At 37.5% G+C, this 106,563-nt stretch overlaps 2 protein-coding genes across 4 annotated transcripts; one reads left to right on the top strand and one right to left on the bottom strand.

Annotated features, from left to right (window-relative positions):
- Window positions 1–19,107: 19,107 nt before the first annotated feature.
- LOC145990945 (uncharacterized) lies at window positions 19,108–90,068 on the bottom strand. The gene is made up of 11 exons (XM_083126510.1): window positions 89,946–90,068; window positions 77,221–77,298; window positions 72,127–72,390; window positions 64,350–64,597; window positions 60,147–60,335; window positions 57,227–57,605; window positions 47,836–48,028; window positions 41,304–41,618; window positions 39,559–39,729; window positions 35,923–36,107; window positions 19,108–19,895 (listed from the first exon to the last, which is right to left on the bottom strand). Exons 2-11 carry the CDS (start codon window positions 77,292–77,294, stop codon window positions 19,700–19,702), a joined length of 2,214 nt encoding a protein of 737 aa, XP_082982636.1. The 5' UTR covers window positions 77,295–77,298; window positions 89,946–90,068; the 3' UTR covers window positions 19,108–19,699.
- A 305-nt stretch (window positions 90,069–90,373) lies between these two features.
- Window positions 90,374–103,776, top strand: PolG1 (DNA polymerase gamma, catalytic subunit tam). 3 transcript variants are annotated; one of them, XM_083126512.1, is made up of 4 exons: window positions 90,374–90,545; window positions 95,309–95,510; window positions 98,395–102,311; window positions 103,554–103,776. In XM_083126512.1, exons 3-4 carry the CDS (start codon window positions 98,619–98,621, stop codon window positions 103,635–103,637), a joined length of 3,777 nt encoding a protein of 1,258 aa, XP_082982638.1. In that variant the 5' UTR covers window positions 90,374–90,545; window positions 95,309–95,510; window positions 98,395–98,618; the 3' UTR covers window positions 103,638–103,776. The 3 variants fall into 3 exon arrangements, with proteins under 3 accessions (XP_082982638.1, XP_082982637.1, XP_082982639.1); XM_083126511.1 differs by lacking the exon at window positions 95,309–95,510; XM_083126513.1 differs by lacking the exons at window positions 90,374–90,545; window positions 95,309–95,510 and adding an exon at window positions 92,364–92,385.
- The last annotated feature ends 2,787 nt before the right edge of the window (window positions 103,777–106,563 follow it).

Raw genomic sequence — 106,563 nt, forward strand, 5'->3', positions numbered from 1 at the left:
TTATCAATTCATATTTGGGCGGGTAAGTCCGGGAAGCGTACCTCTCGCTCCGGAATAACTAGGCTGAAAGTCCCTATGATACACCAGCAATCATTCCTCGGAATGGATGCTGGTCTACTGGGGACATCCTCCATGTTAATGGTCACTGGAGGACAGCATAGAGCTGCATGGGGATGGGTGCGTCCAGGTTGCACAGCAGAGTAGTTTCATAGGTTCAATCAAGCCCAAAGTGGGTGAGTAGGTTAGGTTAGCCTATCCTATTGTTCGGCAACGTAACCTGGAGGCACGTATCCCTGGACCAGCCGCGTAGACGAAGCCATTCGACTCCCGAATCCATCGTCTGTCTTTATGTCTTTGTCTTTTGTCTCTTGCGCGGATCGCAATGGTTTATTTATTTGAGACATATATCTGAGAACAGATAAACACAAATGTCCACAATTAACATCTTTGAAATTTTGAACACGGGCATTATTGTAATAAAGATTAGCTGAATTTAGATATTTTATTAAATTTTCAGGTGGAACACCTCCAAATGAATCAAACACAAATGCCTCATTTTTTAAATATTTAAGATAACAAATCCAGTGAGTACCCTGATTTTTGTACTTATCCAAATTAACAATGCCACACTCTTTGTTGAGTGGTTGTTCTGGTAAAGAATCAGACATGTACACACCTCTAAAATTTTTGATGCCCAGTGGCTTGATTAAAGCTTCAATATCTTGGTTTGTAAGCGGCTCTTGTTTTTTTTAAACTTATTCATGGCTCTCTTAACACCTTTGCCTTTTTTCTCCATGGCCAGGTTATGGCGCCTCTGCTCATCTAATTCTGCCTTATTTTTCTTGGCATCTATTACTGTTTTTGCTATGGCAGCTGATCCCCCAGCCAAGCTCCCAACAGCCCCGAGAGCTGCTAAGATGGCAGGGATAGTAAATATGAATCCCCCCACATGTGATTTTTTTCTTGATTGCTGTAATTTTTTTAATTGGGGGGTACTAAGCAACAATTTCATACCATGGCCCTTTGCAAGACAAGAGCTTTTTTTCTTGCGCTGCTTTTTGGTTAAAAGGCTATCAATAGTTTTAAGAGATTTAAGACCTGCATAAGGTATTTGATACATAACACCCTTGGCCTTCATCCTAGGTTTATTATATACATATTCACAACCCCCACCCCAATTTTTGTTTGGTGTTCATAGCTATGGTGGTCCCCAATGCTGATATTCTCTCACTCAAAGATGCATCTTTGCTTACAAATCTACCAAATGCAGCCTCTTCTAATTTCTTGTCTGCAACATGTCTCTTGTCAAGATCAGAATGTGTGTTGTATGCTATGTCATGGTCTCTACAAGCAGCATCTAGGGGATTAACACCAGGATCTCCTCTGTTTAATCTATGATCCAATTTTGTGCCTGGACCACAATACTGATAGCCTGGAATGTGTAGTTCAAATGGCAGCTTGTTTATAATGTCATTAACCAACCCCCGACCCTCAGAAATATTCCAAAATTTAGGTGGTAGAGTATTAATAATTTTTATGAGATATCCAATCCCCTTAGTGTCATTCACTATAAAATTAGACAATTTTGTGCTTATCATGTCCATAATTCCAACCTTTTCATTGTAAAAATTGTGGTTCCCAGCATTTTCCTCCCCAGCTATCACCAATAACCTATCTACAAGTTTCCTGACATCATCAACCCACACAAATTCTTTAGGCAGGGTGTTGTATTGTTTGATTCCACTGCCAGTCTTGATCTGTGACCATATGGGCTTGATTAAATTGTTGTATTTTGCCCCACTGCTAGACTTGACTCTTTTTTGTGTGGGATCATTGTTCTGGTATAGAGCATCTGATTTTATTAATATTTCTTTGTAATATTCATAATCTTGATCTGTATAGCTGCCAGGCCTTTTCCTAGTCATCAGTTCCCACAACCCAGGTGTTCCGGGGTACTTAACAAAAGCACCTTTTTCTCCGAGACGAGATTCTGAATAAACAATCAGATCATCTCCCATAAATGTTACTCTGAAATTGCCAATTCTATGTATGATGCTACCATCAAGCTCTGTGTCAGCATATAAGCCAAACACCTCATCTTTATTGTCTTTAGGTGTGGTTAAATATTTTTGAGCAAGAAGACCCAATTCAATAGGATCCTGAGTAGCTTCAATTCTTCGAGGAGCAACAGGACTAGGTGTATGAATACTGGAAAGTGGGGTGATTGGATAATCTAATATGTTCCTAGCAGCTACAGGTACAAGCTCCGTGATCAAATTTTGATTTTGCTCTGTAACAGTTTTGATATTCTTACCTAAATTATTAATAGCATCAATTACAGGCTGTTCTGCTTGTTTGTGTTTTTCATAAATTCCCCGGTTCTCTGATTTCCATCCCTTAAATCTTTTTACAAGATAATCTCTTAACTTAAGATCATCAATTATTGGCCTTTTCATGGTTATTTATTTATGTTTCAATGTCTAGAAAATTGTTGATTTTATTTCTGTATTTGCCACTACTGGGTGTTCTTGTCATATCAATTGTGACAAACCCATAACTGTCCTGATTCCAGCACCTACTGCAAAACTTGGAAAAATCATTGTAGCTCAAGTCCCCACCTACATATTCATCGTGTATGTGTTTGAGGTTGGTATGATCTTGATGAAACACACATATAAAATTGCTGTTGTCTCGGATCAGCTGCTTCGGTATTTTAGAAAAATTCTGTGCCAGGTAGAAGCAATCAATGTTTTTGTGCCGCCCCTGTGTAAAGAAATTTCTAACCTTGTTTTGATTATCCAATATAATGTCATCAAACACAACAACAGAATTATCGAGACATTCATCAAGTGGCTTAACATCTGGTTCAAAAGTAGCAATATCCAATCCATCATATAGCTTCATCAGTTGCTGATATTTTAATTGTTCCAAGCTCTTAGAGAAGACATACAAGTGCCTGTTTTTCCAGTCTAACCAGTTGGGTGCCAATAAAAAATTATCAATTAATAGTGTAGTTTTACCACAAGCTGATGGCCCAACAATAAGACACCTAATATTATCAGGCAGCAAGTTGCCATTTCTCTTATTCTGTTGTTCAGGTTCTGGCAGCCTTTTTATAACATCCCAGGTGCTCATATTATCACTTTGTCTGCATCGATCCAGCTGTTTTCCGGATGACCCAGCCATTTGACAAATAACTTGTTGCCTTTTCTGCGGATGATTTTTTCTATGAGATATGTGTCAGGCTGTTTAGTTTTGCTGAGCTCTTGTTCATAGAATCTGCCTTTGAGAATTTCTCCTCGGTGATCTTTTATTATATATGTGTTAAGGGTGCCAGGTTTAATTTGAACCACTGTAAATAATTCAGTGCTCCAGTTTCTTGTAAAGCCTCTTTTGAATAAGTGCTTATATTTGCTGATTCTTACTTGATCCCCCACCCTGTATTTGGCCTTTCTTGTTGTTGGCTGGTATCTAGGATAATAAACAGTTCTGATCAATTTTTGCTCATCAGATGAAGTTACTTCAGAGGGTTTCATGTTGATTGTGGAATGGACCGAGTTGTTATATTTATGTAGAAGTTCTGGAAGAATATTAATCCATTTATAATTACCTTGAAGTGTAAATTGTTTATACATAAGATTTTTTAAGGTTCTGTTGAATCTCTCTACAATTGAGGCCTTGAGATCACTGTAACTCGAGTAATGTTTTATTGCCTGGCTTTTAATAAATTGTTGGAACACTGAATTTTGCCATTATCTGTTTGCAAATAGCGCGGTGATCTTCCACTCTGATTGATGATTGTCCTGAGGGCTTCTGTAACACATTTTCCAGTCTTGGATTTGAGTGGCACAGCCCAGGCAAATTTTGAAAATGTGTCTATCACAGTGAGTAGATACTTGTAGCCCTTGTTGATTTTGTCTAAGTTTTTCAACTGTCCACTTGACAACTCAATCAAGTCGCTCTGCCATAAATCATCTATGCCCTTTGTGACTACTGGGAGTCTCTTATAATTATGTCTGGCTTGTCTGTGTAATTCATCAACAATAATTTCTCTAGACATAATATGAAAACAAGAATATTGCAACTATGGGGTGTTCAGCAGCTGAGACTGCAGGATTTTCTAAATATAATTTGTCCCCTATTTGTATTTTAAATTCCAGAGATCCATCATCTTCAACATATGCTGTTTCTAATGTGTTGGGATCTGTAAAATCTTCTAACTCTACACTGGTGATTTTTGGTTTGTTGTCAGCATTTGTTATTGCTCTCTTGGTGGCCGCGGTGGCTCAGTCGGTAACGCATCTGACTACCATGCTCAAGGTCCCGGGTTCGATCCCCGGCCGGTTCAAATCCGGGAACTTTTCTAACGGTGAAAGCGGCCCCGGCGCCCACCCAGCGTCGAATAACATGGGTACCTGGGGGAAACCCTGGGGGGGTAAAGGCGGTCAGGGGCGTGATGCTGATCACATCACCCCCACTCACGACCGGATCAAGAAAGTGTGGGGCGTTACCCCCACACCCCCTATACGCCTTCATGGCGTGGTGCTATGCACAGGGGAACACTTTACCTTTATTTGTTATTGATAAGGTGGGGTAGTGGTGTGCCTGTGGTTGAAGCCAATATTTGATCTTGATTGGTCTCAGTGTGCCCCCAACAAAAAACTGGTAATAAAATTGTGCAGGGGACAGCATATATATTTTGCCACCTGGTGTAAATGGTGAATCATATTCTTTGTTGGGGATGCTGTACAATTCAAGAATTACTGTATGTTTTGGATTCTCGATTAGGCCAGTTATTTCTTTTTCTGCTGTGAGCAATCTGCTTGTTACAGATTCAAGATGCTCATTGATGGTCCTAACAACATCATCATGGCCTGGCTTAATTTTTATGTCCACAACAAGTTTTTTGTATTGTTGCACAATTTCTTGTAGCTGGGTGGCAAAAACAGACAGAGCATTTGCTTGATTGGATTCCATGGTTCCTAGCTGTTGCTTGATATTAGCTACAATTTGTTGCAAATTTTCAACAACTGCCAATTTTGAATTTTGAGCAGTAAGATCATGGACCTGTCTTCTGATATCCTCAAACAGGGCATGCAGTTCATTAATATGTTGATTGGTTGGTAGAGTGGCCACTGTCTGAGTGAGTTGTTTGATCTCTGTCAGGATATTCTTGATATCTTCTGATTTCAATATCCTATTCACTGCTCTCTTAATATTTTTAAGTTCCTGTGATGTAGGAAGATTTGATACTGTATTTTGCAAAGATTCAAGTGCGAATTTCACATTGTTTAATTCAGAAGCATCAACCACATTTTGCATAGCATTTTGGAGCAGGGCTATATCTGCCTGAGTGGGTGTGGATTGTTGTAAAATTTCAAGCTTTGTTTGGATATCATCAATCAAGTGATGAAAATGAGATAGTTCAGATTCAGTGTTGAGGTTTTCAAGCTTTGTGATTTGGTGCTGGACACTGACAAGAGTATCTACAATACCAGGCAGGCGAGATTCTTGTACATTTGCCAAATCACTTTGCACTGCTGCTATTGTACCCTCAAGATGGGTTATGGTACTTTGAATTTTTCCAAAATCTTCATATGTTTCAAGTTGCAGCTTAATATTTGCTACACTCCGAGTTATTGCATTCAAAGCATCAGAAGATGGCAAATTGTTCATAAAATTTTCAAGTGTCTCGATTTTTTCTTTAACCTCGGCTATGGCATTGTGCAGAGGATCCAGATTAGGTATCTGGAGTGACTGAATCTGTTCCTTTAGAGTGGAAATCACTAGATCAAAATCTTCTTGTGATTTTATGCTTTTGACAATTGTTTGGAGCTGTGCCTGGACATTATTTATCTGCTCTTCCAATTGTTGTTTCAATTGCTCAGAATTGGTGGCCTGGGTCTTAAATTTGGCTTGAAGAGCTGCAACAGCTTCTTCCAAACTTTGAAAATTATCTAATGTTGCCAAATCAGTATATTTCTGAAGCAGCACTTTGAGTTCTGAGTCAATTTTAAGAAGAGGGTCCATGCATTGTGATTGTAAATTTGTAATTTCTAATTGAAGACTGGCATTGAGTGTGGTTTGTAAAGCTTGCAAATCACTTCTTAATTTCTTGACTCTGACATCAAGCATCAGAATCTCATCACTGTGATCTTCATGTCTTGTATGGCCAAATATATCATTAGGCATTTTTGTTTTAGTGGTTATTTATTATAGAGTATCTGATTCTTAATTCTATAAAAAAGGGTATAAGCTTGTCATATGATCCCGGGACCTCAATATATAAGCAGTCACCAGCAGAAACAGTATATACAGTGCCAGAAATCATGTTTGAGTGTTTTATTCTATAAATATTTCTCCCGATTGAAATCTTGACATTACCCTCAGGGGTTGTAATAAATTGTAATTGGCCACCTACAGGTAATTGGTAATGATTTAAATTATTGTTAAATATGTACAATGTTTTACCTGTTTTATCATCATTATCTGTAAGTATGCTGTTCAGATGAATAATTAACAAGCCACTCAGTTTAGATATTATATCAGAAGAGGGTTGTGGTGTTGGCAGGTCCATAATAGCCTGTTTTTTGAACCCAAATAAGTTCATAGGCATGTTTATTTATTTCAAATCATGCTCTGTAATTGGGCATTGTTTCCCACTTTTCAAATCACAATGCCCCCATGGTAGAGTATGTATGCCACATGATAAAATGCATCTCTTATCATCATGTGGGTCCAGAGCCACTTTTCTTACAGTATTTGTAGTCAGCAAGTGATCCTCACTCTGAATTCTATTTTCTGATGTTCTGATTGAACTCTGGGATTTGAGGCAATTTTTATAATCTTCAAATACAAGATCTTTGTCAACAGTCACTCTGCCAATGCCCTTGGCTTTTTTGACAACAGCACTACATGTTTTAAAACTGTACACCTTGGCACTTAACCCAGCAAATTCCACAATAACATCACCAAGTGTCTCATCTTTTAACTTTCCAGGCACCTTTTTGTTGTGGTGGTGTTGAATCTTTGTATGTTCACTGGTATCAAAGTATTGAAACAATTCAGGCTGGGACATATCTTGATAAACATCTTCTGTTTGAATATCAAGAATAAAACTATCCGTGTCCATGTACATCAATTTTACACGATCACCATAAAAAGGTTTCAACTTATCATAATACAATGTTAACATATGTAATTTGGACGATTCCAATATTGCAGCCCCTTCATAAATAGGTTTATCAAACTTAATTTTTGTTTTTTTCATGTTGAAAAGTGCCATGTGCTCATCATAAATTCTTCTATAATTGAAATTAGGCTTTGCAACCAATTTTTTGCTCAGGCTGGGGTCAGTAATTATTTTAACATCGGTATGTTTTCTGACATTTTCAATAGTTTTGCCATACACAGAATTAACCATCAATTTAAACAAGCTCTTATCAAATTGGCTCTTTGCAGATGTTCGAAGCTCCGTGTTTGTATCAATGTATGGTTTCAACCATTTTGAGTGCCTGAACCTTAAGACTTTGCCAACTTTGGTGACTTGAACACCATGTTTCATCAGGAACTGGAGGTTTTTGTAATATATGACATATCCCTGTTTTGGCTCCAGAGTCATCATGAGCTTCTTCTGTTTAGAGCCAGGTGAGCACTGAACCTCGGGAATTGGGGGCAGATCAGAAAATTTATTGTGCAAATCATCAGGAATTGTCAGATCAACCTCTAAGAAGAGGCCATAGTCACTGTCATCAAAGTCCTGAAGATCTTCAATATTGAAATCTTCGACCCATTCAAGCCCTGCATATGGCAGTTTTTGCATCATGGCATGACCATAGAGGCTGTTTGCATCTACATACACTATATAATTTGATGGCCGTGCTGGATCATAATCAGGCATATATTTGTTATTTGCTCTGGCATATCTCTGGGAACATTGCACCATCCCTCCTCTTATACATTTCTCCATAAACAGATACATATCTTGATCGTGGATCAGATCCAATTGAATTTTAGTGTTCAAAAACGTTGCGGACCATGCTAGGCCCGGGGCACTGTAAAAATATATTGGGTCCAGTTTATAATTTTGCATGGAAGATTTTCTGAATGCCTGCAGTATATCGGCTGAGAGAGCCACATCAAGTTTCAAATATGCCTTGTGATAATCACCAAATGTCTTGCATTTTAAATTGTTCCACATCAACTGGGCATGGTGATAATCTTCATCAGTGATTCCAGATCCTCTGAGTTTGCTGTAAAACTCTTCTTGTGGTGGCAGGGAACACTCATCAAATTTAGAAAAATCTGTAACATAGTCATATGGATATACACCCTTCCGCCTAATTAATTTCAGGTCCTGATTTGGAAACAAGGCACGTGTGATTTTGAATTGATCATCAGGTAATTGATTTGCCAGTGTAGCCAGGCTAGCAGATAAAAATCTGTAAGAATCAAGAAATCTTATGTGAATAGGAACACCATTAACTTTAATTATCTTGCTAATAGATATATATTTCTCATCATTTTCAGCTAAAATATTTAAATTCTGCTTGTCAAACCCCCCGTACCTGATCAAATGATGGAAATCATAATTGGATGCTCCATGGAAAAATACGGGGATACATCTTGATCTCTTGATCTGAATATTACAGCTATTACACAGGGCCATTAAGAATTTACCATCTGTATGAGAATGGTGATGTACCTTGATATTTATATCTGAAAATTCAGAATCACATACCGGGCATTTTTCTGCATTGTTGAAATCTTCAATCTGTTTCTCTGTTAAAGGCAACATAGGCTTTGATTTTAATAAAATATTAGATGCTATGTCACGGCTCTCATTTTCTATTCTATGTTCAAATATTTTGATGGCATTTGGTCCCATGTATAAGCGCGGCTCACTAGCTACACCATCCCGTATAACTGTATAACAAAAACTGGAAGGTTCATGTAGCTGGTATGGTGTAATTGAAGATTCTTCAGGATCTGGATTGCAGAATGCATGAGGTTTGAGATTCGATTCAAAATCACAAACAACATATGCTGGGTGTTCCGACAAGGCTTCATACTTTTTGAATTTGCAATTTTCACTTGGATTGGGCATCACCATATGAACAGGTTTATGGCTCCCACAGTATTTCAGATGCTCAATTAACTTGTTTTTGGCAATTTCTGCATTCTCTTCCCGAACCCCTTTCACCATTTTTTGACCATCAAATACAGTTAAACATCTTCGGCACAACTTGAATATTCTATTAGATTTGTCTAGTTGTGTTCTGACTAAAGCTTCAAGACTGTGTATCAGAGTGTAATGATATGAGCCATCCCCTTCAATTAAGAGCAGATCAATCGGAACAGCAGAATCATCATCAAATGTACTGATTCTGAGAGGTGCTATCAAGCAATTGCCACGGCCAGTAGAACAAGTAAATACATTAATAGATAATTGTTTTCCATTGATATTCCTGGCCCTTTTTTCAAATTTATCAATATTCTGAACAGACATTGGATATTCCAAACCCTCCATTGCATCATCAAAATCATGTTCATGTTGTTTGTAATAAGTTATTCTCTCAGGATTCCTTGAAACTGGATACAAAGCAGCTAAAATACACCACAAAAAGCATTTCTGGTCATTATTTTTTATATTAACCACGGCTGTTTTGTTTTTGATATTGGCAGGTAATGGCACATAAGTGGAACCTTGTAATGGGCTGAATTCAGAAATATTAACATATAACTTGTGTGATGAACCGCATAGGCTCCATCCGGACTCTTTTGCCGCAAATTCAGAGTGTTTGATATTCAGTTGATCCATCAAACTGCTTATTATTTTGTCCGAATTTGTATTTGAATAAACCGGTACAGTTTCTGTTATGTGGGGCTGTGTAAATTTTGTGCCATTTGGTTTCTTATATTGTGTAAACAATTTGAGGGATAGCTTATAAGACCCATGTTGTGCATTAAGAATTGCCTGCAGATCAGGATTTATATTGTTCAAAAAATTCTCAATGCCACATCTTGGCTCTGATACAAACCGATAATCCCTTAATTGGCTGTTAAAACTGCTGTGGATGGGTTCATAGCGTGGCTGCTTTGCTGCTCTGGCATTAAGAGGTGCTTCGTGCCTTCTTTTCAGACCAGATGTGGATGGTTGAGGGGGCAATGTTGATGACTGTACAGAGCAAGTATCTTTATGTGTATATGTGAAGTATTGCATGTTATATTTTCTATGGCATTTGGGGCAAATTTTTTTGGGAGTTCTGCATTTGTCTGGGTTACAAATCTTTTGGTGCTTGGCCCAATTAGGGCTGGATATATTCTTATTGCATTGATTACAATATTTTTGACTTGGCATTTTTGTTGTTGTTTATTATATACAATTTCCTGGGATTCAAATCAAAATTCTATGCTGGATAAAAATATCAGTTGGGTTCAGCACTGTGCTTTGTGTGTATGTGTATGTGTGTATGTGTGTATACACTTAATATTTTTGGCTTTGGTATTTATATACAATTTCTTGGGGTTCAAATCAAAACTCTATGCTGGATAAAAATATCAGCTGGGTTCAGTGCAGACAAAAAAACTGCATAGCTCTATGTCAATTAGTTCTTGAGATTTTGTATTTAGGAACCACTTTGGCCCCCCTGCCAAAAATTGGCTTTTACTGCATCAGTGTATATTGTCTCTATGACCTTACTTGGGTTATTCCGCCAAATTATATGCTTCAAGTCTCCTATACTTTGGTGGAGCCTGTTCAGGTTCTGCCCCCCACTTGTGGGTTCCACTGCCGATCCAGCAATGGTGAAGAATCTGCACTGTGCCCTGGCTTATATAGATTTACAGAGCCAATAGAAACACTGCTTAGAAGACAGAATAGAAGACCATTTAATCAATTAATATTGCACAACATGATGCAATGAAAATGGACCGGGAAGTAAATATGTATGGATGTGGGTGGGTGGGTGTGGGGGTGGGTAGGGGGTGCATTCAGAAACATAAACTCTTCTCTAATATTTTTTGCTGAAGTATTTTCTTCTGAGCGTACATCCCATTTTTCTGTTGAGCGTACATGCAATCCATACCGCAGCGCCATGCCGCGGGACTCTCTGGAACTGGCCGTGCCGCAGCTCCTCGGTGCGAGAATCTGAGAAACTGCCCCGAGTATTGATCCGTGCAGAGGAACTGGCCGGCTTTTTTTTCAGCGGCCTTCAGAGGCGCTGACCTAGCACAAATACCTGCACAGACATGCATGTCTCAGAAGGCACTGACCTAATGCCCTAATGGACAGATATAGGCCTGACTCTAAATATGAATAGATTACAACAAACAAGCTGGATGTAACAAATATCAGATTTTGTATAAAAAAATGCAAAATATCCCAGTTTCAATTCAATCCATTTATCTGAATCGAAGAAACCAACAATTCACATATCCCCATATTATTGTATGCTTGCCCTATTAGTACCTCTTTTGCTGTTGTGCTCAATTAATTTTCACTAATTGGCAATTTTCTTGAAGAGGCCTAATAGAACAAGATACGGCGGTATGAGAAATATGTGAATTGAAGATATTTTAGCAATATACGACGTCTTAAGAAAAGCATATTCGGCTCCAAAGTACTTTGTCTAATGCTTACTACCATTCCCTATTACTGGCAAAAAGAGTTAAAAATATTGACATATTGAAAAAAATTGACTTGTTCCCAAGTGTTCACCGAGTTCAGACATTTGCACATAGATGGCCCTGTTGTTGTTGCCTATCAAATATTTGGAATATCTCTAAAACAGGCAAATTTTGTTTACTGTTTTCTACAATTGGCAATACTGACATGTATTACACACCAGATGAATTCAAAGCACAGAGACCCATGTTTGTAATCAACACTTCAAAAAGAAAACAAGTTGTGGTGAATGACAGGACAAACATTAAAATTATCTGTGAATTCCATGAGGCATTACCTGATGACACCATATGTAGTGTTATTCTCATAGGTGAAAAATCATATGTTTATGATGTAAGAAATGAGAGAGTCACGGAGCAATTCTAGAAGAATTGCATTATTTTAATATTAAATATGCAAGTTGAGCCTGGTGCCCAATTGAACTTAAACCGGAAGTAAATATGTATGGGTGTGTGTGTAGGTGGCTCTTATAAGCAGCTTGGCCTAGTTTTAAGTGTGGCCAAAAAAAATATCAAGAGGGGCATATTTTTGACAGGTTTATGGACAACAATCTCACAGAAGTGCCTTTTGTAAGTATAGACAAATCAATCTGAGGGGGTTCATACTTTCTGAGAAATTCCCGAGGGCATTTTTACAAAAATCTTGGATTAGACGGGGTGCTACACTTGAGCAAAAAGCTCATATGGGCATGTTGAGCCTGTTTTAAGTGTAAGCAAATCTGCCAGAGGGGGGTTCATACTTTCTGGCACTGGTTCTATCATCAATTACACTACTAATTTAGAATTTTACGTTGAATTGAAGATGTGTGTATATTTTCACTTTTCACACTAAAGAGTGCCGCGAGTATACGCTGCTCAAAACAATTAGGGGATCATGGGAAATATCTAAGTTTGTGTGTTATCAATGACATGAAGAACGAAGATAAGCCTGAAAGTGTTCCTTGACATGAAACAGCAAGATTGGTGTATGAAGACACGTGACTTAGGCATTTGTGCTGTCTGCGGGTGGGTGCCCCGTCCGAAGGGTGGTAGACGGGAGAAGTGTGCAGTTGTGGGAATGCCAGTAGCCAGCCAGCAGACAGTGTAGGAGTGTGGGCAAGTGGCACAATGCTGCAACAGCACGATTTGCCAGAATCCATGGCATGAAGGGTGATAGTGATGGAAGCTGGACAGACAGCAAGTGGTGTGGACAGTTCCAAAGAACATGATATTTGCAAGGAGGACAAGGCCAAGGCTGGCTGTGAGCAACAACACCAAGAGATGATTGGTACGTCCTGTTGACAACCTGTCGAAACAGACAACAGAGTGCACGCAGCTGCAACATTCCCTGCTCGCAGTTACAGGAAGTAGAGTGTCATCTCAAACCATCTGCAGTCTTGTATGTGAAGGTGACCTCTCTGCACGTAGGCTCATGGCGTGGGGCCTGTAGAAACTGAGCTGAAGGGCATCGCAATTGGGGCACGCCGAATGGAGGCAGGTGCTGTTCTCCAATGAGTCACGGTTCAGTTTTTAGAGTGAAAATCAACATGTTTTAATCTGGAGGGAACTTGGAACACACAACCCTGTATTTGTGCAGGAAACATCCCAGTATTGTGGTGGTGGACTGATGGTGTGGGCTGGAATCAATAATAGTGGAAGGACACATAACCCGAAATGGCAGTTTGACAGCCCTTAATTACTGGGATGAGATCCTCAGACCTCATGTCATTCCATACGCAGGTGTAATTGGTTCCTTTTCATGGACAATAATGCCCATCCGCACAGAGCTCTGTTGGTGGACAACATGCTCGAGGATGAGGGAATGGAGTGGCCTGCATGCTCACCAGACTTAAATCCTATTGAGCATGTCTGGGACGCACTTGGCTGACACATTGCAGCTAGGCTGCCACCTCCCACACACCTTCCAGAGCTAGAGGTTGCCCTAAATGAAGAGTGGTGACAAATCCCGCAAACTCGCATCAATCACCTCATCGAGTCCATGCCATGCAAGTGTGCTGCAGTGTTCACCGTTCAAGGAGGCCACACACCATACTAGGGGCCAGTTCCTTTCAAGGGCATGTCCATTTCTGCACTTATCTGTTGCTACACACATTGCTCTGCAGTGGCCCACATCATGTGAACATTGTGTCGAGTGACTCACATTATTTTCTGTTCCCAGTAAAACTGTATCTTCTCTCCCGATGTTCATTCACGTGCATAAATATCGATTGTACAGGATTCTCATCTCATTTTTTCTGTTCCCCTTTCATCCCCTAATTTTTTTGAGCAGTAGTTCACACAAGGCCTTACATTTCCAAATGTCGGCTCTGTCTGCCACTTTTGGCTAGTCAGGACAATGGAGATGAGTGATGATTAGATGAAATTGATGAAAGGTTGCTCACAACCATACCAGGAAGGGACTCGAAGCCTGGAAATTCAATCGCGAGATCAAAAGTCGACCACTCAAAGAGTGTCATGCTATACACAAGGGGTTCTCAACCTTTTTGGGCCTGCACCCCCCCCCATTGCATCCTCAAATTAGTCCACACCCCCTCCCTCTAGGTGTAATGCATTATTGATGTACAAAACTGTGCTGTTAGGGTTAATAAATCTAACTTGAAGAATATTTTAGAATGCTTTTATTATTACAGATATTAAAAAATACTAATACTTGTTTTGTTGATAGAACATTTTCATTAATTAATAAAAGTGCTTAATAGGCCTACATTACAAAGCATTCTGCTTTCACTGCAGTTAAAATTTCAAGCTACATTATTTGGTTTTATTTCTTAAGAACACAATTCATGAGTGACAAAGAGAACTATTTGCAGAAGTTTCTTTTCCGAGACCTACACAAGGGGTTTGTGTTTGCCACAACTTTTTTTTTTTGGGGGGGGGGGTAATTCATGTATATATTTTTCATTGCTCACCACACCTCCCCAGGGGGGTGCACCCCCCATGTTGAGAACCCCTGCTATACAGGATCACATTGTTCAGTTCACACAAAATATTTCTATGTGATGCACGCATGCAGTATGTATTTAAGCTATTTTTGTAGAATACCATATTATATGCCACATTCCGTATAATACCTTCCTCTAAAAGTTTGATTCTGCGTGTGTAGACAATTTGCTTGAGTAACGTTACTTTGTACCTGTTGAGAAAAATGGTGACTGTGAAGATGATATGAAGCCAGAGGTCTTACGTTCAAACTATGATGAAGCATGCCCCATCCCATCCATATCATCAGTTGCTCATTCATCTTAATCACTGTGATTAGGCAGATTAACAATTCACATCAACCAACAGTTCAACACTTAATATGTTCTAATCTCAGGTTTCTTGTTGCACTCCATGATGGAGTGCTTAGTGTACTGCTCTATGAAGCCAGGAACTCTATGTTCAAACTTTGGGTAATACTTCAAGAGCTTAATGTTCGTTCATCTATCTCATCACTCAATCATTCATTCTCATTGTTGAAATTAACCTGGAGGTAGAAAATGGTTGTAAAAATTACAAAGATGTCACTATCACTTGCCGAAAAAGACCTTTTCTCGTTTTCTTTTTACATGTATTTGTTTTAGAGCTAATGGTAACTACAATAACAAGAAACAAGCAACCAATATGCATTATTGGCAGAAATATATCTTTTAATATATTTCTAACGCATCTGACTACCATGCTCAAGGTCCCGGGTTCGATCCCCGGCCGGTTCAAATCTGGGAACTTTTCTAACGGTGGAAGCGGCCCCGGCGCCCACCCAGCGTCGAATAACATGGGTACCTGGGGGGTAAAGGCGGTTAGGGGCGTGATGCTGATCACATCACCCCCACTCACGACCGGGATCAAGAAAGTGTGGGGCGTTACCGCGGTGGCTGTCGGTAACGCGTCTGACTACCATGCTCAAGGTCCCGGGTTCGATCCCCTGCCGGTTCAAATCCGGGAACTTTTCTAACGGTGGAAGCGGCCCCGGCGCCTACCCAGCGTCGAATAGCATGGGTACCTGGGGGAAACCCTGGGGGGTAAAGGCGGTCAGGGGCGTGATGCTGATCACATCACCCCTACTCACGACCGGATCAAGAAAGTGTCGGGCGTTACCCCCACACCCCCTATATGCCTTCATGGCATGGTGCTATGCACAGGGGAACACTTTACTTTACCTTTTTTATATATTTTAATAACTAGGGAACGGAACTTTATGTGCTAAAAAAACTCAGAAATATTTATTTTTTGTGTCACAAATTTCAAAATATGTGACAAAAATATAAAACATTTAGTAACAAAAACAAAATATTACATGCACTTTAACACCTGAAATCAGTTTCTAAATGCTTACCTCTTAGCGAGCTATTTTTTGAGAGTTGTAGTGGGTCACCATAGTTTTTTCCAAATTCTCCATTGCAAATGTGCGATTATCATCTCTAAAAAAGCATCTTATATTGTGTGAAAGATCGCTCCACATTACAAGAAACAATTCTTGCATATTTGAAGCACAAAATGTCACTAACGCTTAAGTTTTCCAAAGCTTCCTCTTCCTCACCTTCCAAAACACGTGCAATTTGGTACAAAGTTTGAAAACCTTGGTTTTCCCCAAAAATTTCAGTACATTTAGACATTAGTACTTGTGCGTTACGTCCAGTGAGTTCTTTGTTTCGTTTCTACTATACGGACTTCACCCACGGAAGCTGCCAAAGTGTTCATGGACGATTCAAGCTTTCGTATGGAATTAGAGAGAAAGGACAGGTTTGTTGAGATGTATGCCAATTCGACTTTTACGGAGGGATTCTTCAACAGTTCTTGCAGAAATTCTATAGATGATACGTCTTCTTTGTAGAGATAATTTACAACAGATACAAATTTTTCAAAGTTCTGGGCATAATATACAGCTGCATCCAACCAAGGGGAAAGGGGAACCTCAGGACATTTTTGTTTAAAAATATCTATTCTAGGCGACTTGTTACCATTTGAAACCAATTTATCGACATTGGAATAAAGAACTCTATCTTTTCACATATTCTATGCAATGCATGAGCCACACATGTAACGTACACCATTTTTGGGTAGCTAACGGCAAGGCCTACTGCAGCTTTTTTCATGTAAGCTGCAGTACCTGTCACAAGGAGAAGAACAATGTTGTCAAATGTTATGCTTTCTGGCCACAATAGCTGCATTAAAAAGCCTTGCTCTACACAGCAAATAATTTTTCTTTGAGACAGTTTCGTCATTATTTAGCATTCCCACAATCACATTTCCCCACTTTTCTACCAGTGGAGTCTGTAGTTTCGTCAATACATACCCAAATATTTTGAAGCGCACATTATGAGCGAATATGTTGTAAGGTTTGCTCGTAACACCTATGCAGATACGTTTTTCGCAACGTTGATTCGAAGTTCGTATATTTCGCGAATCAGGGTTCTTTAATTTGAGCAGTGGAATATCTGCGGACACAAAAGCTCTGCACAAGCCCATTAAAAAAGCAGACAATTTTGACGGTTCCCCAGAAGTAGATGGAGTTTTGTTGTCCGATAAGTGCCTGTCTACCGCTCAAACGCGAAGAAGCAACAACATGCTTGTTGCTACCTAAATGCTGCGCAATTTGCGAACGTTGGTCAACTGCGATAGATTTAACACAGGGTTGGCAAAATAATACTTTGTCATCAGTTGAAAACACATCCTTATATTCTTTACAGAACTGTTGCAAACGAGGTGAAACACTTGCCTTAACTATTGGCATATGACACGAGAAAACACACACTGCTGCACAAGCATTGAATCAGAACATGACAAAAGCAGAAACACTCTCGAAGCTCTGCATTACATTTTACGCTTGCCTCATCTGGGTAATATGTATTTTCCAGAAGTCTGCCAGCGAGCATCTTCAAAGACGAAAACAAACCTAGTACTCTCGATATGAAAGAGGTGCGGAGAATAAACATTTTTCCTTCGAGGTAGCTGAAGTCAATGAGCGATTTTATGTATTTAAAATGAAAATTCGCAAAATATGTATAATATGTGTGTTTTTAAGTAAAATAAAATTTGTTGTGTTGACATATAAGTCAATGATCAGAATTTTGGCAAAAACGAGGGGTCTATCTTATCGCAGAAAAAACATTTATTTACCTAAAGTTCTGTTCCCTATTAATAACTTTCGAACTCTGAAGCTGGTTCCTTAATTTTTTTTAAAAAAATTGGTTTCGCTGTTTTTAAGATTTTGACAGTACCAGCACAATTTATAAGAAAAAACACTTCAAAGAAAGCCTCATGAGGTAATTATATGACTATCAAGGTCACCTGGTGAACTGGTGGTAGTACTTTAAAAAGACTTTGTTCCTTTTTTCCAATACATACAGTGTAACATGAGCATAGGAAAATAAGAATATAATTTAAGAGATTGTCAATTGGAATTTATTTTACTGGAAATTTTGCTACTTACACCACAACCACAACTTCCAGTGTGTGTGCAGAGATCAAAGCAAACATTTCCTGCTCTTTGAGCCCAGAATACATGGCATTTTGTATCTTGAATGTATTCAATCCTGTGAGTAGCATCATGGTTGCCACTAGCATTTATTTATGCTGTCGGAAAAGATTGTAAAAGCGATTGTATGCTATGGGAACAATATCATGCCAGCACATGTGCAGTCAGGGTGAAGTTACTTGTATGCATTTATCACTGCACACACCCACATTCCTTATCATATTTTACTCATTTACATATACATGAAGGAAAATTTTCATAACTTTTGCGAGATATATTTACACTTCATAAGATGCCTATTTGTCCTCTATTATACTAAATTTTGTTATCCTCCAACAGAAATAAATGTCAGTGGAGACAAAATTTGATCTTTGGAAGATTCAAAGCATCCAAATGAGCAAAACAAAGTCACTTCATGTCCAGATAGGATAAGCAGGACTGGACCCACAGGTTAAAGTGGAATCCGTGCCTCCACCAGGGACCCTTCCATTACAAGGCAAGAGCTTTACTACACTAACACTAACTGAGCTAGACGACATTGAGATAAGTCTACATGTTCTCCATGCCCCCCCCCGATAGTTTTTTGGTGATGTATACACTCCCCTCCCTACATGTGTGCATAACCATACACACAATATATGTATGTATGTATGTATGTATGTATGCTTACAGGATTTGCTGTGCACCTCCCAGGAAAAAAAGTTTCTATCTCCACATATGACTTCCTGAGCATGTGCAAGAATTACAAGAGGAAATCTTAGATCCTAATTGCAAGTTAGAGTTCAGAAATAAAATTTTATATACAGTGGAACCTTGAATATGCAGGGGGAAAAAAAACCTAACTAACTTGTGAAAATTTAACATTTTGCTCCATTGGAATCAAAGATCTGTGCGAAAATGGAAAACTTAAAACTAGGGTTCCACTGTACTACTAACTACAAAGGTACAAAATGTTGTTGAACAATTAAAATGCTTTATTATCTGCTGATACATCTAACTTATTTTTTTAAGGGTTAAACCATAACAATATCTTCCCATGTAGACAAACCACAAAAACACTACAAGCTAAAATTTAGCAAAATAAATCAATATAATAATAAAAATTTGTTCCAGGCAGACTAAAAATTTTGATTCTGACAATCATGATTTTTTTCTTTCTTCACACATTTGCTGTACTACTTCTTCAGGGCTTAAGAATGCTAAATTTTTAATACAAAAAGTAAATTTTAATGTTGTTAAAAGCAAAGAACAATTTTGAAGCAGCATGCAATATACATTATGAAATATATTTGATATACATCTTTATACACTAGTTAAAAAACACATAATAGCCGTAATACTTTATATTAAATACATGTAAGCAAATTACTAACTTTACCAGCGACACTTACTTTTAATGGTTCTACCAATTTCAGTGGCATGAAGCAACAAGGCCCCACGTAGATGGTGGCAGGGGCCACAAAAATTGTTAGAACCATTAACACTAAGTCTCGTGGATAAAGTTAGTAATTCACATTATACTACTGTGTTCTTTATTTCCCGTACATGAATAATACTTTATTTTGGTGTTGATGTTGCCAAAGCAGGATTTCCTACAACAAGCAAGGAGTTTCGAATATCTGGAGTCAAGCTTTTCAATGATGCGACACATTTCATATTTGGAGTCTTCTTTAAATAGGACGAACTGCGTCTTGTACTGCGACGGACAGGGGTTGCAACATATACCTGTGGCGTATCTTCCTCTGAATTTTTCCTGAAAGAACAATTTGCAGAAAATGAGCCAATTACTTAAACATTGCAAATCTCAATATTTTATGACATAAAATGAGACAAACCAGGATTGGCCATTTTTTTCTTTGGTTTGGCTGCACATGCTCAGTCAGTCATATGTGGAGATAGAAACTTTTTTCCCCTGGGAGGTGCACAGCAAATCCTGTAAGCATACACACATACTTGGGTGAGGTTTTCAGGTAGGGTGACCGTACATAATAGTAGTTTACTGTTAGCTCATATCGCGGGTTGTATTGTTTTGTGTGTTCCGTTACTTGTAAGAGGGTATCTGGAAAAGTTGCTGCAAACTACCACCAACAGTGGTGCTAGTGTTCCGCTATTATAAAAATCTGAAGAATAGACCTTTTTTATGTTTAAATTATCTTTGATTGTTTGTTTAAGCCTATTCGTTTATTTTTCACAGCAGCTTGAAGTAGTAGTTTTGTGTGAGAAATGGAAATTTCTCATTAACACTTTTGGGCAATGATTTTATATGATTTCAAATGTAGTTTAACACCGAAACAATGCATCAAGTGACTTAATTTGCTTTTGGGGATGAAGCACCATCCAATAGGACTGAACAATTGGTTTTCTGAATTCCAGCGTGGTTGCCCACCCACGTTCTGTTGTCGCCAGTAATGTTGATGCTGTGAAATGATTGAGAGATATCGGCATGTGACACACTGTGAGATTCAGGCATCCTTGAACATTGACATGAAAGCAATACATACAATTTTGCATGGTTATCTGAACGTACGGAAACTTTAAAGCCGTCAAATCCCACGCAACTTGACCGAAGCTCAAAAACAGGCTCATGTAAATTGGTGTAAAGAAATGCTAAACAAATTCAACAGAGGCAAGTCAAATTTGGTGTACTACATCGTTACAGGGGACGGAACTTGGATCTATTCATACGAACCTGAAACTAAACAGCAATCCACTGTTTGGGTGTTTCAAAATGAGCCAAAACCAACAAAAGTTGTTGTTCGTTCGAGGAGTGCTGCCAAGCAAATGATTGCTTGTTTCTTCGGTTGTACCAGACATGTGGCAACAATAGCTTTAGAAGATCTAAGGACTGTAAATGCTGAGTGGTATACAACAATTTGTTTGCCAGAGGTCATCAATGAATTGCTTAAAACAAACCCAAATCGTTGCATTATTCTTCACCAGGACAACGCAATTTTCACTCAGCACACCAAACCGTTGATTTTTGTCCAATAAAAATGTCGAATTAATGACTCATTGTCTGCACTCACCTGATTTATCACCTAATGACTTATTTTTGTTCCCACACATGAAAAATAAGATGCAAGGTGAGCAATTTGTGTCGCCTGAAGCAGCTGTTAACGTATTCCGAACAGCGGTTTCTGAGGTATCAGCTTCAGAGTGGAAAAAATGCTTTTAAAATTGGTTTGAGCGAATGCAAAGTGTATCGATCTTCAGGGTGAATACTTTGAAAAACAATAAAGCCATTCCCAGAATTTCAAGTCTTTCTATATTGATTGCAGAAACTTTTCCAGCAGCCCTCGTAGAGCAGTGGACAAGCATGGTCTAGAAGTATACATGTAGTTTCAGCAGGCGCGGAGCGTCCATGTAAGCCGTGTAAGCCGGGCTTACACTTTATTAATTCTAGTAAAATGTATGTAATTATATGGCAAAATTCGTAAAAACTTCAAAGTTCATCTCGGCCCGATACCAGTCTTCGAGATCCTGTTTGTTAGATTGCAACACTTCACACCAGATGGCACATGAGAACTCCCGCCTTTTGCTTGGGAAAAGTTGTAAGCCGTCTGAATGTTGCCTTACAAATTTCTGACCGCGAAGGAGCAGTGCCTACCGTCGCCCACCGTATCTGGAAGAAGAGCAGCAAGGAATATAGGGAGAAGAGCGCGTCGAAACCCTAGGTGTGTAAACCTACGGGCAGAGGCTTACAGCAGCGTTGCAAACCTCATGTTTAGAAAAAGTGTTGTTCATGGACGTCCGCAGTATTTCTTTCCACCAGGGAGGATTAAGCAAAGTATTTTTTCAGGGGTTGGGGTAAACTAGGTATATTTCCCTTCTCAAAATATACTAATTCAATTTGAAGTTAACATTTTTCTGCAACGCCCTTACAATAATTAACAATTTGATGTGACTGAAATGAAATTATATGTGTGAAAATGGTTGACATTCATTTTTCAGGAAGTGCCTCCTCCCCTTGCCCCTTCTGGACATCCATGGTGTCGTTTAAACTCCGAAATTATGCTACATACTACTAAATTGTTCTGGGATTTTCATATTATAAATATTTAATTTATAACAAAAACAAATATAAATTTGAATGGTTCAACCAACGACATGGGTTCCACGTTATGTGAAAAGTTTGAGAAAATTCAACCACAACGAAAAGCGGCCCTGTTGTTTTATTTATATCTCCAACTTACATACGACTTTTTAAACTTGTGCGAAATTTAGCACCATTATGCTTGGGTTGGCTTCACTGAATACGCGGCAGCGAGACACAGGTCCTGCAAGAGGAGGACCTCCAGCGTTGTCGGGTATGAATGGTTGACTGCAAAGGAAATTTGAGCCGGTGGTGCTTCAAGGAGGTTTTTTTTCCCCCCAGGAACAGGGAATTCTGAAGCAAAAAACTAACAGGAAGGGGGAAAAGGAGAAACCTAGAAATGAGCGGGATACGTAAAAACTAGATACACATTGATGTGCTAAATTCTTGTTGTTTCTGTTTTTCGCTTGTAGGAGAGCATAAACATTAGACATATTAAGACTCTGTTTTCCGTTTATGTATGAACTCAGCTGGTAATAATTGAGCTAAAAAGTGAAATAAATAAGTAAATAAATAAATAAATGTTAATGAAAACTGAAGATTGAACCAATTTTACAAATTTCATGTCAAATGTGAACCAAATATTATTAATTACATAGTCCGTGATTCAAACACTCTTCGAACAACGTACGAAAAGCCTGTTTCTGATCTTTTAGGTGCTAGATTTGCTTTTACACTATCGTAAGAAAACACTTACATGTCCTTTGATAGAAATTTCTGGATATATCCCTCCAATTTGTGAGCATTTCTTTTATATTTTATATTGTATTTTTTTTCCTTACTAAATATAGGGAATTTTAAGGCAAGAGAGGGAATTTATTTATATCCGAAAGAGATATTCCCCTCACAGTCCGAAAGATCACTGCTTTGAGCAGTGACCGATTTTGGATCTGGTTTCTTTTTGTTTTCCCCTTCTTGCTGTGTGTTTGTTAAAGTCTCGAGATATTGCTTTTGCGAATTCCATCTATTGAAAAGCGGACTGTCGTCCCTGTGCTGTGGTGTAATACAGTAGTGAAGTGCATTATGGAATAAAATGAGTGTGATTGTGCGGTGGGGTGGAGAACTTGTTGAAGACGCCGTTGTCCAGCAAGGATTTTGCTGCCAAGAAGAAACTTGTGGATATAGGTAGGTCCACCCCTTCCTTCTCTAGCAGACATAGTAACAGAAACGAAAAATAAAGTGCGCCGATTTTGCGATTAATGATACGGAGCTGATACTTGGTTATGCGGTTGTAAAAAGTATTCAGCACTTTTCTGTTTCCTTCTGTTTTCGTTTGTTTATTATTATTATTAATTTTATCTAACTTTGCATATTTTTTTATCGTTACGTTACTCATTGTGATAGGAATAACACTGACTTAATTATCAGATATCCAGAATTTTTAATTTGGTGAAAAATTCCAGGGAAGTGTTCTGAAAAATTGGGGGAGGGGCGGGGGGCGATGTGTGTGGATAAATCACTAACCATGTCAGCCTAAAAATAAGCACAACGGGAAATAGCCTTCGTCATGCTAGGCTTACACTGTTGGAAAGGTCACGCTCCGCCACTGAGTTTCAGTACAGTCATTCAAGAAGAATGGTTGTTCTGATAAATACTTGAGTGTAGGACTAACATCAAAGGTTAATCTGAGAACAGGAACACTATGTAAGCCATACCGAGATTATAATAATTATTACTTTTTTTATTTCATGTGTATGACATGATTTGTGTGATCCATACTTCACTGAATAATAATAATAATAATAATAATGTTATAATTATGCCTAACCGATTTTTGATTGGGATATCCTGTTTTGGGCAAAAATATTATGGTCACCCTATTTTCAGGTTAACTTAAAACTCTACATTCAAGTCATACTGTTTTAGTTGATTGAATCGAAAACTATTTAATAATTTTTTTATTTGTCAAAAAACCTCTCCTTACTACCTGAATAGAAAATTTTCACATATCTTTAGCATGCAGACAATTATATTTATATTGCATAAAGAGTACTAACCTATGTTATACATGTTGTTCAAAGTGGTTGCCAACTGCATTCACAAGCAACATTTTTAAAAATGGCAATGATTTTAAGCTACTCACGTTTTCCGCGAAGCTGTTTTACATTATTTTCTATTAATTTCGGTAGCCACTGCCACCATCCTCGTTGGAATTCGTTGTGTTGTTGCTTGGTGCATTTGTTTTTTCCTAAATTGCTGCTAGGTGCGATGCTGCCAACGAGGATGGTGGCAGTGGCTACCGAAATTAATAGAAAATAATGTAAAACAGCTTCGCGGAAAACGTGAGTACCTTAATTATCTATTACCGCATCTCTCATTCCCTTAGTATGAAGATCATGGACTTAGTTATTTGTTTATTTTATGTCACTTTTTCTTAGTTATTTGCTTATTTTATGTCACTTTTCTACATCACCAGGTTAATCTCGCTGATGAGATTAATGTTGATTAGATGATGTTACCTTGGAGGCACATAGTGGTTCGGATCCCACTTTAAACTGTAGGTCCAGTCCTGATTAACCTTGCTGTGCATAAAGTGGACTTAATCACCAACTCAACTCAAAACCTATCTGTTATCCAGGATCTTTGACATCGTCACGTGTTAAGGTAACAACTGCATTATAAAGGGTGGCACAAACCATGTTATAATTAGACCTCGGATTTTTAGGTTCTAAAAACTGTGCTTTTACGTTCCTGAAATAGGGTCAAAAACCTTAAATTAGGCTTGAAAAATCCTTAAATGGGTTGCAAAAAGACTTAATTTGGACAAAATTCCTGAAAATTACATGTGAATTATTGGCTCTGGAAATTATTCATGAATTTTGGCAAGACATGAAATAAGGTACAAGTGGATGTTTTCTCTATTCCATTTTTTTCTCCGTAAACTGCAACTTTTAATAATCCATATCCCATTAAATTTATACATCTTTATAAATGCCCTGAGGCAAGTTTCTCAGTTTTCATTCATTTTTTGAGTATGAAAAAGAAAAAGAAAGCTACTCAGAAAACAAAACAAAATTTTCTCAATCAGTTTACTTTGTTAGTGTCTTTTACAGAACAATCTATCTGACAAACAGAAGATTATTACAAAATAATTAGGTAAATTTTTTGTTACATTGGAATCATACAAACCCTTTATATTGTCAATATTTTTGTGTATGGAAGGGAGGGTGAGAGTCAGTAATATACTGCTGGACAAATAAAAACTGACACCTTAATATTTGACATCTGAATTGCAATGATAAATTACAGAATGTTTGGCAGATCATGTAGTACCATATGCACCATTCATAGGCCCGGACTTCGTTTATGCATTCGTACTTAATTCAGTTTCTCCAACATTTAGTTAGCCTTCGAATCAGAATTTACGCGTTATCACAAAAAATACAAGTGTCCGGTTTATATTGTCCAGCAGTGTATGTAAGGTTGGAATAGAGAAAACATCTGCTTGTATCCTTGAATTTTTGGAAAGTTCACCTTGAAAAACAGGAATTATACTTGAATTTTATCATGGTCCTAGTGACCACCATGAATCTTTTTGCGTTATCCACACTCAAACTCCACCTTTTGTCTGCGAGGATCATTTCATGTGCTGAAAATTATCTTTCAACAGAAACATAGTCAGTGGTGCTAATTTGAATGCTGAGTAATTACTTCGCAAGGAATGAATGCCAAAAAGGACCAAACTGACGCGAAAGTGACCAAGGCCACACAGATCAGACGTTTGCACTTGGGACTGTGCAGGCAGTAGAGACGATTAGATGCCCAAACTGAGAATGGGGGAGGAAGGGGCAGGGCAAGGACAGTTTACTTTCTCTTAGTAGGCAAGGCTTAGCATTAAGAGTATATAGTACAGGGGTAAAAAGTAGGGGGGAACTGTCCCCTTTCACCACCACTGTCTGCAGGTAACAGCGACGTCAGACATTTTTGTTTTGTTTAAAGCTTTGATAAACATCATATACTTGGAGGGAGGGAAATGACAGAAAATATGTTTCAAACATGCCAGTCATTGAATTATTTAGCCACCAAACCTAGTAAATACCTCTGTGATATAAAAATCCTGTAAAACCTAAAAAAGAGTTTAATTTAGGCGCATAAACCTAAAATAGGTTCTAACAAGCAAAATAGGTTATTTTAGGCACTATAAAACTTTGTCAGTTGTTTAGTTTTTTTTATGAAACGCCGATATAACTTGTTACTTCTTATTTACCTGCAAAGGAAAAAAACAGGTTAGAAACCTAAAATCAGAGGTCTAGTTATAATTAACATTTTCAGACTTTTGATTTTATCAATCAGGTTTGCTATTCTCTGCCCCCATAAGGGAATGTGATAAGATTATTGAGGGAGAAATTTCAGTGATATTATTTCTAATTATAATAGCTAGCAGCATTGACTTTTGACATTCTGATCGATAAACGCAAAGGAGTTTTTCCAATTTCACAAATGCTGCCTAAAACCTCCACAGACACCATAAAACAACAACTTTTGTAGCAACGGAATTATTCTGCACCTTCTTCAGCAACTGTGCTTTTGACAGTTGTGCACACATGCCACGATGAAAATTGTCTCGCCAAAAAAATAACCTTTTTGAAGACTCAACAACAACCAACCAAAGAAAAACTACTTGCTTTTCCAACCGCTTGTTTCATTTAATCGGTGAGGAAGTGAATACAATCACACTTTCTAGTCTAAAATTAAACTAGGAATTAAACGCAAGAAGGCTTCTAACTTTTTTTCCACCCTGTACATCTGATAAAATATTGTTTTCCAAAATGCAGCAGATTTTTAGTAAATATTTCGTGAATTTTTCTATTATGAACTTCAAATTTATGAAATAAATTATTGTGTGAATGCAATGTTGGGCCTAAGTTGAAACAAATTCTGCTACAGCTACAAATGCATTTTTCTCATATCATTATGAATTAAACAACCCACAAATACTATACAACACAAGACACTATTTTAAAAAAAATCTGCTTCAATTCAGTTTGTTCGCAGTTTATCAGTTATTTTTATGGATATTTCAAGTAAAAATATGTCTTCCATGTACCAACTATGTCAAATTTTAAGTCCACCATATTTAATTGCCATGATCCAAATGTAATACTGTATCCTACCTCCAAAATATCTGCCTGCTATGACAACTTCAGTTCAAAATGTCCCTTGATCAAAACATTGGAGGGCCCCCAATTTGACCCCAACCCTCCCCAAAGAAGCACTATATTTCAACATTTTTATTGCAAAACTATAGTTTAAGTTATGTCCTAGAATTGTTAAGAGCATCTTGTCTTAATCTCCAAAAATGTAGCTTAGAAAGAGATTGGAAAGTGTCATCAGAATTTGGAGCTACTTTAACCCTTTATCGACTGATGGGAATTTAAAAACTCACATCCTACAAATGCTTGCTACATGACACAGTTGGGTTCTGACTGCAGGACTTGTGCGTCCCTGTTAATTGTAGTGTCTACTACTCAACAAATGGCAGGCCCTGCTGGAAGTATATGCAACGGAGCAGTAAACAATTTCTTAGACCTAAGCGTCAGTAATTCAGACATATTGACCACATAAAAGTACAGTGGTCTCAGATTTATGAAAGTTGAGTGTTAAAATAACTAAGTATCCCACAATTTTTTTATATCTTTTTCTTAGTTCATATAAATAAGGTTACAAAATAATTTTGACTAAATTTGATCAGAAAATATCACTTTAAACTTTGCAGTCCTGTCAGGCTTCTGGTGTCTCCTTTGCTCGAAAAAATCTTAATATATTTTCTTTACTCCTGAAATAGTGGCATGCCCCGGATTTTCAAAACTGGTGCTACACACTTTTTCTTAGCAGTCAGCCCTCATTTTGCCATCTTTTCCTAATTTTAACATTCCTTTCTTTTTTATTTTATTTATTATAAATACTGGGTCAAATGGGGGCCATGACCCACACCAACCCCCCTACTTGCACACCAAAATGCTCTTTTTGGTGTTGTAGGGCTATGGCACACATATCGATATTGATGGGTGACTGGCAGAAGATATCTTCTCTGATGTTAGGTAGTGGCGTGCCCAAGAGGGTGTTGGCAGGCGTCATAACACCCCTCTCCCTGCCCTTTGGCCTAGTACAGTAAAAACTGCATATCCCAGACCTCTATAAGAAGGAAACCTGTAAATACGAAAAAAAAAAGTCCCCACAACGGACAGATTTTATACCTGAAAATGACCTGCTTAAGGCGGAAACCTCCTTAATGCGGAAACGGAACACCATTTAAAGACCAACAAGATGTTTTTATTCTCAGTAAGATGGAAATTTCTTCCTTTATTTTTTTCGCTCGCAAGAAAACAATAAAATACTGTAAGTGGAACACGCCTCTGTTGCCACTCACTTATCGGTAACATTGTCGATATGAAAGAATGCGCTACGATACTCATAGCTGTTACGATTCAGTTTCTTTCTTTCATCTCTCACCCTCTTTCTTCACCTTTCTTTGTCTATTTCTCCTCTGTTCTTTCGTCATCTTTCTATTTTCTTGTTTTCTCTGTTTCTTTTTTCTTCACTTTTATCTCAATCTCTCTTCACGTCTCTTATTCCATCTTTCAATCTTTCTCTTTCCATCAATGCACATCGTGCTATGATGTCAGGGGTCCTGGGTTCGAAAAGATACAGAAGTATGTACTGTACGTTCTTACAATACTCTAAAAAGTGTACCAACATGTTGTGTAGTTACATAATTGTAATCTCTGCTATGCTTATTGCGACTGTATCTCATTTTTATTCATGTACGTACATGCATTAGCACTCTACATTTAAGTAATGCGAAATATAAATCTGTCTTTCCATTATTTCCTGCAGCGCTCTATACTGTATTTAAAGTCAACCCTGTATAAGAAGGAAAACTGTTAAATACGGAGAAACTAGTACTCACTTTTATCCGCGAAGCTGTTTTTTCTTCTTTTTCGATTAATTTCAGTGGCCACTGCCACCATCCTCGTTGGAACTTGCTGCGCTGTTAAGACGCACGCCAAGCAACAGCGCAGCAAGTTCCAACGAGGATGGTGGCAGTGGCCACTGAAATTAATCGAAAAAGAAGAAAAAACAGCTTCGCGGATAAAAGTGAGTACTACGAGGGGCGATCAGGTTGCTCTGACCCTAACATAGAAAGAGCGGCAATAGGGTTTCAATTTTGTTTTTATTTTTCAACATACTCCCCTGCAACTCCAATGCACTTTTCCCATCGGTGCTCCAACGCCTGGATACCTTGCAAAAAAAAATCTTCCGACTGGTCCTCCAACCATGAGTCCACAGCCCTTATCACCTCAGAATCATCAGACAATTTTTGCCCACGAATGTCATTCTTCAAATGTTTGAACAAATGGAAATCACTGGGGGCCAAATCTGGGGAATAGGGTGGGTGGGGCAACAATTCGAACGATGCATCTGCAATAGCGGCCCTCGCAATGCGTGAGGTGTGGACAGATGCATTGTCCTGGTGAAGGAGCACACCGCGAGTCAACATCCCACGCCTTTTTTCTTGATGGAATCGCGTAATTTCTTGATTAGGTCACTGTAGTATGTGTCAGTGATGGTTTGGCCTCTTTGTAGATAGTCCACAAGAAGGACACCCTTGCAGTCCCAGAAAATTAAGGCCATCAACTTCTTGGCTGACGTTTGCACCTTGAACTTCTTCGTTGGTGGAGAATGTGGGTGTTTCCACTCCATGCTTTGTGATTTTGTTTCTGGGTTGAAGTGATGGACCCATGTTTCAACCATAGTTACAAATCGGGCAAGGAAATCGTCTATATCAGCACGAAACTTGTCGAGAAGTTCTTGACTGATGAGCACTCGGGTACGCTTCTGATCTGGGGTGAGGTTTCGAGGGACCCATCTTGCAGCATTTTTTTTTATTTGCAATTCCTGGGTAATTATGTTTTTGACAGTGCCATATGACAGGCCACACATCTCAGCAACATGACGACGGACTCGACTTTCCTTCAGCACCATATCGTAAAAGGTAAAAAAGGTAAAGTGTTCCCCTGTGCATAGCACCACGCCATGAAGGCGTATAGGGGGTGTGGGGGTAACGCCCCACACTTTCTTGATCCGGTCGTGAGTGGGGGTGATGTGATCAGCATCACGCCCCTGACCGCCTTTACCCCCCAGGGTTTCCCCCAGGTACCCATGTTATTCGACGCTGGGTAGGCGCCGGGGCCGCTTCCACCGTTAGAAAAGTTCCCGGATTTGAACCGGCCGGGGATCGAACCCGGGACCTTGAGCATGGTAGTCAGACGCGTTACCGACTGAGCCACCGCGGCCACCATATCGTGGACTTGGTTAATATTTTCGGTCGCCATGACAGTTTTTGGTGCTCCACCTGCATGTTCATCTTCACACGACTCTCTCCCACAATTAAACTCACGACACCATCTCTTCACCATACTGTATGAAGGAGCAGTGTCCCCTAGTGTATCCACCAAGTCCTCATGAATTTTGGATACCGTCCACTTCTTCTTCTCAAAATATTTGATCACCGCTCTCACCTCAGTTTTCTCCATTCTGGCACATTGACACAACTTCACTCAGTTATATCCCTGTAAAAAGGAAACTGTACGCTACTCAGACTTGCAATTCAGAATGGAAGCATACTAAGGATCAATAAACAATAACAAAATAAAAAATCAATCATAACGTCATTCCTTCTATGTTAGGGTCGGAGCAACCTGATCGCTCCTCGTAGTTTCTCCGTATTTATATACTACCGCGTCTCTCTTTTCCCAATCATGAAAACTGTTAAGATGGAAAATTTTCCTTGGAACCACCATGTTCCGGGATAGACAGGATTTACTGTATTTTTTTTAAAAAAAGACCATAAGAAAGGGGGAAAAGATGGAAAATAATGACTGGCTACGAAAAAAAAGTATATGTAACTATCCCCCTTGCCAAAATCCAGGGCATGTCACTGACAGTATGTCAAGAGTGATGACTCTTTTTACTTACTCTTTCTTGCTCATTTGTCTTTTAATTTATTTATTTGTCTTCTGAGGAGTATATTATAAAATATGTAACAGGTAGGGTGTAGATATTTTGCATGTAAGTGTTGAAGGGAGTATATATATTTTACAACCAAGTACCATCTGATATATCATTTCTCTGTTTATACATAACACGCTAATGGCCTGTCGGGACTTTCAGGAAAGTCTTACCCATACATATAAATGTTTCAAACTGCCATTTTGTTCCATAACAAAAATTCAGGCTATAAAGGGTTAACACACGAAAAATTAGTTTTTTTCGTCCACCACTGTGAATTCAATACATGATTTCAGCATAAAATCTTTATACGTATCTGCTGCTGTTATCATGGTCACAAACTTTGTGATTTGCCAACCACCCATCCTAAATCAGGCACTATATTACATAAAGCTCAACTGATACCCTAACATTGCTGGGACCTGCATATCTTAAACTTTTGCCGCCCAAGGCCTTTTTCACATGTAAGCCTCTATTGCCAGAGTCGATTTTGAGCAAAATGCAGAGTTTCAATTAAATGAGTGTAGATCGGAGGCTAATTGCCCTAGAGAGATGAGTGATATACTGTTGTACGCGGAATGAACCAGAGATTCAGACTATATGAAATTTTTGCAAATTCGGCATATATGTGGTGGTGGGGGGGGGGGAGGGGGCTAAGTCTCAAAATTCCAAAATTTCGGGGAAAAAAATTGCTTCCCCCACCCTCCCCCCAAGAAAAAAAGTACATGACAGTGTCGACATGCACATGGAAATGATCGCTGACATGTAAGGAACACAAAAATATTTGCATTATTATCATATGACCAATGTAACCGATTCAAGCTTCAAAATGCAGCGGTACCTTGAAATGACTATAGCTCAGAAACTAAATGCCCTAGAGATATGAAAGATATACCGTTGTACGCAGAATGAATCACAGATTCAGACGGTATATAATTTATGCACATTTGGCGTACATATGGAGGGGGAAAGGGGGGAAATCCCCTCAAAAATACTTTTCTTAAAAAAAAAATGGTTTCCCCCTGCCCCGAGAAAAATGTCAAAATGCACAAAATGCAAAATTTATGCAAATTTGGTGTATATATGGAGGGGGAAGGGAGAAAACCCCCAAAAATTATTTTAAAAAATTGTCACCACCCAAAAAATGTCCTCGCACTTGGGCACAAAACGACACCTACGCACAACATTCATGGACGAAAAGCTAGAACGTAGTAAAAAATGAGTGCCAATTCTTGCAGCTGCTTGAAATTCTATTTTTAGACAATGCTGGATAACCCTTGTTGCCACTTGTGTTAAAAAAAACAAAGGTTTCCTTCAGCGTGCTTCGAAATTCCATTCTCACAATACAGATTCAACAACCAGTCTTCCCCCTCCCCCCCTGCTTGCACCCTCACGGAAAACTTTCATTTTGACATCGGATACTGATAAACAAGCTTCCTTCGAATGCACTTAGCAGGAGGGAGTGAAAAGCATTGCTTTAGAACAACAAAGCCGGTCTTCCTTTGTCGGCAAAAAATTGACCTTGAAAAGAGATGCAAAAGAGAAGTCCCTTTTCCCACCTTTCCCCCTCCATTTTCATGAAGACAAAAAAAAAATGCAAAAAGCCATTTCTGTTAAATACATGTGTTAGGAACAATATAAAAAAATAAAATCGAAATTCTAGCCAAAAATAGAAAAGTTATAACGTAAAAACTACGACCTTGGCACAGCATCTTGATCGAGATGCTTGGTTCCGTGAGGGTTACTTTTGGGTATCTCGCTCGAGACACTTGGGCGGCAAAAGGTTAAACTACCCACATTACGGCATATAGGAAAACCTCGTTAATACGAAGTTCAAGGGACCAAAAAATGTCAACTTCGTATTAAACGACCTCGAGTTATCCAAACTTTTCAAGATGGTGCCTGTTTTCAGGTGTAAATAAAGTAGAGTATAAATTACCCCCACAAAGGACGTTTTATACTTGGTGGTAGCTCTGAAAATAAGCTTTATATGTACTATATAATAATATTGTACGTTTTAAAGAAAGTGTAAAAAATATTACACAAAATGGGAACACTGAGCTTAACGTGGACAGAAAGATTCCAAGGAGACGTTTAACACCATTTATCCTGCCTAGCAATACAACTGGTTATGCATGGGATGCATGTCCTGGCAAAAAGTCTTATAAAAAGCTGTGTTTTCATTTAATTGTGCAAAGTCGTTGCTCTTCCACGAAATTCTTACAATTTTAGTTCATAAGAAACCTGTTTGCACGGAGACCTATGGAAAGGAAAGGAAAACAATCTCGTTTATTGCAAGAAGTGAAACTGAAGAATCTTGACAGTAGTCACACTGGCGCGAGCAAGAGACGGAGATAATCAGACAGAATATTGGATTTTGTGTGTGTTCACTTAACTTCATATTCGCCCCCCCCCCACCCTCCCCCTTTGCAGGGATCAGTTCAAACTCTTCCTCAACTTGCATTGTAATCCACTCTGGAAAAGTAAACACACAACTTGCGATCTGTTTGCACGGAATGTGTATCCTAGGACACATTAAACAGTGCCCGACTCGATAATCACTCTGGTTTTTATCCCACTTTAAACTGTATATTTAGTCCCGCTTAGCTCATCAGCATAAAATGAACTAAAAACAAGCTTTAGGAAACTTGTGTATTTTCAGATTAATGGACAATTTATTGTAGGTTTCAGGAGTATTACGGAGGTGAAACACTCGCTCCACCAAAACTTTCCCTCTCATATTCCTACATTGAGCTATGGCTTTGGGAGATTCAAAACAATGAAGCTTATTCCCACTGGATGAGTCATTGCAGTTATCGGCAAGGGAGAGCTTTCAACGCTAGACTAAACACTGGGACCAGCTGCAGCATAAACACAATGAGCCCGGCTGGAAGTTACAGCAGCAAGTGGCAGAAGGGAAATCATCGGCATTTTAAAGCTAAAGCAGTTGTCGAAGACCAAACTTTTATCAGCAGTGTGAAAAAAAAAATGATCCTTGCATTACCTTTTACCATGCAACAGACAATAATATGGGCAATATTTCCTATCCAGACAGCTGCATTCAAACAAGAGAGGGACCTGAATTCTGCAATTATCACATTACCATGCACACCAGTGGCGGATAATGAGCTGTTGTAGGAGAAGGAAGGGGGTCACTTTTCTTTTACTTATCATGCAGTTTTTGTTCGTTTTAAAGAAGGTATTCAGAACTGTTTGCTTTTTTTTAGATGCTAAAGGAAAGGAGCCTGTGTGCACACACGAGCAAGACTGGAAACCTAGATGACAATGCATTAAGCGGGTTGACTATCTTTAGTTGACCTATGCGGCTTTGATTATCTGTAACAGTTTCCCTTTTTTTTATGGAGTTCTACAGGGCACAAAGAACATGCTTTTAATGAAAGTGGTTACCGGATGTTGTCTGCTACCAGGTCAAAAGTTGCTCGCTAGCGGGAAATTGCTGTATCTCGAGCTCAGAGCTAGACAGATGGGTGAGACTTCCAGGCACCACGCATCTTGTATTTTGGAACATTCATGGGATCTTATCTCGCATTTCTCATCTAGCACTGGTGAATATTTCCACGGTGGCGCATTCAGCGGGGAAAGAGCTTGACCTCCCATGCACATTGACAAAGAATGTCAATGTCCAGCGGGCATTTCAGGCTGCTTCCCTCGAGTTGTCAGCAGCTCTTAGGACAAGGTCCAGTTAAAATAACGTTCAGGCCCTCTCCAGGTTCGATCTTCTCTTGTCGACTTACACAGGTGTCTACTTCGCATTAAGCGAAACCAGTTTTACGGAAGGGTCTTGTAAACAACTTTGTATTAAAAATTATCCATATTTCGATTTATCCGTACTGAAATACATTATAAATCCTATCTTATCGGCTGGGGAATGGGAAGAACTTCTGATTAAAGGGTACTTCGTATTAACCAATATCGTATTAACGAGGTTTTCCTGTAGTGGGAATGCTGTCTGCTAGTAAGCAAAAAAAAAAATCACAGGTTTGATACCCAGTAGAGGCACATAGTTGCTTGGATCCCACTTTAACAGTAGATCCGATCCCGATTAGCCTATTTGTGCAAACTCAAACTAACGATAAATTGTGTTCTATCATAATTTCTCAAGTGAAAATCGAACTAAACTTAAAACTTCAGACAAGCAACGGTTCTGTTTAAAGCGGCAAGTTTGCAATTTTTATTAAAAAAATAACCGCTTTAAACAGAACAGTTGCCTGTCTGAAGTGCAAGGACAACTATTGTGCTGCCACCTGTAATTAGCTTTTCCTGACTTGCCCCATTAAGTGAAGCCAGTTTTACCAAAGGGTATTATGAACAAATTTGAATTAAAAATTATCTGAATTTTATCCACACTGAAATACATTAAAAATCCTCCTATAAGCTGGGGAATGTAAAGCACTTCAAAATAAAGGGAACTTTATATTATCCAATATTGTATTAAAGAGGTTTTCCTGTACTTATTACATATTACGTATGAACAATTAGAAGTAATCATAATTGAAATATTGTATCAGCTGAGCACCCACTCTCAAATACAGCTGCTGAAACCTAAGTACTACATTTTGCCCTGTTCTTGCCTTATAAATGCAGAACTGTATTATGTCTACAACAAAATGCCTATACATATGAAAGAACTTTACACAGATAAGTTGGCACTTACTCTTTTACACCTTTCTGCTGCAGTGCAAACTTTATCACCGATGATTTGAAGATATTGGTTCGATCTAAACTTTCCCTCGGAGTTTTGGGTACCTTCCTGTCCTGGGACACACCTGCAGCTTCTTCATATTTATCTTCCTTCATCTTATTAAATAAATTGTCCAAACACTTGCTAACCTCAGAGACCTTTAAATAAAAAGAAAAAAAAAAACAATTGAAATAAATAACATATAATTGCATGTTTCTGCACTAATTAATAACAGAAAAAACCTGTACATAGCTGTCCTCTGATCTACCAAGCCAACATCTGGAGACTAACATGCCAAATACAAGTTTCAGTTCCTGACTGAGCCACCATTTGCAAAACTTTTCGTAAGTTGCATGTCATAAGTAGGGACATTGATTTTTCGGTGTTATTTATTATTTTCTTAAACACTTCAATATCCCCCCAAATTAACATTTTTATTTTAGCACAATTTTTTGCCAAATAAACCTAACATTACACTCTCATGGTGCTTTTAAAGTAGTATTTTAAATTGTCGGTCACATGGTCTATGCTTGTCGTGCACAATCAATTTCGTACCAGAACCCTGCCACTTTGTTCTGTGATGGGAAACATCCTGATAAGTGAAAAATCATGAAAAACATCCATTTACACGTGGTTTCATGTAACTGTTGAAATAATTCCACTTATAATGTGTACCATAGTTTTTTATGCCACATTTGCATTATTTCCTGATTTTGAATGGGGAAAAAAGTTCAGAATATGTCACTGCAAATACATAAACACTTTTTTTATGCAATAACTATTTTTCGGTGATATTGTGTTTGGAGATTTAACCATTACAAAGCCTCCAAATGATGGAAAATACTACATAAAGTTACATTTTCTTTCAAGAACGGTGAGATATTAGGAATCTCAATTTATAGAAAACAATCTGCTCGTAATTATTTCTGCTCATCAAAAGATTTAGAAAGAAACATTTAGATATGATTAAAACAGTGATGAAATAAATAGAATACAGGGAAACCCCGACTATAGCTATTTAATAATCAAATCGTTAAATATTACTGCCAACGTAAGTTATATTCATAGTGAACCAACACACATCAAGATCCATGACTGTACCATGCGATTTCATTCTTTGGGCACAACAAGTGGATATAGTTTTAATTTTTCCTGTATGGCATGTGAGAATGCTAAATTTTGATCATAAGCAGCATGAAACCCATCAAAAACAATGATATAATGCAACTACCCAGATTTATGAAAATTAACAGCAAATATTACAAGGGTAAATCAAAAAGTCTTTGCGCCTAATTTTCTTCTAGCTTGTTATAAGTGTTATTATAAAAGCAAGATATACGAGTGATGCAGTAGGCTTTTCTTGGAACTGCCCTATTGTAACTTCTGATTTCTTCCACGGCACGGTGCTGTTATCAGTTGGCAAAGATGGCCGGAGTGCTCAGGAAGTCCATGCCGTATGGGCAGCGAAGTTATTAATTTTTTATGGTGCAAAGGACAAACAGCCACAGAAATCCACAGGGAAATGCAGCCAGTGTATGGGGACAAGTGTTTATCAATGCAAAGTGTGCAGTGGTGGTGCAAGGAGTTTGAAAATGGATGGGAAAATGAGCAATCGGGCCAATCTCGTTCCTCGCTGACATCGGACAACATTACCCATGTTGATGAAATGGTGAAAGCTTGCCCTTGTGGACATCATCAAGAAGCTTAGGAACCCACCGACATGACACCTTGCAGTATCCCAACGAATCGTGAACTATGTCTTAAACACTACCATAGGAAATGCCAAGTTCAGTGGCAATGCCCTTCAGATGAACACGTTGATCAGCTTTCACCATTTCATGAACACTGGTAATGTTGTCCAGTGTCAGCGAGAAACGAGGTCGGACCGATCGCTCATTGTCCTCCACATTTTTCAGTCCATTTTCAAACTGCACACTTCACACTGATAAACACTGGCTCCATTTCCCTGTGGCTGTTTGTCCTTTGCACCATACAAACGAATAACTTCGCTGCTCATATGGCGTGGACTTCCTGAGCACTCCTGCCATCTTTGGCAACTGATAACAGCGCCGTGCCATGCAAGAAATCGGAAGTTACAATAGGGCAGTTCCAAGAAAAGCCTACTGCATCGCTCGTATATCTCGCTTTTGTAATAACACTTATAACAAGCTAGAAAAAAAATTAGGCGCAAAGACATTTTTCGATTTGCCTTCATACAATTAATGCAATTCATCAAGGTAAATCAACTGCCATAACTTTACATTGTTAGAATTAGTGCCAAGCAAACGTGGATTCACCAATGTTGACTTACCAGATGTATCACATCACATTCACTATTGCTAAAATTGAGAATTTTCTGAGGTAGCCAACATGCAGTCAAACTGTTCTATAGACAAAATTTTTCATCAATTCAGCATTCAGCATCAAAACAAGGTTTTCAATCTAAACCAAGCAACACACACCTCCTTTAATCATTGTTAACTAACACAAATACTTTATTTATACTATGGGAATGAGAGATGCAGTAATAGATAATAAAGGTACTCACATTTTCCATGAAGCTGTTTTACATTATTTTCTATTAATTTCCGTAGCCACTGCCACCATCTTCGTTGGAATTCGTTGTGTTCTTGCTTGGTGTGTTTCTGTTGTTTTTCCTAAATCGCGGCTAGGTGCGCTGCTGTCGCCTGTATGTCTGCATATGTCGTCTGCTGTTCAACGGTGTTAATTGCTGCAGTAACGGAAGCCAGGCGTGGCGTGCCTGACCACTATATTCAGTTCATGGTTGTAGTGCATGATGGAGTGTGTTTCTTTGATTTTTGTGTCTATGAGTGTGTGCTTTGTATTTGACATGTACTTTCTCAATTTTATGGTTGTGGAATTTGATATGCTTGGAAAGTCCGGTGGTGGCTTGGGCAGTTTTTACATTTGATAGGTGCTGCTGAATTCTCTCCTGATGGATCTGCTGATGTAATGAGCCTTTCACTCTCATTCAGCATCGTAGACACCTGGATTGTTGGAGAGAGAGAGGAAGTACCGTTTATGTTTGTTTAGTTGGTCAGCTATTTTGGAGGTTGGTTTGTGTGCTATTTGGATGTTGTAGAGGCGGAGGGCTTTGGTAAGGCAGTTGGATGTGGTAGGATGGTAGGGAAAGGCAAACCACTTGGTTTTGCTACTGGGATTTGGTTGCGATGGTGGAACAGGTTGTGTTGATGGTGCACGTTGTCTGACTTGGATTTCAGCTTTGCTGCACCATGTGGAGAGTTGACATTCAGTATATCCATGTTTTAGTGCCAGTTCCGTGCTATCTCGTTCCTCAGTTCTTCTCTGGAACAGTAGGAGAAGGCTCTTCGGAAGAAGTTTAGCCATACGTTGGCCTTTTGCTTGGGTGGATGGTGCATGGATATATTGGTTGCCTGCATCTGGTGAACAGAAGACATACAGGTGACAGCAGCACACCTAGCGGCGATTTAGGAAAAAACAACAGAAATGTGCCAAGCAACAACACAACAAATTCCAACAAGGATGTGACAGTGGCTACCGAAATTAATAGAAAATTATGTAAAACAGCTTCGCGGAAAACGTGAGTACCTTAACAACATACTTTACCTCAGCTCCCTGTATAATGGCAGTCAAGTAATTTTTTATGGCTTCATCAAAATTTTTCTTCGATTCTTCAACTGCAGCTGCACACTTCCAAAATCCAACACAATATTCAACGTCTGGTACACTCTCTTTTATTTTCCTCAACAAGCGCTCACACTCCTCCACAGGGTGATTCTGAAAGTAATGTCCAATAAATACATTGCAATATATGCATCAAAATTAACAAATCCCCAGTACAAATATGCTAATTTCCATAACAATGTAATGCATAGCAAAGAAAATGGCATACTTAACAATGTTCTAAAAAATTGTTGTGAACTGTATTTCCAATTATAAAAATGTTTTCTAACAAATGAATATGCATTTGAAACATTATATTGCACAGAAGTTGTATTTGATTATTGTGTGTTGCTTTTCAACTTTTTTACATTAATCATTTGATGATGAATTATGGGGTACAGTATTCACATATAATTATTCCCTTTTAACGTGACCTCCCTGATGGCATAGTGGTAGCATCACCACCATGTAATCAAGGGGTCCCCGGTTCAATACTCTGTGAAGGCATATAGTGGTTCAGATCCAATTTTAAACTGAGGCCCACACCTGGTTAGCTTTTCTGTGCATAAAATGGACTTAAAAACAACAAGAATGAACTCCTTTTTAATGCAGCGAGACCATTAATGTACACATGAAATATGCTTACGTATCTGTATTACTTGTTTATTTCGGTGTTGTATTAACTTGTAGTTATCCGCGTGTGCTTGCTATCACCAGTCTCGATGTGGATCTAGCAGTGGTCACTGAAATTAATCGAAAATATGTAGGTATGCGGATACAAAGCATGTTTCATGTGCATATCAATATTTGACCATGTCTAAAGTCCTAGAACATAAACAATGAAACCAGTTTTGTAGGGCCCTGTAGGAAAAAAAAAAAGCCAAATGTTGGAAGTCAAAATTTCAAAATGAAAATACTCATAAGCATACGGTTACATGCATTTATTAAGGTGTTAAACATATCAGTCACATTCTTTCTAAAGATTTCAAATTTTATGTTCAGTCAGTGGACAAGTGGTTACCAGTAACAGTGAACTGCAAGTCGGTGCACTATTGGCACAAGGAAAAAAAAATGTTACTATACAGGGTGTACAAGAAGTGATAGCGCAAATTGAAACTGAAAAGTACACTATAGTAGAAGCAAAAAGGTCTCAGTAAACTTGGGGTAGCTAACAAACTGTTTGCGAGATAATTGTGAATGTATGGTTACGATACGCCACTAACTTAATTGTTTGTACACACAGCACAAGTGACATGCCTATTATGCCTGGTTTGTTTACAATGCCCCCTTTTGTGAGTGATCAGTTGTAAACAAAGAAATCTCTGGGTGCACAAGGAGACAAGCGTATGATGTGTACAAACAATCAAAACAGTAGCGGATCATAACCATACATTCGCAATTATCTTGCAAACTGTTTATTTGCAACCAATTGTTTACGGAGACTATTTTGCTTCAACTACCTTGTACTTTTCAGTTTCAGCTTGCACCGTCACTTCTGGTACACCCTGTATACCTAGTACGACAGATTTCTTAGATTCCAATTCAATCTTAGGAGGGGGGTGGGGGCAGATGAAATATAGAACTGAAAATTATGAACTCCATTTAAAAAAACGTATTTTAGCTATACTGATGAAACCAACAAATTACAAAATGTAACACAAACACTCCTCTCTTGTAGGAACACTTACGACGGCCAAAAGCCTATGGACTTCATTGAGGACATCCTTGGCTGAATCCATGATGAATATAACTTGATTTTCATCTGGCATTACATTATTTTCTTTATTTACATCTATGTTATTTACACTGGAACCAGCTTCTTGTTCTTCATTTCTAACTGCATTACTGCCACTAGAAACACCTTGCTGTTGATTGGTCCCACAATCACTGTTATCTTCCCTTTCAATTTCTTGGTTTTTGTTTTCTGTGGAATCAGTCTCGCATATGTAGGTTTCATTACTCCCCCTGCCTCTGGAAAAACCTTGAGGTTGGACACTGGCTTCCTGAAGGAATGAATAAGGTTTGGATTTATTAAAGGGCTGTCTGTATGCTAGATAGTCACTCTACAAACAAGTGTTATAATTCCAGGTTTCACTAGACATTTTCAAGTTGTTCTCGATACACATTAATTTAAATATACAGTGAAACCTCGATTTTAGATTTTCCCGCATTTTGTTTCTTCAACTTGCTCTCCTGAGAAATGTAAAATCAAGGTTCCACTGTATAAGTATTGCATTCCAACTATACCAGAGTGGTCACACTAGGACTATCATAAAATTAAAGTATAATCCCGGTTTTCAAGGCAAACTTTCTAAAAATTCAAGGGTATACAAGCACTCTTTCAACCTTACGTATTACCACCTCGCACCATTAACTCACTCACACACAAATATAAAAAGGGTCTGTGGGATTCGAATGTATCCAAAAATTCTAATTCAATTCAATCGATTGATATATATCTATCTCAGGGTGGCTACAAACAAGCAGAAATAAAATTCCCTGACTTTTCCAGGACAGGACAAAATTTAAATTTTTCCCTGACAATTATAAACCAAATCCATATTCTTGCAAATAAGAAAGTCATACAGATCAAGGTATGTATTGTATTAAGTACCCATATTAGATTCCAAGAAATTTACTGTGATTTGCATTCAAACTACAAATTGTGAATTTTGAAAATTATTATAATTCACAAGCTAGGAAGGGATTACAGAATTTTTGATATGCTGCCAGTTTTCAATAAAATAATTGATTATTTTTAAAATTACACCTAAATGAGATTAGAGTGAAGTGTGATTGATGAAAAAATATGTTTTTTAATTTATCAATCTCCTTAGCCTTTCTCGTTATTATATGTTGATATTTCCACTGAGGTTTGGAACCCTCTGCTTGCAAGAACCATGAGTGCAGACTTATTTTTTGATGCATAAACCACTTTTATCTATCAAGGAAACAACTTAACTCTTGCAAATAAGTGAAACAATTGATTTGTACAAAACAAAGTGTCATATTTCTTTCATGTGAAACTGACTACACGCAGTTATACCATTATTGTTGGCGAAAAGGGTATATAGGGACACATTAAAAATTTAATGAAAGCAATTTATAGAAGAACTGATTTAGCTAAATATTTAAACAGGAACATGCTATTGATAAGAGCTTCCAAAAGTTTATATACGAGGGGCATCCAGAAAAAGTTCCAATGGTGTCTGTACGCGATGCTAGTGGTTGGAGCGTGACACACATATGTAGGCAGGAAAAAGTGGCTGTAATCTGGGAGTTGCAACGTAAACATTTTAGGTTAAAGATGACAACTCTCATACAGTCTCCCACCAACTGCGAGGTACATGTGGTAATCAGATTGTTGCACGCTTAGAATCCAGTATATACCCACCAGTAATTGTGCGAGATGTACAGGCCGTACGTCGTGAGCAATAGTATGGCCAGACGATGGTGCAGACAATTCATGGAAGGCCAATCCAATGTGCATGACCCCATACAGCTGAGAACATATGGGCTCTTTTGCATCACATCAAGAGAGATATTGGACCACAGTTCCAGCTTTGCATGTACCGACTTTCATCTTTTTGTTCAGCTGAAGAGGTTTCTGGCAGGACAAAGTTTTGACAGTTACACTGTAGTACAAATAAAGGGTGTTAAAAAAATACGGGCTTTTTTTAAATTGTAAATAAAAGAAGATGAACTTCGAACTAAGTGCTTTCATGGTTATGAATATTATAGGCTATGTCATTACAAAATTAATTCACTCACAGTCACAAGATGGCCTCATATCTTGAAGATGACTACCGTTTTTGCGTCAACATTCCTGAAGCCATCTAGGAACATCGTGCATGGCTCGACGTAACATGTCTCCAGGAATCTGGTTGATTTCCTCGATGATTTGTGTCTTCAGTTCCTCAACTGATGCAGGTCAATGTTCGAACACCTTTGTCTTGAGGTAACCCCACAAAAAGAAATCACAGACAGAGAGATCTGGGGGGCCATGGGATGTCACCAAATCGAGAAATCAGTCTATTGCCAAACATCTGTCTCAATGCTGCAAATGACTGCCGAGTTGTGTGTGATGTTGCCCCATCCTATCAGACATTGTCACGAATGTGTGGAAAGCGATTTAGTTCATGCACAAAAAGTTGTTCACTAAATTTTAAATGAATCTCACGTAACAGATACAGATATACTATGGCACCAAAAATTGGCCCTATATTTCTTTTGCTTTTTCATTGATAAGTTTCTCAAAATTCACGTTTTAGTTTTGGAACATTTTCCTGCCAAATATACCAAAACTTATACTTCCATTGTGCTTTTTAAACTATTATTTTAAATTGTAGGTCACATAGTCTACGTATTTCTGTGATAGTTTAATATGTTGGAACAGATTTTTGAGGAATTTATTTTCCATTATTTCTAGGTTGATCTGCAGCAGTAAAATTGCACCAATTCTCGAGACAAATATTGATGATGCGGCTCCGTGTTACGGTAGATACACACTATCTCCTATCAGAACCCCGCCACTTGGCTCTGGGATGCAAATTGTTCTGATAAAAGTTGAAAAAATCATGGGAAATGTGTGATTTAATATGGCTGCTGGAATTATTCCATGTATAACATGCATTATACTTTTCTCTTGAATAAAATGTTGAACGTGCACAAATATGGCTTATTTAATTTTTTAAGCCAAAAAATACAAGAATGTTTCATTTAGTGGTATTTTTCGTTGTTAAAGTACATTTTTTTTAATTCATGAGAAGTGCCAACAATTCACATTTTATGCCAAATTTGCATTACTTCGCTATTTTGAATGGGTGAAAAATGTGTCCAGACATCACTGCACATTCATAAACACTACTTCGCAGCAATTAACATTTTTCACTGTTATCGTGTTTGAGAAAAATCACAGTCCCTACTAATTGGAACTTACTTTCTGGATGCCCCTTGTATAAATCAGTAGAAGTGAAAAATTGAAAAATTTAGCAGGGCTGGCAGAGAAATGATTCGAGTAATTATATTAAAATATTTATTATTTGTATTTTATTTCATAACATTGGACATTGACTTCACTCAGTGACAGATTAATAACCATCTCTCATATCAAAGTGCAATGTCATTGTAAATGTACGTTAACTTGTGCAGTATTACACCTGGATGATGAAAGAAAACCTTCGTATGCATTGCTACATTAAATAAGGTCAAATGAGCCAGAAGAGTAATAAAATTCCAGCAGCATATTTGCAGTGATGCAGCACACTAACAAGGAGGCTCAGTTTATGCATGCGAATTTTGTTGGATGTAGCAGAATGACAAATATCGAACTGCTATGTTTGACACAAATTGCATGCACAAACCCAAAAAGTTTGTTCAATGAAATGTGGTACCACACCAGACAAACTCGGATATACAAGGCTCTGTTTATGCATGCGATTTTTGTCAGATGTTGCACTCCGAAGACATTCAACAAAAATCAATTCCATAAGACTGCCATGCATACGATTTTTGCTGCATGTTGTAGCGAGATATTTTGTCGAAGTTCAACATTAGTCTGACTGCGATATCCGACAAAAGCGTATTCATCAATGGAGCCTAAAATGTTCATACTGTACCACGACATTCTACAAATTACACGGTTGCATATTGCCCTTATTTGTTTCAATGTTCCTTCAGAATGTCCGACAAAATGCCATACTACTATCACGTCTACGGAGAAAAATTCAAGCAGAATTCATGCATATTTTCCGGCTCCAATAATTTACACATAATTCCTGGAATTCAAGGAATTTCCGGTGAGTAGCCACCCTGTATACCTTATCAGCCTAAGAGTTTTGCTGTGAAATATTCATCAATTCACAAATGAGACAAACAGATCAAAATATCTGTCATTTACACTATACACCTTTGCCACCCCATGTTGGTGCAAAATTAATGAAAATTAAACATTTTGCAGAACTTTCAGAATTTAGCAGCTTTTTACAGAGATACCCCACAAAATACCCAAGCTCTGGAAAAGAGATTCAATTTGAACCGAACTGATACATTGGTATTTGACTTATTACTACAGTTTGTAAACTGAACAGCATGCAGATTGTTATTGTTATGATCAATACAAGTTCCATCTGTAATACAAAACCTAAAATCTGATATGTAACAAGTCATTTCTTTCTTTACTGTCTCTCATCCTTCATATCAAAACAATCTCACACATTGTATTTATGAATAACTTCTGTTGCCTTGTTGAGGAGGTGCCAGTACATGCTTATGTATATATATTTATTGTATTATTAGTGAAATTTCCACCTAGTAGACCATTTAATACATGAAATGAATAACCAGTTTTCTATTGTACAAATTCTCTATCATAAAATTCCAGCATTTGGAAAATTGATCTATTTTTTATATTTCAGGTTATAGAGCTGCGATTCTTGATGGTATGGTTGATTGATTGATTTGCTTTATTTTACTTTGCTTTTTGTGCCACTTTTGGCTAATTTGTGAAGATGGGGATGAGTACGGCCAGCTTTAATGGAGGCCGGAGCCTTCAATTTGGCAACCCTGTAAACTGTGACATCAGCCGGCTGATGCTACCTGGAAGAAACATTAGAGAATGAACTTTCAGACGTAAAAAAAAGTAATAATTTTATGTAGCCTATTCATCCCACAATCACTTCATTTGCTCAAATTGTACTCGCTAGTGTATTCATAAGTAAAGCAGTATGTTATTAAGTTGTTAGAAACATACATTACATTTTTTGTGCCACATATCAGCATTTCACGGAGCATTCTGTATTTTTCATATGTGGCGAATCATGAATAAATATCCAATATTGATGTCATTAATATTCTTAATTATCATGTGCAAAATAAATTAGAGCTATAACCATGACGTAGAGGCTTAAAACATGTTTACGCAAAAAGAAACTTCCACGTTGACGCTGAGAAAAGTTGTGAGCATAAGGCACCACATGATAAGCTTTTACTTGTATTAAGTACAAGGGTTAAACTTCAACATTCAAACAAGAATTTGGGAAACAATACAAACTAAAACAAACTTCTAAGAGCATAAAACTGCCTAACCTAACAAAAACTGTAGAACACAAAATCACTAATTAATTCACTGTAACATATCTCAGCAAGAGAAAAACAACGGAAATGTAAAACCTTCTAATTTCTAAACCATGCAAAATTATTCAATTTCTCGCAGGGAGTAGATCGTCACCAGCACTCTGCATTATTTTAGCCTTGTACATACAAGGACTATATGCAAACAAAACAAATATTTGTACATAGGCACATCTCAATTACAATGTACTGTCTGTTGAACAAAATCTTTGCAATTATGTCATAGACTGCTAAAATGAAGACATTGCACAGAAATATGTACATAAGATTTATTTAAACTCTGAATGTAACACTCGTTCATGCTGGTTTATCACATCCACAACTACTTTGTACGTCTTAATTTTAGAACTTTAAGGCCAGTGTGTTAGATCTTCCATCATTTAAATATTTAGATGTTAGATTTGAATGTCATTCATAAATGCTAGCAACTAAATAAGGGCAAACTACACATTATTGTAAAGTTCCATACTGCATATGAAATGTAAAGTTGGCCTTGCATTTTCTGCTTATTTCCAGTTATTTAACGGCAAATTTATATTTATATTATTAATGTATGTTTTCCATTTACATCGTAATGTCAATCTTCCATCCAGATTTGGAAAAGAAAAACATTTTACACAGATTCCCTTATTTCTTTAAGTAAACATCAATTTTGCTATTTGCGCTCATGCTATGTAGCTTCATGTTTAGGCCAGTGAGACAGCGTTGCCAAATTTAAGGATTCCAGCCTTTAATAAAGCGGGCCGTGGGATGAGTGATGATATGATGAAATTTATGAATGGACACTCACAAACATCCATGCCCAGTCAGGATTCAAACCCGGGACCCCCTGGTGTTGTAGTGTGATGTGCTAACCACTTTGCCATGGGGATCTTGATGGTATGGAAGCCGAGGCTCGCAAAGTTATGTGGAAAATGTGTTGCCAAGAATCACAGCTCTGTACATAACCACACATGCAAAATGTTGGGAATTTTATGGTGGAGACTCTGTTAAGAGAAATTTATTTGAAAGCCAAAGAACTGTTTACTATTTCAAGTATCAACAGATTAAGCTAATTATACATAAAACCAAAAGATAAGCCATAACAACCTGAGTATCTGATGTATCCTCGATTTTGTCGTATGTTGTATTCAGAGCATTTGTACTTAGTTTGTTGGAGCCGCTGGCGTGAACTGTAGCATCAGGTACAGGAACAAAATTATGCACATCACCCCCAAAGCATCGCACATGTCGACGTCGATAGGCAGAATTTCCCTGTTGAAGCCAAGCACCGATCTCCTTTCTGCAGGAAGCAAGAGTAAAAGAAGACAAATTTCAATTTGGTTACATAAGTAGAAGTATATATTAAAATTCCAGTGAAGTTGTATGGTTATGAATATTAATAAAGAAGGTTCATGTTCATAAGGAACATTTTATTTTGGATTTGTATAATACTACCAAGTAGTTACTGGTATAGGTGAGTCCCAATAAAAAAAAACTAAATATACGGGATAAACTATGAAAAATCTAAAGTGGTAATGCAAAGAAAATACAACAAAAAACTACAGTATTACCATGAATATTGTATTTATATTGCTCACTACACTAGTAACAATGATGTTAACAAAAAAAACAACAACAGTTAAACAATATTGAAGGAACACTTTGAAATAAATGGTGAGGTGTCTTCTGCTTCAGGATGTCACATTGTTTCTGAAGCAGAAGTTCTGAATTATTCTGTCTGAATTACTCAATGTGTAACATGCACTGTAATTTTTCAACCTAAAATGTTGGTGGGGAAAAATGTATGATATGGTACACTTCGCAACATCTTATTTGACCGCCCTGAAAAATTTCAAAGTCCGGAATTCGTAAATTTGGCAGCATAGCGCTTCAGAGCCAACTAAGAGTAGCCAACTTTGCAACATTTCTTCTTCTTGAATGAAAACGCTCGTGATTTTTTTTCATTCTTTCACATTCCATAAAGTAAAGATACCCTAAAACAGTAATAAAATATATGAGTAGACAAAAAAAATGTTAAGTAGAAATACGAATGTTGAAAATATTTCAATATTCTTCGTTCTGAATTTGAAAATAGGAAACTGTATGTGCATTGTGAAACACTGAACAGGTTCTCATCCACCTGGAAAGAATTGTGGTCACATTTGAATGCAAGAAGGCAAATTTATGATGATTTTATGCGAAATGTTTAGTAAAGATACCTTGCACAACACCAAATGATTCTACAAAGTGTGTCTTTTCCTTGGTTCATGGCGAAAAATGGTTCGAAACTCCGGCACAATGTTGCTTCAACAGAGATTAACGTGTTTTACCGAGCTTTCCGTTAGCAATCTCCTGGAGTAGTTGGTTAAATGACAGCACTTTCGTCTTTTTACTGTTTTCGTCAAGATCGAAACATCGTAGGTTCAAATCCCACTCTTTCCTGATTATTTTTTCCTTTTTATTTACCAAGTACGAAGTGTTCTAATAACGTAATATAATATTATATGATATTACTGTAAATATGTATGCGGTGCATGCTCAGTGGCTGCGATTTTGTTTCAAAACTGATGGGGCAAGGTGTGGGGAGGGCAAGGACAGTTTCTTTCCCTTGGTAGATAATGTTTAGTATAGTGCTGGATCATCTGCCCCTCCACACTCCATAATCGTGGCCACTGTGCATGTCTCAAGTAATGCTTCTACTAATGTTTTTAATCTTTCAGTGACTGGCAGGATTTTAGGAAATACTTTTTCCTATCATTCAGCTGTTATAACCTACAAACTTTAGGCTAAAAGACTAAAAATCGGCAACTTACGTGTGTGAGTATGAGATTTTTCGTACTACGTTTCGGAGGTTGCACTACCTCCTTCTTCAGGTTGAAACGAAGTTGTTCAGACACCGGACATGGTGCCTCGTCGTGAAAGTGAAGGTTAAGGATTTAGGTTAAAAAGTTGCTTGAAGGACACTTTCTAAAAAAGAATATAAATTACACATCTAAAACCGCGCAATACTATAAAAACAAAAGAACATCCAAGGCTGAAGTTGGTGAACTGCTGTCCAATGCTCAGGGTAGGCGAATGCACGGTGTCAGCCCGTACCTGGGGAAAGAGAACTTCCCCTCCTCAATTCTTCCGAACTGGGGCTCGGGAGTCACCAATCCAAGGAGAAGTCGACCTCCACCTCGGCGGCTTTCCTGACCTCAGGAGTAACATGGAAGCCCATCTCGTCCCTAAACACTGCGACCTTATCCCATTTTTTAAAGAAATTAACCCAGCCGTCTTCTAAATTCCCATCGTCCCTATTAAGTTTATTCCAATTTTTCGCGCATATATAGGCAGCTTCATATACGTTTCTATCCAATTTATTGTTAACCTCCCTAATAACTTCCCTTTTAGCAATCTTATGTTGGTTAACCAATATGTGTTCAGATAATCCGGTTTTGGGTATGCCCTCCTTTACGTCTTTATCATGCTCTCCCCACCTAACTTGCATACTTCTCCCGGTTTGTCCCACATATTCCTTTCCGCATTCACACACTATCCTGTATACTCCTTTCCGCTCTTCAGGGTTATTGCGCTTATCCCCCCTCCCCTTCTTATAGGATGTAAAGTGCTTTTCAATACTCCGGGGCGCTCTTACCCCACATTTTATTCCGTAACCCCTCACGGACTTTTCAATTTTCTCTGAGACCCCCTTAAAATATGGGATCCCGACAAAATATGTGTTTTTTTCCCCGTTTCCTATCTCAGTTTTTTTATCCCCTTTGTCATTTTGCGATGTTTCTTGCCTAATAATCCTTTTGGCTTTCCTAGCTACTTTTTCCAGGTCGCGGATAGTGTACCCGTTCTTTACCCCCACCTTCCTTATCCATTCCCCTTCTTTCTCTTTCTCTTTCTCGTCATTGCACAGTCTTTCGGCGCGAATGAAAAAGTTAAGAAAAACATTTAATTTAGTCCTATTCGAGTGTTGGGATCTCTTATGGAGGTACATCTCTCCAGCTAACGGTTTATGGAAGACCCCGGTTACGATCCGTTGTCCGGTTTTAGTAAGGCACAAGTCAAGAAAGTGAATCTTTCCGTTGGCCATATCTTCATACTCACACACGTAAGTTGCCGATTTTTAGTCTTTTAGCCTAAAGTTTGTATTTAATTGTGAGTAATTCGCACATTACCAGTATGTTTCAGCTGTTATAAGTTAACACATATTAAGAAGTTACATGTCAACTTTCTGCATCCGGAAATGCTGGACATAAATAGCATAAATATCAACGGAAATATCCAAGAAACGTAGATAAGCATTCTCGTCCAAAGCCGTTTACTTCCCGAAAAAGATTTTGCAAAGAAGTAGGTTTGAACCCATGACCTTCCATTCCATAAGCAAACGATTCCCCTACACCACACGGTTCACGTTATTTTATGTACTCGGTTCGGATCCCACTTTAAACTGTAGGTCCAGTCCCGGTTAGCCTTACTATGCATAAAGTTGACTTAAAATACCAAATCAACCAATTCATCTCCTTTCAGAGTGGGTCTTCTATGATACTGTAGTCGGCCAGCATCCGAAAATAACAGTTCTGTTTCGCGTATACCAGAGTGTAATTGCATTTAATATTGTGACTAATTTTACTTTAAAACTACATATTAAAGCGATAATAGTGTCCTGAAATAGAACCTCAAAGAAGATCTTCACACAAAGCATTTTAATCTATTGCCAAACATTTCAGTTAAGAATAACATTATGCTTTTCCATTGACCGTATTTTCGATTCATGGTGAATTTGCTAAAAGGACCATGTCAAGAAATCTAAATATGTAAGTTTTACTATCAAATGCATTTAAAATGTACGAAACGACAGGGGAGAACAATAAACCTCAAAAATAAGTAAAAATGCAACACAAACTGTTAAAAATACTGACAAAAGCCAAAAAAGGCCGAAATATGAAGAAAAAATGTAAAATAGAAAGTGTTTTCCGGCTCTAACTGAAAGGAAACGGACATGATATCAGGTTTAGCATTGTTTTTAAGGGTCAGAAAAAAAAGTTGATTTTTCATCAACTTCCGGACCCTAATTAGTAATTATGACCATTGAAAAAGTTGGAGGTAGCTTACTTAAAATTTTCTTGCTGAGGGATCGTATCGTCTCATATCTCCACTTCATAATAAAGAAAAACACCAAGTTCATATTTCGAAAATGATTTGGAGTTTTCCACCACGAAAATATGTTTTTCATAGTTTGAAGTTCGTTAGTATTATCTTTCAAGGTTTCCATTGTTTTAATTTCACACATATTTTATATTTCATACGTTCCTCTCTCTCTTCATACAGTCTTTGGAAAAAAGCTGAAGTTTCTTGTCAAACGGGGTCTGGTTCAAATGACTCCTTTTCGCTCTCCTGTTCCTACTTTAAACAAACAACAAAATACTTCGTAACTAAACGATTGCTTGTTCAAAACACAAAATTTTTACACAATTTACAAATAATGACAAAACGCCAATAGACATGTTCATCATTTTTCCCTTTCAGCGTTTCTCGGATTTTATCTGAATTAGTTTCCTCATGAAGATTGCCATGAGGAAATTATAGATATCACATTATGTGCGAATTGGTTTCTTCAAACTGGTAGCAAATTTTAACATGAGCTACCTGGGAAGAGGTAGCGTGCTTGATTCCTACGAGGGAGGTCGTAAGTTCGAATCTCCACCTAGGCAGGATTTTTTTCAGGAGTATATCGTTGGGTGTAAAGTTTATCCACCATGCTAAGAAGTTAACATAGGTCTCTGTAGTTCACGAGAGGAAAGGAAATAGTAAGAGAAAGTTATTTCGATGATAGGAGGAAGTCACATGCCACGTGGAATGCGCAGAATCAAGTTACGTAAAATGGTAATGGTGGTTTCGAATATTGCAAAGTTTGTTATATCTTATACTCCTACTTTCTGTTCAAAGAAGACAAACATTTTAGATACAAAGCAGAGAGAATTAACGATCATTATGAGGTTTTGAATTTTTTGTTTGTCACTCACTATATAAATACTTATTAGTAGTTTCTTAGCGAATCGGCCTTCGTCGCAATAACCATTTACTTATGTTAATTAGCGATTCGCTATTAGTTTTAGATGCATGGTAAGATGGTGGTGAGGGGATTGGCAACAGTCATTACGAAGGAACGGACAAAAAATTACCAATCTTGGCAATTTGAACTCATTAAACGCTCTCCTTCGTTACAGTACTGCACTACATCACTACTTAACATAACTGTATATCTTTTTTTAGTATATCGAAATCAAATAATCAATATTTTAGGTGTCAGTGAAGAACAAGCAATACATAACTTAAATAACATTACATTTTGCATCCTGAATACATATGAGTAGAGGCATGCAAATTTCGTTTTTCACGAAAACACGAAATATGAAATAACATGCTGTAATGTTCATTTTTCATGTTTCTGAAAGGTCTGAGGTGCATTTTTCTACCCTGTTTGTCACGAAATAATGCGAAATGAACTGCAAAATGCGAAATTGACTCTTAAACACGAAATTTACCGTTTATATACCAACGCGACAATTTCTGAAGTCTGAAGTATCCTGTGAGTTATGCAATTCACGGAAAAATGATTAATTCTGCTGTAAATATTTGAGAAGCAAAAATGGACCCCTTTACACAGGAATAAACTTAATATTCTGGTAACTACATAAATGTGCTATTAGAAGGGATAAGTTTATTTTGTGTAATAAGTGCATTTTTTAAATCAAATTTAGGATTATATTCACAATATTAGAACCAAAATGTCATTTTATATAACACTTTTGATGTAATTATTCACCGCTATAACACCGAAATTTTATTTTATTTACCGCTTTTGAACCCGAAATCGACTCTATTTTGTACCGACATTTTGCTTTTTTATTTACCAAAAATATGTGCCTCTACATATGAGTCATTCCATGCCAAATCAACACAGCCTCTGACCTGACCATCTCCGATTTTTATGAAATTTGGGGAATTGAAACTACGCATGGAACTTAGTAAGCATAAAAATTTTTAGTTTCGTGCATCTTGTAATTGTTAAATTATTCAAGGTCAAAGTTAGCATAAATTGCCTTTTTTGAACCTGCTTAGCTATACTCAATGTGCTGTAACTCCGCCCCTATTTTGCCTAGGAAGCTCAAATAAAGCTTATTGTACAGGGAATTGAACAAGCTTTCCAGTGATATATAACAAGCCTACCTTTGGATAAAAATATAATTTTGTCACGTGACCTTGACTTTTGACCTTGAATATCTCAAAACATGTCATCACCAAAAATCGTGAAAAAAATATATTTGGTCCCTCATACCATACTCTAAAACATACCAAAAAATCAATCTGGGACTGCAATGGGATCAGAAGATACAAAATAATATGTGTAACTATGTGACTGATAAAAGCCCCATCACATGAACTATGAAGAGTCAAATGTCCCTTAACACTCCCTACAAAATGTGAAGGAGTTATCCTGGTCCTGAAAAAAATAGGTTAGGTACAGGGAGATCCCTAGCTGTGTGTGTCAAGCGCAAGTCCGACATATTGTTTACGGCCATATTGAATTCAACGCAAAAATTTCAAAGGAAAGGGGGTTATGTGATATATCAAATCAGGCTAGAATTTCACGAGAAATAAAGTGACGAAGGATTTTCCAACATATATTTAACCAGCAAAAATTTATTACTGTATGCTTGTAACCATTTTCTCCTTTTCGAGGTGTGAAAAACAAAGTAATAAGAATGCTCCTAACGTGTTAGGAACTCATCGAGATCACGCTGACATCTTGGGAGAGAAAGAAGTATATGCACCATTGCATATGATTTTAATCAGCTACATTCACCAAATAGTTGAATAGTGAAGAATATTGGGAAAAGTATCTCAAACAATTACGTGACACTTCCTTTGGAATGAAAAATTCTTCAGTGACGAGGCAAATTTTTATGTTCACGGTGAAGTTAATAAAAATAATATGCAATATCTGTGATTTGCTCAGTCGAATGGTTGTTGCTGGTAAGCTAATTATGAGGTATAATGTATGGCGAACGGAAATGGTTGGTCCATATTCAACCTTAAATGGTGAGGGCTTCTTGGATTTGTTAAGTGAACAGGTTTTTTCACCCTTGCTTACGGGATATGGCACTTTTTGAGAGTTTTGAAACAGGACAGTGTGTGAGCACACTATGTAGACATTTTGGCAATTTCTTCATGGTAATTTTCTAGGTAGATTGATGGGCACACGGGATCTATTAAAAGGCCTGCACATTCCCCAGATCTAACATCTTAGGAGGACTTTTACCTTCAGAAACATTTGAAGAGAATGGTGCATGCACTAAAAGTCCCTGATATTGACCATCTGAGAGAAGGCATAGTTGCTGCTTGCGATGTTGTTGCACATGCTACATTACCAAATGTTCTATGCGAGTGTGAGAGACGTCAACGAGTGTGCTCACAGGAACATTGACAACATTATAATGTGCATATATTGTAAGTGAAAGATATGTGTATAACTTTTTGCTGGCGTAAGATACGTTGGAAAATCCTTCGTCACTTCATTTCTCGTGAAATTCTAGCCTCATTTGATATATCACATCACCCCCTTTCCTTTGAAATGTTTGCGTTGAATTCAATATGGCGGTCAACAATATGCCGGACCTGTGCTTGACACACACGGCTAGAAATCTCCCTGTGCCTAACCTATTTCTTTCATATATGTGATTTGTGAATTAATCAATGTATGTGTGTTAACACAACATATGAACAATAACTAAAAAGAAATAAAAAGAAAAGTTTTAACTTTAAATCCTGGAAATCTCCAACTTCTAAGGGGAAATATGCGCAGAAGGGACATCCCTCAAGTGTGCATGGGATTAATTTTCTAAATATTCTAATATCAACGGTATCTGTTCAGCTAACAAAAAAAGAAAAAAAATGTGGAGAGGGTGGGATTTGAACCTGCTACCTTTCACGCTTGATGAAAAATAAAGATAGCAGCGCCTAACCAACTGCTCTATGTTAACTTGATAATGTTATACCCTTAAAAACATGTGATGTTTATGAAGACTTCCACCTTCCTGTATTTCAAGCACATTTTCTCGACAAGTCGTGGAAAATATATGTTTTTGAGAACTGTTGGATATTATGCAAGGTATTGTAAATAAAATGTCACATAAACTCCTCACAAATTTGCTTCTTTCTGCACAAATTTGATGGCAATTTCCTCCAGGTGGAGAAAAACTCTATTCAGTGTTTCAATCCCCCCAAATTTCAGGTCGAGCAAGCAGAATCGTAAATATCCTTCAAGGTTCTTTTTCAAATTTATTATTTCTGTTTGATTGTGTATTATAATACCGGTTTATAGTTTCTAAGTTCATGGAAAGTGTTAAATTGAAAACCTATCACCGCAGCGTTTTTCGTCTAGTGGAAGGACCTACTCAAAGTTGGCTACTCTCACCTGGAACTGAAGTGCAATGTTGCTAAGTTTACGATTTCGGGACTTAGAATTCTTTCGGGGCGGTCAAATAAGATGTTGCGAAGTGTACATCATAACCATTCATGTGTATCTCAAATTAGAAAATAAAAGTACCCAAAGAGTGCTAGGGTGAATTTCAGAGATGTAAAATGCTTGCTTAGACCATGAGACTTCTCTTTCATACACACACACCCTAGAGTAGCCAGTTTATACACTGCTATTTATTCAGTGCCAAGGTATTCTGCTAGCGGAAAGAGATGCACAAATATCTACAAATGCCAAAATACTTGTTATGGATACCCACCCATTAGTGTACTCTGACCCAAATAAATATTCCCTGAAGAACCTGTATGATATATTCACATATGTGATGATTTTGATGTGAATTGTCTTAGGGTAAAATAATATAAAAACAAGGCACATACGGATACCCATCCATTAGTGTACTCTGACCCAAATAAATATTCCCTGAAGAACCTGGATGATATATTCACATATGTGATGATTTTGATGTGAATTGTCCTAGGGTAAAATAATACAAAAACAAGGCACACATGATATTATAAAGAAATAAATTATTATAGATTTGGTTTTATGGAAATATTGGATTGAAATTAGCAATTTTACAGATAAAGCTGATATACCCTTATGGACTGATATCAATTGGCTACAAATTATTCTGCCATTTTGTTGTAATTTTTATGGATAATCTCCATGCCCTACTTTTAAAAAAAAGGTAAATGTCTCAATATGCAACTTCTTTTGCACTGCAGTCAGCTTGAAACACAGATTTATTAAGGCCATGATCCATTCAGGTTCTTCAAGGACCATTTCTAATTTTATATCGGATCGGTAGAATATGGGTTATCGGTATCGGCAAATTTTATATCTGTGCTTTATCAGTATCAGCCAAAATTTCATATCTGCTCATCCCTACTTTTCAATAACTCTCCCCCAATAAACACACACACCATGCTAAAAGCAATTTGAAATTTTAAACCTGCTTGCCTCTTGATACTTGACACTGGAGAGCAAGATTTTGAAGTTCTTTTTGCTGGGGTGCAGCTCTTCTTGCTTGGAGTTTTCCATTTTGAAACTGGTGTCCTGTAGGATGAAGTACTGGGTTGATCTGGAGTTCTTGTTGCTTCCACCAGTTCTTCCTCACCCTCATGTATCACAGGCAGATAACCTGGAGTGCAGGCTTCCAGTCTGGGTGTCCGCAGAGGCAAAACACTGCTCTGACTTCTAACTGGTGTTATGTTCAACTCATCGTTTGATCTTTCTTGCCGTGGTGTTGTGTAGGTTGACACATCAGCAATATTTACTGGAGTTAGCTGTCTCACAGAATCTTTAGATTGTCTTTCATGAAGTATTGGAGAAATGATACCTAAAACAGACTGCAGTGTTCAAATATCCATACATGTAACTAGTCAAAAATGAAATATGCATGCCTCTATGTATAATAGATAGAGGCATGCAAATTTCGTTTTTGACGAAAACACGAAATGTGAAATAACATGCTGTAATGTTCATTTTTCATGTTTCTGAAAGGTGAGAGGTGCATTTTTCTACCCTGTGTTGTCACGAAATAATGTGAGATGAACTGCAAAATGCGAAATAGACTCTTACACACGAAATTTACCATTTATACACCGACACGACACTTTCTGGAATCTGAAGTATCCTGAGAGTTATGCAATTCACGGAAAATTGATTAATTCTGCTGTAAATATTTGAGAAGTAAAAATGGACCCCTTTACACAGGAATAATCTTAATACTCTGGTAATTACATAAATGTGCTATTAGAAGGGATAAGTTTATTTCGTGTAATAAGTTTGTTTTAAATCAAATTTAGGATTATATTCACAATTTTAAAACCAAAATGTCATTTTTTATAGCACTTTTGATGTGATTATTCACCACTATAACACCGAAATGTTATTTTATTTACTGCTTTTGAACCCGAAATCAACTCTGTTTTTGTACCGAAATTTTGCTTTTTTATTTACCAAAAATATGTGCCTCTAATAATAGAATAAAAATAGCATACTTATGGTGTTGATTATGGAAAGATCCATATTTCAATGGTAGTTTGTATTACTTTTCCGATTAATTACGAAGGACCTTCATTAATATAGGCTATGCCATCTAGGACGAAGATGCCTTTATGAAATACATGTAATCAAGGCAGTGGTCATGCAAAATTAACATGAAACCAATACAAAGTGCAATATGGAAATACTGATCTTTACATATTCAATACCTGAACTGCGTTTACCATGTTAATCAGCACTTATGGTGGTTAATAATCATATTTCATACTTTAGGAAGAAAATACACACACATGAATGCACTCAGGATATACATCCAGTGCTTATTTTTGCAGCATGGAACATGTAACAACTAGAACATTTTTTACATAGGCAAGAAAAAAAAAGCTGTCTCATTGAAACAAATGTAGATAAACATTTCCAAATGTATAATATACTCCAGTATTTTTTCAATAGCTCCTATGCATCTATATCCTTTCAATAACTTTAATTATCACTAATTATCTAGTAAACCTGATTCCAATTGACTGCCTAACCTCTTGAGGTCCTCTGACAAGCACCATGGGATTTCATTTGACACATCATACCTTCAAAGCAGATGATTATATTTAGTTGTGTTCTTTTTCTTTTGTTCATTATTATACATTTGATTTTACGGCATATTCTAAAAAAACTATATTTTTAGTGTTTTTTAAAAACACTTTTATAAAAGTTTTTTTTTTCCTTTTCAAGAAAATGCCAGCAATATTACTGAAAACTGGCTCTGGCATTGGACATATGATACATGCTGCCAGGCCCACTTGTGTTTCTACAAAAAATGCTCTTTTATGGGGATAACCTGAATGCTTCAACCTATTTTCAATCATAGGGCTGATCCTACAACCTAATTCTTTGAACCCTGTTTATCAGCATGAGATGGCTAGTTGGCTCTTCATTATTGAAGGGAAGAAGGTGAAACTTTGGTGGATTGTTGACATGCATCAGTTTTATTGGATGGGAACTTCATTTTTGATTTGGGCTATATTAGGTGTTAGACTGGAAACTCCATATTTCTGAAATTTTTGCATCTCCCCCCAAATTATATTTTGCAGATTTTTCCCCAAAATATGTGTGAGCACAAATGACATATGATAGTTATTGATTGAGTTAGTGTTTTAAGTCCACTTTATGCACGGTAAGGCTATTTGGGACTGGACCTACAGTTTAAAGTGGGAACCGAACCACTATGTGCCTCCATCGGGTATCCCCGTTGATTACAAGGCAACAACACTACCACTGCACTATTGGGAAGGCCTATGTGATAGTTATTAGCTGCAAATTTCAATGCCTTTACAGTAGAAAATAAATTTTAATCCAGGAACATAAAAACAGGGTTCCACTGTGTTCACTTTTCATTTTTGCCTGAAAAGTATTTAAACATTTTTAATGCAACTTCACATAATTCTGGGAACATTACTGTACTACATACTACATTTTTCATTCAGTTGTTGTGGTGGCCTTAGTGACATGCCGAATAAGTTTCCTGTTATAAAAAGTCAAATTTCTTCTTCTTTATAACTTACATTATTTGGAGGGAATGTGGATAAATTACATTTCCGTTGAGACGACTCTCATTCTGCACAAAGTTAAAACTGACTTTAGCCCTTTAAAACAATTACATAGTTCTCCTGCAAGGTTATCATTGTTTCTGCACGTTGCGGCACATTTTGAAAAGTGCACTCCTGGAAATCCTGGTCCACAAGAGGGGTAACAGACAAAGGCTCAGTTTGCCAAAGGTTAAGTAATGTCATTTTCATGAAAAATATAAATATTTTGTTTTTTTCTACAAATATCAAGCCGCCATCATCCAAATTACTTATGCATATAACATACTTACTTGTAGTAAGCATAGGAGGCTGATTGGAGGATTGATCTGCTACAGAAGTGGTGGTTGTGTTTAACTGTATCTTTGCAAGCTTCTCTGCTTCACTTTTATTTAAATCAAGCAGAGGATTATTCAGCTTCATTCTTAATTTGCTTGTATTTGTTTGTTTGCACATCAACTTCCTTGACTTCCTAGTTGGACCTACGAAAATTAAAAAAAAAATCATATTTAACCCTCGCATTACCAAGCGGGGTATTCTGACTACCCCAGGTTAATTTTTTGCTATAATAATTTTATCTTAAGAGCTACATACTTGTGGTTTCATGACTTTGTCCTAAAATGATTGAAATTGTATTTACACTCGTGACCGACCCATTTTTTTTTGTTTTCATAGTTATTATTGACGGGATATATTGGTGGGGTTGTGAGACTACCCCGCTTGATATGAAATGTCTTATCTTGTTATTTGTCAAAAATGAAGGTTTTACGAAATATGTCTCTCATTCATCTTCGTTATTTAATTTTTCCATTGTTGAGTTTTACCATACCCCCATTGTTTAGCTCAAATAACATATATTGTTCTCTATTGTTTCAGGTTACTATTGTTGAGTTGAATTAGAGTGCACATACATGGCAACACTGCACTAGTGTCACCCATACAGTGTTTATGTTCAGTTTAAATACTTTTAATAATTTGAAAAACTGTATTTCAATACTAAATAAAACTATTCATTGAAAATAACAATCTAAAAACAAATATTACACAATCAGAAAATTGTATTGGGGTAGTCAAAATACCCCGCTTGGTAAAATAAAGGTGTCTAAAAGCTTGGCAACGCGAGGGTTAACCTTCTTCTGAAAGCTGCCACACACCATAAATTATATATTAAAAAAACATAAAAAAGGCTTTTGGTGTAAAGCCAAAATATTGCCATTAAACTATTTTTGGAAATTGTTTAAATTTTATTCAAAGTGAGGTAGGAATATGACCAAGCTCATACAGTGGAATCCAGATTTTACATTTAATCTCGATGGTACTTGTTGAGTTTTGGGTTCTTCCTGTTGTTTGGTAAACCAGGAAATGCAGTAAAGAATATGACTGAAGAACACAAACAAAAGTGTATAATTCACGAACACAATAACAGAATTAGTACAACAACTTACATAATGGTATAAATGCAAGGAGTCTCATCGCGAAGGACGGCTATGACTTTGAGGCGTACACGACGGAAGATATAACATGGACTGATGACAAACAACACTCAATAACAAGGTCTGGCGTATATGTTCAGTCTGTACACAACAGTACTAACATAGCAAAATGTATATAATTTTCCTTGATTTACATTTTCCTGCATTTTAAGTTTTTTTTCCAATTTGGTACCTTGAAAAACATAAAATCTAGGTTCCATTGTATTTAAACCAATTCCAATATTCAATTGCTTTGTTTGAAAATTATGATCACAGAGGGGTACTCAAAGTTCTCAACTTTAATACAGAACAATCTTGTGCTGTTCTCTTGTATGGAAAATACTAAAAAAATTGATTCTGAAGCTCCATCAATATGTGAGTGTCATATCTGTACCATTATAAAATGCCTATAGGTAGCAGTTACCTCAGTGCCAAGCACATTAAACTTTATTTGTCAACTTGTGTACTCTATTATAGACTATTTATGGATCAGAAATATCCGCAATTTTACCAATATCAATAAAGGATACATTATAATTAGTACAATCCCTAAAAAAAAAACCTCATTCACTGGCACTGGATTACATAATATATTGAACAGTGCAAGAAGACACAAACAGAATTACCCAATTCCAAATAAAAGTAAAATCAGGTTAAAAAATACATACTAAGCAACATGTTCAAATGATTCAAGTTTCCGTTCAGGTTGATAAATTTAAAAATGTACTTAAGTTTTGAACATGTTCAGAATAGAATGTTCATAGTTAAATACTTTATTCCTCATTAATCCGGTTTCCTAAATGTAAACCAAAAATGTAGGAAACATAAGATGACACACTAACTAACTAACTCTCTAGCCTTCTTAAACCCAAAGGTTTATGGCTGCAGCAACACAGGCCTTCCATCTGTCCCTATCTTGAGCAAGATCTATATACTCTTTTCCATCCCTACCGATTTCCTTTAGGTCCATCTCAACGTTGTCCCTCCATCTTCGTCTTGACCTTCCTACAGGTCTCTTACCATCAGGTTTCCCAACAAGAATCCTGTAAACTCCTCTTTCCTCTCCCATTCGTGCCACATGGCCTGCCCATCTAAGTCTTCTTGATTTAATTATTCTAATAATATCTGGACATGAATACAAATTATGTACTTCTAAATTATGTAACCTTCTCCACTCACCTGTCTCCTCATCCCTTTTAGGTCCAAAGATTTTCCTAAGGATCTTATTTTCAAATACTCTCAATTTATGTTCCTCTTTCAATGTAAGGGACCAAGTTTCACACCCATATAATACTACAGGCAAAATTACTGTTTTGTATATTTTAACTTTTAGTTTCTTAGATATTAAACGAGAAGACAAAAGTTTATGAAGAGAGAAGCAACATGCATTTCCTGAATTAAGCCTACTTTTTATTTCCTCTTTAATATAATTTTCATTTGTTAATATTACTCCTAAGTATTTGAATTTGGAAACTGGTTCAAACGAGTTGTTATCAATAATTAGATTTTGATTATTACCTAACACTTGGTTTCGGCCTGTAAGCATATATTTAGTTTTCTCTTTGTTAACTTCCAAACCTATCTCTTTAGCAGTTTTGAAAAATATTTTAGCATTATTCTTAATTGTATTCACATCATCCCCCAGTAAGTCTACATCATCTGCATATGCTAACAACTGAGTCACACCATTTAATTTTAGTCCTTCTTTAGTTTCTTTTACCTTCCTTACAGCATATTCTAAGGCAAAATTAAAGAGCAATGGAGATAATGTATCTCCTTGTTTTAACCCATCATGAATTGTAAATTTGTCAGACATATTAATACCCACACGAATTTTACTTTCCGTTTCACTGGTGCATATTTTTATCATACTAACAAGCTTCTTAGGTATTCCAAACTCTACTAATATATTATATAATTTATCTATTTTGACCGAATCATATGCTGTTTTGAAATCAATGAATAGCTGATGGACATTTTGATTATATTCCCACTTTTTTTCAAGTGTGTGTCTGATGTGAAAAATTTGATCTGTAGTTGATCTGTTACGTTTAAATCCACATTGATAATCACCTATAATTTCATTAGCATATGGGGTTAGTCTTGTTAAAAGAATGTTAGACAATATTTTGTATAATAGTTTTTCTTGTATGTACGCATTGCTTGCATGATAGAATTATTTTCCTGTAGTTTACGGTTATTACAAGCATAAGAAAACAGTTTTTTCTTTGTGACGTTTCAGGAGAACACACGCTCCTTTCATCAGACATTTATTTTCATTTTGACTAAAGATACAATTATAACAATGGTTAGTAATTTTTAAACAAAAAGAATCTGTTATATAATGGATGTTGTCAATGTTACACTGTTGTAATATAGCAACTTAACTGTGAAAAAAGCAGTCTATTTTTTTTTTTTTTATTCTTATGTTTGTTTTCTTATGCTTGTAATAACCGTAAACTACAGGAAAATAATATTTTGTATGTTGTTGAGAGTAGAGAAATTCCACGGTAATTACTGCAGTTCATTTTATCACCTTTTTTAAACACAGGAACAATTATGGATACTTTCCACTGTTGAGGGATTTCTTCTTTATTCCATATTAAACAAATTAATTTATGAATTTGACATATTAATGAATTTCCACCATATTTAATTAACTCAGCTGGTATTAAATCAATGCCAGGTGCTTTGTTATTCTTTAGCCTTTTAATAGCATCTTTAACTTCAGTCAAGTTAGGTTCTGGAACTAAAGGTTCTGCTGTGTGGACTTCATTTACTTCTGATTTATCTCCTACATGAACATTTAAAAGGTCATTAAAGTAGTTCTTCCATCTATTTAGAATATCGCTTGGGTCAGCTAGAAAATCACCGTCTTTATCTTTTATCAAGTTTACTTTAGGTTGCCACCCCTTTCTAAATTCATTTACACCTTTATATAAATCTCTGAAAAATATCATAAGATGACACACAGGACAAGCAATTAGTACGTACAAGAATTACTCATTCTAATGTTATACAAACCTGATGAAAGTCTTGGTGAAACTTTGGAAATTCTTGCTATACTCCTCCTCAAAGACACAGCTTCTGGTTGTTTGCTTGTCTTTGTTTCTCCTTTGGATGGAATTTCAATTGCATGCGGATTTTTACTAGATTTTTTGATGCCTAATATTGACGCTGACACCAAAACTGTATCACTAGACTGCTTATTGCGGCATAAACGAGCTGCCAGGCGTTGTTGCCGTGCTTCTCTCCACCTTTGTACCTGTGATCTGAAATACAATATGTTTCAGGGTGGATTAAACTAATTTTTAAAGTTTAAAACACAATTTCGTGATTTTTAAAAAGAAAAACATGCATTAAGTAGCTTGTATGTTTTTGGCACAGTACATATAAACACATTCGTTCTCTGGGCCATACATTTCCTTTATATAATCTATAGTGTATATAATCATAGTGTGCTACGCTACATATAAGAACTTTCCATGTAAAATGTTCACATCAAAACACTGTGAAAGCGTATTTTCCTATAAGTTGTTTGTGTTTAATTTGGAGAACAGCATGCATTATATTGCCCCAAATATCATGAAACAGAGATCAAGATTTTTCTCTTTTGGCATTTTATAAAAAGGAATTAGGCTTATAATTTTAACAAATATTATTTTTATCGTATTTGTAGCTGAATTTTGTCACTTAAAAAAAATGTCACGTTTGCTACATTTTATCAATGAGTAATTTTGGCTTGTAACCCGAGAACACTTGTTCGAATCACGTCGCCAGCAAAGCTACAATACCTACATCTTATCAGATGTTGTGTTTACTTAGAGCTTTACAGTTTACATAAAATGGTATTTGTATATATTTCTACACAAAATATTTTCCATTTTTACTCATGGAAACATGGTTGCTGTGAAGCAACAGCAAGTTAGTGTGTTTACAGTTTCGTTTATGTATTAATATTTCTTTCGCAAGAGCCATGAATTTCACCTTTCAGTAATTATATTTTGTTCCCATGCTTTTCCTTTGAAAACGTTAAAAGTATCTAGGGGCTTTATAAACTTCAAAAATACTTTCGAGTATAGAATTTAGTCTACTTACGTAAGCGAGTATGTATACGTTGAAAACTACATTTCGGAAGCTTTACTGCTTCCTTCTTCAGGTGGTCATATATTAGGCTCGGAACATAAAGCCACGTCAGAGAAGTGTCATGCGAGGATACTAGGTAAAAGATTGGGGTTTAAAAAACACTTCATGGTGTTCGACACATACAACAATAGGTATGTGTGTGCAGTGCAGTGATGCTTACCACGAAAGATTTTCACTGGATGCAGGGAATTTTCTGACTTGCCGAATGAAAAACTGTTACAGGAAAGCTTCGAATTTTAATTATTAATGCAATGCAGTCTCCAATTTTAAAAAGAATGTCGGGGGGAAAAGTTCAGGAAAATATGTTCGAGATAATCAGTATCCCACAACTAATCCAAAAAAAGAAAAGAAAAAACTGACTCAATCCCTTCGCTTGTGAAAAGCTGACGTTTATTTGAAAGCAGAGGGGAGTGGATGCTGGTTCCATTACCTCTTTCCCTAGATTAAAGTAACACCAAGAGAACCCGGGATCGAATTCAAACCTGAACGTGGGCATTCTTTGCGAGTGCCCCTTCATCATTTATCTTCTTTGTTGCGATTAACTAAAAAGTGATAGAACAGCGAAGCTAACAAAAAATAAAACAAATTGACGTTCTAGATGCGGATGGGAGAAAATAAACAATCCAAGGCAATAAGAATATCTATCATGGCCCGAATGACGTGACTTCAGGATCACTTTCGTTACTTTCTCTTACGTATGCAAACTGCTTTTCTAGCTTGTAATTTGAACATGAAAGTAGGATAAAAAAAAGCTCCCAAAATCAATACAGCCTGGATGAATGTCTTCATATTTTCCTGAAAAGTCACTCTTCTTCGTCAAGTAGTTAGTTTAAAAATATAATTATTTATGTGACATTGACTTATAAGATTCGTCACCACATATCAGAATCTGCTGTGTTGACAGAAGTTAGAGAATGAAGATTATTAGGGGTTGGAAACACTAACCTTGCACAAAAGCAAGTCTTAAGCAAGTCTTCGATCGTCGTCTTTAATATATACACACAATATTAACTTATACTCTGTGAGCAATGTGTGCACAGCTTACACCCACTATACCATGAAGTGTATTGCATTCAAATTAATGTAATTAGAGAGAGGACATTGAAAGTTTGGAGCCAGACAGGTAAAAGTGCAATCTTCAGGAGAAATCTCCCTAATAGCATGCTTTTTCGCACAGCGGCTTGTGTCCATGCCGGTAAAACACCAGCTTTGTAAGCTGAAATCCTAGGTTCAATTCCCCATGTGGTCAGTCTTTTTTCCTTTTCTGCCAACGGGTGCCACGAAAAGTATTTCACAGTCACAGCTTTATACATTGTTGTTGTTCGTGTGGCAAGGAGAAAATAATTATTGAAAGGACTATGCGTGTGGCATAATTTTGATTTGGAATGAATTTTTCTTTATTGTGTTACAGAAACTCCTTGTATATAACAACCACTTCTGATATTTTCTTCTAGTAACAAATCCCACTGTAAGATCAAACATTATTCTTCTGTGAAAGAAAAATTACAGAATTTAAGTGTAAAACTTTGGTTACATCGATAAGTGAATATTAATGTTTTCAGTCATTCATTTGCCACTTCCCTCGTTTCACACCCCTCCCCCCTTCCTCCACACACACTCACAAAACACTGACAGACTGGTTGCATGATGGATTTTATATCAGTAATTTCTGGATGGAAGGAGAGATATGTTGATAACAAGTGTAGAAAAAGACAATTTCTTATGTCTGGTTGAAGGTGTTTTATTATAAATATTCGAAATTTATTTCAAATCCAACGAAATGATAGTCATTTCAAGTTTGCTTGAAGAACATGTTAAAATGCCTTCTTGTTTGAGAAATCTATAATTTAATTTAAAAGTGATAGAATTGTGAGTTTTACAGTGCTATTTGGTTTGTATTCTCTGATGAGATTTTGTTTATTACTTTTAGTATTATGAGACAAGAAAGCAAGTTTTATTCATGAGATATAGCAGAATTTACCACATATATAGTAGCTAAATGCTCACAATATAAAATTTTGTTCGCATGCACAAGACTGTAATTTGAGGTTTCACCTCTATTGAGGGAATTACACCAACCTTTCAGTGTTGAAAATTATGCATTTTTTGCTAGGAAGTTGGATCTCATCTCAAATGTGTATACTTAAAATAAAAAAATAAAAAAACACGGTGGTGTATGCTGTTGTCTGGCACAGAGATTAGAATATTGGATAAACTTTATTTCTTAACTCCATTTTAAATAGTATAAGGGAAAGAGACTTGGGACAACCCAGTCAATAAACTAAAATTTTTACACAATGATGTAAACGCTTAAATAATATTTTTCTTCATGATGCAGTCGCAATTTAGCTGTCACTAATTTCAAAATGAGACTGCAATTTTGAGTTTGGCGCCTATCTGAACTCATCAAGTTTGCAATATTTGGTGAGCATTTAATTCAGAATATTAAAACCATGATATAAATTTGCATACTTTCTTGCCTCCATTCTATGCAGCATGGAGGCAACATGGGTTATTTCACTTTTTCATTATTGAACTATGATTTTTATGTTTCATGAATTTATTTAGAGAATCAATTTTATACTTCCCTAGCTTAATCGTGCCTACAAATATTATAGAAGCAAAGGCCTCCCCGATGGCATAGTGATAAAGTCATCACCTTGCAATCGGTTGGTCCGGGTTCAATACCCACTGAAGGTATGTAGTGGTTCGTATTCACCTCAAACTGTAGGCCTAGCCCTGATTAGACTGTCTTTGCATGAGCGGGCTTAAATCAAAAGTCAAGCTCATGATGGAACAACTATAAAAAATCTGTATTGAAGGTTCTAACTTTGTAACATGTAGTGCCTTAAGCTCTCCAACAGTGAAGTGTGACCTGCCGACACATTTGCGAGACATACGCAGCCCCCCCCCCCCCAAAAAAAAAAGTTTGACAAAATCATGTCACTTTGAAAATTAAATATTTTGAATATTTTAAATAGTCATTATTTTGTTCCTTTTTGTGTATTTTCCCCTAAAAACGAAAAATATAGGTTTCTCTTTGGCACTACTTTTTGACATCTCAATGTTTGCTATTGAAGTGAAAATTGGTGGCTTTTGCAATTATGTTATGCATTAATCATATTTGTAAATGCCAAATTGAGCTGAAATAATTTAGTCCAATTTCTAAACATGTCACATGTAACTTTTCGCCTTGGAGGGAGGGGGAAAAAAAATTTAAAAAAATAATAAATTGGTCTCACCAGGGTTCGAATTCAGGTCATGAAGTTTCAGATTTCTAATTTAAAGAGTAAAATGAGACGTGTCAGCCCCAAGATGCATGCGTTCTATGCACTCATTGTGTGTGAAGGTTTCAGCATGGAACCTCACTCTTGCTTCCTGGTGAGGAGCCAGGTGCAAGAGAAACACGTGATTCCTTATCTTTGTCTAGCACTGTGACGACATCATGAGAAGAGGAAGTTTCAATTACATAATTTGTCGCCAGATTTACTTTCATTTATTTTACTGCGGTTTTCTGTTACTTTTGGCTAATCGCGAAGATGAGGATGAATGGCGATAAGTTGAATGATTCAATCACAAACACAAATGAACAGCACACACATGTCAGTCCGGAAGGGGAGCTAAGGTGGCGTGCCTCCGCTTGTATGTAAACATAAAATATAGGATGCAAGGAAAAATGGGTTGGAAATTAAAAAATGGTAGATTAGAAAAATTGTAAATTTATTCTTATTGGAGGAAGAAGTGGCTATCAAATATGACAAACAATTATTGATATGCTTAAAATAATTCAAATATCTAATTATAAATAAAATGAATTTAAGTTTGTTTTAAAAACATAACATCAATGATTTTCATCCAATAATAGTCGAAGATTATTTGTTTTTAATAAAAACACCTTCATGCCAGATAGCAATGTGTTGACTTTAGAATTTTAACAGTAAATTGCTCCTCTCATTCAAGAATTACTGATATGGAATCGAGTGTGAAACCAGTATGTCAGTGTTTGTGTGGGTGTATGTGTGCCTGCGTGTGAGGGGGGATGTAATGAGGGCAGTGGCAAATGAATGACTGAAAACATTAATATTCACTTATCGAATTAACCCAAAGTTTCGAACTTAAATTCTGTGATTTTTCTTTCACAGAAGAATAATGTCTGATCTTACGGTGGGGATTTGTTACCAGAAGAAAACATCAGAAGTGGTTGTTATACATGCAGAGTTTCTGTAACAACGAAATACAGAAAAAATCGTTCCAAATTAAAATTATGCCATATGCATAGTTCTTTCAATAATTTTTTTCTCCTTGTCACACGAACAACAAAGTATAAAGCTGTGACTCGGTGAAATACTTTTCATGGCACCCGTTTGGCAGAAAAAGGAAAAAAAAAAAACTGACCACACGGGGAATTGAAACTAGGGTTACGAAGCTGGCACTTTACCGACATGGACACAAGCCACTGTGCGAAAAAACATGCTATTAGGGAAATTTCTCCTAAATATTGCACTTTTACCTGTCCCGCTCCAAACTTTCAATGTCCCCTCACTCTAACTAAATTAATTTGAAAGCAATACGCTTCACGGTAGACGTGCTTTTGTGCAAGGTTAGTGTTTCCAACCCCTAATAATCTTAGTTCTCTAGCTTCTGTCAACATAGAAGATTCTGATATGTGGCCACGAATCTTATAAGTCAATGACACATAAATAATTATATTTTTAAACTAACTACTTGACGAAGAAGAGTGACTTTTCAGGAAAATATGAAGACATTCATCCAGGCTGTATTGATTTTGGGAGCTTTTTTTATCCTACTTTCATGTTCAAATTACAAGCTAGAAAAGCAGTTTTCATACGTAAGAGAAAGTAACGAAAGTGATCCTGAAGTTACGTCATTCGGGCCGTGATAGATATTCTTATTGCCTTGGATTGATTATTTTCTCCCGCCCGCATCTAGAACGTCAATTTGATTTATTTTTTATTAGCTTCGCTTTTCTTCCACTTTTTAGTTAATCGCGATGAAGAAGATAAATGATGATATGGGCAAATTGATGAAGGAACACTCGCAAAGAACACCCACGCTCAGGTCGGAATTCGAACCTGAGTCCTCTTGGTGTATCTTTAATCTAGGTGAAGAGGTTATGGAGCCACCATCCACTCCTCTCTGCTTTCAAATGAACATCAGCTTTTCTCAAGTGAAAGGATTGAGGCAGTTTTTTTCCTTTTTTTGGATTAGTTATGGGATACTGATTATCTCGAACATATTTCCCTGAATTTTTTCCCCCAACATTCTTTTTAAAATTGGAGACTGCATTGCATTAATAATTAAAATTCGAAGCTTTCCTGTAACCATTTCTTTTAATTCGGCAAGTCAGAAAATTCCCTGCATCAGGTGAAAAACTTTCGTGGTAAGCAACACTGCAGGGTGCTGTTTTCTCGCCTTTAGTTCGGCTGTACAGCCACTCTCGATCTTTAACTCAAACAAGTGTGCCAGATTCTGTCAACAGAACTGTACAACTAAAACATTAAAATAGAATGGATGCCCTCTTGTTACACTGTTCCCATGCAGCCTGCCAGTTTCTTCCTTGTCGTATACATACTGGCAGGCTGCATGGGAACAGTGTAACAAGAGGGCGTCCCTTCTTTTTCAATGTTTTAGTTGTACATAGGACTTTTAGTGCAAAGGTTTTATAGTGATAGTTTTAACAATGATAGAGAACATGGGGGTAACAACGGTTTTAGAAGTGTTTTCCAAATTTTACATTTACCAAATTTGTAGTTTCCTTTTTCCTGACGAATGACACGATTTGATGAGGTTATGGTATATTTCGGATAGCCGAGAAAAGAACCTGAAGCAGGAAACAGTTGTTTCCAAAACATCGTTGCACAAAATAGATACTCATTTCACGTAAGTAACAAAGTTTTGTATTTTTAATGTATTCAAAATACAAATTAATATATATAAAGTGAGTAAGACGCACATATCGTGAATTATGAACTTTGTGCAAGCTTAAGAAAGTTCAGACAAAAATTTGCAGTTAGGCAAATATACATTTTGCTAAGAAACTTTACACTCTACAACTTTTGTTTCTTGACATTTTTGCACATCAGATTCATGGCAACCGAAATATTTGATTTTTAGATTGGACCACCGTGACTCATTTGACATGTAATTGATCTTATAACCATAACCTGTGGTGCAACGGACCATTGAGGGCCCTGGCCTACCTACCGACGGTTGGCCCGACCACCACCTGCGGAGGTGGAAGATCATCCAACCACTTGGTGATGTGTGGTCAGCACAACAAGCCACCAGTCATTGATGGTTTTCATCAACAGGTCACGCTACTCTTTGTAGCTTCTCAATTTCCTCACGACAGTGGGTCCCATACACAGGCCTAAAATCTCAGGAGAAAAGTTGTTACGGTTCCACCAGGAGATCCGAACATGTGTGCATCTCATAGCATCCAAATCATGATATCTTAGACCGCACGGCTACATTGCAGGATGTAATTAGTCTTATAGATTATAAATTGACACAATCATCAAGTGTGAGCATACATATTTGTATTAGCAGAAATCAGTACGATTCCAGCTTTATGAAGGTTACATTATACATTTTAAAAACATAATTTGATCAGCAATTTTGCTTTGACATTTACCTAATTTGGGCTTCCTGTTCTTCCGATGGGATTGTGGACTTTTTATTCTTCAGACCATCTTCAGGTTTTTCTGGTGGCACCTTTTTAGCAACATTTGGTTCGACTCTGGGCTTTATTGCTTTGGCATGCACCATACTAGCTCGTTGTCCATTGCTTCTCTGCAACGGAGTTTTTTCCCTTTTGGCTGTTGCAGTTATTGTTGGCAAGTAGCTCTGAGTCCTCGTCCTCTTGAAAGATTCATTGTGTGGAGTTTGGCTCACCTTCCTGGAAAACAAAGTAAGCGCATATAATTTATTGGCATGAATATTATTTTATTTAAAGCATTATTTAAAATGTGACTTGAGCAGGTGCAACCTGTAATTTTCTGCTAGCACTCAGCATTTTTACACCAGCTTCATTTCCTTGCATTTTAGGGCACTTTTGAAATGGAAATAGTACAAGAGTTTTGAATTTCAACCAGGGTGATCCAAATGTCAAATTTGGTTCTTGACCCTAAGCAGATTACAGGACAGCTTCTTTCCCGTGTATAGCCTCTCTGAACAAGCACTTTCACAAACTTGGCAAAAATGTTGTGTAATTTCTTTCTTTTCAAATCATGTACTCAAAGATTGGACTCTTGTCATGCACTCTCCAAATTTCACCTATACAGCATCCACTAGAAGCAAAATTCGAAAAATTATTTCCGTATGTTATCAATACTTCCGCTCTTATACACTATTATTAAACTTTGCATGTTTGTAGCTGCCGCATACATTTTTTCATTCACTTCAGTCTATTGTGGTAGCCACAGGAGCATGCCGAATACCAATCAAAATAAAAATAACCTATTATAGATCGACCACAAGGGAAAAAAACCTTGGACGAAAAGTCCTCGTGCAGCTTTCCCTTCTTCCCCTCAGCTTGGGCCACTCTCCCCCTCCCCTCCTCATGGGGGTACGGTGCACAGAAGTCGTGGGTCTGCGCAGGTTGTTCCACTATACAGGGTTCCTACGATTTATTGATTATGAAATTCTCTGACATTTGCAGGTTTTCCACTCCAAAAATGAATTTTTTCCAGACATGTTTATCATCATGATTTTTGCTTTTGAACCTTGTGTTTTTCAATTAAATATATAATCTGTTAATTATTATGAATATTCACTTTCACAACTTTTTCTGGTGGATTTATAGTGTCTTAGAAAATGCTGCTTTTGCTTACATTTACGAGTATAAGTACGCAGCATCTGGAGAATTTTTTGTTGTATACAGGAATTCTATAGGAGATTGCCAATTTAGTAATCAATCAGATATCTGGACTGCAAGTTTTACTTTGATATTCTTTATAATATCTAGTATTATAAAGTGAAAATTTATTACAGAATTTGAAGGAACCATAATTTTGCACAAGACTGAGAATCATAAGAATGAAAGAAACAAGTTTCTAAACTGAATCTTTTTGGGAGTGGAATCACAAGAACGGAATTCAGAAGTGAAAGTGAACTGCTTGTTCATTTTCAACTTTTACCCTTGCAGGCTCCAAAATGCACTTAAATTCCAGACGATCTGCAAAATTCCCAAATTTTCCCCTGACATGCCAAATTCCCTGTTTTCCAGATGCGTAGCAATCCTGTATTATCTTCTACTTCCTCTAACAATTATCGGGAAGCACAATGTACAAATTCCACCTTCATTAAAAGCCCTGTCATTCCAGGGGGTGGGGTGATTTCATTTCTCTACAACAATTAGTTCTTGAGCTACAATCTTTTCTATACATTGCAGCAAGCTTGAAAGTTTCCATCTGGATGGGCTAATCATGAGTACAAGGCTCCGTCCACTACAGGTTAAAAATGTGTATTCAAGGTAGTCCACTGAATTATCATTTTTTTTTTTGTTTGTTTGTAGGGGAAGCAGTTAGGGGGATGGAGTGCTCAACTCCTGACAGTTACTGCAAACTCTGACCCACAGACACTACTTAACCTTCATTTTTCTGTGGACAAACAGAGAGGAATACATTGCTTGAGCTTTCTGAGTAGCCTTAAATCACATCCACAATGGTTTCTGAAGAAAAGCACAAGATAAAACAATATGCACACAGTTTCTTTGCATGAAAGAAATTTGAAAACTATTTTAAGATAAACTCACATGTTTGACAGAAAATTACTTTTTCATCAGTGGTAAAACATGTATCTACAGCAATACACTGTTTCAGTAACAAGTTTCTAGATATTTTTTCTAAGTGCATTTTCCAACTAATGAATTCGGGATAACAGGGTATCATGACAGATTTTTGAAACCATATTTTTTCCTTCAATACCCACACCCACCCAAAGCAAAACAAGTAAATACTGATTGACCCCTACGAATGACAAAAACACAAAGAGAAGGGTTGGCTTCTGATTGACATCGAATTGAAATTTCCAGAATCTTACATCCATTTTGATCTGGTAAATGCCACTTCTCCAGATCATCATAAACAAGACATTACGGTACTGTCGACGCTAGGAGATGTATTATAGTGAAGTAATGAGTTTTTTTTGATGGGACTATTTATGGCGTCATTTTCATCGTTGCCATCTCCATGAGGAACATGTTACGTTATTTGTGTTTTGTAACTTGGAGCAGTGTTGGAAATATCTGAGATTGAAGGTTGGCAATCCTGTTGTTACGTCACACAGACGATGTTTCAGTTCATGTCACATGGTACTGGGATTTTGTTTGCAAGGTGGGCAAGCATTTTTAGTGTGGTAAGTGCTATTAATTGAAAATGCATTTTGGGGAGTGTATCGACATTTTCAGTATCGTGGCGTTCTTAGGCCAGGCAACCACTTAGCAGAAAGTGTGCACTGTTTTAAGGTTAGTACTTTTTAACCTTTAGACTCCCAAGCAGGTTTACAAAAATACCCCCCCTTCTCGCCTGGAATTTGAAATTCGAACACTCTTTGGAGGAAAAACATGTTTCATGTTCTTGAGTGCCATACAAGTTGAATAATAAGCCAAAATGTGAGATTTTTTTAACGAAAAATAGGTAATTTGCATTTTTTTGGAGAAATATGTTATAACTCTGGCACTATGGGAGCAATCTACTTCGGATAAGTTTTGTTTTGCAGCTAAACATCAGTGCATGCAACCGAGTACAAGTCAGAATGCCGGACCGAGGATGGGGGGGGGGGTCAAATTTCAATGGGGAAAAAAAATCTGGAGTTTGCCCCTCTTCTCCCAGAATTTTAGGGAGAGCGTGCAAACTTTAGTTGAATAATAAGCCAAAATGTGAAACTCTGTTCGGAAATGTGGCATGGGTATGTTTTTTTTTTGGGGGGGGGGTCATCAATGGGAATTTCCCAGGCTTGCTCCAGACATATGTCAGAGTTTCCACCCAAACATAAGAGTATGAAGGTCCAAATAGCACATTCATTTCGTAATAAGCACCATGATACCATATGGTATCGTCGGGAGAGTAAAGGTTAAAATTATATATTCTCGTTCGTATTGGAAATGGTTGTGGCATGATTTTACAATACCGGACGGTTCCCCAAGAGGTGGGGAAGAAGATAGGAGAGGAAGAGATGAAGGCCCTGTTGTTTCCTGATGACTTAGTAATATGGGGAAACAAGGAAGAAGTACAGAGACGGCTTAATAGGCAGAATGAGGAAATCAGAAGAGCAGGAATGAAATTCAGCGCAGAAAAGAGTGAGGTGCTAATAACAAGAAACAGAGCCAGAAATGTACCAAGAATAAAGGTGGACATGGAAAAGTTGAGGGTAGTGGAGAGTTTCAAATATCTAAGAAGCATAATTGAGAGAAGTGGAAGAATATATGAGGAGTTAAACAGAAGGGAACAAATGGGTGGCGGACTCTATCAAAGCATTCGAAGATTAATATGGAATAGGGATGTACCTATAAAATGCAAGAAGGTAATAATATACAACACATACTAAGTGCCAATAATTATGTATGGAGCAGAGACGTAGACAATGACAGAGACAAAAGAAAGATGCAGGCAGTGGAGATGAAATTTTTAAGGTGGATATTGGGGAAGACCAGAAGGAATAGAATAAGGAATGAGGAGATATGACAGACTGTAGAGGTATTGAAGCTTCAGGACAGAATAGATCAGGCACAGATGAGATGGTATGGACACATGAATAGGATGGGTGCAGAAGAGTTTTCAATGCACAAGGAGTGGGAGTAAGGCCAAAGGGGAGACCAAGATGTTGGTGGAAAGAGCAGATAGTGGAGAGTGTTAGGAGAAGAGAACAAGATTGGAACACCATGGAAAGAGAGGAGTGGTGGAAGACCAGAAGAAAATGGGAGGCGCTTTACTTCTATGCCGACCCAGCCAGAGGTAAGAAACGGTGAAGGATGATGATGTAAAGGGTCACTACACAAACTTTCACAGTGCATAGAGGTTATTAAGACAACTTTTCTTAATGACGTTACTTTGTTTCATGCCTCGTTTCAATGCTAAGAGCTCTCAAAAACTTGATATCATCCTGACTATATGCGCAAACCATAACCAAACCACTAATTCAGAATTACCATGAATCAACTGGCATTGTAATAATACATAAAATTCATGACTTATCTAAGGAAGTCTAAGAAAGTAAATTCAGTTTACATGATTTTTTGCAATATCGTACCAAAGTCTTGAACGAGAATCTCTAATACCAAGTCTCAGTTCCTTCTTGATTGAAGCCCATCTCTGTCTAGTGTCTATTTTTACAAGCCAGTCTTGGTCTCGTCAGGATTCTTTTCAAGCCCCATATCGGGTTCTTCACAGTACTAATCCTACCCACAACCAAACGTTGGTTGACTCTCAACCTGGGTATGAATGTTTCTATGTAAATGTCCTTTCATTGAAATGTAAATTATTAGGCAGTGTTTGGGATAAGACAGAATGAGATAGCATTTTCACAAAACAAACCAAAGTCTCATCTCATCTTGTGGGCAACACTAGTTAACATGATGGAAACGAGAAACATATCATGTTGAAGCACATAAAAATATTTTGTAAACTACAGCCTAAGTTCTGGTGTGTGTTGACATGTTGCCTCGGCACCTAAATTAGTTTTGCTCATGTATTCCCAGTGCAATACAACTAATAAACACCCACATTACCTTTTCTCACCCCTCGTCAAGGTGCTGGTGTGCACTGGTAGATTTTCCTTTTGTCTCCCAGCCCTTGAAGACATGGTGCTGAATAAATATAAGACAAAAATTAAAACCTTAGCATAAAAATTGCTAATAACAACATACAGTGTGTGGCAGAAATATTGACATGATTTAAAAATTGCACTCCAAGCATCTCCGGACAGATTGCAAGCAAATTCATGTGTCATCGTGTGCAGCAGTGCATAGTCTTCAATAACCATGGAACATTGTTCAAGTGAGCATCGTGAATTTGCAGTGGAATGTTACTTTAAGAATAACTATTCTGCCACTATAACGCAACGTAGATTCGGACGGCAGTTCAACATTTGAAGAAATGGGAAAATGCCGACATGACAGACAATTCTGAATTGGATAAAACTTCAGGACTGCAACAGCCACAATGAAGAAGAGCTCATGACGTCCACGAACCTTGCAAACTCTATAAGCTGTGGAAGGGTCAGGGAAGCTTTGTTGCGTAGTCCCGAGTGAGTTCATCGGCATGCACTGTTGCTAGGCATGCCTGACGGAAGTGTGCGATGGATTTTACATTTTCACCCATACAAAATTTAAAATACATGAGCTACGTCCCCGAGATTACATTAACAGGACATGATTCTGTGGATAATTCAGGATCAACCTGACTTACTCAAGAGCATAATCACGTCCGATGAGGCACATTTTCACCTGAACAGATCTGGAATTCTTGGGCCATACTTTATTGAAGACTATACTGGACATACCGTAACTGTAATGTCTCACCGATATGTGACCATGCTGACAGACTTTCTACAGCCAGAACTGTGTATACTTCCAGCAAGGGTACACATCAAAGACTGTTTTGTGGGATGTTTCCATGAAGGATAATGTCATGACCAAAATGCCACATGGCCTTCACATTCGCTGGACTTATCTGTGATTTCTTTTTGTGGGGGTTGTTCAACAAAAATTTCTATATGAACTGACCTGACACATTGGATAACAAAGGAGCCTACTTGCGCTGTGATATAGCAAATTCCGCTGGAGATGGTCCACAAGGTTATGACTGCTGTACATCGACAACCAGAGGTTTGTTTGAGATTAGTGCCCACCTGAGTGACATTATTTTCAAGACATAGGCATCACATGAAATGCTTTAGTATGGGGTCATTCCATGTCAAGTGGTCTAGTTTCAGAAAAGTGCCACGCTCGACCATCTTGGATTTAGCTTAAATTTTGTATGTAGAGTACCACATGTCTAAAACGAACTTTGGTAAAGTTTTAGATTCTACAGTAGAATACTTATTGAGATATAGCCATTTGTTTGACCCCATACCCTGACCACGTAACGTACGACACTGAGATTTCACCAACTTTGATACGTAATATCTCTCTTGATATTCTTTTAAAATGAGTGAAACTTAGCTAGCTTGTACAACTTTATGCGCTCTATTTTATGGTAATAATAACTATTATTTCTGTGCACGCTGTAGGTAGATAAATTATATCAAAGTCGGCCAAAAAAATGGACTTTTAAAAAAAATTGAAATTTTAAAGTTGCATAGTTCTTTCAATAATTATTTAATAGATGTCAAATTTGATGCATAGCATGTCTACAAGTTGTCCTTTAAAGGTTTATATTTTCATTGTGGTAGCTCTTTCTGTTACTTTACAAAGTTAGTGTAAAGTTGACAATTTGTGTAAAAAGTCAAAAACTGAGGTATTTTAAATTCTATTTTGCAGAAAAGTATCTTCTAGAAACGTTTGAAAACCACTTCCATTGGAAAGAGCATGTCTTAAAGCACCTCGAAAAGTAGATTTGATTGACTAACGCCAGCATCTAGTGCCAAAAAAAGAGGGTCAAAGTTGAAAGTCATTGCCATAGCGACAAATATAATTCAAAATGCAATCATGCTGTCATTTAGATTTCTTGATTTTCTCATATGTGTTGATATTATTAGACAAGTTTTCGTTCATAAACGAGCACATTTAACCTATTATACAGATTTTTAGATTCCCATTAGTATGATATAATTTGCTAATTGATCTAATTCGAAATGGACGTCAGCGAAGCAATTGATTATGATTCTCCTATAACCGAATGCACTGTTGGGCAAAAATTGTCATCAAAATGTCACCATGGTTCATTTTATTCCAACAAAATCAGGCTAATTTCTGTTAGCAGCTTGTCAGAAAATGAAAAATTACTTATTGCTAGACGATCAGAAGTTGAGCTTATGGACAATGAATTGGTCTGTTTGCATCACCAAGGAAAATACCTCCTCAAATACGAAATGAGCCAAAAATTGTGTTGCAATCCGTTTGGAAAGCAGAACCACATGATCAAAGGTGGCTTGTTAAAGGTCACTTTAGCCATGTCTGAGGAACTGAACAAAGTGACCAAAGTGAATGTAAAGCCAGGTCAGAAAATTTGCATCAAGTGCAAAGCTGAATACGTTTCTAAGACTGAAGTCACAGCAACTTCTTCTTCTGACGAATTTGATTCAAATGCATCCGATAGTCTTGATCAAAGCTTGACTGCTTTAGGCACTTCTCTATTGAAAATTCGTAGGATAAGCAGCCAAAACAAAGCTGGCTATTTGAAACACAAAATTGAACGTGCACAAAATGTGATAGCTGAAAAAATCATGTCCGTCTCCGGAATGACAGATGATATTGCACAATCTAGTCGCTCTGCTGAATGCAGTTTGTGTAATGATTACACTGACCTTATCAAAGAAATGAAAGCTAAAATCGAAATATCCAGTAGATCAAGAAAAGTTCAGCTGCTGACTATGGCCCCAAGAAGTTGGTCAATAAAGGAAACTGCAAGGAAGTTTGGCGTATCTGAACGCATGGTCAAAACAGCCCGGAAAATTAGGGCAGGAAAAGGTATATGTACATTACCTGATGCAAAGGTTGGCAAACCATTGTCAAAGGAAGTTGCTGAAAGAGTCAGCCGTTTCTATGAAGATGACGAATTTAGCAGGATGTGTCCTGGCAAAAAAGATTATGTTTCAGTTCGGATTGGTGGTATTAAAGTTCAAAAGCAGAAGCGGTTGATATTGTGCAACCTTAAAGAGCTGTACGTGGCATACCGTAATAAATATGGAGCTGAAATCAGTTTCTCCAAATTTTGCGACCTCAGGCCAAAGTGGTGTGTGACTGTTGGTGCGTCAGGCATGCATTCCATCTGTGTGTGCACCATACATCAGAATGTTAAGCTCGTGATGCAAAGTGCTAATATTAAAGATGACTACTAAATGCTAATAGAAAAGGCAGTATGTGATCTGAGTGCCAAGGACTGTATGCTGCACCGTTGTCAAAGCTGCCCAGGTGAAGATGCAGTTATGGTTTACTTAGAAGAAATATTCCATGACTGGGATGCAGAGGAATCGATTGAATTCAAACAGTGGGTTCATACTGACCGTGAAACACTAGAAACCAATTTATTAACAGTGGAAAACTTTATTGAAAAACTCTCAAGCAAGATTTGGAAGCTGACAGGCCAACATTTTGTTGCAAAGCACCAAAGTGATTACTTGAAGTCATTGAAGACTAACTTAAAAGCAACAGAATTGATAGTTCTGATGGACTTTGCCGAGAACTACTCATTTGTAGTGCAAGATGCTGCCCAGGGCTTTCACTGGGAAAATTCACAGGCCACCGTGCATCCATTCGTTGCATATTATGTCGACAATATGGGCAACTTGCAAATTGTTAATTGTTGCATGATTTCTGATAAATTGCAACATGATACAGTGTCTGTACATGTGTTTATTCGAAAGTTAATCGAATTTTTGGTGACGCGAACAGAAGTTACCAAAATATACTACTTCAGTGATGGTTCTGCTGCCCAATATAAAAACTACAAGAACTTTGTGAATTTATGCAACCATAAAAATGATTTCAATATCGAGGCTGAATGGAACTTCTTTGGTACAAGCCATGGAAAATCACCCTGTGATGGGGTTGGTGGCACAACTAAACGGCTGGCTGCTCGGGCAAGTCTCCAGAGACCTTCATCTGACCAAATATTGACGCCAAAAGATCTCTGACTTTTGTGATCAAAACATAAGTGGAATTAAATATATTTTTGTCACAAAAGATGAAATTGAAGAGAGCAGAAAGTTTCAAGAAGAACGGTGGCGAGAAAGCAGCACAATAGCTGGTACTAGAGAGCATCACCAATTCATACCAGTTGGCTTAAACTCGATTAGTGTCAGCAAAGTTTCCAATGACACGATAAATTTTGTTGCCAGAATTTCTGATACCACTATTTTGCACTTGAAATTGGCTGAGCTGTCCCTTGGTTGTTACGTTGCCTGTATTTATGACAACAAATGGTGGACTGGCAATGTTGTTGAGGTTTCAATTGAAGAAAATGATGCATTGGTAAATTTCATGCATCCGCCAGGTCCTGCTCATTCGTTTTATTGGCCAGAAAGGCAGGATATATGTTGGATTCCAGAGCAACATCTCATTTGCATGCTCCCTGCTCCTTCAGTCACATCGTCAGGCCGACAATATCAATTTCCAGAAAATGTGCTGAAGGAAGTGGCTTATAAATGTAACAGAATGTGAAGATTGCTATCAATTGAAATCAAGCTGTGGACATCGGCTTAGGAACCATATAAGATACCCACTTTAGGCTTGAGAACCTAGGATAAGCTGCTCAATCATTGGCTTGGGATCCAGGCAGACACCCACTTGAGGCTTTGGAACCTCGATTAAGAAACCAAATCAAGGCTTGGGAACCTTGACTAAGAAACCCACCCGTGGCTGGTATTGCATGTTCATGAACTGGTAGTGACAATGTCACCATGGACCAACGCAATATAATACTCATAATTTCTCTATAAAAAGCATTAAGAGAAGTCTTAACCTATAAAAGGGCAGAATTTGAATATTAAAATGAAAGCTGTAATAAGGAAATGCTTCTCACTTTGGCCCATTTTTTAGGGCATTGTATGCTGGCGTTAGTCAATTAAATCTACTTTTCTAGAAGGTTTAAGACATGCTCTTCCCGATGAAAGTGGTTTAAAAACGTTTCTAGAAGATACTTTTTTGGAATATGGGATTGAAAATACCCTATTTTTAGCCATTTTACAAAAATTGTCAACTTTACACTAACTTTGTAAAGTAACAGAAAGAGCTACTGTCATGAAATTACAAACTTTCAAAGAACAACTTGTAGAGCCACTATGTATCAAATTGGGCATCTATTAAATAAATATTTAAGGAGCTATGTAACTTTAAACTTTCAGTTTTTTTGAAAGGTCAATTTTTTTGACTAACTTTGACATAATTTATCTTGCTACAGCATGCACAGAAATAATAGTTATTTTTACCATGAAATAGAGCGCAAAAAGTTGTACAGGCTAGCTAAGTTTCATTTGTTATAAAAGAAAATTAATAGAGATATTAGGTCTCAAAGTTGGTGAAATCTCAGTACCGTACGTTATGTGGTCAGGGTATGGGGTCAAACAATTGGCTTTATCTCAATAAGTATGCCACTGGAAAATCTAAAACTTGGCCAAACTTCGTTTGAGACATTTGGTACTCAACATACAAAATTTCAGCCAAATCCGAGATGGTCGAGCGTGGAGCCCTAGACCACTTGACATGGAATGACCCTATGTACTTTTCACTCATGTAAGTGTTTTCATTGTTATTCTGAAGTGATTTAGTATACAATAAAATATAGACACATAAAACTGCCATGTTCCCAACTGTAAAACACTGATCTAAAAGGCTGTGTGAACACACGGCTTGACACTCAAACGTGTTAAAAGCCCCACTTTAGATCAGTGTTTTACAGTTGGGAACATGGCAGTTTTATGCATATGGGGTCAGATGACTAAATGTTCCTTTTTATTCCTTTCCACCCACTATAAATTCTCAAGTCCTTGTCATATCTGACGTGGGTAAGGTGTAGTTACACTGGCCTAGTTTGGTAACCTAATGAAAGGATCAGTGGAATCCTGAAACGTAAGTTTTCGTTAAAATCAATACTCACTAATGTAAGTACCTTTAATTATCTACATTTTATTGTATATTAACTTATTCAACATGAGTAAGTTGCACGAGCACTAAATATGAATATTCTGAAGTGTAATATAGATTTTTCAAATTTAAATAGTCTCAATATTTCTGCCACATATTGAGGAATAAGTTCCATTGTAGTCTAGTTTCTCCTCAGTAAGCACACACTATTTTACCCTTTGCTTCTTATCAAGAAGAGACCCTGTATCCCTAAATTTGTTCGTAAGTATCCGAACACACACACCGTGTAAAACAGGAACAACTCTGAATTCTGCTGCAAAATGCATTCTAACTTCCCTACAAGAATTCGTAGAGACATAACAGAAATACATAAAAATTTGTTGCTTTAAATTGTACAGGTATCATGGCACTATTAGACTGCAGAAAAGCACCAGTAATCTATAAACTAAAACAATATAAAACACTTGTTAACACTTCACAAACAAGTGCAAACTGGACACAAATTACCTGGATACTGAAGCACTGACGTACGGATCCAGTGCCAAGGTCAGCGTTCAGCTGTGGGTCTAAATGCTGGAAGACGCGCTCCATACTTCCCGGCAACCTTGGCAGTAAAAGACACTGTACATTATGTTTCATGTCAGTGTATAACACACTCAAATATCTTGTATTAGTTGACATCATTTTCCCCAACTTATAGCAGGCAGTTCCTACTTAGCTGGGATTCCAGCCAATTTTCTGTTTCTTAACACTTTCCAGAGTAGTTATATTTCTTACTTTAAATGTCCATTTCATCAAGTTCTCTCTATTCTTCAGCATAGCCATATTTCTAAAGGTTCTAGCTACTTGAATGGTTATGAATAAAATTTAGTTCATAATTTTATCAGTTAGTTTACAGTTAAAGTAATGTAATGGTATGCACATATAGGCCTACACATACCAGTAAAATCCACATCTCGTGAAAAATTAAAAATATGTCGTGAAGCCTTAAATCAGAACTTGTTCCCACTTTGTTAATGCTAAAACAACACAGGGGCCGTTTATCCACTGTATCCCCTTGAGAATTGTGTTAAACAATTTGTATACACACTGAAAAAGCGAAAGAACACGTCAAAAATAACTATCAGTTCTAAACCTAACAACGTAAATTTGTATCAGCTGTTGTGCTGGATGCTATATTCACTTACGCGAAGCCTTCCGGCTGTTCTGCTTCACGGTAACGTAATAGACATACTTTACTTCACAATAACAAATTTCGGTAAGAATTTACAATATAGAGAAAGTCTCCAATTTTGTTAATTTTCGGTATACTAACTAATTTTGGCCTCCTCATCACGAACCTGTTGTAAAAACCAGGGGGTCATGTCTGGAAATTGTACATTTTGATGAAACATTGTTCATTAGCCCCAAAAACCATCCACGAGTATTCCCACAAACCATTGAGGTTCCTACTAGAATTGAACATAAATCATTTTCTTGTAAAACAATGGTGTGGTTGGAAACAATAACATTTTCGTTCGTAAAACTACCCATATACACCTATATATAGAAAAAATTCAATCTGCTTTTTTTCAAATTTCCAGACGTGACCCCCGGTTTTTTACAACAGATTCGGGTAACACTTTACTATACAGAGACGGATTTCTTCAAATTTACAGGAGAAAGTACTTACGCAAATCATTTTCTGTAGTGTTGTTGATGTTCGGTAATGTAGTTTTGATCTATTTTAATGCGAATGCATGTGGTTTTCTACGAAAATCTCTTTCCGACGCGCTATTGCTGCTGCTGCCATTTGCTTTCTGCATGAGAGCACAATGTTCCATGTGTTTGATGACATAAACATCGTAGTCAGTGTTTCAACCCATGCCGTCTTTTCTCTATAAGATGACGTGTCGTTGTCCGTATATGCTAAATTGAACGAAAGGAGTGCTAATGGAACCTAACAGACCTAACCTAACCTAGTAGGCATACCTTGTCCCCGTGATGGTTCGTGGGGCTATCATGAATTTTTGGGCTAACGTCAATGGTTTTTGGGGCTACCCGTGAATGGTTTTTGGAGCTAACGTCAATGGTTTAATAATTACTCTTTATGTCAAAATTTGAACTTTTTTCCTGAAACAATTTCGTGGAGTGTTTTTAATTTTTTTTAAAAATTTAGGTATTTTTTGGTGAACAAGGTTGCAACACTCCATGCACACTCCAAATCGACAAAACACTGGCACAACGCGCGATGAACGGGTAAGCTATCGCCATATTGTGTGGAAATTGATTGATTGATTGATTTAGTTTATTTTACTTCGCGTTTTGTGCCTCTAGGCTAATTTGCGAAGATGGGGATGAGTGATGAAATGATTAAATTGATGAATGGACATTAACAAACAACCAAGCCCGACCGGGAATCGAACCCGGGACCCTTGGCGTCGCAGCGCGATGTGCTAACCACTCGGCCACAGGGTCAGGCTATTGTGTGGAAATAAGTGGAACAGTAAGTACTCGTTAATGTAAGAAATAGACATTATTTTCGTTAGAAATTCATTATTTCACCTAAATAAATGTTCCGCAATGTAGAATAATATGTTAGCAATGTAAAAAAGTGTGAAATAAATCATTGACAGGTATCTCTGGTATAGTAAAGTAGTACCCAGATTCGTCATTTGGAGGCCAAAATTAATTAGTATACCGAAAATTAACAAAATTGGTGACTGTCTCTATATTGTAAATTCGCTCCAACATTTCGGTATATTTTAACAATACAGGGAATTTCTCAGCCCCACGGACCATTGGCGCGTGGTTAGGTTAGGCTAGTAGTCGTAGGTTAGGGTCATAGTAATATCAGGAATATATATATTTCGTTCCTTAAGTATTTGAAACGAAAAATCTTGCGATAAATAATGAGCAATTGCGCATTGTCGGTTGCGATGACTGACCCTCTTATTTTGCAAGTTTGACACGTGAGCGCCAAATTTTAACTTCCGATTCGGGTACTATTATCGTTAAGAGGGAAACACCTACGAATCATATATTTTGGACTTCTTTACATTGCTCACGTGTTATTTTTGAATGCGTAGGGTGACCAGACACATACATTCAAAAAAGAGGACAGAGCATGGCGAAAAAGGAGGACAAAGTCATAAAAAAGAGGACACCGTAAAAATTGGCACCACATTTGCCATTACTTACAATTTAAGCAATGTTAAAAAATCTTGCCAACGCCTTGCTCACATATACTTTTCAGGTGATCTCTTTCGATAACTTCCTCTTACCTTTAAGCAAAGAAAACAATCTCCTAATCTGTTATTTAACACATGACAAAGAATATTTACAATTTGAAGCACATAAATTTACTCCTTTTCTGATTCTTGGATATTAGAATGAAATATTCCCACAAGTGAATGCAAATGTAACAAGTAAGATTTATTTTAACTTATTTCCAAAAACCGAATTAAATTTTTAGGTAGTTTAGATTGTTTCAACAAATATGATTTTAATGCCAGGAACATTTCTAGCACTCTTTCAACAGCAGGGGAAAGTAACAGTCACCTCATATTCGTTTCTTCTGTTCTTTTAAAAGCTGGATATTTTCTTTCAAGATCATTGTTGAATTTACACTTTCGCTTCGTTATTTCATTAAAGTAAATATTACTTGATAATCAAAATTCTCACTGCGCATTTCTGTATCGCCTATGTATAATTCGAAAAGGAACTGGCCGATCTCAGTGGCGGAGTGGTTAAGATACCGTGCCACAATGCCAGGGGTCCCGGATTATAATCCCGGGTCTGGTATGGGTGTTCTTTGTGAGTGTCCCTTCATCAAAATTGTCATATCATCGCTTAAACCCATCTTCGCGATTAGCCATAAGTGGCAGAAAAGCGAAGTAAAATAAACCAAATCAATCAATATAAAAGGAACTGTACAGACTCAGTCGTTAGAGCGTCTGAGAGAGAAGTTCGATCCCCGGCGGGGGAGATCCGGGATTTTTTTCTACTTGTTCAAGCGGCTCCGACGCTCACCCAGCGTCCTATAAAGTGGATACCTGGAGGAAAATGGAGGAAACTCTGGGGGTAAAGGTGGCCAGGGGCTTGGTGCTGATCACATCACTCCCACCTTCGGCAGCGATCAAGGAAGTGTGGGACCCTATACGTCTTCATGGCGTGGTGCAAAGCACAGGGGAGCACTTTACTTTTACAGACTACGTGCATTCCTGCAGTCTCAAAGGGCGAAGCAACAAGTTAGAATAATACTAATGACTAGGGTGTGGAATTTTCCCTATTTTTTTTTTTTTAAGTAAAACAGGCTTTAATGTTTAATGTTCGTTTCATGGTGTTTCTAGTCTGAAAACGCATTTTTATAGTGCCTATAAATGCCTATTTCGAGGGTTACTACCTATTTCGCTTAATCATGCCAGAACACTGTTTACATTCTTTTGTTACAATGATGCAAATTGTTTTTTTCATCGTTTGTTCAAATCTGCAAAGTGGTTAGCTCAAGCTCTTTTTGTGAGAATTACTTTAACTGACGATTCCCACAAATGTGAATTTTGATCAAAAGAATATTAATAGTTTTTTAATCGCTAGTGCACTTTTATGTACAAATTGAAGTGCTAATACAGTATAACTGTATATTGTAAAAAGAAAATTGAAATAAGTTCACGTTCATTACCCATTTTAATATATATTTTTTTTAATTTTAGGGAGTCTATTTTCGTGCATTTTTTTTAGTATATATTACCTTTTTAAGTGCCTATTTTCATCATTTTTGTGCCTAGTTGAGAGGTTTTTAGTGCCTATAAATCCACATCCTGCAAATGTCTCAGTCGGGAAAGTGATTGTGTTCGACTCCCAGATGCTAGGTGAGCATTGCTCGAATACTTAACGCACCCCAAGTGATATGATGATCGTTATGTGTGGAAGAATTCGGTATAATTTAACAATACAGGGAATTTCTCCAATTTGTTTGAATTTTCGGTTACTTACTAATTTGGGTCTCCTAATCACGAATCTGCACTTAAAATTTGGCGCTCACGTATAAATTTGGCGCTTATTTGGGGGCAGGTGAATCCGGCCACTTTCTAACATGCCCTTAACAGGGTGTCTATAGATATAGGTGGGAAGCCGGAGTGGAGCGGAGGCGGGGCCGCAATAGCGGTTGGGGGCGGTAGGTCGATTACCCCAGAGGCGGAGCCCGGAACCGGCAGGAAATTTGGAAATCGAGGGTGTGGAAATAAGAACTTAATTTCGATTATTTTGCTATTTCCACGTGTGAGCGCCAAATTTTGACTGCAGATTCGTGATTAGGGGGCCAAAATTAGTGAGTATGCCGAATTTCAAACAAAATGGAGAAATTCCCTGTATTGTAAAATCGCTCCAAGAATTCTGTATGCAGCACATTTGCTTTGGTCAATGCTATACTCTCTCCAAAAAAGGAGGACATTTACAGATTTCTAAAAAATCCGCCCGGACGCCGGACAGACACCTAAAAAGGAGGACATGTCCGGATAAAAGAGGACGTCTGGTCACCCTATGAATGCGGAACATTTCTTAAGGTGAAATAATGCATTTCTAAGATAATGTCTATTTCTTCTATTTACGAGTACTTACTGTTACTTGTTGTTTCGAATCTGTAACACATTATGGCCGTGATAGCATACTGGTTTAGGGGGCGTTCTGAGTGTGTTTTGTCGATTTATGCAGTATTCCCGGATCTGAAATTATGCTAATACGTCGCAAACCATTGACGTTAGCCCCAAAAACCATTTTCCGTAAGGTTAGGTTAGGCAAGCATAGTTAAAAAAAATAATTAAAATTACTCGACACGTCATGTTCTAGTGAAAACACGGCGAGGCTGAAACACTGGCTACTGGGTTGCATAATCTTAACACACGGAGCAAATGGCGAGAGCAGAAACAGCGTGTCAGACAGAGATTTTCACAGAAAACAATACGCATTCACATTAAAATGGATCAAATCTACATTCAGGAACTTGCACAACGCTAAGGAAAATGATTTCCGTAAGTACTTTCTCCTGTAAATTTGAAGGAATCCGTTTCCCTCATACGATAATGTTACCCACATTCGTGATTAGGAGCCCTAATTTAGTGAGTATGTCGAATTTCAAACAAAATGGATAAATTCCCGGTATTGTAGATTCGCTCCAAAATTTCAGATATCAAAATTACTGAAAACGCTCAAACAACAAAATCTTCGCAATCGATGGAAAATATCTCATTTTCCCGATGGGGGTACAGAGGGTCAAGGGTACCGTTGTAGATTATAAACATTCGCAGGTTAACATCAATTTTAATAAACAAGTGATTTTGAGCAAAACTTTCGAAAGTTAATTTCATAGCTACAAAATTAATTTTACTTCAGTAGCCCTAATGTTTTTTAGATAATATGGTAAGTAAACAACTAAATGAGCAAAAAATGTCATCAGACATGTTGTAAAAAATAATTCCAGAACCAGGTGCAGAAAAAAGATTTAAATATAGATTCTGATATCTTTAAAAAACAACATATGCGGACGTATGCACTAAAATGAAAAAAAAAAAACAAGGTGCCCGTGTAACAAATTATTTTAAAATTACACGATTTGATATGGAATGATCCGTATTTCTTGAATGCAATGCTAGATACATTCTGGACTCTGCTTAAAAGAAAATACTTGGTTCAATACGAAATACAGGATATTTGGCACCTAAGTTTCTACTTGCCTTTATATTCTTTACTTGGTTTCCAGACTGCTTTGCAATTGCATCAATTTGCACAACCACAAAAATTATGTATTGGAAGAACAACTACCAAAGTTCAAAACTGCTTTTATTTTAAAACACAACTCAGCACTGTGATTGGTTCGTGCAGAGTCAGTGTTGGGAAACACTACTGGAAAAATTAAGGTGGTCCGAAAGGGAATAAAATCCTCCTACATATCAGTACTTTCTACTTTATGATATTTTATGTCAGTAGCAGTACTGTAGAAGGAGTGTCCACTTAAAATTGATTTATGACCTATCGGAATCCAGTTGAGTCGCGCAATTCTAAATGAACAAATTTAAACATCATGCTGTGACGTCACCACCAATATGAGATGTAGTCCGAATTTCGAGTTCGTGGTTCTTAATCTGTGGCGCTTCAAGTCGGAATTCGTGAATTCGTATCGTATGTTCCAGAAATTTTACGTAATCTGTGTTTCCGTGTTTCCATTCTCTGGTTTCGTTCGAGTAGTTCGTGACGGTATCGCGAAAAACGTGTTTTATTTTCGTTTTTCTGAATGCACATTGACTTTTTAGTTGGTATTACTATAGAAAAATTTGGTAAGCATTATTAAAATTTAAAAGACAACTGCAAAAAATATTGACTGATAATTGTATATATAGGGTAGAAGAATTCGGTAACAGTTTCATGCATCGGAGACACATTTAAATCTGATATTTTGTCTTTCTCGTGGTTTGTACTTACCAATTATGTATTGCGGAACATAGTGGAAGGTGTCAATATGCTTTTTGCACGAAAACAAACACTTTTTCTGCTAAAATAAACCATTTTCCTTAATGCTACGGAAAGCACGTCACTGTGCGATATCGCTTGCTTTGCGAATTGTAACGCTTCTTTTGTTTTCGAATATCAATGTTTCCAACTCTATTGTGCATGAAAGTTGTAAAAAACCGGGGATCAAAATCCATGCACGGGTAGCCCCACAAACCATTGACGTTAGCCCCAAAAACCATCCACGGATAGCCCCAAAAACCATTGACGTTAGCCCCAAAAACCATCCACGGATAGCCCCACAAACCATTCACGTTAGCCCCAAAAACCATTGACGTTAGCCCCAAAAACCATCCACGGGTAGCCCCTCGAACCATTCACACAAGGTTAGGTTAGGCCTGTTAGGTTAGGTTCCATTAGCACCCATTTCACCCCTAAATTCATCGAAAAACCATTTTCCTTTCTCGACAAAAAACCGCGCGTTTCTCGAAGAAAAAAAAATCGCGTTTCTCGAAAAAAATCGCACGTTTGGAAACCCTGATTCCACTAGCGAAATCGCGTGACTTCCGACGCTAGAGCCATCTGCAGGTACATCTTGGAAACAACGGCATGATGATGTCGATTTTCACAAAATGCGCAATATTATTACATGAAAAGTGATTATTTATTGTTCTGCTGCATTGTAGGATGAAGTTTTAGGAAGAATATATATCGACGGAGGTTGTAAACCTTGGAGAAACTCATTTCCGTAAGTAGTTTCTTGTGTAAAATTGAAGAAATGTGTCTCCGATGCATGAAACTGTTACCAAGAATTCTTTGAAATTAATTTTGTTAGGTAAAATGTTTTATGCTTGGATAACAAATATAATATGAATAGAATCACCCTCAAAACAAACAAACACACACACAGAGAGAGATAGAGAAAGAGACAGACGAAGGGTGGAACGAAAATATTGAATAGAACTTCCCGGTAAATGTCTGTTATATCGGAGACACTTTTCTTCAAATTTACAGGAGAAACTACTTACGGAAATGAGTTTCTGTTGCATTTATCAAACTTCGTGGAGGTATTTTGTCACTCTGGAATGCTGCACAACAGAAAATAAGCACTTTTGATGTAATAAAGTAGCCTTTTGTGCGAAGCGACAACATTATGCCGTTGTTTCCATTATGAACCTTCAGATGGCGCGAGTGTCAAAAGTCACGCGGTCTCGCGAGAGGAAGAAGTGTTTCCAAACGTGCTTTTTTTTACCAGAAGTTTTTTATTTTTATTTTTTTAACTATGCTTACCTAACCTAACCGGAAATGGTTCGTGGGGCTAACGTGAATGGTTTTTGGGGCTATCGTGAATGGTTTTTGGGGCTATCCGTCAATGGTTTTTTGGGCTATCGGGAATGGTTTTTGGAGATATCCGTCAATGGTTTGTGATGACATAATGAACACGAAAGTAGGTATTTTTTGGTTAAGAAGGTTGCAACACTGCATGCCCACTCCAAATCGACAAAACACAAGCACGACGCATGATGATCCTCAGCTGTGCGCGAAATATTCTATGTTCCGCAACGGAAGAAAGGACCCAAAATAATTACTCTTAATGTGAAAAATCGAAGTTATTTTCGTGTAAAAAGCATAATGGCACCTTCAACTATGTTCCGCAATACACAATTGGTAAGTACGAACCATTTAAAACTGAAAATATTCGATAGAAATGTGTCTCCAATAAAACAGACAATTACCGAACTTCCCTACACATGAAACCATTCCTGAAGTTCTGGCCTATATTGTCGTTACGCCCCATCCCCCCCCCCCTCTGTCTCTGTGTTTATAAAAGGTAAATCATTGATGCATAAAATTGGAAAAGCGCTTGTGAATGCAAATTATACTTGGTAATTATGCGATATCGCCCGAACACCTCTCACTCATTTATTTCGTTAATTTTAGCATTGATGCTTACCTATTCTGCATTGCGGAAGATTCTTTAAGGTGAAGTTATGCCTTTTCCCATAAAATAGTGTCAACGTTTCATGTTACGAGTCATTATTTGTCTTCCTTGTTCTGCTTGGGTAACAGACAATATGGCGTGTACTCGTCATGGATCATCACGCGTCGTGCTTGTGTTTTGTCGATTTCGAGTGTGCTATGCAGTGTTTCAACCTTCTTAACCGAAAAATACCTACTTTCGTGTTCATTATGTCATCACAAACCATTGACGGATAGCCCCAAAAAACATTCACGATAGCCCTACAAAGCATTGACGGATACCCCCAAAACCATTCACGATAGCCCCACAAACCATTGATGGATAGCCCCAAAAACCATTCACAATAGCTTCACGAACCATTGACGGATAGTCCCAAAAACCATTCACGATAGCCCGACGGACCATTTCCAGCAAGATTAGATTAGGTTTAGGTAAGCATACTTAAAAAGAGAAAAAATCTCATAAAAAAAGGCACGTTTGGAAACACTGGCGAAACCGCGTGACTTTCTATGTTCGCACCATCTGCAGGTACATCTGCACCATCGCTTTACAGAAAATGCAAGTTTCTTACATAAAGAGTGATTATTTCTTGTTCTGCAGCGTTCTATGGTGAAGTTTTCAGCTTCCGCTAAAGAAAATACCTCGAAGAACTTCGACAATGCTACAGAAACTGATTTCAGGGTGAATGTCTGTTATATCGGAGACACATTTCTTCATTTTACAGAAGAAACTACTTACGGAAATGAGTTTCTGTAGTATTTTGAAAGTTCGTGGAGGTATTTTCTCAGCGTAGAATGCTGCACAACAAGAAGTAAGCACTTTTGATATAATAAACTTGCATTTTGTGCAACAACATTATACCGTTGTTTCCATTATGTACCTGCAGATGGCGCGAGCATCGAAAGTCACGCGTTCTCACCAGTGTTTCCAAACGTGCCTTTTTTTTACCAGAATTTAATTTTTTTTTTAACTAAGCTTACTTAACCTAACCTTGCCAGAAATGGTTCGTGGGGCTATCGTGAATGGTTTTTGGGGCTATCGTGAATGTTTTTTTGGGGCTATCCGTCAATGGTTTGTGATAACATAATGAACACGAAAGTAGGTATTTTTCGGTTAAGAAGGTTGAAACACTACATACCCACTCCAAATCGACAAAACACAAGCACGACGCACGATGATCCACAGCTGTGCATGCCATATTGTATGTTCCGCAATGAAAGAAAGGACCCAAAAGGATTACTTGTAATGTGAAAAATCGAAGTTATTTTCGAGTAAAAAGCATAATGGCACCTTCAACTATGTTTCGCAATACACAATTGATAAGTACGAACCATTTAAAACTGAAAATATCCAATAGAAATGTGTCTCCAATATAACAGACATTTACCGATTTCAGTAAGTAGTTTCTCCAGTAAATTTGAAGAAATCCGTTCTGGCGTTATCGCATATTTACCTTATATTTATTTGTTGCTTTTCTATTTTTAATTGGTGTTTGTGATATTTATTAATTTTTTTACTGTTTTTTTATTTATTCATTCGGTAACAGTTCGTTATATCAGACACACATTTCTTCATTTTTACGGAAGAAACTACGTACGGAAATGAGTTTCTCTAAGGTTTCCAACATTCGTTGAGGTGTTTTCTTTCATCGTGCAATCTATTTGACTGGGAAATCATGTATTTTGCAGAGAAATATCTCGCTGACGCACAATTGACATTGGTTTCATTTGCTTTCCCAACGTGAAGCGGATGTGATGATTTAACCCTCTGTAAGTGTTTCCAATCCTCCCTTTTTTTAAACTATGCTTGCCTAACCAAATGTAACCTAACCTTATCAGAAATGGTTTGTGGGGCTATCCGTCAGCTACCCGTGCATAATGTACAATTTGCACATGACGAACACGTTAGTAGGTATTTTTCGGTGAAGAAGGTTGGAAACACTGCATACCGACTACAGTAGTCAACCTCAGCCTGCCATATTGTGTGTTACGAAAGCGAAGGAATGAATCAAAAGAAGTAGGCTACTCTGTATGTGAAAATTTCGTGAAAAAAGAATAATGGCACCTACAACTATGTTTCACAATACACAATTGGTAAGTACGAACCATGCAAAAAATATCCGATTTTAATGTGTCTCCGATATAATGAACTGTTACCTCGTTATTAAATATTTACTATCGCACAAACACATCTCAGTTCTTAGTTTTGTCATTTTTAACATTCCTACTTACGTATATGCTTCGCGGATCATTCTTTAAGGTGTTCTTACGTTTTTTTCATGAAAGTAATTTCAATTTTTGACATTACGAGTTATTCTTTCTTTTCATTTTTTCGCTTGCGTAAGACACAGTATGGCACGTACACATTCGTAGATCATCGCGCATCGTGCTTGTGTTTTGTCGATTTTCATTGGATATGCAGTGTTTCCAACCTTCTTCACCCAAAAATACAAACATAGTTAACCATTGACGATAGCCCCAAGAAACAGTACGTAATGTTAGGTTAGGTTTAGTTTGGTTATGCAAACATAGTTAAAATTCGTTCCATCCCCAAGGAACATTACTTAAGGTTAGGTTAGGCAAACATGGTTAAAATTCGTTGTCTTTTCAGAAAACAATGGCGTGGTTGGAAACAGTGACAGGAGGTTAAATCATCAAACGCACTCAACATCTGCTTAACGTACAGGAAGCAAATAATAACAAAGGCTATTGTGCGTCGGAGAATTAATTTTAAAAAAAATCCGCTACGATACATTCACACATGACAGAAAACACCTTCCACATGTTAGACAATTCTACAGGAACTTATTTCTGTAAGTAGTTTCTTCTGTAAAAATGAAGAAATCTGTTTCTGCAATAGTTAATTTTTACCATTTCGTTAATAATTCAATTACGCACTAATTATGGAGTCTTGATGATGTATCTGCAGTTAAGATTTGGTGCTCTCATGTAGAAATTGTAAAATAACCCATGAACCATGCACGGGTAGCCCCACAAACCATTCAAGGATAGCCCCACGAACCATGCATGGTAAGGTTAGGTTAGGCTAACATAGTTAAAATTTGGGGTCGTAGTAATATCAGGAATATATATTTCATTTTATAAGTATTCGAAACACAAAAATCTTGCGATAAACATGGGTTTTCTTGAGAAATCGAGGGTGTCTGTTACGATCACGGGCACGCTTATTTTGTAAGTTCTACATGTGACTGCCAAATTTTAACTGCAGATTCGTGATTACGAGGCCTAAATTATTGAGTATTTGAAATATGAATTTACAATACTGGAAGTATCCCTATTGCTTTTAAATTTGGCATACTCACTAAAATTTGGCATACTCACTAATTTTGGTCTCGAACCACGAATCTGCAGTTAAAAATTGGCGGTCACGTCTAGAAATTGCAAAATAACCTTGTCAATTACCGCTATGATTCTCCATACACTAACATGGAAACAATATGAAGACGTCTTGCTACCAATTTTGCTCAAGTGTTGTGCAATAAGTGAGACCCGTTGCATGGAGCGTTGATTTGCATGTGAGAAAAATGCATCTTGTGTAAAGGTGGAAAACATGTTTGCCCCACGAACCATTCACGGTTAGGTTAGGTAAGCATAGTTAAAATTAAGGGTTATCATAAACATAGTTTTCAAACGCTAATCATTGCAAGAAATAGTTGTTTTCTTCATAAATCAAGGGTGTTTACTCCGTTCACGGATCCACTTTTTTTTTTTTTACTTATTTTGCAATTTCTAGACTTGACCACCAAGTTTTAACTGCAGATTCATGATTACGAGGCCAAAATTAGTGAGTATGCCGAATTTGAAAGCAATTGAAGATACTTCTGGTATTGTAAATTCACTCCTATGAAAGAAATTGGGGAAGTGCCTGGTATTGTAAAATCACTCCCTTGAATCTTTGTACTGAAACTTGGTAGACATCTCAGCTTTAGATTAACTTCATTTTACAATGGAACACTAAGAATAAGTAGCAGCTATTCTCTAAATATTGTATTTGTAAATAAATAAACAAACGAAGGAAAAAATAACAATGATGTTAAAAAGTCACTTGCTGTAGTGGTAGATAGGGGTATAGGCTCCCCAATATGTAAATGATATAATAATGCCACACTAAATGCGTGGCCATGAAATTAGGCATGTGGCAGAAATTCGTGCTGTTGTCTCGACAGAGCACAACCTTGTTTGTTCAGAGTTTAAGAGAATGAAAGATCTAGTTGTACATTTGGTGTTTGTAATCCATGTGATTCAAACTGACAGTATTTGCTCGAATGGTCAGTGATGAGACAAAGTTGTCTCGGAGAGAGGTCTGTCTGAACCTCGAACTAGGCAGTGCATCCTGGTTGATGTTGCCACACAATGTATGGGATCCAGCGACTTTTCTCCTGCTCTCGCTTTGTTTTTCCCATATGTGACATTGCGCAATCCTGCCCAGATGCCAATTTTAATGGCCGTGTGTTTTGTAACAAATTATACTTATTTAATGATATTTGATGTACTAAGTTTGGATTTTTGTGTGGATACAACAAACAAACACAGTAGCCCCATCTAGTTCGCTTCACTTTTTGACTCTCTCTGCACTTGCACGCCGACTCATCTACTTCATTGTTTTGGTGTCAAGTTGTGCATGCTAACTAATCAAATGAACATTTAAAGCAGCAGACATACATTTATTGAACGTTCTGAACTCAAACACCGCTATTCATCTGCTTGGTTGAACATAATTTCCATGCACCAGCCTGACACTTGTATACACCTGCAATACACCAGTGTCAAAATATGTAGTGAACTAGATGGGGCTAGTATTTATTATGCTGAATGTTTTTTTAAAAAAATATTTGCTATAAATAATAATATGTGAAATAAGTGTCTTTGTGTGGACATGTGCGCACATTATGTTTGAAATTAGAGGTTGGAAATTTTGAAATATGATTGTAATTTCTGGTTTAACACATATCATAAGTTATTAGAGTGCCACTTTGGTTGCTACACGGTTGTTATGCTTTTGACCATGACAAAAATTTTCAAATAGTTTCTGCAATGTTTTATGGCTCCCACACAGATGTGGCAGTGCTTAATATGTATCACCAAACTTGTTTCCCTACATTTCACTGACTTTCTCCCACACATACATCATCCTCTCATTCTTTCATTCTCCTGGATAGTTAGCATTAGGATCAATCACACCTTTCTGCTTGGTCTTCCCAATCTTACCTCTTCATTTCACTCCTTTACCAATTTGTTTATTCCTTTCTTGTCCTCCTCTGTATCTTTTGATTTCACCTTTCTTTCATATTTTTTTTACCTTTCTGTACTAACATACTTTAAAAGAATTTCCACAATCCATTAGCTAATAATTAGATCACACGCTACGATGAACCCTCTGCTGCCCTTTAATTACCTGCATATGCTGCCAAAATAGCAAATTGGGACAACTTTTTGACTGACCCAGCAATGGACAAATTTGGAATGATTGATTTAGGTTATTTTACGTTACTTTTCTGCCACGTTTGGCTAATTGTGACAATGAGTGTTGATATATGAACAAATTTTGAGAAACTGTGGGAAGGGGGGGGGGGTGAATGAGTAATGCAAAACAACTTCTGTTAACTTTATGTAGATCTAGATGTGTTTTTCTCTGTATTTTAGTAAATGATATTACATTTCCTGCTGCTTTTGCAGCTGGTTTGTCCGAATCACATGACGCCAAGAAGAGAATGTACAGAGAACCCGTGTTGCAGTAGAGATGGACAGAGAATGAAGTCTTTGAAGAGTGTTAGTGGATGGTGAACCAATGTGTGGTGTCATAATTGAGTGACATTTTTATAGTGAACCATGCATGTGCCAAAAGGTGTTGGTGTTACTTGACAAAATGTTCAAAAAGCTGTGTTGAGTGGAGTGAGAGTATGTCGGCAGGATCCAGTAGAAGGTTTTTCACATTATTTTCAAGTGTTAGGGAAAAAGCTGCAGATGTAAAGGTAAAAATCTCAAATGAATCAGGAAGTGTTAGTCAGAGAGGTGAGGGTCCACACACTGGTTCAGTAGGATTACCTGTGCAGAAAGGTGTACGAACCTCTAGAAACAATAAGGTTTCTGACATTCTTCCACACTCCACTTGTGTTAAAACAACAGTTAAACCTACTAGAAAAGTCTGTGATAATATTTCTACACCAAGAAAGGAAGGTGTGGGTTCCTCATCTTTCTCCAAGTCTGAGTCTGCCAACACCGAAGAAAGTACTGGTCTCAGAGTGAACGATGTCAATATTCAAATGCTATCTGACAGCCTTTTCAAACAAATTTTTGGATCTCACACTTCCAGTTCTACCTCGGAAGATATTTCTAAAGCCCGTGATCATTTAAGGACACATGGGCTATTAGAGAAAGAAACATCTGCCTTACCTCACGTGAGTCTTAAGCTGCCAATGCTCTCTGGCTCAAGTATTGACAACCACTTCAAAACTATTGCCGAGGAGCAGGGAAAACCCTACAAGCAGCTACTATCTGAGTTACTGTGCAGTGAAATACCCAAAGTGCCTCGTGAGTTTGAATATAAACCTGGATGGACCAAGTACCTACCGGATGGTAGTTCACGTGCTGTGCCTTTTCCTGAAGAAAAAGCAATCGTGTTTGATGTTGAAGTTTGTCAAAGCGAAGGACAAATTCCCACATTGGCAACAGCTGTCTCATCTTCAGGTTGGTATTCATGGGTCAGTCAGCATTTGTTTAATGACCACGTTCCTGTTGGGCACCGCCCTTCTGTTGAGGACATGATACCTTTAGAATCTTCCGCTCAAGATTTACCATCATCTATAAAAGACTTTGTGCCAAGAATTGTGGTTGGCCATAACGTAGCGTATGATCGTGCTCGGGTGAAAGAACAATTTTGGTTTGAAGGAACACGAACAAGATTTTTGGACACTATGTCGCTCCATATTTCAGTAAGTGGTATTACAAGCTACCAAAGAGCACAGTTGGTCAGTGACAGTAAGAAAGCCAGTGATGAAACTGAAAATGTAAGTGGTGATGAAGACTCATCCTGGATGGCTTGCAGTTCTTTGAATAACCTCAGTGATGTGCATCAACTCTACTGTGGCAGTCCAGTAAGTAAAGAAAAGCGTGATGTTTTCGTGACAGGCAGTTTTTCTGACATCAGAACTGATTTTCAGCAGCTTATGATGTATTGTGCACGGGATGTTGTAGCGACGTATGATATCCTGAAGGAAGTCCTACCCCTTTTCTTCAGTAGGTTTCCACATCCAGTGACTTTTGCTGGAATGTTAGAATTGAGTACCACATACTTGCCTGTAAACTCAAACTGGAAACGATACATTCGCGATGCTGATGACACGTATGAAGACTTAGCAAATGAAGTGAAATTGTGTTTAATGCAGCAGGCTGATGAAGCATGCTCATATTTGCATGAAAATACATTTGAGGAAGATCCTTGGCTGTGGGATCTCGACTGGTCTCTGCAAGATTTCAAGCTCAAGAAATCAAAGACTAAAAATAAAGGGCAAGCTAATAGTTCCTTAAATGATGATGCTGCAGATGGTGGAAACAATTTATCACAATCTTGCAATGATGAAGAAGAAGAACGGGATCATCTGGAAGAGAAATTCACATATTTATCTGAGACTGAATTGTATTTACCAGCAAGATACCCTCACTTACCAGGGTATCCCGTTTGGTACAGGAAACTGTGCCCCAAGTTCAGTCCAAATATTAATGACTGGCAGCCAGGCCCTCAGTTATTAAGTACATCTATGAAAATTGTGCCAAAATTGTTGCGCCTTACGTGGGAGAATAGCTACCCCTTACAGTACAGCAGTAAGTTTGGTTGGGGCTTTTATGTTCCAATACCAGGTAAACTTAATGTACAGAACATTGAAGAAAACCATACGGAAAATACTAAAGGTGACAAGAAATGCATAACAAGTAAGGTTGTGGATTCACTTGTAAAACTGTGCCATGGTGAGTCTGCCAATGTAAGGAGTGAGGTTTGTAATCCTCGAGACAAACTTGACAATGAGGTCTTAGAATATGAGACATGGAGAGCATCGTATTTGAAGAAAAAGAAAAAAGAAAATGCCTATAAGGACACAGGACTGTTTTGTTATGAGGATATTGATGGCTTACAATTTTATAAATTACCACACAAGGATGGACCACGTAAAAGTGTTGGTAACCCACTAGCAAAGGATTTCTTGAACAAAGTGTCCGACAATACATTGAGCACAAGTGCCGGGGATTTAGCGAAGAAAGTGTTGTCCATGAGCAAAATGTTGACATACTGGCGAAATAACCACCAGCGTATCAAGTCTCAGCTAGTTGTGCAGATGGGGAGAAAGTCACTTCCTCGCAGAGTGATTCGCGACATCCACTTTGATGAAACAGACACATTTGGAGCAATAATACCACAAGTTATAGTGTGCGGCACCCTGACTCGCCGAGCTGTTGAACCAACTTGGCTTACTGCGTCAAACGCTTATCCTGAGAGGATTGGATCGGAACTCAGGGCAATTGTCCAGGCACCACCAGGTTATCATTTGGTTGGAGCAGACGTTGATTCTCAGGAATTGTGGATAGCCTCTGTGATAGGGGATGCTCATTTTGCAGGGATCCATGGATGCACTGCTCTGGGGTGGATGACTTTGCAGGGAAAGAAGAATGAGAAGACAGACATGCACAGCATGACAGCCTCGGCTGTTGGTATCTCGAGAGATCAAGCAAAAATAATTAATTATGCAAGGATATATGGTGCAGGACAACAATTTGCAGAACAGCTTCTCTTGCAGTTTAATCCTTCCATGTCAAAGTCGGAAGCTAAGAAAAAAGCCCAAGATACTTTCTCGTACACCAAAGGACATAGGACGTATCGTCTTCGCAAAGAATTCTTGAGTGAAATTGGCACGCACATACTTGAAGACAAGGTTTATTCAAGAAGGGAAGCTTTTGAGATTTCTAAAACATTTTGCAAGACCATTGATGATGCATTTTGTGAACCTCACTGGGAGGGAGGCACAGAATCTGCCATGTTCAACAGACTTGAAGAAATTGCAACATCGGAAAACCCTTCTACTCCATTCCTAGGATGCCGGATCAGCAGAGCTCTTGAACCAGAGCAAGTAGATGATGATTTTCTTCCCACGAGAATTAACTGGGTGGTACAGAGCAGTGCAGTGGATTTTCTTCATCTGATGCTGGTGTGCATGAGGTGGCTAATAGATGGATATCTCCCAGGAACACGCTTCTGCGTGAGCTTTCACGACGAAGTGCGATATTTGGTCCCCACTCCTTACAGGTATGAGGCTGCTCTTGCATTGCACATAACGAATCTTCTTACTCGTGCCTTTTGCTCCTACAAGTTGGGCATTCGCGACTTGCCTCAATCGGTTGCATTTTTTAGTTCTGTTGATGTGGACAAAGTTCTGCGTAAAGAAGTCACAATGGATTGCAAGACTCCATCTAACCCTCATGGTCTGTCACTGGGATATGGAATTCCAACAGGTGAAAGTGTGGATATTTACTCTGCATTGGAGAAGACCAGTGGAACTTTTCAAACCTTTAAGAAGGAAGCAAAGCCTACATACAAAAAGAAGGTATTTCATCTTGTTCTTACCATGTACAGCAGTCAGCCCACGAGAAGATCCCCAAACGAGGGGTGACGGGGTAAAGGGAGAGATTGGTCCATTTGTAGATTTTAGGAGTAGCAGGAAGCTTTCTGCTGTGTTCAGTGTCCTTGTGGAAGTGCGTGAGAGTTGATTTGTGTGAAGTTACACAAAGCACCAAACGTATGTCTGTGGCAACAGGTTGTTGGGTTTTTCCCAGTGTACAGAATATTTTTGTATTGTTTATCCTGTACATTATTTAGCCTGTATTTCAAAGAAGCTCAAAGAAAATATGTCAGCAACTTGCATCGCTGTACCTGTTGTAACATCGTTAGCATGTGTTTCTGATTCAGGGTGTACTCCCCAAACCCAATAGTGGAGTCTCCTTTCACTACGTCACTTCACTTCTGTCGGGGATCTTCTCGTGATTGGTCAGCTGTATGTTGCTGATATTAGTTGTTTTGTGTGTGTGTGTGTGTATGCCTGTGCAATAAGGGGAAGATATAGTTCTAGTTCACTAATGACATTAATACAGGGCTTGCACTGCTCTGCGTTTGTGCTATTATACCTCCAAATTTTAGTTTGTGATGTACAAAAATCTCAACTCTACCACCACCTAATGTCCACTAGTCCCCTGAATATACACATTCATTGTTTGAGAGTAGCATAAACTATTATGAACTAAATATTAACACAAAATGCACTACAGTTTTTATAGTGTTTTATTGTCTGTAGTTACAATTCTCTGCTCTGATTGTGCAGACCAAGACACAACTGAATATAGCCACGGAATAAAGTAAAATGACACACATTTCAAACCATATGAGAATGATTGTTGACCACAATGCATCAAGTTACCATTCATTCTCATCTTCGTGATGTAATACAGAGATGTCGAGATGACAAGTGAAATAAAAAGAATACAACCCCAAAGGTTTTCTATAGAAATTTTATTAATGCACAACGAACAAATTATGGATTTTAGGTGGATTTATTACCGTAGTGCGGCAATTGTTAATAGAATCACTGCTTAATATAATTCATTTGGATAGTGCTGGTCAAAGTATTAATCATTGTGCTTGTTCCTATAACAACAAACATCAAAGTCCTTATTTAGCAGATTATATGATATTAACATTGGTTTCTAATGTCCTTAAAATATTTTGCTCAGCTGGTGTGACATTGCGTGACATACTATAAAAGTGTAATGCTGACCCCTCTCAATTTTTGCAGGTGTACTCAAATTATGTCAGAAACAACAAAAAGAAAGCATGTAAGAAAGGAGGTGCTGGAGGACTATGTGCTGCCATCTTCTGACCAGAAAATAGTTCGTGTATTGGGTGGTCGAGGGAACAACTTGCATGAAGTCGAAGATGCAGAAGGAGCAAAGTTCCTTGTGTCGATGCCCACTAAGTTCCGTAAGAACGTGTGGATTAGAAGAGGAAATTATGTTTTAGTGGAACCAATAGCGGAAGGTGACAAAGTGAAGGCAGAGATTGTCCATATATTGTATAAAGATCACGTGAAGTACATCAAGGGGGAAGGACAGTGGCCAAAGGCCTTCGGTGAAGAAAATACAAGGATCGAGAAGAAAGAGCGTAAGGATGATGACTCGTCATCGGACTCAGATGCTGATTTGTTTGTGAACACTAACAGAATGAATATGCAGAACACTGACTCATCTTCCGAGGACTCTGATGAAGATGAGAGTGAAGATAGTGAGGATGAGTCACATGAAGAAGAAGGCTGTAAAAGGTGAACAATTTACAATTTTTTGTTTGTTATTTTTCTAAATGCTAGTTTTAGCAACTTGTGAAAATAAATTGTGAATAAAAGAAAAATGAACATTTATATCTAACAATAATGTAAAAATAGGATACAAATTCTCTAATTGGCTAGAGTGAAGGGCTAGTAAAAAGGCAAGAGGCTTCAGAATGTGTAGTGTGCCTGGAAAGGCAGATGACTTGGCTTAACTGGTTTGTGTCAAGTACCTCAGTTGTGTGTGTTACCACATTCATCACTAATTTGTAAAAATGAATTTAAAACATTGTACCTTATTGTGGTGTGTGTTGTATTTATTCAAAATTTCAACAAAAGAAATCATCAGTCTTGTTCAGGAAGTATCACACTCCAGTCTGTTCACTCCAAATGATGGTAACTTACCATGTGCTAGTTTTAAGTTTTCCTTTTTTAACTCAAACGTTTTAACTTTTCAATATGTAATTTTATTCGAATATTTTTTTGCTGCTTCCTTTTATTTGGTTGAAACTTTTCATGAATACAAAGCACACTACATTAAGGTAGCGCTGTGCAATGTTTCAATATCTAGTTGATATTTTTAAAATATTGAAGCATCAATATTGTAACAATATGAACCTCGACAAATCAATAATACAAGGCACGTCCAGAAAGTAAGTTCCGTTTCAATTTATCTCCGCTGCAGCGCTGCGATCGCAGTTCCGCACATGCGCGGTAGACTCTCTGTATCAAGGAGAAGAAACGTGAGCCATTTGGAGATCGCTGTCAGTCACGTACGCTTTGTTGTGCTTCTTTACAATGTCGGTGTTGATTGAAAATCCCGCCGCTTGTGAAATCAGATCTGTGATTCGTTTTCTGAATGCGAGGAAAGTGAAACCAAGTGAAATTTATCGGCAAATTTGCGATGTTTATGGACCAAATGCGATGAGTGATTCAATGGTGAGAAGATGGGTCCGACAGTTCAATGACGGACGTAGTGATGTGCAGGATGAAGAACGAAGTGGGCATCCATCTTTGGTTACAGAAGAACTGGTTCACCCGATTGATGTGACGAAAAACCTCCTACAGGGATTTGGCTGGGACGTGTTTGACCATCCTCCATACAGCCCTGACCTCGCTCCTAGCGACTTTCATCTGTTCTTACATCTCAAGTCTTTCCTTGGCGGTCAACACTTCAACAATGACGACGAGCTGAAAGAAACTGTTTCCAACTGGTTGAAGACACAGGCGGCAAATTTCTATGAAGAAGGTATACAAAAACTTGTGCCACGCTATGACAAATGCCTGCAAAATTTCGGCAGTTATGTGGAAAAGTAGTTTAAGAGTTGTAGAATTTTGTGCAATAAATAACTTTTCTGTATCTGTACACAATTTAATTTTATTACCAAACGGAACTTACTTTCTGGACGTGCCTTGTATCTATGTTGTTGATATATCGATATCATGATCTTAGTTTACAAAATGAACTACAAATGAAACAGCACATTATAGAAATCATTATTAATTGTGTAATTAAGTACATCGTAGGTATGGGTTTCAACTTATATATTCTTATGTATGCTCCTATTGATGCAAGATATTAATTTACCAGGTTCAAGTCTATGAAACCAGATCAGAGTGTGCATGTCAAAAATGACGGTGTGCTGAAAAGTAATGCCTCATATTTTTTTTAAAAACGCTTGAATTTATTTGAATAAAAGAAATGCAGGTAACTTTCTAGAACTTTATTCTTCATATCTACACAATTACTTTTCCACATAATTGTGCTGGAGATCAACATACGTCTGCCAATGGGAGATCAGTTTCTTAATGCCATTACTGTAGAATTGTTGATCTCGACGAGTCACAGCCTCACTTCTGTTTGAACTGCATCATCAGAATTAAAGTGAACTCCACTCCAGGGATGTTTAAGAATGCATCACCTTCCAAGTTTGTAACACTGAAGCAACTGTTGGGTAATGTCCAGTCTCTTCTGTTTTATGCCAGAGTGAGCTTCCACTGTGCACAAAGTTTTTGGTATCCCAGAGTGATATGGCACACTTGAATGCAGGCTCTGCCTGGGTTGTGCAATGGGTCTCTCTGATGACCACCAGTTGCAGTATGTGGCCTTCCACTCCGTTCTTGTCATGTATGTTGAGAGTCTCGGCTGGGGTTTTCATTACGTCATACAGTACTGAGATCTAAACATTTATCCTCATAAAAAGATGAATGTCAATTTGGGCACATTTTTTGCAGTTAGAAACTCGATCATCGCCCGCTACTGCAGGCACACTGGCATAGTATGGTTACATGCTGCCATTTTCCTTGCTATAGTTCACCCTCCCTGGCAATAGAAGTTTGAAATGTGCAATGAAGAAGCAGGAAAGTCTGATGAGTACAATGCATGGTTGCTCAAAATTCAAAATGCGTTCACACCGTAACAAAAAAAGTGGGAGGCATTACTTTTCAGCATGCCCTCATGTTATCACTCTGCTGTGGATTAGAG

The sequence above is a fragment of the Lepisma saccharinum genome, chromosome 8 (assembly GCF_977018435.1).
Source record: "Lepisma saccharinum chromosome 8, izLepSacc3.1, whole genome shotgun sequence".
In the NCBI taxonomy this organism is placed as follows: Eukaryota; Metazoa; Arthropoda; class Insecta; order Zygentoma; family Lepismatidae; genus Lepisma; species Lepisma saccharinum.

Bases quoted from the DNA above. Each gene is read 5' to 3' on its own strand.
- PolG1 (XM_083126512.1), top strand. From the start codon at position 98,619: ATGTCGGCAGGATCCAGTAGAAGGTTTTTCACATTATTTTCAAGTGTT. The intron at 102,312-103,553 runs GTATTTCATCTT...CAATTTTTGCAG, and splicing joins AGCCTACATACAAAAAGAAG to GTGTACTCAAATTATGTCAG.
- LOC145990945 (XM_083126510.1), bottom strand. From the start codon at position 77,294: ATGTCTTCAAGGGCTGGGAGACAAAAGGAAAATCTACCAGTGCACACC. The intron at 64,598-72,126 runs GTAAATGTCAAA...ATTGTATTTCAG, and splicing joins GAACAGGAAGCCCAAATTAG to ATCACAGGTACAAAGGTGGA. The intron at 48,029-57,226 runs GCAAGCAGGTTT...TGCTTCCTGCAG, and splicing joins CCAGTGTCAAGTATCAAGAG to AAAGGAGATCGGTGCTTGGC.